Here is a 144,179-nt window from a genome sequence, read left to right on the forward strand (position 1 = left end):
TGTAAGCGTCCAGGTCAGAGAATCCAAGTTGCGGCTTCACTGCAAACACAGATACACATATCGCACATCATCAGGTCAAGTTGTGTACTCTCCGTAATCCTGTTTACATTCTTTCATCCACTGTGTGAAGCAGAGGAACAATGAAGCGGAAGCGTTGTGGAGATAGTTTAAAGTATTGACTGAAATGGGACCGAAATGACCATCACGCGTTAACAGAATGTCTCTGCAAGGCTGTAAATCAAAACTTTAATTCAAATAATAACCACAACAGAATCTCCCCATTATGAAGTACTTTTATTTTGCACCTGATTTTCATCACAGTATTTAATCACAGTATTTAAATCCCATTACAAAAGTTTTAATTATGTTAGTTTCCTCTTGAGCCTTTCACATTTTCCCAATGAAAAAAGCATTTCCAGATGTCACCTTTTAGTTTATGATGCAACATATCTCAACAGTGATGATGATGATAAATAACCGCCTCCCTCTTCTCAGCAAATTACATGCACATGCCGGCCGCCTATTAGCCACACCTACCAACAGAATTAGCTCGCCCCAGTTTCCCAGAAAAGTAATCGTAAATGCACTAATGAGCTGCAATTAGATTTAAGAAAGCACAGAAATGTACTTCTTCTTTTTTAGACAACTACAAGGCTTGAAATATTACCTTCTTATCAAGCGAATTAGCCAGTGGTTAGCTGGCCTATTGCGTTACATCTGCTGTGTTGCAAAGAGTTACTGAGATTTTATTTAGTGAAGATGCTAACATGAAATAATGTCGCTAATTTATGAGAAAGATGAGGATAATCCATGGCAATGTACAATCTGTTGTTTTTGTTTTCTGTCTTAGTTTGTCACAAAGTAGATTAAGGGTTTACCAGAATGAAATAAACTGTTCTTTTTATTGAAACTGAAAATTGTATACTGGTTGTTCCTCAGAATGGTTGGAAATTTCTGTTTAGAGAATAATAATAATTCTTTAAATAACCCTTTATCCAAATTAAAATCATGTGTAAGCAATGGCCATTTTCCAATTTTCCCATGTCATCCTGGAAATGTCTTGATCATTTCAGCAGGACAGCCTCTTTATATAATATAATATATTTATTACAAACATAAGGGATGAGGGTGACCAATCACAGCCCTCCTCCTCTCTGTGTGGTATCGCTGAAACTCTGATGTGCTGTTTCAGGTTGGAGCCGCTGAGTCTCCACACAGGAGAGCGTGACACAGGGGTGTAAATCCAGATGTGTTTAGTTTAAAGTGTGAAGGCTCAGGCCTCAATATCTGCTGGCCTGACAATAAAAGACTAAAAATAACCCTGACTAAATACGAGCAGTAAAAACAATTAAGCCCCTTTGAGACATGAAAGATGAAGCAACACTGGCTTCTTCTTGTTTATTCATACCAAGTTTTATTTGCCATTTGTTGTCCATATGACTACACATTTCTAAAGAGAGCATTTGGCTGTGTTTCTTGTAGTTGGGTTTGTTTTCTTGCTTCTCAGTGCATGCATTGTGAATAATTTAAATGTTTTGTTTTGAAGTTGCGCTGAGCTCTCTGGGCCACCGTAGAGGAGACATTTGACAGTGTACAGAAAGACTTACAACCGCTAAAGAGCCTCACTGTATGTAGAGTCATTTCCTCAATTAACAGACCGTGTGCGAGTGTGTGTGTGTGTGTGTGTGTGTGTTTGTGTTAGTGTCTAACAGCATTTTTTTTTTCCAATAACAGCTTGTATTGCCTGTGGGACAACACACACACACACACACACACAAACTCAGTCTAAATGCTGCAGGCCTGTAGCTCATTACTGATTCAACATATGGCTACACATACACATAAACACTTTCTTCAGATTTGTCATTAATTTCTGTTAAAATAAGACAGACTGATGATGTGAACTCTGACCCAGTTCACTGGGCCGAGTTTATTTATGTTCAGTTTCACAGTTGGGGCTCCTGCGTCGCTCGCTCTGTGATCCACTTTTCTGTCGTGTGGAAACAGCAGACGGGGTTTCCACCCCAAGATTCCCACATTATCAGGTCAGAGAATATCTAGAAGTAAGAAGTCGCATCCAGCTGTTTTTTTTTCTCTCTTACTGTCTTTTTTTTTATCTGCAAAGCTCAGTCCTTCTCCCTGTTGAGAAGTTCCAGAGATTTCTTGTTTAAATTCAATCTATTTTTGGCATTTCTTTCCATGTTTCCGCTCGGTCCTCCTCACACTGAGGGTCCTTGTCTCGCTTTAGGCCCTGTTATACTCTACAGTGGACATGCACACGGCTCTGTTTATACTACTGAATAGGCATTTGTGTTCACATGTGCGTTTGGTGTGTATAGTTTTCACGGTCATAAATTTCGGTCTACGCGCAGTCCCTTGTGGACATGGCCAGATGACAACTTACATCATGTGAACCCTCATGGCTCTGCAGCAGAGCAATGTACATTTTTGGATGACAGGAGTAGTTTCACTTTCACACAAAAAAAAGGAACATTTTTATTTCTTGGAGAGAATTCGATACTTGATCAATCAATCAATCAATCAATCAATCAAAACTTTATTAGAGACTCAGGGTACGGATAAGACGATACAAAAGAAGATAAAATAAAATACAAAAGAAATACTGGATCATTGGATAATTGGGAATGAAACTACAACTGTACACCCGTCGTCTAAGCTTCGCGTAAAGACTGGAAGAGGAGGAAAGTTCGATTCTGATTCACTCCAAAGGCAACAAAATCAAAAAAGGACCTCAGAAAGATCTCTAATCTTTATTGATGTATCGTTTGTTTCATACACAGAATGTCTGCAAATAAGACTTTGAGGTGTTACATAAGTTGGTTGCCAAATAACGGTAACTTTGTTTTGCTGGTTAACAGGTCAACCATGATTATTAAGGCAGGGTTAAAGGAACTCACAGCTCACAGCCTCCTGTCGATCCGTAGCTTGTACATCTCCACTCTGAAACATGTGCAGACCAACTGACAGACACTGCAGTCATTTCTGCCACGTGTCTGGAAAGAGGTGGAAGAAATTTGCTCAAAATTACGGGAAATATACTTGCATGCTGTTGGTAATTGTGATTGTGAAATGTCCAGAAAGTTATGGCATTGACAACAGAGCACACACACACACACACACACACACACACACACACACACACACACACACACACACACACATACACAAACACACTGAGGCCTGATGGAACCAATTAGCAGACGTTATCATGGCCTGGAGACGTCACAAGCTGTTCAGACACCCCCTCCTCTTCTCTCATTCCCCTCCTCCCCCTGGGGGGTCAGTGTGTGTGTTTGTGTGTGGGTGTGTGTGTGGGTGTGTGAGAGATGGGTGTGTGTGTGTCACTGCACATACATCACTGCTAAAATATTTACAGTCCTCTGTGTTTTACGGTTTATATTACTGACCCACATTTATCTGTGTGTGTGTGTGTGTGTGTGTGTGTGTGTGTGTGTGTGTGTGTGTGTGTGTGTGTGATGTCATGGCTAACTGTCAGTGACCTCAGCCACAGGAACACGTCCATATATGGCTGCAAACACCCAGAGAGAAAACGGTTTGATTTAAAACAGGAGCACACTCACAGTACTGTGAATCTCTGAGTTCTGATCGGTCCGTGTAAAGTGCAGTCTGTTGACCTGCGTTGCTAGGAGACAACATCACCGTCAATATTGACGTTCACAGGTAAAACATGCGCGATGGTGGAGCACGACTAAAGCGGTTATTACCAAAGAGATAGTAATTCCAGATAGTCCTTCGTGTAAAAACATGACACTTCAAGATGGATTTAAAAGATAATTCGGGTTTATTACATCTCGGATCTTATCTGTAATGTAAATAAAAATAACACTTGACTCAACTGATTATCAGCGGAGATCTGTGAACGCAGCAACATCTCTAGCAGGAGGTCCAAAAGGTCGAGAAACATGAGCCGTCAGACAATCAGAAGTAAACAAAGCCTGAAAAGTAAACAATAAAACAATCAAACGATTCACCACAATGTCTATTTTGTTCACATCTTCAAAGTTTACAGTCATATTTCCTGTTTTATTTTTTGCCCCACTGTATTTGCTGTCGTCATGGGAACAAGGTTTTCCTGTACAATGAAGGAGGGAGATTGTCACTTGTATTCCAGATTAATTTGCTCCCAGTTTGACCTCTAGAACTCTAGAGAAACAAGCTGAATAATTTCGCCTTTTATAGTCTCATAGATTGACTTTCCTGTTTTTCGACGTGTCCTGACTTTCTTCAAGCAGCAAATTATTTTCATGGTTAAATGCTACAAGCTATTCCATATCAAATAAATGCCAAAAACAACTTCCTCTAGCACAAAGTGACCCCTTTGGTTTGCTTTATTTGTCCAACCAACAGTCTGGAACAATGGTCTTTAAAGACTCTGCAGATTGCTGCTGCAGATTTACTATGAAAAAAGTTGATAATTCTCCTATATTAGTTTATCTCTATTCGCCTCCTATATCTAGTAAAGACATTAAACCATGTTTTTCATCTAAAAGTTTCCCAATGGTAAGACACCATACATCAGAGAGCTCATAGTACTCTATCAACCCCCTGAACATTAAGCTTCAGGGAAAGCAGAATTTCTTGTGGTACCAAAAGTAGTATGGGAGTAAAGTGTACACTCATCACTTTCCTCTCCTTTGGAATCATCTACCATGTTGGCATTCAAAAGACATCACAACTAACTGTGATCTTCACTGTTTATGACTGAACCTGACTTCAGCTGTGACTTCTCTTATTGGTTTGTGAAACACAGTTTGGAGTCTAGGTTTTGATATTTTGACCGTCAACATCTTGATTTTATGGAGCAAAAGTTACCATATTTTGATGCATTCCCACACCTCTTGTCAACTTGTCATCAAGGTAGCCAACGCCAAGTTGAAACCTGCTCATTGGTCTATTTTTTTCCTTTAAGACGGGGTCATAATTGAAAAAATAAACACCATGCTGTATTAAAGATTACAGGAAACGAGACCATACATGCATTAAGAAAGTATGCAGGTTAAGGGCTCTGCTTCATTCACTCAGATTTTCAAACCAAAAGCACAAATGGTATAACATGAGAGTATTATGAACCCTTAATATGGCGTTCGACATATTTGAAAGATGCTAACCAACTTTCGGCTACAATACGTCTAATTATAAGTCAGAACAGCTGCGCCCCATATTATGCATACGTCTAAGTCTAAGGGTATTTTAACTATGATCGATGAGTTATATAAATATTAATTCCGGTTAACTTTTACGTGTAAAGAAATAAGCTCTAAAGACCCAAACTGTACTTTGAACCAGCCTGTAAACGTCTTTATGTCTCCTGTAACAATCTACATATTAATACGGTACCAGATTAAGATTACTTGGCTTCTGCAGCCTGCCTCAAGAGGAAATTTGAGGAACTGCAGTTATTTGCGCTTCCACATTGGCTTCATTTTTCAACACCAAATCATGTCGCTTGACCAAGAGGCTACGTCCACATCTTTTACAAGCTCTGACCAATTCACGGCATCATTTAGCCTATCAGCTGGATACCATGATCCAAGATGAAGCCTCATTTGTTAAAGTTTGTCTGTATTCTTCCAAAGTATTCTTTTCTTCTGTGTTTTTGGGGATCATACAGCATTCAGCTCAGATACTTCCTTTTGGCTGATCTGGTTGGCTTCCTGTTTTCTTCCCTGCACATATGTATGATATTAAAAAAAAAAGTTTAAGGCACTTGTGCAATAGGTTCACTTTTCAGACCCTGAGGCTACATCCCCTGCTTTTAAAAAATCCGAGGTGGAGTGATACTGAGATCGACTAGGGATTGTTTTATTCAGGCTGGCTAATATTTTAGCAGTTAGCGTTCCAGGTTCATGTTACACACCTTAAACATGACAACAATATCATCAAGCCTCTATAACAGAGAGATCGCTGATGACTGCTTTAACACACAACTGGCAGCCATTTAGAATCAAGTATTACCTGTTACAGTAACACAGTGGAAACGTGACAAAGGAAAAATTAAAAGTGTGTGTGTGAGTGTGTGTGTGTGTGTGTGTGTGTGTGTGTGGGGAGGAATAAACAGTCATTTCCTTCCATTTTTCAGTAATGTCAGCAGCCACACCAAACTCTTCCATCCTCTCCCTCTGTCTACTCCCACACACAAACACACATAAAGACATACAGACACACACACACACACACACACACACACACACACACACACACACACACACAGACACTCAAACATTCAGACACACACATGCTTACCCCAGTCTCAGATCAAAGCCCTTTATCTTATCAAACCGATCTGCGATCAGAAGATGGGAACCCAGCAGGGTGAAGCCGTCTATTAGAATACCACAGATAACACACACACACACACACACTCACACACACACACACACACAAACACACACACACATACACACACACACACTTGCAGTGAGGTCTCCTCTTTTATCTCTGAATGTGTTTGTCATTAGCAGATTAGCAGACAAGACAAACGGACATTTACAGACCACTGATCTATAGTTTATGTGTTTCTGGGTTTATCAGATAAGTTTGAATGTCTCAAGAATTTTGTTACAGAGCAAAGACATTTTTTAACATTATCTTTAAAAAAAAAGACCCTTGGAAAATTCGACTTAAAAACAAAAACATACAAACAAAAAACAACAGATTTAAACTGAAAGTCTTGATTCTAAAGTATTTTAAACAACTTTTTTCAACTTCAGTTATTACTAAAGTAACTTTAGTTAATAACTGAATAAAACTTAAACCACAAACTGAAGTTATACCTTAAAATGAAACATCCCATCTCAGAAATTAAAACTCTTATGAAGAACATGAAATTTAACAAACTTATTTTCATAAACTACTTACCTAACTTAAACATCTAAAATATGATTGAACAATTTAAAACTTTACATTCTTTTTTAAAAGCCCGTTGTAAACATGTCAGAACTAACCCAAATCACAGATTCTGCAGTATTTCATTAAGTGATTGGTGTAATTGAAATATATGTTAAAGGCATGTTTTATCTGCTCTCTTTTCTGTCCTCTAAATTTATGTTTTCGGTATCACATACAGATGTTACCGCTTAACTGTGTGCTTGTGTTTTAGTGGTCTCCATTACCCAACGTCATTAAAAAGTCGTTTGATAAAGGCTTTGATTCCGTTTGGAAATAAATCCTGAGTGATGACAAAGTCGTTTTCCCTCCTCCCCTTTGTTTTTCAGAATTATTGTGAAACTTCATCGAAGAATAGTTGACTTTTAGTTACTTCCTTGCTGGTCTGTGGAAAACTGGCTAATCACATTTATCACGACATAACTTCTGCTTTGCAGTTTCACTTGAACACAGCATAAAGACCAGATGTCAACATAAATGTACACTTGCGTGCAAATTATGGGCATGGTTCGCTAAAAGCAATGCTGTGAAATAGACTACAGTCCAGGGGTGGAAGAAGTATTTAAAATTGTAACTTAAGTAAAAGTACTTATTTAACTATGTTGAAGTACTCGTTCAGTAAAAGTCGTACATTTAAAATCTTCTAAAAGTGACCGTGTGGAGTTTTCATTGCTGGCCAGCTAGGCTGCATGGATTCATTCACCATCGGTTGGTTTGTGAGATTGGCCGACAAAAGTAATTTCCAATTGACAAGCAAAACACATTCTCCATAGAATCAGCCCCAGAGTTTTTATCTAAATAGCCGAGGCTGTCCACACAAGGGACTATATTACTTTGTGAGTTAGCTAGCAATTCACCTTTGTTAGACAACCTGCTAATGTGAGTTAACACAACCAAATGAGTAATTACTGTACTGTAATCAAGTTTCACTCAACATCTGACACATTCATGTTTTGGCCTCACTATTTAAAAAAAAAAAAGTATTCTTATGTGATGTAGTAAACAAACCTCTATGGAATAGTGTATCATCATTTGTAGATTACTTTGGAGTGACTATAGACCACTCATACTTATATAGAAAACTTGTTTGTACATGTGAAGATATGATAGTGAAGCTAAAAGACAACAGATCTCTGTCCAGTCTCCTCTTTCTGTATTTATCTAATACAGAGGAACATTATGTTTGTTATTCTAATTTATCTTAATTTTTCTAATATCAAATAAAAAGTGTAGGAAATGGTCATTTATTTTTTGTGTAATTCTGAACCCAGAAAATGATTTGTCCCGAGTCAGTGACTAAAGATATGATTATAAAAGAGAAAGTTTTAGTAGACAGAAACTTTGTCCCAACCCTCACTGGGCATCTTGCGTCATCATCTGAACATCGCTCTTTTTTCCTCCGTTCACACGAAACACCAAGCTAGGGTTTAAGCATCTTGAACACTTTGGGGAATGTTTCCAAAAGCTTTGATTTGGGGGAGAAAAACAAGTTTATGGCTGTGAGAGAGATAAAACTTTAATGTTTTTTTTTTGTTGATGCACAGAGAAACTGGAGAAAGACAGTGTGAGGGAAATGAAAGAGAAGAGAGGAAGTGTAATCTGAAACGCACGATAATTGCAGAATTGTTGCTTTCTAAGTGTGTGATTGAAAGACACAAGTTATTTTTACTGGTTGCCTTGTTGTAACTGGTCTTTTTGTTCTCTTTCCTGGCTACAGTAGGATTACAGGCCTTGAGATTCAAAAGCACACGCCTCTGATCCCCTGCAGAAGTTTATCTGCTTCACATCTTCTGTCCTCCCGTTCATCTGCTATCAGCCGTGACCTCTGACCTCCTAATTGCTGTTCTGAGCGTAAGTTCACAGTGACCCCAGTATGACCATCACAGAGCGAGATGCTTTCAGTGCTAACAGGACAACAGGAACGTCAACCGTGGGATCCTATCTATACAATAATAACTTGAAAGTTGTGTCAACTACAACAACAAACAAAACAGGCCCACTTTTTATTTAGTGCGGCTGAGAGAAGTATGTAGACTTCAAGTTCAGAGACTACAATAAAAATACACTGGGTCATAAGTAAGAGGCCTGCATTGAAGATGTCAACTAAATAAAAGTATATCTCATTATCAGGGAATTTCCTCAATGCAGAATCTGTAACAGTTAAATATACAAATATATAAAATCAGGGAACTCAAGTATTTTCAAACCTTTTTCTGAGTCTTATTTTACCATTTTTAGGTCCCTGCTTAAGCCATCAGCTGCTTAACAGACTGAAAGGCTTCAAGCCTAACACCCTGCTGCAACAGAAGGTGTTTTGAGTTCATGGTTAAGATTGTTATTCTAAGTTTCTAACATTAAAGTAAAGATCCCCTCAGAGACAAGATATTCGGTTATAGAGTAAGGTGCTTTAAAAAAAAACCCATCAGGAACAGCTTTTACATTTCTCTTTTCAGAGCCTCGGCCTCTATTGACTCATTTGGAGTTGCTTGTCTACCACTGCAGAGATCTATTAGCTTTCTTTGTGTGTTATTCTGTGTTGCATCAAAATCTGAGTTTACCATGTAAAACACCAACATCACACAACAGGATGAACCGTCTTTGATAAGGTGCCTATAAGTAAATCTACAACTGTTGGTATAGCAGGGTATGGAAAACAGTAACATACTGTATAATCAGAACATATTAAATCTTAATGTACAAAAAATTAGATATTAGGTTGTGCGTGATTTCCTGAAAATATAACTGTGTTAAAATGACATCATTTCCTTTTCTTATGCTCAAAATCTTTTTTTTTCTTTAATCATTGACATTATCTGAATAAAAAGAAACCCAAAATCATGACTGATGGTTTAAACGCTGCCTCTTTCTGTCTGGACGCGGTACTTAGAGACCAAGTGAACCCTCAGGTGTTCTGATATCAAACAATAATGGACTCAGAGGCTCACGGCTCTGCTGCTTCATGTCACATTTTGTTTTTTCCCCGCCTTACAACATAATGACTCTCTGGATGTGTGGGAGGATGGGAACAGTAGCTGGTCAGATTCCAACATAATAACTGCAGGGTCATTAACAGGAAATACCAACAAACACACAGTGAATGTGTATGTGTGTGTCTTTGTGTAGCGACGAGTTCCTGTCCGACATTCACCCTAAATAGTCTGTTGGCTCCTCAAGTGTCTTTCTGTCTGGAACTATTTATATCGAAATGATAGTTCATTTTGTGCATGTTTATTGATGGATGTTAGATATAGAGGCTTCCCTCTGCTAAAAAAGGACAAGCTGCTGTCTTGGTATATTCCTTTATTGTGTCTTATTATAAGCACTTGTAACGTTCTGTGACAAGATTTACAGAGGCTCTTAAAAAAGTACTCTCTCTCTTTTTTTCCCTCTGTCCTTTTGGTTTATTTACTGATGGCTTGTTGAAAGTCTGGGATGAATCACCGAGCGGTTGGAGTTCTTCTGTGACTCTTTCAGGACAAATATTCTTCCCCCGAACTTCAGCTGAAAACTGTTAACCCCCAGCTGACTTAAAATACGTATAATGTCATTGTTTACTGGGCGTAGCAACACTGGATTAAAACAGTCTGAATCATACCAAGAAGTCCTCACTTCCTAATAATGTAGTCCAGTAAAAGCATTTCTGTGTAATGATGAAGACGGCAAATGAGCTGCCACACTGCCTTTTTGTTGTTTTTATGACAATGAAGATCTATTCTATTCTAAAGAGTGGGACTCGATAATGCATAAAAAACAAGATATTTACCTCTTTAGTAAGTTACACTACTTCATGTTATTATAATTGAGTAAGGGGATTATCTCATTCCACCTCTGTGGTCCAGTTTCACATCTGTAACATCAGCACAATCGGTGGTGGACTGAGGTTCTCAGAGAGGCAATGTAGAACGTTGAAGAGCACCAGTTTGCAAAATGCATCTGGTTTTCTTCTTTCTCCTCCGTTGTGATGGCACTTGAATCTCCTTTTTCATTGATACCAATTAGTGCTCGACTGGAAGGTCACTATTGAGAGGGTTATATTTGATTCTAGAGGGCACAGAACAGTACATCATGTTTAAACCACTTGAACAGCCTTATAGAGGGTGCTGCATTAGGTTGTATCCACTTACAGGACACACTGCAGTCCCATCATGTTTTACCTTTACTGAAATGTCACTTTGGAGGGAGATGGACCATGTTCTCTACGAGGAGGGTATATGGTCACTGCATCAAGTTTTACCTGCATGACGTTTCCTCCACTAGAACAGCGTCTTATACCGTCTAAAATGTTTTCTGCATTGGAAGATCTCCAGAGGATTGTTCATGTTCTCCACACAAAGGCCACTCTGTGCTACTTTTTCTCAACGTCTGATAAAAACCCATCAGTTAGCTCTGTCGCATTGTCTTCGCATTACAGCAGTGGTTCTCAACTCGTGGTAGGGGACCCAAAAGTTGGTCCCGGAGCTGTTTTCGGGGGGGGGGGGGGGGGGGGGGGTGGTCACGAATGTATGCCCAGAAAAATAATTGTGTCAAAAACTCTGCGGTCCTAACTTTCATCATTTAGTCTGAGTGGTTGGAAAATATCAGAAGTTTTAGTTGCAGTACGTCATTAAGAAGTTGGTTGTGGGAAGTGTTGCTCACCACTTGCAACAACTTTATACATTTTTCTTGCATATTGGGAAACCATGATGGACACTTCAGCATTACCTTCCATATAGGATCATCATGAAGTGTGATTTTTATTCTTTACACTTGGATACATGTTTTAATCATTTTTTTGTTGTTACTAATGATGACTTGTGATACGTATTTAATTAGGCCCATTTGTGTGTACCAGCGGACAGACACTTAAATGAGATTACAGACACACTGACTCCATTCACACTGTAGTGATAACTGAAGAGGAAACACCCAACACTCACACATACACACACACAGGCACTCTTGCGCGCTTATAGGCGGGGGTGGAGAGGAAACACCGTTAGACACACACACACACACGCACGCACACACACACACACACACACACGCGCGGAGATCGAGGGAGGGTCTCCGCGCGCTCGACTCTCAGTTTCATTGACTTCATCCCAAACTCGGATGAACTTTAGTTTTGACTGATTCTTCTTCTCATTTTCTTTCATCTTTCATTGCTCACATTTTCAGTGTGTCAAGAGTAGCCTCGTGGGCTGCCTCAGACGGACGGACAGCCTCGGCTCACGCACGAGACAAGCGCAACAGGAGGTTTCACGAGCGACTCACATCGGACCAAGAAGGACTTTTTAAGAGAGACTTTTGGGAGCAAACTTTTGGCTGTTTTATTTTCTTTTGTCGGCACGGTTCTTGTTTAACATCTGTCCGGTGTCGACTGGACTTTCCAAACTGACCCGGGATATCTGCTGTCTGACCCGGGATATCATCTGTCAGGGCGTTACAGTAAGTTAGCCCCCCGTTCATAAAAAACAGAGTCAGTTGATAAATCATTGGATTGAATCTTAACTGATGAGGACAAATGTTTAAAGAATAAAAAATCCACTTTTAAAACACTTTAAAACACGTTTTGTGTGTTTTAAATGTATAATTCTCCTGATTTAAGCTGCTGATATTTGATGTGACTTTAAAAAATGAGCAAATATTCTCTCTTTTCTTTATATTGGACAGAACCGTTTAAACATGCATGATTAAATGTAAGCTCACTAAAACGTAAATAATAAGAGCATAAGAGAAATTAAATTTGTGTTGTAGAACTTTATTTTGCTTTCTGATGACACTTAAGTTGAAGTCCTTATCTTTACTTTAATCGGCCTTTTAATATTGTTAAAAAGAGAATATCTGCTGCTGATAAAGTTTCTAAAAGGTGAGGGTATATTACAGTCTGGTTAGGGTTGAGCTGTGGAAAAATCTGTCTATAGGCCTATAATATAAAAAAAAATCATTAAAACAATAGGCTTCAGAATGGTTTAATTGATGAGCCTATTCTTATAAATCATTATTTTACACTTAATTAAAATATGCCTGGCTGCTTTTCATTGCACATGTCTAGCAGGGGTGTAGCCCAAAGTGCTGAAAACAGGACTAGACGAGAAACTGAGAGGAAATCTGTAAAGAGATATACAAAAAAATAAACAAGTCAAGACTTTGTTCCATTCTTAGATGCAGCTGCTTCAGTTGCACTTTTGCCTGCTTTTTTTTTTAATCTATTTTGAAATATCCAGCTAGAGCCAAGAGCTACTTAGAAATAGAATAGCTTGGCATAAAAAGTGAAGGAGAAAAGTTAGCTGTGCCGTGTCAGGAACACAATCCACCTGGCAGCATCCCTTAAAGTCACTAATCATATCTTGTACTGCTGACTTTGTGATAACTGCAGTGAAAAGACAGATATTCTGCATTTTGAGCAGGAGTACCAGGAGTATGTGTTACTCTAATTGGTGGCTGTTATTGATCTATGACATGCCACCCCAAAACTACACATTTTTACAAATTGCAGTTTGGCTCTTGTGCAGATTAAAAAGCAGCAGCATGGTAATGAGTAACCTTTGGGGTACCAGTAGGTGGATTTTCCCCTTTGAATAGAACCATGCTTTCTGATTTCCCTCTGCCTCCTGTCTGTGTGCTAAACTAAACTAAGCTAGGCTAAGACAACCACCAGATTGAAGAGAGCATACTCTGAAAACTCATGTAATAGGCATCCTTGGGAACTTTATGATTAACTGATTTTAAATAAAATTCTATGGGTGTGAACAAAATTGTAGTATAGATACTTTGCCAAATTAAAAGTAGGACTACTGATTTCTCTGGAGCTAAAGTTTGTCCTGATCTTGTGCATGGATTATTATTGATCGTTGGTTTGTGTCTCTCTGGTGTCTTGCAGCTTGTCCTCCGTAATGCGTCCCTCAGTGGACAGCATGTGTGCCCGCTGCAGCCTGATCCTGGTCCTGGTTCAGGCTTTGGTTCTCGTCGCTCCTGCAGGAGGATACAATCTGGATGAGGAACACAGTCTGGAGTTCAATGGTCCCACATCCTCCATGTTTGGATACTCAGTCCTGCTGCATCGCCTTGGAGGTCAAAAATGGTGTGGACCTGAACTATTCATCATTACTTGATTTAAGATTAATCTCTGATTGATCGGTTCGTCTTCCAACGTCTGCTATTGAACCTGTACTACATTTCTCCTGGGTTCAAGTTGATCTTCTATTTATCATTTTTCATATATCTCTTTTTTTACCTGTTTACCTAATATAGACTGTTTATTACTGGTCCTCTAACAAACATTTACTATCATCTTTTTCTGTTGATCAACTGTTGATCAACAATAAGGGAATCACTAACCTTTACTGATTCATCAATCAGCCTTTTGAGATCCATAATTAATCCTTCTTGATCCTCAAATGATAAACAAATCTTTCCTCAATCCTTCTGCTATCGTTCCTCCAGTAATTCTTCATAAAACAACTGCTCCTTTTATTTTCCTCCATTAGTTCTTTTAGCTATTCTTTATTAATAAGCTATTCATCTTAGTAATGAATTTTTGTTTTACTATTGTTCCTTGTTCAACAATTTATCCTGATGACTAAACATCTACTTATCATCCTCTGATCCACTGTTTATCAGCAATTCATATTTGATTGAGCTATCAGTGTTTCATTGAGTTTTTCTGTTTATTCGAGCTTGTATTGATTCTCCACTGAACTTTTTATTTTATGATATGTGTTCACACCATTGGTCCTGTCATCGAACAACGTCTAACACAAACTCAGGTTTCTGTTTATCTTCAGTTTGTCGTCTGTTGATCTTTTACAGTCTGATACTAATGGATTTCCCCCTCCATAGATTTTTCTTTTACTTTGTACACCACCACATTTTTTAACTGGTTTGGGATGATGTCCATAAAGTTTCTCAGCCTTGTTTTATTCAGCACTTTTTTTGGTGTCATGAATGTAGTTCAGTGTCCCCTTATTTATATCTAACTCTGGAGATCAGGAAGAGCAGATCTCAGTAAGGTCAGAACTACATTTTTAGTTTTATGGGTGTTGATGCTGAATCAGATGATGCACTATGATCCTAAACTGGTCATTAAATGACTGCTGCCCTTATGACGCTGCAGAGAACAGTTAATGTAATTGCAATGATGCTCATTTGGGCCGTGTGTGTGTGTGTGTGTGTGTGTGTGTGTGTGTGTGTGTGTGTGCATGCTAATGAGCCAGTTCTTTCAATGATAAAGGCTCTTTGATGCTTCACACACAGATGCCATTCAGACATTGAGCAGACACAAAGACAGATCCTGTCTTAACTGTCTCTCTCACTCGTTCTGTCTCTCTCAGGTTGGTGGTTGGAGCCCCAGAAGCAAATTCTACCTCCAGACCATCTGTGCAATCCCCTGGAGCGCTCTACCGTTGTGACATTACTGGGGAGCACCGCCGCTGTCATCACATGCACGTTGGTATGTTTCTGTCCATTACCGTGTGGAATGTTTTATTCAGCCATTTACCCAGGATTTGAAATACTCGCTGTCCCGCAAACAAAGTATGCAAGCACCACTAGTTTGTGCAAGAATGAACAAAAGATAGAGAGCATTATTTGAAGGGTTAAATTATCCTTATAAACAGGATATCTGTGGCACAATGAACTCGCCCATTAGTTAAGGATTTCAGACTTGTACAAAATTAACTTTTCGGTGTATTTGAGGTTTTCATTTCCAATGCCTGAGAGAAAATGACGGGCACTGTGCATAAGAAACGACTCTGCAGCTGCACTCTCCATTGACGGCTTCACAGATGGTGTCGAAGTCCATTAATGCTTTATAAAGACTGACAGTAACTTGTTGTAGAGCACAGCATCCTTCATTTCCATTGAATTACGGCTGCTGATGCTCTTACAAAGGTAGTGGTATCAACTTTTGCTGCAGTTTAGGGGTAACATCATCTGGCAGCATGCTGGAAACACCATGAAGGTAACATTGTAGTTTGGAAACCTTCATTTTAACATGAAAGAAAGGAGATAAACGATGAAAAGACTATTGATGCAATTATTTCGAACAGTGTTTATGGGTGACTGTGAAGCCTCAAATGCACCATGTCTATGAATAGATGGACAGATCTAGTTTTCATTCTGGACGTATTTAAGGAATCAGCTGCCTAACGTGTTAACACCATCAGCTGTGTTTTTTAAACATACAACTCCACTGAATAATCTTAGAAGGCTCTGAAATACTCCGAACAGCTGAATTAAATTGTGTGTCTGTGTGTTTGTAGACGTTTTGGACTGTGGGAAGACGTGTGAAGCAGAAAGTGATCATCAGTGGCTGGGAGTCAGTCTGTCCAGACAACCTGGAGACAACGGAGGACACGTCCTGGTAACACACACACACACACTCTATTTCTCTCTCTCTCTCTCTCTCTCACACACATGCAACCTGTAACATAAAACATCAGAGTGACAGTGGTGACACAGACAATGAAGACATGAAACTCTTTTAGCTAATGTGACCTTTACGTTTCATAAAGAAGGAGGAACACAGCGCTGAGTGTTTGAAAGAGTTCAGTGACTCAGCATCTCTAGCAGGAGTCCACACAGAGACTTTGTAAATTGTTTGATTTCAAACAACTATGTTTTAACGTTAAGGGTTTAGGTTAGGGATGATTTTCCTTCTGTGGTGGTTAGGTCGCGCCCATTCAGAGGCCCTAGCCCTCGAGTCAGACCTGTGGGGCCTTTCCCCGCATGTCATTCCCCACACTCTCATCCTGATTTCCTTCTCTATCCACTGTCCTGTCCAATAACGGCAAAAAAGTTAATCAATCCAAAGTAAGAGCTTTCATCCAGAGAGATAATACCGTTTTTTGTAAATCTATCAGTGATGAAATCTGTTCTTCTGCTTCTATAATAAACTCACCACTCTTCCCCAACAGTGACTAAGCATATCTCTGGCTCTTTATCCGTCCTGTCATGAATGAACAAAGCCATTGTGGAGCATTTACATTAGACAGCTGTGTTTGAAAACATAGGGCGTTACATCCACAGCTGGATTAAAGTCAGCCATGTCAAAGATTTGGACGTCTAAAAGAGGCTTCAAATAAAGTGACAGCCTCTCTCTGATTATCTCCACCACACAATAAGTGAACGGTTGTGAAACGAAACACTTTAGGTTTGAAATAAAAACCACAATACACACTCTCACACACACAGAGTCTCTGTCAGAGGTCATGGGAATAACAACACCCTGCTTCTAACTTGTGATTGTGTTGTTGACAGTAAAGAGCGTGTGTCACATGTTGTTTTCTGTCCCCTGCTGTGTGTAACTGTATGCGTGTTTGTGTGTGCATTCAGGCTTGCGCTCATCGCTGGAAAAACGTCTTCCACTCAAAGAAAGACGGTCAGAACAACAAGCTGCCTAATGGAGTCTGTTATCGCTTTGGTGAAGACCTGAGACACGCCCACCACATGATCCCATGCTACAGAGGTACACACACAACCACGCACATTATACAATTCCCAATCTGAAGTTTAAAAAAAAAAAATCCACTTGACTTCCAAACCTGTGGTATCTCTTGTGTATTTTGTGTGTGTTGTACATTTGTGTTTTCTTTACTGGCACGGGGTCGTCATGTAGACTTCAACCTATGAATAAAGTAACTTGGAATTCAAAATTTGAATACATTTCAGTTAAACAAATGCTCTGTGAACACGCCTCAGTGATTTCATCCTGGCATTTTGTTCTCGCTTCTTCCTCTCATGTGAGTGTGTGAAAACAGCAGCTGTCGGGCTGCAGGAGGGAAGAAAAAAAAAAGTGTTTAATCTTCTTATTTGTTTGTTCACCTTCACCCCTCAACATGTGTATTTGTTTCTTTTTCCAGACCACCAGAGGAAGTTTGGTGAGGATTATGGGTCATGTCAGGCCGGCATTTCCAACTTCCTGACAGAGGTCAGTAAGACACGACTTCACAACCAGCTTCTTTAAATTCCTCACTGAGTTCTTCAACAGACTGAATGTGATCCTTCACTGCTGTCTTATGTAGTTTGAGAACTACGTACAATTATAAACCCATTGTAGACAACTGCTTTATTTTGTTCCTTTTTAAGTTTTTGAAATTCTATAAATTATTTTCACTATTTTCTTTTGGAAAAGAGAACAGAGTTACTGTCAACTTCTTATGTAAAAAAAAAACTTCTTAACTTAAATTTTAAAGCAAATGACACTGAAATCACATCATTGAGACTAAAACGTTTGACTGTCCCTCAGGATCTGATAATCATGGGGGCACCGGGGACGTCTTATTGGACGGGTTCAGTTCTGCTCTTTAACACGTCCAGCGGAGGGTTGTCAGTGTACCTGGATGACGGCACTGGAGCTGTCAGCTTCGGAAGCTACCTGGGTAATTGACAAACTTTACTAAACCCACCAACAGAGACAACAACTTACAGTTTCTACTAACAATACAAACACTGTCTACACCAGGGGTGGGCAACTGGCGGCCCGGGGGCCACATGAGGCCCTCGTCAACCCTCAGTGTGGCCCTCAGGTCAATTTTTATATATCAAAACATGACAAAATCTGCCATGAAATCATGAAAACCAGAAATATTTCCATAATAATATTTGATCACTGGTATATGTTGAGTTAAATTTGAGACGTAATCGACTGTTATTGTTTTTGTATCCTACAATTTGGCCCCCTGGCAGTGAGAATTAAATGAATGTGGCCCTTGCTGTGACCAAAGTTGCGCATCCCTGGACTACACACACACACACACACACACACACACACACACACACACACACACACACACACACACACACACACACACACACACACACACACACACACAGACTGTAGGCAGAGTTTTGGGGGGGGGTTCAAGGGGCTCACTGAACTACAGCCATACATTTTGCATTGATGGCACCCTTTATCTATGTGCTGGTTTTGTGATTGTGTTTGTTCAAACATTTTGCAGCAGTTCACTTTTCTCAAAACAGCAAATCGATACAAAGTATTTATCTACAGCCAGAGGATGTATGTTTTTATTGGGTTTTTTTTAATACTAGTTAACATTGGTCAAAAAGAGAGGTTGACTGGTTGCTCACTGTGGTGACAGTAGATGAGAAATTATAAAAAAGTGTGTTGGCCTCTCTTGGTAAACAGGGGAAAATGTAATCCACAAAAGGGAGGAAACCAGGCTCTCCAACTATGAACAATGTAAAAATGAGGAAGGAAATCCTTCAAATGCCTTTATTATAATGGCTGTTTAAAACGCTTACATGTTTGGACCACAGAGGTCTTCATCAGGGCTGACAAACAGAATCGAAGGAAGAGAAGACAGGTGAAAGTCTTCCACGAGGCTTACCAATCATCTATCATGGTGTGGCTTCACTCGTATACCAACTACAGCCAATGAGAAACAGTCACATGAACCAGAGAAATACAAGACAGGTGAAGCAAGTGGCACAGCAATCAGCACCCAAATGAACACAGAAATAAAACCCAACATCGGAAAAATAAATGCACAAGTGCACATGTCAACAATACATGAAATGCACTACAAACAGAAAGATACAATTTGCCTTTGTATTGTTTCTGTGAGAAGCAAGAAGTCACCCACTGAAGGCATGAAAAATACATTACAGAAAGCAGGAAAAATCCAACTTGACAATTAAACCAGGAGTCTTTAAAGGATCCAGTCGATGGATCTCTTGGTTGAGCCTCTGGATTCAGTAGCCCCCTCTCTGACCAAAGGTTTCATGTGTTCAGTGCCCTCTATGTGCAATAACATGCCAATGATTCGTTATAGCGCATAGAGGGCATTAAACACATGAAACCTGGTGCCCCGATGAAGGCCTCTGTGGTCGCCTCTGTGGCCTCTGTGGCCTCTGTGGTCGTAACAAGTTGGCTTTTCAATGGTTTAGTCATTATAATTAAGGCCATTTAAGTATTTCCTTCCTAATTTTATTATTTTTTCTTTCTTTGAGTTTCTGTTTTCCTCCCCTTTTGTGTATTAGTTACCATTAATTGGATGGAGTTAAACAAAAGAAAGTCACATAATAATATTTTCATTGGCTTTTCTATGAAATTACTCTACTTTTCTGCTTGTTGCAGCAAACGATACACAGATAAAAACCCGACCACACAGGATGCTCTTTTGTACGCTTGATGTGAGCGACAGTTGTATATGTCTTTTTCAGACTCAGGACATGAAACTGCAGCGATTGTGTGTTGGGCTGCGAGAGCTGCCAAAGCAACCCTGAGGTCACAGCAGCAGTCTGGGGAAATGCTTCCTCTGTACCGACGGCTGCTTAAAAACAATCTGCAAGTCAGAGTTGTTAAACAGTCAGTAATCACATTTCCCCTTTATTTGACAACATTTCAAACATGCTTTACTATTTGAAGAGCATTGCTGTAGCTTATGACAAAGCTCTCACTTTAGGGGGTTTTGAGACCTAAAATATCTGACTTTTAGAGGCATCGCTATTTATAGAAAGATCTTATTTATTCAAATGACTTGCAAACAGCAATGCATTAAAAAGATAAAGATAAACTTTATTGATCCCCCGTGGGGGAAATTTGTGCATTACAGCAGCTCCAGAAAACAGGGGACGCGAATATACTTATAAAAAAAAAGAAAAGAAATTAAAAACAGATCAAACATATTTACATAATTTAAATGAAAAAATACAATAATGTAAAAAAAATAAAAATACAATAATGTAAAAAAATACAATAATGTAAAAAAAATACAATAATGTAAAAAAAATACAATAATGTAAAAAAAAAAAAAATACAATAATGTAAAAAAATACAATAATGTAAAAAAATACAATAATGTAAAAAAAATACAATAATGTAAAAAAAATACAATAATGTAAAAAAATGCAATAATGTAAAATTACACAGTAACTTGTTCTTAAAAAAAACCACACACACAGTGTGTAGCATGAGGTGGTGATGTTGTTAAAGAGTCTGATTAAACAGTCTGACGGCAGATGGGATGAACGACCTGCGGTAGCGCTCTGTCTTGCAGGGTGGGTGTCTCAGTCTGCTGCTGAAGGAGCTGCTCAGGGCCCCCACAGTGTCATGCAGGGGGTGAGAGGGGTTGTCCATGATGGATGTCAGCTTCACTAACATCCTCCTCTCACCCACCTCCTCTACAGAGTCCAGAGGACAGTCCAAGACAGAACTGGCCCTCCTGACCAGTCTGTTCAGTCTCTTCCTGTCTCTCTCTGTGCTTCCTCCTCCCCAGCAGACCACTGCATAGAAAAGTGCAGACGCCACCACAGTGTCATAAAATGTCCGTAGCGGAGTCCTGCACACTCCAAAGGACCTCAGTCGCCTCAGCAGGTGAAGTCAACTTTGGCCCTTCCTGTACAGGACGTCGGTGTTGTGTGACCAGTCCAGTTTGTTGTTAAGGTGAACACCCAGGTATTTGTACGTCTCCACCCTCTCGATGTCCAAGCTCTGGATGTTCACCGGTGCAGTCTGTGGTGACTTCCTGCGGAAGTCAATCACCATCTCCTTTGTCTTGCTGGCGTTGAGCTGAAGGTGGTTGAACTCACTCCAGTCGACAAAGTCCATGATGACCTGCCTGTACTCCTGTTCGCTCCCCTTAGACACACACACCCCCCACGATGGCTGTGTCATCGGAGAACTTCTGCAGGTGGCAGCTCCCAGAGTTGTAACAGAAGTCCGAGGTGTACAGGGTGAAGAGAAAAGGGGAGAGAACTGTCCCCTGCGGGGCCCCTGTACTGCAGACCACCATGTCAGACTCACAGTCCGTACTGTGGTCTGTTGGTGAGGTAGTCCGTTGTCCATGCAGCCAGGTGACAGTCCACTCCAGCCCTCTCTAGCTTCCCCCTGAGCAGTGCAGGCTGGATGGTGTTGAAGGCACTGGAGCTGCCGGTGTTCTCCAGGTGAGTCCAGGATCTCTGCAGCAGGTAGATGCCGGCGTCATCCACCTCGATGTTTGGCTGGTAGGCGAACTGCAGAGGATCCAGATTTGAAGTCACCAGGGGGCGGAGGTTGTCGAGGACGATCCTCTCCATGGTCTTCATCAGGTGAGAGGTGAGGGCCACAGGTCTGAAGTGGTTAGGCTCCCTGGGGTGAGATGTCTTTGGGACTGGCACCACGCAGGAAGTCTTCCACAGAGTCGGTACCCTCTCCAGTCTCAGGCTCAGGTTGAAGATGTGCAGAAGAACCTCACAGAGCTGGTCTGCACGGTCCTTCAGGAGTCTGGAGCTGATGCCGTCGGGACCTGTGGCCTTCCTCGCCTTGATCTTCCTCAGCTGGCTTCTCACCTGATCAGCTGTTATGGAGAGGAGGAAGAAGAGGAGGAGGGGGTTGTTGGGGGGTCTTCTGAGGAGGAGGAGGAGGAGGAGGAGAAGAAGAGGGCTGTTGAGGGGGGTGGCAGGGTACTCAGGGAAACGTCTTTACAGAAATTATATTGTTTTCTGTCGTCTGCTGTATCAATGATAGAGTTTAGTGCACAGAGGGGCGTGTGCCAACAGTTCTCTCTGATTTAACCTAAATTAAGTTACTTGTCATTAATAATGGAAAGAATCCGTTAAAACTCCTGCTGCCTACTTTATGAATTCCAACTTCGTATTTGGGGCGGCTGTGGCTCAGTCGGTAGGGTCGTTTGCCTCCGAACTGGAAGGTTTGGGGTCCGATCCCCAGCTCTTGCAGCTACATGGCTGATGTGTTTTTGGGCAGGACACTTACCCCAAGTGGCTCCCGCTGCTTCATTGGTGGAGTGTGATTATGTATGAATGGGATTAGTTACCTCTGAAGGTCACTTTACACAGCAGCCTCTGCCATCAGTGTGTGAATAAGTAGGTGTGACCTGCGGTGTAAAAGTGCTTTGAGTAGTCAGAAGACCAGAAAAGCGCTACACAAGCTCAAGTCCATTCAACATTTATAGGTTAGTGCAGCTGAAAAGAGACTCAATATGTTGGGAGGGGGGAGTGGGTGATGACATGCAGCAAAGGGCTAAGGTCGGATTTGAACCCACAACTGCTGCAACAAGGACTAAAGCCTCTACATGGGGCGCCCAACATAACCGCTAAGCCATATGGTGCCCGGCATAAAAAGATATTTTTATCAAAAGGAGTCGTAAGACTTGTCAGTAGCAATATAGGGAATAAAAAGTAGATAGAACATTTTTTCTCTGCTTCAATGAAAAGCTTTTTGTCAAACATCTGGTAACCGTTTAAAGTTCTTCAAAAGCAGTGTGTTTGTCATTGAGATTAAGAAGTGCTTTGTGGATAGTACTGTTAGCCACAAGATATGGATGTATTCTATATCATGGGTCTGTAGGTTACATTTAAAGTATTGCAGGGTGGAATAGAACAAGAAGAAAACAGTTAGCATCTTTGGTGGCTTCAAGACTGTATTTCCCTGAGTTACAGTGAAGCTTCATTTTGTCAGAAAGTACTTAACAGAATAAACTGGAAGGTGTGATGGTGTGAAGGTGTGCAGAGAGGTGTGATGTTCTTTATATGAAGGTGTTTCCTTAGCTCTCTCTTGACGTGATGGAAACTGTTCTTACGCTTTCAGAAAGGAAACACAAAGACAAATCTTATGATCCGGAAATTAAGATCTGTAAGTTGAAGATTGGACAGACAGAGCGGTCGTGTTGAAAGGGGAAGTTTTTAGTGTTTTCTTCAGTTACAGCAGAAGTGTGTGTGTGTGTGTGTGTGTGTGTGTGTGTGTGTGTGTGTGTGTGTGTGTGTGTGTGTGTGTGTGTGTATGCATGCAACAGTTAATCTCACATAACAGGAAGTAACAGTATCACAACCTGAGGTTGGGTTTGAACATATGAGATAGCTGTGGTTGTGTTTTTTTCCCACCTACACCTACACACAAACACACACACACACACACACACACACACACACACACACACACACACACACACCCCAACAACCACAACCACTACATTTCAAACCAGATACCTAACCAAAACCAAGTCTTAACCCTTTTAGGTCAAATTTTATTTACATCACGTCTCGCCATCCGACAGGGCGAGTCTCCTGCTGTGACATGCATACACATATAGCAAATTAGGTGGATTTCAGGGACACCCCTCCTGTAATTCTCTCAAAATGTTCAGGAGTGCATATATGAAAAGTGCCTTTAAAGTGTTCATTTTACACCTCAGTAAAAATCTGAATGCGTCTTACTGCTGTTCAGGTTACTCTGTTGGAGCTGGTCAGTTCCTCGGTCCTGGTACTGTGGAGGTGATGGGTGGAGCTCCACAATACAACCAAAAGGGCAAGGTAAGGCTGACGTGTCTGTCTGTTTATCTCCGTGTCTGTCTGTTGGCTTCCTGAAATAAAAGCCTTTATTTTTGTACATTGTGTGTCTTTGTGATGTGCAGGTCTTCATCTTCACCATAAATGGCAACATGCTGAATGTCATCTCTGAAGTGTCCGGAAAAGAGGTAAGAAGAGATCTTAGCATTAGCATCATTCAGTCCAAACATTACAATTCTTAGCACTCAGCATTTTGATTATTTTCCGCGCATGTGTCTCGCAGTTGGGATCTTACTTCGGCTCCAGTGTGTGCGCGGTGGATCTGAATGCTGATGGTTTGTCGGACCTGTTGGTCGGTGCTCCCATGGCCACAGGCGTCACCAGGGAGGAGGGAAGAGTCCATGTGTACATCAATCAGGGGGAGGTGAGCAACACACACAAACAGTGGAAGTTAATCTGGGACCTGTCGGTGGATCTAACACGGGGAACAGTCGCTAGAACAGATTTGTTTTTGGGTCCAGAATACATACTGAATTCATACAGTACTACATACTACTAATCCCAGTATAGGCTCCCAGTCCTGCATTATGTTAACAAAATTAGCTTCAATTTGTGTTCAATGTGAACAAAAATATTCAAAAAACAAATTCTGAAAAATTGGGAGAGAATAGATACACAATTGTATGGAAGCCCATTTCCGCCAGTAAAAAATAAATAAAAATGAAAAGAATAAAGCCATAATTATGAGATAAAAAGTCAAAAGTATGAGATAATAAAGTCATAATAATGAGATATAAAGTCATAATTATGAGATAATAAAGTCATAATAATGAGATATAAAGTCATAATTATGAGATAATAAAGTCATAATAATGAGATATAAAGTCATAATTATGAGATAATAAAGTCATAATTATGAGATAAAAAGTCGAAATTATGTGACATAAAGTCATAATAATGAGATAAGTCAAAATAATGAGATAAAAAGTCAAAGTAATGAGAAATTGAAATTATGAGACTTTATTATTTTCATTTTTATTTTTTTTACTGGCGGAAATGGGCTTCAATTGAAAAAAAACAAGACGTATGTGAATGATAAAAAATCTACAAAAAAGGCAAAAAGTATCAGATGTGTACAAATCCACGAGGAGACTGTTAAAGATTCTTTAAATGCATGAACATATAAACTAGATAAATCCTAGGACCTGGAAAGATGTAGATTTGACAAACAAACAGTAAAAAATAATGTCTACAGTCGAGTACATACTCCCACAATTATTCATGAATATGCTATCATGTGACGTTTCAGATGCCGACATCACATGTCTGAAATACAGACACATCTTTCACACTGACGTGTTTGAAGAATGGTCGAGCATGATAATTCACGTGGTGGTATATAAATGAGACCAAAGCCTTCCTCAGATGAAAGCATTACACAAATACCAATGGTGTTCTTCTGTCATGTTTAAGTGGGGCTTATTGAACCCATGTCTTTTATCACGGTTGAATAAACTACATCAGCCATGAGAGTGTTAACATGGACTTGAGTATCCCGGTTTTAATCGGGTTTCTTAAGTAACCCTGTTTATGTGTTATGCATGTAAACGCCATATCCCGAAAATGATCAAAACCAGGATATGGCTCAAGTCCATGAAAACCCACTCAGTTTGTCACATTACTAATTTATATCCGCAACTCCAGTAGATGTTGTAATTTAATTTCCTTTGCAAATGTCCTGACAATTCTTTTAAAATACATTCCATAATAGGAATAAGTACCTTTAAAAAAACAAGGACTTTTAGACTTTTTGGCGTTAATTTTGTTTTGTTTCTATTTTGTTTTCATAGCAGACATTTGACCTCTAATTGTAGAGCTGAGCATTAATAAAGGCTCTGTCCTGTTCTAGTCTCCCGGTAAGCTTTGATGTTGTGACAGAAGCATACTCAGTACCAAGACCTTGAAACTTAGACGTATTTCTCACTTGCTGTGACATTTCAGATAATCTTTAGTGAAAAAGGGGAGTGTGTCACACTTTTTTAAATGTCTGTTTTCTAAAACAAAATGGACTCTGTCTCAGGCCAAGCTGGTGGAGGCGGAGTTTCAGCTGACTGGTAAAGACGCCTACGCTGCCCGGTTTGGAGAGACCATCGCTGACCTGGGAGACCTGGACGATGACGGTTACCCCGGTAATACCCCTAACTGATCAACCCGACTGACCAGCTTTTACTTTAGTGAAGACAAATAAGGACAATACAAGCAGAAAGTGTTGGTGCTGCTTGTACTACATCATCTTCTACTAAAAACTGCTGCTCACAAGTTATCTTCTAACTGTTAACTACTTCTGCTTCTGCAAAGTCCTGGTTGTAGTAGTGATCAATACTGATACTGCAAAAACTCTTCTTCCTTCTCATCTTACTGACAACGACTTTCTCTGTATAACTAATACTCCCATCATTAATAATGTGAGTTATGCCTCTGCAGATAGTTTAACTAATGATGCTGCTTAAAGGGCTGCAATAACTCCACCACTTCAAACAAAATACTACAGAAGATTGGTATTACAAATAGCCACTCCTGGTGTTTCAAATACAACTTCTACAACCACTACAGTTACTTCTGCTAACACTACTTAAATTATTGCAGACTACTGCTACTTCTACAACCGTTACTGTTCCTTTTTGTACAACTGTCACTGCTGTTTGTACTTTTGCAAAAGCTAATAATACAATTCTTCTTTTTCCTAAGTTTTATCCCAATGACTATTGCTCCTCCTGCTCTTTTTGAAACTACTTCTAACTTTTACTTCTACCTCTACTACTACTTCTAAACTCCTAATGCTGCTTATACTGCAAATACCTCTACCCAATTTTGCTAACTAAACTACTCAACACGACTACTATTACCACCGCTGCTTCAGTGGCAGTAGTAGCACTCTCGTCAGTCGTCCACTGAGCAGTTGTTGGGATCAGCTGGGATTCATTTTCCTGCCCAAGGGCACCTGAAGAGCAGCAATTAGGCCGTTAAGCACATTCTGATCTGATGATGCACGAATACTTTAGCTTCTATAACGATACTGCGATTACTGCTGCGCTAAACAGTCAGAAACAAAAACATACACTGTCCTGGAGGCTCATCTCACCCATCAACACAAGTGACTGACAACGAGTAACTGCCACATCCTGATAACACAAGACACATCACACTCACACCCACAAGCAGACCCCTGCAACTGGTGTGTGTGTGTGTGTGTGTGTGTGTGTGTGTGTGTGTGTAGGGTGGAGTGTGTTATTAAGTTCATTAAAGCTGTGATGACAAACTGTTGCCGCTCTGCAAAATGGACCTGCCTTCTAATCTGGCACAGCAGTATAAAAGGGTGTGTATGCGCGCTCGTGTTTGTGTGCAGTAACCTGCAGTAACAAGTTTGACTTTGTGACCCTCACATCTTCAAAGCACTCCGGTTAAATATTAAAGGACCATCCTGTAGTTTTCTCATGTTTAGGTACTAATTCTACAAACGTTCATCCTGTTGAACTTTTAGAAAAACTAAGGTCATATGTCAATGTCACTCCAGAGAGCACAACCTTTGAAACATAACCCCCCCCCCCCCCCCCGCTTTTAATAATGTTGACATAACTTCATCGAGGACGGAAAAGCAATACAGCTACAAGTTTCATAGATAATGCAATAAGAATAACTGGCTTCCTAAGAGAAAGGGGATACAATTTTCAGTGAAAGGTTGAGTTTAGGGTGATAGGTTAGACCACAAGAGACCTTAAATGTACAGAGCTATACCTTTTTTTTTTTGTGTGTGTGTATAGATGTGGCAATTGGTGCCCCGCAGGAAGACGACCTTAAAGGAGCGGTCTACATTTACAACGGCAGGAGGGATGGCATCTCTCCCACTCCGTCTCAGGTGAAAACACTCACGATTCACTTTATTGTCTTCTTGGGGAAATTTGGACTCAAAGTGCTGCTAAATATAATGATGATAATAAGAAATAATGATACAAAGTATTAATTAATTTTAGCAGTTTTTCAGATGCTCAAACACACTAACATACATTCAAACTGAAGTGTTTTAAACTTAGTTCAACTGTAGAGGGCTGTGAGATTGCAAAGATCAGTATCTATGATCTCTAACAGCAGTCTGCGCATAAAGAGAGAGAGAAATGTTTGAGATCATTAAATGTGTAGTCAAAATAACAAAACCAGTCTTGTTTTATTTGGTTGAATTTACTTTCTGATAGAAAAGCAATGCTACTACAACAGAATGAAATCATCTTTTTAAGAGAGATACATTCAGATATGTTCTTATCTTTAACATATTATCCATAAATACCGTGTGTGTTTTCAGAGGATTACTGGATCCACCCTTGGCCGTGACCTCAGGATGTTCGGACAGTCGCTCAGCTCAGGCATTGACATTGATGATAATGGCTACCAGGGTAAACTCAACTCTCACAACGACCAGTGCCAGATTGTAAATATCCTTCTCATTAGACCTTTGAATGACGGTTAAACTCTCTCTGTCTCTGCAGATGTTGCTGTTGGTGCGTTCCTCTCAGACTCAGCTGTAGTTCTCAGGTAAGAACACAGTTAAACTTTCTTTTGAAAGGTTTTGTTGTAGTTTTATTTCCTTTTGGGTTTATTTTGAAATCAGAGAACAGGTCAAACATGATCTCCTTAATTAGAACAACCAGAAGTTTGCCAACATCTGCTTCAGATACTTGCTCATACTGAGGTGACTTCTTTAGTTGCAGAGACATGTTTGTAAATATCAAAAATGAATCTAATGCGTGTACTCCAGATATGAAATTTGACATGAGGAAATCTTCTAACTTCATCTAAGTCGACTCAGCATGCTGTATTGATTTATGGGAATGTGTCCTATGTGCAACAGGACCCGTCCGGTGATTCAGGTGAAGGCGTCTCTGGTTCTGCCTGAACAGATTGACAAGCAGGTGGCGCTGTGCCAAGAACACAAGACTCCGACTGTCTGCCTCAATGTCACCGTCTGCTTCAGCGTCAGCTCCAGACATTTCAAAGGAGCGATAGGTAAAAATGAAATAAAAATGGTCAAATATTGTACTTTGGAGAATACAGCTTACCTTCTGTATTTAAGATTGTTTTTCCTCTTCTCCTTTTTAGATCTTCAATATAACTTGACCTCTGACCTCCTCCATAAGCCATCTTTCCCCCATCGATTTTATTTCCATAGTAACGGGTCTTCAAACAGCACAAGAGGGCGTGTGAGAGCCCGATTAGGCCAAGTCAACTGTGCAACACACGTGGCTTACCTCAGGGTAACACACTGACACATGACTAATAACAAAAAGCTATTCTAACATGGACATTAGCCGGGGTTATGCGAATAATGTGGATTCTTCTTCTGTACCCGTTTCCTCATTCCACAGAAAGACGTGAAGGACATTTTTACTCCAGTCCAGTTTGAGGTTTCCTACAGTCGCAGAGAAACAAGCTCCCACCGATCCTCCTCCAGAACCTTCCCTCCATTAAAACCCATTCTGCAGCAGAGCACAGGACACCAGAACACCATCACCAACCAGGTAACAATCATTGCTAAAACAGGCTAGTAATAGCTAATACTAAAACTGACCAGGTCCGAGTGATTCAGTGAGTTACTGGCAATTTCTAACAGTTACCAGTCACAGGCTAGTGATGACAATCTAACATGTCTGTTTTAAAGAATAGGAAACAGCTAGTCTGATGTCAGGCTCACCACACTCTGCTGGTGACTTCCTGCTAATCCAGATGTGTTTACAGCTGCAACGCATCATCTGCAGCACATTATCCGACATCAGTCAGCTCACTCTGCGTCCACACCATGTCCTACTGACTCATAAATACAGAGCCAGAAGAGTTAACATGTAGGAATTTACAGCTGGAGTTATTCACCGCGACATGAATCACAATCTTTGTTCAGGGGTCAGAGGCCGCTGGAGTCGTCTGTCGAATCATCAACGAGGAATAGTTTTGTTATTCTGTTCATCTTTGTATTGTATTATGACATCATCAATGAACTCTGCCTCTTTCTCTTTGTCAGACTTGGTTTTCTCGCTCCTGCTCTCTCGTGAACTGTTCCACCAACATGCAGCTTTCTGCTCAGCTAGTGCTGCCACAGTAAGTGCACACACACACACACACACACACACACACACACACACACACACACACACACACACACACACACACGGTCAAAGTAGCACTTCACACAGGACATAAGATTGTTCAGTTCTTGAGAAGCAACATTCATTGTTGAAGTTGTTTACCCACAAAGAGGAAAACCACATGGTGTCAATTAGCTGCAGCCTAACTGAGGAGGATTTTTTTTCGACCAAATTTTTGATCTGCTGGCTTTCTTATGCTTTTGCACAGCGAAACTTGTTTTTGTACGTGTCTGTAATCAGCACCATGTTTTTGTTTCTTAACTCTATTATTATTATTATAAAAAGCTAATGCCAATATGTGTTACGTTCTTCCCTTAAACCTCAGTAAAAGTGTCTTTTATGAGCTGCAGATGTATTTAGATGTTGCTTTTGACAGGAATATCAATGTTTTTGTTGTTGTTGTTGTTGTTGTTTGTCAACAGTCAGCAGCCGTACTTCGCTCTCGGCTCTGGAGAGACCATCTCGTTGAAAACCTCGTTACTGAACTCTGGAGACGAAGCCTTCCTGCCACGAGTGACGCTGCGGTTCCCCGACAATATTCACTACGTCAAAGTCCTGCACAATGTGAGTTAACTTCAGGGAATGTTTGTAGAGCTGGATGGTGGATTTTTTGAAGTTTTAAAATCTTGATTATGCGACACTCGCGGTCACTGGCGGATACTACATGATAACAAGCTGCCTGTTTGTTTGTGTATGCAGGAGGACAACAGCATCAGCTGTGACGTCACACAGGAAGACAACAGTACAACAGTCAGTGTAACCTGTGGTGCTACAAGCCTCCTCCTTCCAGCCAATGCCAAGGTAAGCCTTCTCAAAGTCCAAGTAGTTATTGAAATAGCTTCATAAAATAAAGTGCTGACAGCTAGCTGCTCTGTGGGGCTACACTAATGTGCACGTATGCTTTGAACTGAAGGCATCATGCTAAAATGTTGAGCGTGCAGTGCTAATCATTCTTTATAATCATGATGCTAAAGTTACCTTCTTATCACTGATTATAGTGTAAACTTTTAATGATTGTTTTATTTTGTAATATGAGTCTGACTCGTTTAAGATTGAACATGTTTTATATTCGTCCTACGCTCCACACAAAAATAAAATCCATGACATGACCCTGTTCGAATTCCTTAACAACAAGTAACTCACAGTTAAATATGATTCACATCACAGATAGTATTTAATTCCCAGCCACACAATACACACATGTAAAAAAAGGAAAGACAAACAGAAATCATAGCGTTCCTCAAAGGTATAATGTTGAGAGGCTGTAGGAGCCTTTTAATCTTCAGAGTTTTATTATTGGAGCTTTATTTCTCATGAGATGGTTTCACTTTAATGATGTCCTTGGATATTGTCCTTTCAATAATCTGGTAATATTTGATGAATGATTCTGTTTTTTGTAGGTGCCATCTTATTTTCCCTTTTTTTTTTTTGACAATATGAACTCCTGTATAGACTAACAAAAAAGAAATTGACATCCAGTTGGGTAACTGTCCCAAAATTTAAAAGAGAAAAATAATGAAAGAGGAACATTACCTCCAGTGAGAGTGTCTGATTTTCTCCCAAAAATAGAAATGAGCTTTTACTGCTCCTAACCCCCAGCCTATTGTGTAGAGGTAAAAGGTCGGATTGAACGTGTATGTACTTCATGTTCTCCAGTTTTGAGCTGTCGGCACATATTTGCTGTATTTCCTCCTTCTCAGTTTTTTTTTAACAGTACATGTTGTGAAAGAAACTGCTGAAATATCAGAGTTCCCCCCCCAGGAAAAGAACCAAGCAGCAGATTTAGGTGAAATGTTATTCAAAATACAAAAAAGGTTTAGAGATAATATTGATGCAATTCAGGTTGAAAATGGAAGGAATAAAGATGCTAGATGAGACTCAGACTCAGAGAAGGGGGACAGTTTTTTTAAAGTGGCGCTCTCAGTTACTAAAACAGCGACATTAAAAAAATAAATAATAATCAAATCTCTGTTTGTTTTTTGTAGTTGAATATCAGCTTCCTGTTGCATGTTAGCCAGAACAGCACACCTGGTGACATCATCATCCACGTCAACACCAGCAGGTAGGTAACCCCCGTGAACGTGACTGTTCCAGTTGAACTTAAAAACTGACTTGTAGGTGATTTAATCCATGTGCGATTAACGGATGAGACACTTGCAGGTAAACGTGTTCAATCTTTTTGTTTTCAGCGATAACTACGAGCGGGACGAGTATCTCCATGACAACGCCATCAGTCTCCTCCTGCCTCTCAAAAATGAGATCAATGTGAACATCCATGGGTGAGTCAGCCTTCATCAGGATAACTCACATTAAAGCTCAATATTTAAACAAGTATTCTTTAGACATAGTGGAAGCAACGTTTCAACAAGTCAACAAAGAACACAACCTTAGATTTGTTATATAACAATAAACCAGTGTTGTAACATTCAAGATGTACAAAAAAAGGACAAGAAATGAAAGCAGTTCAACTTCATTTAACAATAATGTTCAATTCAAACCCAGTTTATAATCAGCAAGCTCGATCAACTGATTTTAAGAAAAAATTAAAGTATTTGTTTTACTTTAAGTGAAGTTTTACAGCAGATTCTGTGTGTGTGTGTGTGTGTGTGTTTGTGTGTGTGTATGCAGTTTTGTGACGCCCACCACGTTCATGTTTGGAGATGAAGACTTGACTCCAGTTGAGTGCTACCCTGAGAGATTCAACTACACATACAAGGTAAACATCATGTGTGGTTCAGAACGTCCTTCGGTCATTTTCAGACAACACTTTGAGTGAATTCTTGTGCTGAGATGAAATCAGTAAAAGAAGATGTGACTTCATCAGACCCGTGTTGCTCTTGGCAGCTTTGTGTTTGTGTGTGACTGTGGGTACACAAGAGCTGGCAATGTTTCAACTAAATAAGTGATAAGTCGAGTGTGATGTATGCAGCCCCTACCGCTCAGTCGCTGTTTGAGAATTGTGAGTGCATTGAAAAACACACACGGTTGACATAAAATCACTTGAATGTTTTATTTCTTTTTTATTGTCAAGCAGAAGAATGTTCTCGACTAGTAAATGTTTTTGCGGCCACCTTGCCGGTTACAATAGTTCAACAAAAACCTCATTAGTCACTGAATCAAAGGTAAATATTGCACTTTATTTTTGAATAGTTTTGACTTGTACTGATCCTTGTGGTGCATCTGTTGTTTTGTCTGTGTGCAGGTGTTGAACACTGGTCCCAGCAGGTCTGCAGATACTGTGGTTGAAATCACTCTGCCGAAGATCCTCACACCGTACCGACACAGACTGCTGCAGGTGGTCGACTGGCAGGTATGTCCAATAATGGAAGCAGTGGAAATACCAGAAGTAGACGGCATAGCCAAGTCAGAATAAAACCTTTTATCTAGGACCTGTGTGGATCCTTTCAGTATCTGGTGTTTCAGTTGTCCGACGAACATCTTTGTCTGTTAAAAAATCAGAATATGGGAAAGAGAGGTTTCTTGTAATATAATAAATCTTTATAGCATTACAAGTTTCTTTAAATAAAAGCTAAAAACACATTTTAAGAATGTCAACAACGCCAGCACATCCTTCTCTCTCTCTCTGGCAGACATTGGTCAAAGTTTTTACAGCAGACAACTGCTACAGATGACAGACGTTCCTTTTTCAGAACCCCTGAGTTATTAATTTCTGTCAGGACCTAAAGACAACGTCAACAAGTTCAACATCAATTTTGGTGCTTCAGAAAGATTTCTGTACGTTTTTTTTTTAAGGCACTTAAACAACACTCAGCCACGGTATTTCTTAAAAATAGGTAATGGTTTGTAGTGCCAGTAGAAGAACAGAAGAAGTTGTGGATTTAATACTAGTTATAATCAGTGAAATACAGAAACACACAGGTGATAAAATAGTTTTTACAGTGTGAACATGAGTTTTCTCTTTGCAGTCGTCTCTGGGTGTGTGCTCACTCAGCAATACAACCGTCTCGGTCATTGAAGACTGCGAGGTCCCCAAGGCTTCCTTCATCAAGCAGCTCGTCTTCTTTTTTTCATCGACGACAACCCGCAGAATGGTACAAACACACACCCTCACACACGCAGTAAAAACAGACCCACACATTCACTTGCAGTTGATTATTTTATTTTTTTAACATAATTGCTTGGAAAGTGATGAAAAAGTAAACAAAAAGCCACAACACCGTTGGGAGAGAACTACAAGTCCTTGTAAGCAATGCTGTGGAGAAATGAGAACTGTAGCTGTCAGAAGAATTTCTTTAATGATTTGACGTTTTTTGACTAATTCATGTTAATTTAACAGTTGTGGGAAAGTGTCGTGTTTAAGGTCTTCACATCAAAGCAAAGAGATCATTGGGATAGTATAAAGAACACATCTAAATGCGTCACGGTCAATCAGTCAATCGAGATCTGTTGAGGACTCAAGCGAGACAGCAACAACCAAACATGCACAGATCTTGATCTTTTGTTTGTGTTTGTGTGCAGTTTTGTGGCCGTGGTGATCAGCTGTGTGAGCGGTTGGTGTGTCATCTTGGTAACCTGGAATCAGGAAGAGAAGCTAGCATCCAGCTGGAGATCAAAGTGAACCCCGCTGTACTTCTACAAGCTCCAGTAATAACACACAGCTACTCAGATGAGCCTTTAGTGTCTAGCACACTAAGTCTCCAATTACATGCAATCTGATTTACTTTTTACATGAACTACTGCACCATGTTGAAGCATTGTTTGTTTCTATATTTTTCTGTTTTGGTGAAACTCTTCACAGACAACAGCTCATGTTTTTCTGCTTGTATCTGTCCCAGGGTCGTCATGGCATCATGAGGATAGAAAGCACAGCGACTATATCAAATCCCAGAGAAGGTCCTCACACAGTCTTTATCCATGAACAACGAGCAGCGGAGGTAAAACACCTTGTCACCAGTTACATCTTAACAACACTGTAAAGTAAGACAAAGACCACCAACATCTGGATCGAGCTTTCTATGAGTTGAAAGTTTAAAAAAGTAACCTGATATCTACTTCTATGTGCTGTTAATACTCATACGTCCTGTGTGTTGTTAATACTCATACGTCCCGTGTGTTGTTAATACTCATACGTCCCGTGTGTTGTTAATACTCATACGTCCCGTGTGTTGTTAATACTCATACGTCCTGTGTGTTGTTAATACTCATACGTCCTGTGTGTTGTTAATACTCATACGTCCTGTGTGTTTTGTTTCCAGGTGGTGGTGGACACTCTTTTCGCACAGAAGCCCTCAGCATTAGTGAAGATCTTCATCGTCGTGGTCAGTCTAGTTTTGGGTCTGTTGATCCTGTCTGCTCTTATCTGGTGTCTGTGGAAGGTAAAACTTGGTTTTGTTTATTTTGTTTTTACATAAAAATAAATAAATAAATATTTCTGATATGGTAACATTTAAGTCGGCTTGTGCAGGGATCAAGAGAAGTTGGGTCTTTCTAGATAACATAACAAAGAGTACGGTCTTTTACCTGCTCTAATTAGAGTGTCTTGAGATGACATGTGTTCGGAATTTGAGTGATACAACTAAAGATTGATTGAGACTATACATTCAAATGGAAATGCATATTATAATATGATGCACAGATAAACTGGTGTAATCATGATCGTGTATCATGTGATGTACCGAGAACTGCAGAACTCAGCGATTAGGTTGACTAAAAACTTCAGCATACGATATAATGGTCGTGAAACTGCGGTAATATGGTAGTATGATGACGGTTAAAGCACAGTTGTTTAAAAAAAGGAGGTAGTTATTCGCACATCACGTTGCTTCAGGGCAATGCAAAATCAGCAGACTTAGGGAGAAGGTCGGCCCACACACATGCTCAAACGCCACAAACCAGAGGTCTTCTTCAGGTGATCGTTTTTGAACGTTGTGATCAATTAAAAGAATTACACTCTACTGCAGTATGATGCACTGAGAAATACAGCAGGATATTTCAATATAATAGGATTTCATATGGTATACCATATTGCAGTCTAGTTACTTTATACTTTATTTTAGACCCATAGGTCCATATCGTCCATAAAAAAGCACATATATATAAATACAGGACATTAACAAAGGGATATCGTCACTACTTGTGATTAAAATACAGCGTGTATCAAAATGTTAATAGTTGTAGTAATAAAACAACTTAAATGTTTTTCTTTATGTTTCTGTCCGTCTGTTGTCTCTCAGGCTGGATTCTTTAAGAGGGACTTCCAGAAGAGTAAAGAGGAGGAGAAGTTCAAAAGAGACAGCTGGGACTATGTTCCTAAAAATGACAAACGAGAGAGCACTTCCTAATCCTGACCGTCACCTCCGGCTATCACCGCTGATATCTGAACACAGAGTGGAGCTTTACGTGGTGACTGTGCAACAGTCACTAATAAACTGATGGATGGGATGCTGTGTGTGAAAATATGGCTACCCCATTTCTTTGAAAACAGAAGGAAGTACGACTGTTGGACCTCATCAGCCAATGAAATCTGTCCAGACTGTGTCAGGTGGTTTACAGCCATACTGAGACAACACAGACACGTCTCGAGTGTGACGGCTCATTAACTGTCTCCCAAACACATCTGAATCCGACTGTGCCTTAAATGAAATATTTTTGCTTTGATGTGCCTTCACAAAGTTAAAAGACTTGAAGAAGACTGCAGCAATTGATGAATGAAGGATTAAAAAAAGGGAAATGGTCGAATAAGGAGGTCTCGGGGCTTCCCTGGGATGTGGCCTGAGGCCTCCACTTTGAAGGAAACCAAACAAAGGAAGAGACTTCTTGATGACCTTTGATCTCAGGTGGCGGCAACCTGGCCTCTGATTGGCTCAAACTCTCTGGAAAACCTCCTTTTTTGTCTGGGTGCTTAGTCTTATGATGTTTTTGTTTACCTGCTGACCAACATGTTATGCACTGGCCACACACACACACACACACACACACACACACACACACACAGAGAACATACTGGCTATAATGTACCGTTGTTGCACAGAGGAAGTAGTCAAGCTGTGGCTTCTGCAATGTGCTGGTGCTGGATGTGATAGAATTGCATTTTTTCTGTGGGTCAGACTTATTAAGACTGACACTGGTAGCAGAATTCATCTGTGTCTCAACAGATATCACTTCTTTTTTTTTAAGTCACTCTTCACTCTTGGATAAATATTTTGGAAGAACAGAGAGCTGGAAAGTACAAAACAAGAAAGCCTGAAAGCCATTGCGACTGAAAAGTGTGACCATGTCCCAAGTTGACTAAAGGTTTAGCGATAAGCTCAGTGGCTGCTGTAGTTCACCAGAAAAACTCTTTTTACTATTTGGCAGTTGTGGCTCCTCATTTTCCTCAGTTGCATCATAACTCCAATCAGCACAGAAGGAGAGAGAGAGGGATGTTCTTTACCAAATTCAACAGCATGTCTGTCACTGGCATTATTTAGAGGACACAGCAACCACTCAGGACACACAACACTCAAAACAGCATTTTGAATTGTAAGCCAGCTAGAAATTGCCTGGGTCGGAATATTAATAATAATAAACTGTTTTATCTTTAACGCACTTTTCAGTGGAAATAAATCTCAACGACAGAATTAAAAAAGAAAGCAAACGCTGAGAGAAAGCAGAAGTTGAAGAAGTATGATTATTTTTAAAAAATCAAGTAAGCGTGGGAATAAGTTAAGAACACGAGTGAACATAGTATCTTTAAGAGCCTCACCACAGGCACTCAATTCTGTCTCCACTGTTTTAATGCAGCTCAGAACAGTTTATATTATTGGGTTCAGGTTGACAGGCTGCTGTCTTGATTTAATAAAAAACTCCCGAGCTCCTCTTATATTTTTAATGTGCAGATCTTTTTTCTCATGAAGATCGGAGGAAGCTGAATTATCACACTTGAAATCACAAAACTCCAACTTTGTCACCAAGAAACAAATACGACAGGGACGTACTTTGTGGTTTGATCAGTCTGAATTCACATGTTCGCGTGCTTATCACATTATTAAGATCTGTTTCCTACTTGTGTGGTCCACTAACGAGCCAAAACTGATGTGAGAAATGTACCAGAAAATGTCTTAATGCGTTTGGGGACAAGCTGAGAACGATGTAAGACAAGCAGCAGCCTTTTTCTTAGAAACATGATGTGACATTAAGAAAGGCTTGACTGTAATCTACTGTTTCAACATCACTTAAATACGTTTTATCAACTTTTCTAGGTAACAATAATGGAGCATTTCTTCTCATTTGAGATTTATATCAAAAATAAATAGTATTTATAGTGTGCTTTTCAAGACCTGCACAGACAGAACACACAGCCAGCAACAAACTGAGTCACAGGGTTAAAAGATGGAAGACTACTTGAAAATTAGAAAATGTTGAAGATATCTAATTTACTCAAAACTTAGTTTAATGTTCAGTTTGTTGCAGACGTAGAAATTTAAAAGCAGCTGCTATGCTTCCTTCTGTTTATGTATTTTGTACAAATGCACAACACACAGATGTTTTTTTTTTAAATATTTTAATTAATGAGTTTGTCGTTTTGTTTATGTGAAGATATTCTGCACTGGAGAGTCTCACTGCTTTTATCAACACTTTCCATTAAAATTAAGGATTTTCTATTTAAACAATTTGAACTTGCCTCTTTTTTCTTTTACTGGTGTTAGTTTCTCTCATAATTAGAAATAAGATGAGGTCATATTTAAAACGCTCTTTGGACTCATTGACTCAGTCCAACACACAAACACCTATAAAACAATCAGTACAATCAGGGCTTTGTTGAAGTGAATTGAACTCCTTTTTCTTACCATGTTTGAGTCAATCCACATTTTTTAAAATGTCCCACATTTAAGTTTGGACTCATCATAATAATAATAATATTAGAAAAGTATTTACTCACTGCCATAGCAACAGGAAAACAGAATAAAAAGTTACAGTTAAAAAAAATAGGCAAATAAAAGAGGTAAAAATGTAAACATTAATTTGATTAGAAAACCTTTATCCTTATTGTTTAAGTATAGAGGTGATAAACTTGCATCTTCAAAAAGCACAGGTAGTGAAAGTTAGCTTATGGGTAACTTGATACGTTATTAAATATGCAGTTGTCAATAAAAAAAAAATAGATTTATGAAGCTTTAATGTCATGATCAGAAAGCTGTGAGAATCTGTCTCTAATCTGTTTTTTGCTGCTTTGACAGAAGCCTTAGTACAAGTTCATGTTGTAGCGTTTACAGTAATGACCTGAAGAGGGCAGTGTCAAATCATTTGTGGTTACTAAGGTGACGTGTCTTGTTTGTAACAAACACACAAACAAACACACAGGAGCAAATCCTCTGCTGGACTCAGATGCAGCTGCAGGAAACCGTCGACTCCGCCTCGTCCACCTCGTCCACCTCCTCCCCGTACAGAGTGATGAGCTGAGGGTGGACCCTGAACAACACACACACATTCAGGTTTTCATCACTTCAGAGGACATCACTTTGGATTGAGTAATTTCCTGAAGATTTACCCAAACTAATCCCCCAACAGTTCTTTCCATACCTCTAACCCTCACCTTACCCTGACTTTAAAGCAAGTCTTCACCCTAACATTTAATGAAAAACAGGAACTTGACTTCATTAATACGTGTCCCCACAATGTGAGTTTGTGAACAGTGACCCCAAAAACAAGTGAATAGATGTTACACATGTCCACACCCAGGCCAGAGACAGTTGTGGCTTTAATAAATAGGACTATATAAAAAGTAGATTTAGCAATGCAGATCCAAAATACGTCCAAATATGGTCACTTCTGGTTCCAAAGAACTAAGATGGCGGTTGCTGAAGTGCCAAACTTTTTTAAATTTGCGATGAAAGAATGAAAATCAAAAGTTAATCACAATTAATTTCATTTTTATTCAAATGTTTGATATGCATTTATTTTGCATTTCAATTATGTTTTGTTAATGCTTTTATTTTGTACTGTCTTAAGCTACTTTACTTCCTGTTTCAATACATCCCTGCTTTTATTTTGAAAGAGATAAAATAATAAGAGATTCAATAAAATTAACTTAACCACGGACTAAAGGAACATGTTGCAGATCAAAAAGTAAATGAAAACAGCTCAAGAGGACGTTAGAAAAGTGAAATGTGTGAAATATCAGGTGGATATGACTTTTGAATCGTCAGCTGAGCCATCTGGGAGTTTAAAAAAAAAAGAAATTAACAAAATGAGCCATTCAAAGGCGCAGAGTTTCATTCTTTTCCATCACTGTGACTACTGGCATGAAATCCTTCAGGGATAATAAACATTTCTATTCAATATAAATGTATATGAAATATTTTCCATTTCACTGTGTGTAATGACACCGTGCAGATTCATTCAATCTATAATTGAATTATTATTTTTTTCGAGTATCAGACCTGATGAGCACTTCGTTGGCGATCTCCACTAGCTCTCCGTCGATGTTCCACGGAAAGGCAGCTCCCTCTGATTGGATGATGGGCGACGTTCTGGAGTCTCCCTCTTCCTCGCTCTCCTCCTCCGACCAGCCAATCTTGGACCGCGGGCGGATCCTTACCGCTGACACATCATGAGTTTCCACGAAGGAGAAGCTGAACTGCAGACAGGAAATTAGAACAGATGGACCGACAAACTGATCAGGAGAAAAAAAAAAAACATAGTGTGTGTGTGTGTGTGTGTGTGTGTGTGTGTGTGTGTGTGTGTGTGTGTGTGTGTGTGTGTGTGTGTGTGTGTGTGTGTGTGTGTGTGTGTGTGTGTGTGTTCGTGTCCTGGCATGTTAATGGTCAGCTGATAGGAACAAAAAAAGCTCTGATCCTCTTTAAACAGCTTGTTAATCTGGAACAGTGACTCAGTTTCTTCCTGTTTACTGTCCCTTGTGTAGCATCGTGAAACTCTAACAGGGGGCAGCAAAGACCAACAGACGGACCGACGGACAGACAGACAATATGTCACTTTCCAGCTCTGAGAAATTAGGACGTGCACATGTATTTTCTTCTCAAACAATAGACGAACTGATAAAGAAGATAATCAAAAAGAACAAAATAGAGTGTTTTCTCAGTATATTCTGAGAGAGGGCTGTAGAAACATTTTAAAGAGAAGAAGGTTTCTTTGAAAGTTTGTCTTTTGGAACAAAACTTCTGCTTTGTTATACCTCCCTTTTATTGGATCTTATTATTTAAAAAAAATACAAAAATAAATAAATGAAAAAAAGCAGGATGAATTTTTTTTTGATCATTCATCTGAAAATGCAGTTACACTTGAAGTATTTCTATACAAACATCCACTAACAGGACGGACTCAGGTGAGGCTCTCTGTCCACAGTGTGTTGTCATGGATACATGTAAGCTGCTCACCAGGATCTCGTTGTGTTTGACGCTGAGCTGTCAGTCCTAAAGTCAGTGTGAAGGCTAACAGGATGTAGGTCAGTGAGTAAACAGCCAGTTTCCAACGCAGGACAGTGAACGACGAGCCAACAGTATATTTAGTAAGTAGGTTAGTGTGCGGTCTCTGAGGCCAGGCCGGTCCAGACCAGGCCGTGCTGAACCAGGCTAATCTACTCACCAACTAGTTTGTTTATTTGGTACATGTGAGGAGGAGACAGCGAGATCAGGATTGAAACACATATCCAGCTTACGGAGATAAATAAAACACAGCCCGTACTCGATCAGCAAAATACCCTGAATCATTAAGCTCTGACTTCAAAATGTATTCTTGGGGCGCAGTTAGACTAGTGGTTAGTGCGTGTGCCCCATGTACGGAGGCTGTGGTCCTCCAAGCGGGCGGCCTGGGTTCAAGTCCGACCCGTGGCCCCTTTTTCCTGCATGTCATTCCCCACTCTCTCTCTGATTATAACCTCTATCTCCTATCTCTAAATAAGGGCAGAAAAAGCCCATAATTATTATTATTTATTATTCTTTAACCTGAAATTGGATCATTTGTGAGTAAAAGCAGCATCAATTACATTTTGGTAAAACTAGCTTGTGCATGTGCTCAGCCCTGAAGAGTATTTGGACGAGGTAGCAGATAGAAAGCAATCATCTTCACCTGTTTGTGCAACGCATAAAAGAAAACTGTTTTTGCGTTATGCTGCTCATCAATATATTATTGCTCTGCCATTTAAGACTGCCCATCATCTCAGCCAGGAAAGGGTGATTTAAGGATTTTATTATCAATTTTACATTTAAGCAACTGAGCAGATCTTGTACCCAATGTGCAGGTGTTATACTCCACATGGCTGTCTCAGGTTCAAGTCCAGCCCTCAACATTTGCTGCTTGTCTTTCCCGTACTGTCTCTCTGTCTCTCTCTGTTTCCTGTCCTATCAATAAATGAGTTGAACAGCCCAACAAATCTTCTTTAAGGTAAATTAATGAGATTCAATAAATTGTTTTGCTACTGGATTTCAATTCCACATAAACCTATCAAACCCTGAATCCAAAAGAACGTTGCATTTAAGAGCTGTTTTTGTCCCCTGACGTAGTGTCACACTTGGCGTGATGTGTTGCGACAGCTGCTCTCACCTGTCCACTGGAGCTGTTGTATCTCTTCAGGTGTTTGATGAACTCTGACCTGGAAGTGTTTCCCACTGCGATCAATGACGCGCTACCATTTGAAACCCTTTCACAAACAGGAAGTGAAAGAGAAACACGATGTCACGACCGGCAGTGTGGTGCGTTCAAGGTCACAGCAAAGCTTACCTATGACGTTCTGCTCATCATACACAACATGTACCTGCTGTTAGGAGCCAGTCCTTGAGGTACATGTGGACTCAGACAGGGGATGGACATGATGCCGATGCTAATATACAGGCCCTGATTGGTTGTCCAGGACTCCTCCCCCTCTACACAGACCAATCACAGAGAGTAAGACAGTAAACCAAAAATGATGAAAGACAGAAATCTGACCACGACTGTGTTAAAGACTGACAACTGCTGGTCTCACCTGAGTCCGGGCCCTGGTCCTGGTCTCTGAACGGGAGGACAGAAATACATTTTTAGAACAATGTTTGCTGTTTTCACACTTCTCAGAAAAAAACAATCAATGTGTACTTAGGTTTTTTCTAGTTTATGTTCAAATAAAATATAGATTTTCTTTAAAACAATTATTTTAAAACTTGACTAGATGTCAAGTGTTGGATTTGTGTTTTTGTTTTGTTTTTGGTATAGAAAAGTAAGTAAATAAATGTTATCTTTAGTGTAGCAGCTTTCACACAGCAAGGTTAAAACAATTGCAATACAAATAACAATCCACTGTATGTTTACTGTTTCACATCAGATGTTCTGAGCTGTTGGAGGGAGTTAACCACAATTTTTGATTGAATAAAAAAGTGGTCTAACAACAATGTTGCTTAAGTAGAAGGGCTCAGCGCCTGAAGCCCGACCCCGGTTACAAACCACCCACTGCAGCTGGTTTAAAGTTTCTTTTTGTCTAAAGACAGACTACATTTTCTATACACAAGATAGTCCATGTGTTTGTGTGTTTGTGTGTTTGTGCATGATTCTCACAGGTGATCAATCAAATTCTTGTTTGATGTCTTCGCTGGTAAAAAAGACAGCTGACAGTCCTCTGGTCTGCAGGAGAGAAAAACAAAGGAGGGACTAGGGTCAGTTTGCAGCTATGCTAGCAGCTTAGTAAGGTTATGATCAGGCACAGTGCTGCTTTAAGATAACATGCTACATATTTAGGATATGTGATGTTTATAGCATCTTAGTTTAGATTATTAGCAAGCAAAAAATTGTTTAATAGCAAAAGAAGAATGGGTGGTAAAGAGTAAACATGTGGGTGACTCTAAAGGAAAGCATAGTACAGTTTCAAAAGTACAATCAGTTTACTGCACATTGCACAAGTTTACTTTTTCTTTACATTTTATTTTATTTACCATTTTGTACCTTTTGCACAATTTAGAATTTATTACTGTAAATATTATTTATCTTATTTTACCTTATTTTGGTTGTGTTGCACCGTGGGACGGAGACAAACGCAGTTTCGATTCCACTGAATGTCTGGCATATTTTGAAATTGACAATAAAGTTGACTTTGACTTTGACTATTTGTTCTGACAGAGCTTCAAATCTGAACAATGTATGAACTCTTCAACCCTGAGAAAAAAAAAGATGATAAAATCTCCCTAAATTGTGTGTGTATTTGTGAGTGTGTTACCTCAGCCTTGCCAGAGTCTTCACCAAAGCGTACTCCCGTCGCCTTCCTGATGGCATCCACCTCTTCTTCTCTGCCCTTGCTAAGCTCCGCCCACCAAAACCAAACATGGCGGAGAACCCGAAACACACCAACTGGCCGAGAGACGTGAAGCTGCACATGTCCACCTGCTGTTTGTGACCTGCACACAGACAGAGGGAGAGCTTTAATATACTGATGATTCTTATTTGGATACTATCAGGAGAAGCGGTCTTACAGTGAGAAGGTCATTCATATTCATGAGAAGCAGGACACCAAATATGAGCGACAGAAAGAGGTCAGGAGTGTGTATGTGTGTGAACATCTACAAACTTTAGGGAAATCACATCGCAGTAGAGTGACCACTCTCTGGTTGTTGTTGCTCCAGTTTGACCAGCCTATGGCTGTCCATCAGTCCAGTGTCACCAGCTTCAAAGGCGGCAGAATTTAGAGGATTTTAAAGCAGATTTAGGACAAATTTGTGTCTCAGTGTCTGTTAATAATTTTTCCAAAGCAGTGATGATTCTCACATAACAACTTTAGATTTGGTCGGAGATATTGATGGGCTATATGATGTGCAAGGTAAGGATCATGTGACCAATAGGGTCACCTTGTTAGGGTGTACGACATGAAGGAACATTTTGGAAAACTGGACCCTACTTTTTTTTACAGCTTTCAATGCAAACCACAAGTTTCTTTCTTTCTTTCTTTCTTTCTTTCTTTCTTTTTACTGTGTGGCATCCAGGAAATATTTAAACTACTCTTGTCTTTAAAAGCAGCTCAATCCCAGAAATAACTGAAATTGGATAATTAACGTAATGAATCGTATTCACCAGCACTACCATTCAATAATCACACACACACACACACACACACACACACACACACACACACACACCCACCATGCCATCTGGCCAAATACCTGCTGTAACCTACTGAACTGCAGTCTCAGTACCTGTCTGCCTGACGGCTTGTCTCTCTCTCTCTCTCTGGATGAATCTTATTTCCTCACCATATGGCGTGTTGTCAGTGTGTGTGTGTGTGTGTGTGTGTGTGTGTGTGTGTGTGTGTGTGTGTGTGTGTGTGTGTGTGTGTGTGTGTGTGTGTCTGAGCCTTAATCCTGGATGGTCAACCTCACAGTCAGTGGGTCAGTGTGATCAAACCTGCAGCATTTCTTAAAGGTGCAGTCATCATTTATATCTTGACAATATCAGAAGTTCTGTTTAAAAAGAAACTTTATAACCCTAAAGTTCTTAAAAGCCTTTTGTTGCATGTTTGATTATCCTCACTGTATTCTCTGACACATCAGTTCCAGTAGGGGAGAAACACACTCAGTCCATTGGAAACACAACACAGTAATGATTCGCTGCAGCGTACACTCAAGTTCAAAGGAGAGATAATGAAAAGTAAATACAGTGTGAATATGAAAATGCTGAACGTAAACTACAGAAGTAAACTAAAGTTATTTCTGACTTCCAAACAATGCATTAGCCTGGCTTTGTTTTGCAGCTACATGATCACAGCATAACTTTTTTTTTTTTAAAGATTTTATTTTTGGGCGTTTTTGTGCCTTTATTGTAGTAAGAGGACAGTGGATAGAGTCAGAAATCAGGGAGAGAGAGCGAGAGTGGGGAATGACATGCGGGAAAGGAGCCACAGGTTGGACTCGCCCCGAGGTCCACAGCCTCCATACATGGGTACCCAATGCGCCACCAGCACCCCAATCACAGCATAACTAAATCTGTAATAGAAACTGAAACATGCAGATAACAGCCCAACACAGGCTCGCTAAACTGCAATGGACTATGGATACCATGTGTTTAAAACTGTACAAACTAAGAATGTTTTATTTTTTGGGTCCCTTTACATCTTGACAGCAATCAATGAATGAAATGTTCCAAAAAAAATGTTGTTCATGGATGTCACTGAACTAAAATGAGCCTGTCCAAGCATTTTGATTCTGATCAAGAACTATACTTGGAAGGTTAAAACAATTGGATGCCTGTTTACCTGCCTACCTGAGCCCACTCTGTCGGTGCATTCATTGAGTGTGAGTTAGATCTTCCCAAATCCGCATCTACCAGGCACATTGCTATAAAATGGCAAAAGGAATATAAATAATCTTAGCTAAGGTGCTTGAGCAGGCATTCTTAGGTGTTTTCATAAAGAAAATAATGTACTAAACACTTTCATTGAGTTAATTTGTCTGTTAAATTAGGACACTGGAGCTTCTGAAGGACAGTTCAGGTATGTCATAAAAACATTTTAACTCACCTGTAGTGACCTCTGTGGGAACAGCTTCCCACCTGAGAACTCTAACTGTTTTCTATTGTTCAGGAATTAGTCTAATTTGTACCATCTGTCATGCACACACTGACAAACACACACAGCTTCCAGTGTTAATTAATGTTAATGAACCACTGTCTCACCACAACCTGTCATTCACAAACATCGGCCTGCCCTGCTGAAAGCTGATTGGTCAGGAGGTTTACTCGAGAGCGATGAAAGGGGGACGGGGGCCATGGTGGGCGGAGAAAACCTGTGATTTAGAGTGAAACCGATCCTGTTGTTAGACATCTGTCCACTCCTCCCTCAGGAGTCCTCTCGTACCGTCTGCTTCACTCAGACTGAAGCTTTGTTTTTACTCAAACAGTCTGAGTGACCACCAGCCAATCACATCAAAGCTGACTGGCAAATCAAGCTCCTGATTGGCTCTCCGGCAAATCCTCATAGTAAATAAGATGAAAACAACAGAAGGGAGCTAACTACACACAGTCAATAGAAAGAATCAACTCGGATAACATGAACTTACAGTAGAGGCAACCTATTGGGCAGAGAAAAATTTAGACAATATCGAAGTACCAACACTCAAGTTCATCTAATGGCCACTAGGGACTGGATCCAAAGGGAGTCACTATCCATAGACGGCTGTAATAAAGTGCCTTTATTTCCAGTAGAAATAATCATGTGAACAAAATGGTACCCAATTATGTTTTAGCTCTTTTTGAGATTTTTTCATGAAAATATTGACCTTATAATATTAGTAGGGCTACATTTAAATGAACTGACGGCCCTTCTTAGAAATCTGTGCGCCAATTCATTTATATGATAGCATTGGCATTAATAAGCAGGTTTCAGTGTCTTGCTTTACCTGGTAATACATCGACATATTTGGTATTTTATAAGAGCAGACTTGTGGTTTGCTTTTTCTCGAACCCAGACGCACACCTGTGCCGCTGTTTTCATGTTTACAACTGGTTTCATTACACTTTAATGATCTAACTGCTGCTGTAAGGGTTCAAAGTAAACACACTTTATCCTTCAGTGAACATCCGGAGATCGTTTACACCCTTCAGAGGTCAAAGGTCAAAGCTCAAATGTCCGTTGCAAAGAAGAGCGCTTTAACTTTCACGTTAAAAAATATTTGTTTCATTGCACGCTCCTCAATTTCATATGTTCCAGAGGCTCTCTTAGCCTTTTTGCACCGATGTGAAAACAACTTTCTTCAGATTCTATGAGATCCATAACACCAAGTAGCTGAGTAATCCACAAACCAATGGGTAAAGTTTTATCAGTTCATCCTCTCAGTATTTACAGTCTTAGGTGTAGCACAGGTCGAGCCGATTATAATGTAAGTAGTAATAATAATAGGAGGGTGAAGCCACCCAAGACAACAAAGTAGAACCAACCCAGGACAAGATTAAAACATTTCAGACCAGGTTGAACCCACCACATTCATTCCATTTCATTTTTCTTATGTTATGCTTCAATTTATGTTAATTGTTACCAGTGTTGTGTGCTGTGTTTGTTCAGTATATCACGTTATACTGCGCTGTGTGTCTCTTTTGCACGATTGCTCAAGGCAAATTTTCCCTTTGGGAGTTACAGTTACGTATACCTAATCTTACTGAATCACAGAGTGCGTTTGTGTGAGACTAAAGATCCAGGACGATGTTCCTAAAGATATAAACAACATGGTCCACATACCCAGGATGATGTGCAGGGCTGCAGTGACCGGATCTCTGACTCCATGAACGGAACAGGAAACCACGTCTGTAGAGCCTGTAAAGACAAACAGACATTTAATACAACATCACACTCCTCAGGGTAAAAAAAACAAAACAGTATATTTGTTTTTTTGATCTATAGTTTATGTTTAAGTGTCTTTTTACTCACCAGCGGGAATGATTCCAAGTGGCAGCACTTGTTTCACTGGTTTCTCAGGAGAACCAGCATCCAGCTGAGCTCTGAGGACCATAGCGTGACAGAGCTCGGCTACCGAACCGTCCCCTCCAACACACACCACGCTGATAGAAAGGTGGAGACAAGAGAGTGTAAGGACTATTACACAGGTAGAAGGAAACTGTCTTTAAGTATGAATGTCTTTTGTATCTCAAGTTATTAAGTACACTATTCTCACTATTCTTGAAATGATATCCTGCAGCAAACAACAATAGAAGTGCTTCATTTGCTGCCTTGTGCAGATATCCCAAAGTATAAAGTCATCCAGCAGGGGGCATGACTCCTCCACAGGATACTCCCCTGACCGTGTTTATCACACCTCAGTACATTTAGGGACACAACCAAAACGTGTCTGCAGCAGAAAGTTTGTGAAACAATGAAAACAGATGCATTGGAAAGTCTCCTAACATTTTGTAGTCCTGCAAACATAGAAATCCTGATTTTAAATCTAAAAACTGAACCCATTTTAGATTGTGTTTTAAAAAAAACCCTCAGGATTTAACCTTTAGAAACATTGGCTTCATTTAAAATTATATTTATAGTTAACATGTTTTTTTAACTTAATGTAAAGTTTCATAAAATATTGCTTTGCTAGTATAACACAACAATGGAAATCTTGTTAATCATACACACACCCAATTATAGATGACTTAAACTTAACAATAAAAATACTGTGACTTTCTTTTACTTTGAAACATAGAAAGCAAGGAGGACATTTAATAAGTCTACAAAAAAGGCGGGATAATCTCTTATTTTCTTGAGTAAAAAGAAAGAAAGAACCGCAGAAATAATAAAAACATGTATAACTGCAGTTTTTGTAAAGGTTTCAAAAGAATCAATAACTGCTGGGAAGTATTCGATATAATATATGACTTGACACAGCTTTTTGAATACTCCTGAAAGTAAAAGGTTGGACCGGTAGTAGGGACGAGGTCTCTTAGGGTTTAACTAGAAACGATAAATAAGCCCTGTAAACTGCTGGTAACAGATTGTTGACCAAAACTACAAAAACAGAACAAAACTGGGCACCGAAGAAAACATTGAACTCTTGTTTATACCTACAGGAGTGCATCTGCTTTTTTCAACATCTAAATGTTACTCTCATTATATTTGTCATATATTATATTATATACTTGGATTTCCCTTGGGATCAATAAAATATCTATCTATCTATCTATCTATCTATCTATCTATCTATCTTTGTATTTAGTGGCATGTTGAGGTGGACTTCTTGTGTGTAAATGTTGTGATTGTTTGACATGTGTCTGTTTACATGTTTTTTTAAAGTTCAGTATAAGAGCCAGAGTTTCGTATTTTTGTATGTGCAGTAAATGTAAGGCTAACAGACTCCGCCCCCTTCCCCCTCCTCCTGAGTATGGGATTACCTGCAGCTCCCGTCACCACAGTGACAGCCAGCCTAATTGGCAAATGTAGGTTTCAACCAAATCCACACCAGAACAGCCTTACACACTCACACACACAACCGCTACCTTAGCAACGTTGGCTAATCTTCTCTAAGCACATTAAGCTTTATGACGGCTGAGCACAAAAGCAGCTTACCCACACGCACACACATGCACGTGCACACACACACACACACACACACACACACACACACACACACACACACACACACACACACACACACGCAATCATAGATATTGATGAAAAGGTGATCAAGTGTTCATTCATAGTTTTAGCTCTTGATGTTATATTATTTTGCTTCAGTAGCTCAGATGATTATTATTACCCTTAGCTTAGTTAGCAGTATGTGTATGATATCACCGGTTTGTGTATATTTTTAGTTACACTGTGTGTGTGTGTGTGTGTGTGTGTGTGTGTGTGTGTGTGTGTGTGTGTGTGTGTGTGTGTGTGTGTGTGTGTGAGAGAGAGAGTGCCGTAATCAGTCTGGGTCAGTGTGTTTGTGTGTTTTTGTGTCAGTCTCTGACGGTAAACTGTTATCTAATTTTTGGGTTCAGCCGTTCGTACTGGGACGATTTCATGTTTGTTAACAACTAATTAACTTTGAAGTAAACATTATTTATATATATATATTTAAATGTAAACTCTGAGAATTTAGTTTGTATGTTTTGAAAGCTTCAACAAAAAAAAAGACATTTTTTTAACATCCTCTGAATGGATAATTAACGATGAAGATGCTTCCTCTTAGAATGAGCCGTGTTAGCGTTAGCCTCAGTCTTTGAGCATATTGAGAAACTTTAGAGTTTGATTCTAGTCTTCGCTTGTTTCTCCTCTTCTTATATGTAATCAGTTTCACCTTAAGGACATTTTCAAATTGTACTTTGACTCTAAGAATCTACCCTTATTGCATGGGCGGCTCTAGGCAGGGGCCAACAGTTCCCCTGTAACACCGAGCTTGGTCCCCCCTCTGGCCACCCCTCCAAAAGGAGTGAACATACTGTACACAGTATTTACCTCAACAACCAGACGCACAATCTAGTATTAAATACTGTTACAGAAAGACATATAAATCATGGTTGTGGTATTTAATGATGTGCGCTATTTTTGGCATAATATATATATATATATATTTTAAAGCAATCATCTTTGTCTATTTTTCAGTGGTCTAGAACCGCCACTGCCTCACTGAAAGGGTTTATGTTTTTTATGCCATGCTTAATATCCTTTTAAATTTAAATTTTCCAAATCGGTCCATGAAATTATCATTCTCACTGGGAACATGTTTCATTTTTTTTCCTTGTATTTTGCTAATTATTCTTGTGATTCTTGTTTTTTTGGTTTTCCTTAAAGTTGCTTTGGAAATCGACTCGCTGTCATTGTGATTTTATTTAATAAAAGGTTGATGAAAATGAGACTGGTAAAAACATTAAAACATCAGCCACCGACAGAGATGTCAACCAACACCTGTAAATACAGTGAACTCAATTAGCTTGCTAGTGAGTTAAAAATCTCTCATCCTGAAAAGGCATTGTGACCTTCTTATAATATAGGATCAATATTTAAGTTTCTGCTGTTTCTTCCAATGCAAAAACTTCATGCACTAAATAGCAACTTACAGTCAAGCTGTGTGATAAAATATCAGGTGACCTGTGCACAGAAGATTGAGTCTACGAGCTCTGCAACTTATACACATTATCTAACTAACAAGGAGGAAACTGGTAATATTAGATAAATGTCAGTATTAATTCATTTATGCCAGGAAATTATAATTGTCTTGGAAAAAAATTAAGCATTTTCACAACCAGGTAATTCGAGAGAGAAAGAGAGACAAGGGATGATCAACAACTAACCCATCAAATTCATCCAGCTTGCATTCCTTCATCACTGAGAGAGCGTAACCCTTCCTCTCGGTCACTGGAGAGAGAGAGAGAGACAGGCAGAGAGAGTTTGAAACGTAAGAGAGAGATACAGGACGAGAAAGAGAGAGTGAGACAGAAGGAGAGAGAGGGAAACAGATGGAGAGACATTGAGATGGACAGAGATGGACTTCATGCTTGTGTGTGTGTGCGGTCACATGTACACAAGTGTGTGTTCAAGGCTGCCAAAAAAAAAAAGTGGGACAACGGATATCACACCATCTGCTTAGAGGAGGAGAGGAGAACATTTGAGGAGGAATAGAGAAAGAGAAGGAGAGGAAACCAGGAGAAATGTGGAGAAAAGGAGAGGAAGCGTGCTGCAAACAAAGGTGTGTAAAACATGAAAAACAGCAGATAGACATCAAACTGAGTTTTAACCTATAATCACGCTTTATTTAATGATTGCTCATCACATTGCATATTTAATTGCGGCTGCAAAGTGGTGGAGTGGTTAGCGCCGTCACCTCCCAGTAAGAAGGTTTTTGGTGCGAACAGTTTTCATGGTTCCCCTGTGCATGCATCGATTCTCTCTGGGTACGCCGGCTTCCTCCCACAGGAAGTCATGCTCGTTGTATGGTCACTCTGAATTGCTTGTAGGTATGAGTGTTAATGTTTCTGTCTCTACAAGTCAGCCCTGTGATTGGCTGGCGACAAGTCCAGGGTGTTTCCCCGACTCTCACCCAATGGCAGCTGGGATAGGCTCCAGCCCCCCCCCCCCCCCGTGACCCCGAACAGGACAAGCGGAATAAACAATGAATGGATGAATGTTGTTATTGCAAAATTGAAGAATGTAATCACACTGCATATTTTTCTCATACCGTGCAGAACTAGTCGGTGTATGTTTGTGTGAGTCAAAAAGGCATCACAGTGATCTGAACCTTGAGGGACCAAAATCAGATATCCAAATTTAGATATTTTCTCACTGTGGGGCTCTGAGATATTGTGTCCACAATCATTGGAGAGACAGACGGACAAAAGTGTTGGCCAACCGAAAAATATGCCTGCAGCCACAGCATTTCCCGACGTTGCTGCATTAAACAAGATGAGAATTGAGATAAGGGGAGATGGGATAAGATTAAATGAGAGGAGAAGACAAACAAGAGGAGAAAAGATGAAAGGGTAGGCAAGGAGAGGAGAGGAGAGGAGAGGAGAGGAGAAGGAGAAGGAGAGGAGAGGAGAAGGAGAGGAGAGGAGAGGAGAAGGAGAGGAGAGGAGAGGAGAGGAGAGGAGAGGAGAGGCGAGGAGAAGGAGAGGAGAGGAAAGGAGAGGAGGATGTCTCCATGTCACAACAGATGGGCTAAGCTCCACCCCCTGTATCAGTATCAGGTTACCTAGCAACCAGAGACTGCCATTAACACTGACCTTTGGACCTCCTCTACTCTCAACACACACACACACACACACACACACACACACACACACACACACACACACACACACACACACACAGATTTCACCTTGTCTCCTGCTCCGACAAATAATTTAAACACAAAACACACGAGTTATAATATCTTGCAAAGTCTTCAGACGCCCCGCCCACTTAGTCAATGTTTATCGCTTGTGTTTTTTTTTTAAATAAACTTGATTAATAAAATAATAAACAAGTGGATGAACTGACCAGTGATGTCAGTGCGGACGTCGGCCATCTTGAAGAGAGGAGCCACGTGTTCTCTGTAGATGTGAACTGATTCCTTCCTGTGGCTGCTGGGGTTGATGAAGACCTTCACATACCTGGGACGACTGAACCCTGCATATAACAAAACAAAAAACAAACTTATTTTCATTTACGGGTTAAAAAAGGTAACGTTCTGAAGTCAAAATAGCTTGTTTTTAACACATCTGAACTCATCAGTCAATCCAGCATTCTGGTTTAGTATTTGTATTCCTTTATATATTGCCATGAAAGTTGTACCGACATTCATGTTTCCCAGAGGATGAATCGTATTTATTTAACCGAGACCCAAATTCGCATTTCAAGCAATTCAAACAAAACTGAACAGATAAAATTTGTTTGTAACTGGAAGAGTAAACACCAGTTTACTGCTGTGATTATTCATAAAATCATTTTACATCTCCAATCTAGGCCTGCACAGTATGAGAAAAATATGTGATGCATAATCAAGAGTGCACATCAGCTTTAAATCACGGTTTCCACCTGTTTTCTGATCTTAATGTTCGACACAATACCTGTGGTTGCAACAACTTCCTCCTGAACAAATTTCAGGCTTTTGCTATGTGTTTATTGAAATTGCAACTTATTGCACAGTGTGTGTGTGTGTGTGTGTGTGTGTGTGTGTGTGTGTGTGTGTGTGTGTGTGTGTGTGTGTGTGTGTGTGTGTGTGTGTGTGTGTGTGTGTGTGTGTGTGTGTGTGTGTGTGTGTGTGTGTTTCAACGGTATTGACTTCAAACTACAGACACACTTACACTCACACTGACCCCCTGTACAGCTCATCATTAGGCAGATTTAGAGACCGCATTATAAATCCCCATAGACCAGCACAGATCAATATACACACACACACCAGTTCCATTATCCAGCTCATTACTATAATCTGCTCCCAAAAGGCCATGACCTCGCCCTGTTAATGACCCCCCCACACACACACACACACACGCAGGGCACCACCTCCTGCCTTCACCCCACAGCTCTGAACCGCTTTTTTAGGCGTTTCTGTGAGGAGAAACCCAAAAGACTCCCACCCCTCTTCTCTCTACAGGACTCTTTTATTTACCAGAAGTGCCGGTTCCCCCGAAAAATATTCTCAACAGCCTGCATGATTTGATGATATTTGAATTTCCCTCAGCATCAATAAAGTATCTATCCATCCATCTATCTATATATCTATGACTAATACATGAATTTTTATCCTGGTTTCTGAATGTAAGTCCTTGAGAATGTTAAAAGGGACTCACAGCTGCCCTCTGCTAAAGGACCCGGGAGAATACTGGGAGAAATGGTCATAACGGGGCCTTACAATGAGATGTAGGACAAAATCACTAAGGGTCAAGGTGACACGATGTGCGATGGCAAGAATCTGACTAAACAATACGATGGAGGGGTTACAGTTTAATATTATGCAGAACTGTAATCAAGAAACAAAAAGTCAATATTTTTATTGTGGAAAGTAAAGACAAAAAATACTTGTTGCACAAAACAGATGTAAATAAGTTCAAGTCATTCATTCATTTCAGAGAATGGGGGTCAGCAATCAAACACATTTTTGAAAAATTTGGGGAAATTGACTTACTTTTTCCTTTATTGACTCAAACTGTCATAGTATTAAAGAAAACTAATACTACATGCATAACTGAGATGAATAGATATTTTTTTCCACTTAGAGCATGGGGTATGAATTTCTATTTCCCACAAGCTTGTGCATTTATACTCATGGTAAATCCATACATGGTTTCACAGTTTCACAAAAAGAAACATCACAATGCTGACAACTTTTTTAAGACTGCATTACCCCTCTTTAACAACTCAGGTCCTTGAATGTCAGATTAAGAGTTTCTAAACTCAGGTAATTAAGTTTAATTTCCATCACAATACCAAAAAAAAACCCAGAAATTATGCAACTCAGACAGGTGACGATAACTGAAGTGACAATTTAACACCCAAAGAAAAAACAGCACAATGTCAGGTTTTTTTTTTCTGTGGTTTGTTGAGTTTTTGTGATGAATTATTGTAAATAAGGTGGAAAAGGGAAACCTTAGAGCACCTGTCCTGGCTGTTTATTATCCATAGAGATGATCATCTATTTTAGCTGACCTGTGATGTAACAATCAGCCACAAAGTTTAGTTCATCACCTACAGTAGCTCTCTCTCTCTCTCTCTCTCTCTCTCTGTCAATACGGCATGTAACCTTTTTAAAATTAATAAAAATAGCGGCACACATTAACCCCTCATTCTTATATTGATATTTAAAAACGCTTTTTATCAGAAGAATCAGTCTATTCGTTCATGGTTGCCTTAAAAGGAGCTTCTCTACCTGCCCGCTAAAACTAACTACCTGATTCATGCCCTCTATATTAATCTCAGACACACACACACAGTCACATAGGTCATCATGTCATTCCATTTGATGATATTTGTCAGAGTAGACAGGTAGACGTAGAGAGATCAAGTATCACAAGATCATCTCCAAGCCTTCCAGCTGCAGGTTGCTTTGGCGCTGCTAAAATGTTACCATGGTAAACAATCCCAGTGTTGTAAAGGAGAAGTGTTGAGTTTCCGATAGAGGACTGAGCTGCGGAATATTGTTGACCAAAACAGATTGTTTTCAGGTGGAGGCTCCATCCGAGGACAGGGGCGGTAGTAATCAATTAAAGGCTTTAAACGTCCAGAATAATCGGATCCTAATGAGTGATGTGATCTGAAGAGCTTCAGAGACATGAGGCTTCAAGGTAAACTCTAGTTTTGAAGTCCACTCTGAGTGTAAAAACTAAAAAGTAAGTATTCTGGAAATCTCTGAAGCTGTTGGAACAAACATATCAGAACAGATCCAGTCAGGCCAACTTTCCCCATGATGTACCTGCCTGTGTTTATGCAAAAATGTTTACTTTTCTTTGAGACAGTGGCTGGCTCAACATGTAGCCTGAATTAAGCTACAGAATGACTTTACAAGTAATAATGGTTGTTGTAGTGGCTCTGTTGGAGTAGTGGTTGCTGCATGTGTCCTTTGGTCCTCCGGGATGATGGCCCAGGTTCACATCCGACCCGTGGCTTCTTTCCTGTGTGTCTTTACCCCTTTTCTCTCTACCTGACTTCTGACTCTGTCTCTAGATGAAAGCATAAAAAGCCCCAAAATAAACCTTAAAAAAAAAAGGGGGTTATCGTATGGGTATCGTATTTCACTGCATCGCATCGCATCACAGAGAATCCTATGGTATAAGTGGTGTAAGTCATCCTTTGGTGACCTAAAATGTGTGCAAAAAATGTCACGCTTATATAGAAGACAACTGTTGAACTCGAGATATTTTATTTCTTTTCAACATTCAATGGAAAACGTTAACTTACTCTAAAAGCTCACTGTGCGATTTTCAAATAAAAACAAATGCTGTCTTCAGACACACCTCCTTCATCACTCAGCTCCCCCCTCCCCTCCTGTCTCAAAACTTCCCCCGCCCCTCCCATCCTTCTTCACTAGAGGGGTGTTATTCTGTTAGTAAGAGAGAGCTGCAGACGAGTGCAAATAAACATGTGAAAACAAGACTCTGCGATCATTTTCATGTAATAATATGTATCTCAAAGTTGACGAGGTTGTTAAACGTTTATCTTTTTAAGTCGGAGAGAGAATCTTTTCTTGAGTTTGGAAACTCTGTTGGTTCTCCTTCAGTTTTACTCTCGTGACCACACTTTGTTATAATGCCTCTAGACACAGTTTAGGGTTGTTGCATTAATATTATACCTGTACAGATAAACTGAAAGTGACCAAGTTGCTAGGTTACATAAGACCAAAATACGAGGTGTGTCAGGGGCTTTGACCTCCTTCATGTTAATTGGGCAGGTGGCGGTGGAGGTTGAGCCTGGAGAATAATGTGTGCTGTTGTACAATAAAGTTTGTTTCTGGACAAACTAATAAAGCCCTCAACTTAAATATGAAAGAGGGAGATAGAGAGGATGAAAGGATTCTCTCATGTCGTTACTATAGAAACACTCGCTGACTCCTCGGACACACAGGTTAATGTATAACACACACCTGTGCATGCAAACACACACACACACACACACACACACACACACACACACACACACACACACACACACACACACACACACACACACACACACACACACACACACACACACACACACACACACACACACACACACACACACACACACACACACACAGACTGTTAAGCAGTTTGTAAAGGTGTCCGCCTCTGTAAAACGAGACAAACCAAAAGACTCCAATTATTGCACATATCTCACATCAGATGTAAGTTTACAAAGCAAACAAAGCTTTCGGTAAAACAAACATTTAACTGTTGTGTTGATTATTACAGTTCTTTATCAGATCTTAATGTTTGAATTATTTTCATGTTTTTTTTTAATGGGAGAATAGTACTTTACATTGGTGGACACTGGTGTGTGCTTGAAGGTAGATTTTAGGGCTCATGGGCTTATGATGACTATTCAACGCACGTGTTTATCTGCCTAACACTTCTGATTTGTTGATTGATGTCATATTTGTTTATTGTCTGTCTTTATTCTCTGTCTGAAACTCTTACTCTGCTGTCTTGGCCCGGACTCACTTGAACCTTAACCAGAATAGTTTCCTGGTCCTGCAGCTGCTTCACACAGCAAACAGCACAGAATAACGCTCTGGAGAGATAAGGTTAAAATAAAAATAAATACATGTTTATGTATTTGACAGATCGTTATGGTTCACTGGGAAAATAATTGAGAGATTTATTAATGATGAACGTTGCAGGTGCAGCCCTAGTATTAAAATCTAAACAGCAATGTGAATTTGTTCTTTGTGTCTGTTGAGAGTTGTCTGTTTATTGGCCAGTGTAATTGGGTTCTCTTCATTAACAACAACAACACAAAAATGAACAAACCCTTACATTTAAGAAGCTAAAACAAGCAAATGTTGGACATTATTGCTTAAAAAATTACCAAAACAATTCATCAGTTATAAGAAAATATCTACTACTTGTCATTTAATCAACTTGGAAAGTAACTAATCGTTGCAGATGTAGAGTTGATTAAAATACTACCACCCGACTGACCACTGCCACCTTACTGATTTCGATTTCTCAAACTAACAGTTCTGTGAGCGAGCAAAAATCTGACAACGGATTGACGAGACAATTGAGCTGGGAGGAGTCACAACAACGGACTGAGCTAGATCAGCTAGCGGCTGTCCCATGAGCTCCATGATCGTCAGCCTGTCAGTCTGTTGTGCTGTTAAACAACCCCAGTCAATCCATCCCGTCGTCTGACTGCATGTATGGAAACAGACTCTATACAGCATCACCGCTCGCCTTTTGTCACAGACGACCATTCAATCTCTGCACAGCGTTCTGCAGCTGCTTCGCACAGCAAACGGCACAGAATGACGCTCTGGAAACATAACGTTTCTGCTCTCTGCTCATTATTGTGCAGCTGAATGTTAGGACCTGGAGGTTAAGAAGTGGCCATGGTGTCTGCAGCGGCAAGGCTGCCCGCTCTGCAACACTGCAATTCACACAACAATACACTTTTCACGCTGACCTCTGGCTGGAAAATAGGCTTAATGTCCGCACGGCAGCAGAGCCACTGACTGTGTTTACCTTCCACACACACGCGCGCACACACACACACACACACACACACACACATAGAGTCCTCTGTCGTGGTGTGTAAAGTCACAAAAGCCCTCACAGTTTGATGTGCGGTGTGACCATGCGAGCTGACACGACCTGTGAGCCATTCATGTGTGTGTGTGTGTGTGTGTGTGTGTGTGTGTGTATGAAGTTGTGACTTTGCTGCAGGGCCTCATGTGTAATCTGGTTTGATGGACAGACAGAAGGACAGACAGACAGGTGACCAGCGATAACATGTCAGACTGATGCCATGGTTACAGGACGACGGTAGCATATGCGAGTGACCATTGACCTCCTCATTCATGTGTATCTTGTACAATTTTTGTGTGAACGCACATCATCGGACCAACAGAAAACCTGAATTGCAAAGTGTGCTTGGCTGAGTTAAATCCATACACCAAGCGCTCAAACATTTCTATTGTGAGTTAAGTGTCAGCCGGCACCGCCCACCACTGTGCACCTGGGAAACCAGCGTCTGGGAACCTCAGTCTGCAGCAACATCCATCCAGAACTTTATTTTAAAAAATCCTGTCGGGAGTGAGTTGTGCTTGCAAAGGTACAAGTTACCCGTATTCACGCAATTTGATTTCTTTGTGGGAATAACGATGAAAAAAGGAACACTTAATGGAGTCTAACACAAGCTTTGGCCTGCTTACTATAAGCAGAGGGAATTTTTGCTTTCTGCAAAAGCTGTAAAAACAACAACGCAACTGTGAATGTTGCATCATGTTAACACTTCAGCTGTATTTGTGTCATGTACCTGAAGTTATTAAGTTTAAAATTTGCTCTTTCTTTTTTGGGTCTGTAAATTGTAATGTATTAAATGAATATAAATAGTTTGTGAATCTTCTTTTGAACTGTCTTGTGTGCTGTCTTGACGGTTGTCCTTTGAGGTGTCTAATTTTTGTAACATTTGTTTCATGATTTTGTAAGTACCTGCTTTAGGGTTATGAATTGAGTTCAGCTATTGTGCATATTTCAGCATATTTACTTTAACGCGTATTGCTAATAGGTTGATTCATGTGCGATGTACTAATTCAATCATTCAATTAATACATTTATAAAAACAATATCGGCCTCTTTAGCTGCTCAATGCTCCACTATTTTACAGTCTAGCAGCTAAATGCATCTGTGTGCTGATTGGTGCCGTGTTAATAAATATTTTAGTTTAAAATGACAATCTGCTACAGCTGCAAATGACTGATGAGAGCGTTGGGAGTAAAGCCAGGCCAAAGGGTCAAAACAGAGGGCTGAAGGAACGTATAAAGAGGGGCATTTACAAGAGTTAGATCATCTATGATCTATTACTTATTTAACCTCATTCCCATTATATATAACACTTTACATTCATTTTATCTTGAACATAAATTAATCAACTAGTGCAGCTCTAAATTTAGCATTTTTACAAACAAAAATAATACATGCTATTCATTTATGACACTGAGAAATTGGATAAAAATGTCAAGTCTATAGTTTTTCTAGTTTGATGTTACAGCTTTGGATTCAGACCTCTGAAATCAACTCCTTTCAAAGACCTTTTGTGTGCCAGAACACTGATTGGGACTGTGTAGGACCTCGCTAAAGCCCTTGTGGTTGCATGAGAGAAAATCCCTGGAGCACATTTGAAAACAGTGATGAAAAGTTTGAAACAAGAATAATGTCAGCTCAGTTCTTCAGATATTAACCGCGGCCTGCTTGCAGACTTTGGTTCTGCAAGCACTGTAATGAAGTTCCGCCTTCATCACGCACCTCCACTTACGCATTACCTCTGTAACAGAGTAATATTGGTGTCCCACTGTGTAAATTCACACTGCTTTAAGAACACCAAGAGAAGCACAAGTATGAGCACACAGCGGAGGTCCAAGTAGACACACACTCAGGCATGCACAGACACATGTACTGTTCTGCCTCCAGGGCTCAGACGTTACATATTCCCACCTCGTTCCCCCATTATGTCTTTGTCACTACCTCCAACGGCGGATTGGGGGTGGAACGACTTTGTCCCATCATAACGCCACCATGCGTTACACGCTGCAGTCTGTAAGCGCCAATAACTAACAATGTTAAATTTACAATTTAAGCTTACTTTAAGCACAGATTAACTGAAACCACCAGAGTTACCAAGTCCAGGTAGGACCAGTACAAAACACAAGGTGTGTCAGAGGGGTTGACCGCCTTTGTATTACCTGTGCAGGTGGAAGTGGAGGTTTGGGTGGGGTATGAAGGTGTGCTACTGGACAATAAAAACATTTTCCTGACAAACTAATAAAACCCTTAACTTGAATATAACAAAGGGAAACAGAGAGGATCTCTTTTATATGGATACAATCGCTGACATTGGTGAACCAATTATAACAACAGATTAATCCTCATGGCGCCTGAATCAAGTCCCTTTAGAGGTGGTTAGAAGGTAAGTATGTCCAAATTTTTATAGCCATGCCGTGTGTATCGGCTAAAGCTTCAAGTCTCTGCAGAGTGGATTTCATTCTGAACCAAAGTGAACTGGACACACGTGCATGTGTAGACAGTGTTCCAGCTAATCTCTCCTGCAGACAACATGATTCCACTGCTGACAGGATGTAACTGTGCTGCTGAACGTGTGTGTGTGTGTGTGTGTGTGTGTGTGTGTGTGTGTGTAATCTGTATCACTTTGTTCCGGTGGAATAATCAGATTAACTCTTTTGTCTGATGTAACTGTGACTCACCTCATTAAACAGATTAACAAATGGACTGATAGAAAAAGGAAAAATTACCAGTAGAGCAGCTTGCACTATATCTCGCTTACAACTAGCTAACATGTCGCAAAGACTGATGTCAGTGTACCATCCATAGATTGCAGAGAAGACGACTGTTTCATAAACCAGAATCTGCAGTGCTGAATGGTCATATATGCAAAGAGACATTGCTGTAAAATAAACGTACATTTCTTCACTTTATTCCAAATTACACAAGGTTGTGGAGTCTATCACAAATCCCTGGAGCACCGTTTTAGAAAACAGACCTGCAATGAGGGGTGAGCATAGCAGGAAAACCAGCAGCTCTTTTTTTCAGTTATTTTCATGTAAAAATAAGCCACCAGGTAGATCTAGTTAGCAAACAAAGGGGGTGGCTGTGGCCCAGTGGTAGAGTCAGCCAACTTCTTTCTCCAACTACTGCAGTCACATTTTGAAGAGTCTTAATGCAAGACACTTAACCCCAAACTGCCCCCAGTGGTGGCCAGTGAATGATGTATGTCACTTTGGACAAATCTTTTTTTCTAAATCAAAGTTTAATATTGTGATACTGTAAAACGAAACCCCTTATGGCAACAACTATCATAAAAAAAGCACTTTTAATATGACAGTTTGAAGGAAAATATCTAAAGCAAGAAGGCAAAGCTAAGCTAAATGCTATATAAGCATGCCGCCTAGCTCAAAATGCCAACATGCTAATGTTAAGCAGGTATGTTAACTGTACCATTTTCACAATTTGTTGTTGATGTTGATACTGCAAGCAATGTTTCTCAAGAATTTAAACCTAATGGTGCAGCTAAAGCATAAGTAATATAAGGTCCTATATTTCTCAGTAGTTTTATTCACACCAAGCTCCAACAAGTGAATCTTCTGTATCAGAATCTTTTCCTGCCCAATAAAGTTATTTATGTCCCCTGAGAGCATTTGGTTCTTAATAAAAGAAACAAAATATCACCTTTGATTGAAATGTGGATAATTTCCTTGATTTCTTTATTCACATGCAAGCACACATCTTATACGGTTTGATATTCAAGATTTAATAACAGCTGTGATGTTCACAACTTTCTCTTTATTGTTTATACCAGATCACTTGAGGGTTCATCTGTGTGAATACTTAACACTTCAAACTATTCATCACTCCATTCATCCTTCTTTCTATCTGATTGACATGTGACCATCTACGTAACTTAGTAAGTTAGTGCTGATAATAACAGTATTACTCAGCAGTGTGTGTAATCATCTTACAGTGTGACGCTCATAAAATTACTGAGTCATGTTTCCAATGGATCTCAGCGTCTTATGTCACAGCCAAATCCAACTATCAAACTGATAGAGACTCTGTGGACGGCGAAGGAGGCTCCAAACTGGGCCAATAGTTAGAAATCTTGAGTTAAACAGATATCCCGTATCCATCAAAATGCACCAACATGTTTGACTTTCTATACACCACTCAGTGTTTCAAATCATTCAAAATGAACTGCAGTACCACAGCCCAATTACAGCAAGAAAGCATGGCCATGTAATGATTGTAGGGGAAGCATACGGCACTTTTGCGTCGATAATATATGTTATCAAAAGGTGTTTTGTGTTGAAATGCTGTAAACAGTAAAAATTAAATCTTAAATTGTCTATAAATGGTAAAATATCATTTAATAGATTTTTAGCTATTACAGTACTCCTGATTTTTACAAACACATGCGTCCACTGGAATGGTCTTTGACTCTGAATGTTAACTGAAAGAATATGGGAAACTTAAACGCTCAGTATTTCAATTCCTCCGCCAGGCAGCTCTCAGTCAAGACACTAACAAAAGATGACATCGATGACATTCTGGATGGATCAAAGGTCAACAGGTTTATTTGTCTGTAAATATATTTAGGTTTCATTGTCAAAGTTTTACATTTAACTTGGTTGGTATTTAATGTATCCAAACGTTTCCTTAATATTTGATTTATTTATTTTTTAAGAGCAATGTCATGATATTTTCAGGGCCAGTGATGTGTTCAAGAACTCTTCTGAAGATAGTAATGGCTCTACCGGGTAAACTGTCCAACACTTAGCACTGTTTCATCAAATTATTTTTTAAGGAAATGTGTTACATGGTCATCTAAATGAGTGTGTGTTACCTGTGAGCAGCTCCTTCAGTTTGTTGTACCAGGTGTGAGTGTGTTCTGAAGAGGCATTGTGAAGGTGTAGCGCCTCCTCCTCTAGCCTCCTCCCATTCCTCTTGGAGCAGAAGAGAGCCACGCCGAGGACTGGTCCCCCTGACTCCTTTCCTGCAGCTCGCCGCCGCTTCACCTTCACTGCAAACACATCCTCCAGCAGCACCAGACCTGGCTGTTGCATACACACCTCACCTAGAGAGAGGGGGGGGGGTGTTTAACACGCGGAAACTGTACACAACACACATCTGACTTTACCAAAAATGTATGTTTTAGGATTAAGACTGAGTTGTAATTAGGCATAAGTAGATCATGTTGGATTCTTGTGTCTCTATCTTTATTTCCCGATTAGCCGCAGAAGCTGGACACATTGAAAAGCTGCGGTATGATTTGAGCTTGCTTGATTACTGAGCTATCTTTTTACATCTTTAGTATATACTGTCCATACAAAGAGCCACAATGTTTATTAGAAAGCTTTGGAGTTGATCGTTTTCTGATGGAGATAGGCTAGCTGTTTCTCCTTGCTTAGAGGCATTATGATAAGATAGGCTAAACATAATCTGAACCTTTTTCTTTTTAAGAAAAATGTGAAATTGTTTCCTTTCGTAATACATTTGTCATAAGTTAGCATAGCTGTCATTAAAGCTTCAATAACACTTCCCATAAACAACAAAATTGTGTCAACCTTCGCAAGCTGTCCTTAAGGTAATTTTACCCATCAGAGAAAATTAAAAAATAATCCAGAATCTGCAGTAAGCAGCTCTGATCGACTCAGAGGGGACAGAATCAACAGGAAATTGATCTATATGATGATAGCGTATTAACCCCTCCACTCTGTGAAATACCCTCCTGCTGTTATCAAACACCAAAAACCCCAAACCACCCGCCCGTCTTTCACCGGGACAGTCAGCGTCCATATGTCAGGGTCACAGTGTGTGGGACGATGGTCGTCTGTTGCCACTTCACTTTTTGCTCATTGTGTTCAGTTAATATTGTAATTATTCAAAGTTATTTGTCTAAAATCATGTTAAAAATCAGATCTTCAGCTGGAAAACAGACAGACAGACAGGCAACCCATCTTCACTACAGAGGCGTGTTTGAGTTAGCTCTAAACGCTGAAGTGTTTGTCAGTAAAGATACTCTGTAAGGTTGACGAATTGAAGTTAAAAGATTCTTTTCAATTCAAGCAGAAGTTTATGTGCCTTCATTTGCACCAGTGAGAGCAAGTTTACAATTCGTGCATTTTATTGTATTTTACTCATTTTATATCTGAAGAAAATGTCCCGAAAACAAGTCATAACTTTAAAGTTCCTTCTAAAAACACATTAAAAGATGAAATGATTCATCATGGAATTACCAGAATCAGCTACATGTTGTTGTTCTCAAATCTAATAGATCATTTCTCAACTAAATTACATGTAAAAGCACTATTTTAAGATAAGATGGAACAATAGGGCTTGGCTATAAAGTTGAATATTCATCACAATTTAATATTTTCCTAATTTTCAATTAAGACTAAGACAAGCATGTTTAAATGTACGCAGTCCATCTTTAATTTAACCACATTCTTTAAGGCATTTCTTTTTCGATAAAGCTTTTCTCTCCAACGTTCATTATATGTCCTAACTTTAAGATGTTTCTGTGTCATGTCAACGGTAAAACTAAAAAAACATGTTTTTATTTTTGTCTGTTACTCTCGTAGCAGCTCCATATTACCAGACTGCCTCTAAACTGATCTAAGGATATCTTCAGTTTGTCCTCTGATTACTATGTCTGTGAATAAAACTGAATTAAACACAGACGGATTTTATATCCACCCCAATAAAGATGACTCTGATATGAGATGACAGAACCTGCAGTGCCGCTGTAAAAACACACACACACACACACACACACACACACACACACACACACACACACACACACACACACACACACACACACACACACACACACACACACACACACACACACACACACACACACACACACACACACACACACACACACACACACACACAGTGTTACCCGTCACAGGTAGCATGTTGGTTGGTTCCAGATGGAGATGAGTTTCCCATCATGCCCTCACCCACTGACTGCTGTGCCAACACACACATGGCAGACACACATGACACACACACACACACACACACACACACACACACACACACACACACACACACACACACACACACACACACACACACACACACACACACACACACACACACACACACACTATACATGATAGATTGGTAGAGGTTTCTTTTTAAAAGACATTGTCCTGACCTACGTTCAGGCTTCTTCTTCTAAACACAAAGACCAGCTAGAATCCCAGATAATGAATGGTTAAATATGTAGAGGCGACCACACAACACACACACACACACACACACACTCGAACACACATGAACATGCATACACACAGTGGCAGTCCAGTCTCATGGTGACCCGGCCATGTGGCTCACTGTGGGGAGTTATGGATCAGTGTTTGCACACACACACACACACACACACACACACACACACACACACACACACACACACACACACACACACACACACACACACACACACACACCAGGCCGCAGTGCTGTACTGCTCCTTCAGTGTCACTGAAGACATTGATCATGTAAACATGTCTGTTCCTCTGATTTTAAGGTTGAATGTAAATTGATTTATAAGTTATCATTCCTTCACATTTCCAATCTAAAAATCTCCAAAGATGCTTTACTGTCCGAAGGAATTCTCAGTCTTCAACCCAGAGAAACATGAGAAAGACAAGTGTGTTTTTTTTGTGTGTTTAGGAAGAAACAAACTTTTTGAAATATGGGTGCAGATGCACACATTCGCTCGCTGGTTGGGGCCTCATCAAACACCGGTGGCGGTCACCATGCTGGGAATGCTGTCTCAACCTAACTTTCATTTAACCTAAGAGCTGGAGCTGAGGCGGGCTTTAAGCACAAGTATACCCACCTAGTTTCAGGTAACACTCCTGAGAAATCTTCCTTTATTGGTCATTTAGCTTGACAGACTCAATTGACTACAATACCCATGAGCTCAAGCTGCTGTTACTACAAATAAGATACCAGCCAGACATTTCAATGCTTTTTCAGACCAATTTCAGCATGCTTTTTTGCTATTTTTTTTATAATTGTATCTATTGCTGTCAAATTCTGCTGTTATTTTATATCTGGCTGTTCTTTTGTGCAGTATTTCAGGCTACATGCTTTTATGTATGAAAGGTGTTATTTAAATAAAGCTGGGTTGAGTTGCTGCCAAGTAATTATAACTTCCACCATTTATTAGTAGTGCAGGTCACTGAACTAAAGCTTGACGACTGACATTATGTTAGCGAAATGCACATTACAAGCTGAAGTAAACCTTTACTCTGAATTTCTATCAAAGAATCAGTTATTTACTAACACGGTTATTCCTCAATCGTAAAGATTTTTTTTAAAGCTGATCTAAGACCTAAGAGAGCGCTGACTACGTCAAATTAGGAAACTTGTAAACTTTCTTGAAATCAGTTTGCATGAAGCCTATATATATTTTTTCTACACAATGCTTCAGTATTGCCCTGTAAACGAGCTGCCTATAACTTATAAAGGTTTCATTTGAAGAGATTTCCGACCACCTAATGTTTGAAACCAGAGTTTCTGTACCAACACTCGTCAGTCTGTCTGTTTGTCTTGACAGCTGTAGTGTCACCTCTCTAACCGACAGAGAGACAGAATACATTCATGTGTAGAAATAAACAATAAGAGCTGATCCATTTATAAAGAAATATCTCATCAACACACACACAAACAGCATGGATACAGGCTGACTGTGTGTGAGTGTGCGTTAATCTCCTCACACTGAGAGACTCTAATAACCCCCCATGGGCTGAACCAACTGCTCTATACTACTGCCAACACACACACACACACACACACACTCACATACACACACACGGTGCTGGCTTAATGACATTAGCTTGGATGAAATTCAGCAAAACAGATTGGCTTCAACCATACACACTCACACACACATGCATAGTGTGTTTACACCTTCATCCTGCTCCACTAGCCGGTTCTGCTTGAAAGGATTTCAACCAAAAACTACACACAACACAGGACACTAACAAATAATCAAAATTAGACCACAACTTAAGCAAAGTGATACAAAAACATTGGCACAATGTCACAGATGCTGTTTAAACCTGTCACTCAGCTCAAGTAAAACCCACCTCTCCCCCTGTACAATAAAATCGAAAAACTGGGCATAATGTGGATTTATTCCAGTTGTTTTATTAAAAGGTAGATAGCTTGATATACATGGTTCTGTTTCTGCAAATAATCATGCAAGAATGAATCACTGCTGTGATCAGAGCAGCCAGAAGCAAACATAGCTGTTAGATACACCTGCAGTCAGTCCAGGTAGTTATGCTTCGAGAGAATTTATAAGAAAAGGGGTGTACATAAAAGTTTATGTTGTTTGCTAATGTGATTCTGAGCTGATTAATTGATTCCATGAAGGTGCTGAACAACACACACACACACACACACACACACACACACACACAACAACACACACACACAAGTTTAGGTTCAGTATGAGTTACAGCAATGGTGTTTTGACTTTCTGTTTACACTGTCAATAGTTGTGTGTTTCTTTGTTTACATTAACATCTGTTAGATGTGGCCAATTTGCACCCCACATTTGAGCAACTATACTATTAACATAGTAGTCGTGACTGAATCAGTTCTAACACACAGGTCAAGGGTCAGTAGGGTGTTACTGTAATCACAGTCTGGCCACGACACAATATTTTATCAAACATTTTGACAAGCTGTATTTGTTGTATTTGCTGTTATCACAAAATCTGCTACGATAAAATTTGATTAAAGTCAGCAAAATAGACATGTCCATCGATTACTTACAAAAGCGACACAGATGTGCTATGGGAATTTCTAAATAAAGGTTTATTATGAGGAAAATAATACAGATTAATGTTTTTACTTTTCATCTTGTAGTATTGCCTTGTTGATGACTGTCATGGTTAAACAGTGATCAGCTGGTTATAGTCATGATGATGGCTCAGAATGTGCCTGTCTGCTTTTTCTTCTTCTTTTTTTATAACAATTTGATAACATAACAGATGTCTGAGTGGCCACTTGAAACTTGCTGATACAACAGAGTTAGCGTCAGGGCTCTTAAAATTCTGACTGGACTAATTTTTAGGATTATTTTTTTGAGGGGACGATTTGTGTCATTAACGTTATAATCACAATCCAGAATTAGTCAAACTCTTAATTTTAGCGAAGAGAATCACCAAAATACAGCAACTGTACTGCACACTGAACAGCTTTACAAACCTTCAGCCAACACTGATCTGGCAATAATGGGTTCCCCTGGTACTAGAAGCAGAGCAGTTATAGCTGGGGACCTCAAATTAGTGACAACACAGAGAAAACTGTTGATCAAAGTGCCTAACTTCAGGATCCACTAAAAGTATTATCTCAGTGTAGGTGGGCAGCAATTCATCACACACAAGACTGTAAATTGCTTCCAAAATATGCACACTACTTTTTCAAACAAATTAGATTTAGAGTTTACGGTTACGGCAACAAGTCTGAGCGATGCTCTGAGCTACATGCTAACAGCATCAAACTGAGTTTCAGAGACCCAAAGAGATCACTAGAACTGATAAACGACCTCATTACTATGATTATACTCTGTGTGTGTGTGTGTGTTTGTCTGTGTGCGTGCGTGCATGCAGGTTTGTGTGTGTGGCGTCCAGATGTCATATTTCAGGTGGTCTCAACATGACAAAACTTCTCCATTACAGCACCAGCTGCCCACAAACTCTGCCTGCCTGTCTCTCTGTTAGCAGCAGGACAACTTGTTATCGTGACAAGCCGTAGCTGTGGCAACCGACCTGTGGGGGTCTCCGGGGTGATGGGGGTCCAGGTCAGTCTGGTTGGAGTGAGCAGGACGTCATGACTCTTCTTTCCAAGTTTGAAGATCCCACGCAGCACAACGCACTCACTGACAAACAGACAAACAGAGTCAGGAAACCACAAACAAAAACACATTCACCATCAAATTTGCTTAGCAAGTAAGCATGCTAAATAATGCTATTTAGCACAAAGAGAGTACATCTGAGGCTGATGTCAATTCTAGGAGTTTACATGTACTACTAAATGTATACAGCTGCATTAAGCATTGGTCTGGTTGAATTTCCCTCAAAACATACAGTTGTTTGTTTTTTAAAATGTTTAGAGTAGTTTTTTTTGGCGGGTCCAGCTGCCGCAACTATAAAACGAGGCTAACATCCCGGGCCTTGTGACAGCAAATTAAAAATAAAGCTTCAGTTTAAAGTTCCCCAACTTTGTCCTAAAAACATCCATCAGAATTTCAGCTTAATTTAAGTATCGTCATCTATCAAACTGTATCAAAACACAGGCCTGCTTCTTCACGCAAATTTGAAAAACAACGAGGCGACGTAAAGATTATGTGTTTCATTATAATATTAGGTAAAAGGTGTTTTACATTTTATTTATTTTTTAAAAAACATAAATGTTCCAAACAGCAACAGAAAAGACCCTTCAGGCCATGAAGCATGTGACGTCAGTGTCAATAATCTGGGAAGAGACAAAAATGAAGGCACACACACACTCTGCATGTGAAGTGACCGTAACTATCTACAAATTAAAACTTTAAACAACCATAAACTGTAGATTTCTATTTCACATTTTATCATGGTGTCAGATATTGTTGCCCCCCCTTTTCTTCTGCAGTGATGTATTTCTTCAGAATCATCGCTCCCATCATGAGTTATAACATCTGTAATGGAATAACCTCACAATTTCTTTTTTTTTTTGCAAAACAAAATGTTTTTTTTAAGCTGAAGTTATTTGGTGAAATGCAGTTTGATTATCTTCCATAGATATCTTAATAATAGTAGCTGCATTTTGTTTTAAAAAGTTTTGACTGCAGAACTTTTTTAAATAGGTTTACTTTTACTTGAATAAAGGATTTGATAATAGTGTTTCACAATGTAAACTCAGTACTGTTGTTCAGTAGTTTATTAACCAGTCAGGGCTCACTCTCACCTCTGCTCAGCTTCCTCCTCCTCCACCTGCTGCTGCTGCTTTTCTTGGTCCCTCTTCTTCTTCTTCTTCTTCTTCACGCTTCGTGTTTCTCTCTTCTTCTTCTTCTCTGTGCTTTCTTCCTGCAGGTCATCCTCTTCGGGCTCCGACATCTTTACCCGCTAAGTCAACCAACCAACCAACCAACCAACCAACAAACAAACAAACAAACAAACAACGGCAGTTATGAGTTTTTTCGACAGATAAACATGCTGTAGCAGGCTAATCGCCACACAGTCCGCAGGTTACGGTGTATTTCCGGTGTTTATCGTCGCTATGGTGACAAGTAGCAGCTTTGTCGGAAGTCACGGCTCGGGCACGCGGCAGTCTAATCAACAGTATGTGCGCGCTCCCGTGAACACCTTTCTTCCAAGCGGGAGCGCGCACATACTGAGTACCAAAGCCTATTTGAGGACATTTACTGAAGCTTTTCTTATCGATTTAGGCTATTTTAGTTCACTTTTCCCCGGGGATAATAGTTATGACATATATAATTACAAATTCAAATAGGACTAGGCCTATTGTTAAGCCTATTTAAGCAACAAGGCCCTGGCCTACTTAGGGTATGCTTTCCGTTTTAAGGTGTGTGAACTTTTGAATAGGCAAAAAAAAAAGTGTTTGCTTCTTAATGCTTTACTCTACTGAAGAAAAATGAAAGTGAAGATCTCTGGTACTTCTTTCACTATTGTCTTTCTGTCACAACAAAATACTGTTGGCCAAAATACTGGCCTATACTTTTTCTTTCCTATCTGTCAGCAGGAGTCACTTCAAACATATAATGCTTTTTTTTTTCTTTTTTTTTTCAAACAAAGCATATATCAATAGCTATGTCATTTGATTAGATATCCCTCTTATCATGGCATTTTAATGGCATTGAAAAGGAGCATTTGGAGGCGCTGGTGGCGCAGTGGTTAGTGCGCGGCCCAGGCTCGAATCCAGCCTGTGGCTCCTTTCCCGCATGTCATTCCCTTCTCCCTCTCCCTGATTTCCATCTCTATCCACTGTCCTATCTCTACATTAAAGGCCCAAAAAGCCCAAAACTAAATCTTTAAAAAAGAAAAAGAGCATTTGAACTCAGTAACAAATCTTTCATTGAAATGTCTTGGAGGCCATTTTTTCTAGCTTTCTATGAGAACATGTCTAGTCTGTTTCTCAATCTCTTCAAATGGGGTAAATATAACCAAGAGTTGATTAGCTCAGCTCAGGATTATAAGCCTAAATCTGGGACGCTAGACTGTCAAAAGTTCATAAGGACACCGTCCAATATTCCTAAATACCCCGACTAACAACAACAAAATGTAAGTGGTTAGTGTTGTTTACAAATCAAAACATGTGCTCATGTTCGGATTAGGTAAACCTACCACTGTACTGTTAATACCTGGAGCACTGATTGTTAAAGGTATCTACATTCATGTATCATTTTAACCAACATCTGATAACCAATCAGAGAACGGGATGTTCCGCTGACTGTGGTCAGTGCTACAACTCAAACACACACGTAAACACAGCAGTGTGTGTTGATGACAGATGGCTGACTTTAAGCTGCATTAATAATCCCTGTGATCAGCCAAGAGACGGAAAAACAAAACCTCTATTAGTAAGAATACCGCTAATACTATAATTAATAGTGGTGATACTGCTGCTGCACACATGAGCTTTCCCTATAGACAGAAATCCACATGACGTTTATTGGCCTACTCACCTTTTGAACATAACAAGTTTATGTATATTTCAACATATTTTCCTTCTCTCTGTCTATGAAACTATTCTATTTTATGATTATGTTTACAGCAGTTTTTCTTTCTTCTTTCATAAATATTGATATTTTACTTTCAGATATTAACATGTATTTATAGTCAGGCAATCGTTTCTGCTCTGATTGAATAGGATGTATCTTTATGCCGGAGTCCGACTTTTACTTATCATTATTCCACTTTACAGGGAGACTAAATGGTGGGATATGGCCACCATATTGTCCCTGTTGACTTACACACTTACACACTTACACACACACACTAACACACACACACACACACACACACACATACACACACACACCACACACACAGACACAGACACAGACACAGCAGGACAGTAGTTGGAGGGGGGCTCTCATGCATAAACAAGATCATTTTCATAAATTAAAATCTTGCCTGCAGAACGAACATCTGTGCCCTTCACACACACACACACACACACACACACACACACACACACACACACACACACACACACACACACACACACACACACACACACACACACACACACACACACACACACACAGTAATGTTGGATTTGTCCTTCAGTTGGTGGGGTAATGTTGTTAACATGTTAACAGGGTTTCCTCTGTAACAAGATATGTGTTTTCTCCTGAAGTGTTTATCATTCTCGGTGCCTAAAATCCACTTTAAATTATGTTGTTGTCCTATCGCATCAAAAACTCCATTCTCGGGGCGCTGTTGGCGCAGTGGTTAGTACACTTCCAGACGGGCGGCCCAGGTTGGAATCCGGCCTGTGGATCATTTCCCGCGTGTCATTCTCCACTCTCTCTCTCTCTCCCTGATTTCTGACTCTATCCACTGTCCTATCTCTCCATTAAAGGCACAAAAAGCCCAAAAATAAATCTTAAAAAAAATTCATTCTCTGGGATATCAAACTCATCATGTTTAAGCAGAAGGCGGACATTTTCGGAGCTGGTTCAGATATTATCAATATCTACTATGAAATTACTTCACAAGAGCATATTAGTCATTGTTTTACTGCAGCCCTGAGGTTGTAATGTGATGATACTCAATTGCAGTTTAATCTGAAGTGTATTAGATGTTTAAAAAAAGTGATGGGCCCAGATGGGTTAGGAGGCGCGTCATGTGTGCAGGCTATAGTCCTGGTTTCAAATTCAACCTGTTGCTCCTTTCCTGCATGTCCTCCCTGCTCTCTCTCTTCCCGATTTACTACTCTATCCACTCCTATCCAAATAAAGGAAAAAAATGCACGAACATAAATACTAAAAAAGTGCTCATATACTTTTTAAAAATGCCTAATTTATGCAACTCATCATTCACAATTATCCAGATTATGTCGTTCATAACATAAGCTTATTTAAACAGTTCTGAAATGGGATTCTTCATCTTGGATGCACCTCTGGTATTTCCCTTCGTTTCTTGGAAGACAGTGAACCAAATAAAAAAGATTATAACTGTGATTACAATTTTTGATTTACCTTGGTTTGAACATGTAAAAAGAATTCGGGAAATTTTGAGTGAACACCTCAACATAATATATAACATGAGCCATATTTGTTTAAATGAATGCAAAAATGTGATTTGTTTTATTGCGTGTGTGTGTGTTACTATACTTTTTAAACGTGAGAAGAGCTTGTTTTAAATGAAGTGAACCTCACTAAACAAGACTGAAGATGATTAAATCGATCTGAATCACAGTCATCTCGATTTGTTTGTTGATGTTTTTTTGTGTTGTTGCTGAAGAACGGAGTCTCAAACTTTAATCACATTGAATTCCCTTTAATGAAAGGCCTTCATAAACATCTATGTTATAAAATATAAACAAGAGTCACATGAAATGTTAACAGAAACACTACAGGAACTTTATAAAATGCAAAAAGTAAAAACCACATGAACAACATGAACACTTCGGCCCCAACGCCGGCTCCACACTGCCTCGCACACTGACCAAAAATAGAGAAATCTTTATTCTTATAACATTTGGAATTATCAGCCGAGCTTGGCTCAGACTTTAACAAAATTGCATAGTTTTCTTCCGGATTATTGCTTATTGATTCTTTTTAAATGATAATATGGATAATAAAGAGACATTCAGAGAGCGTCTCCTGCAGGATGAAGCGCTATAAAGAAGGTGATATCATCAATGTGACATCATCATGACGTCATCGTTTTTATGACCATACTAACGAGGAGTAACATGATGAAGACAGAAAAGAAGACAGAGAAAGACAGGTTTGAAGTGATAGACACAGAACTGTCTGTCTCTCTATCTAACGGTTTCTTTGTATGTCTCTCTGCCTTCATCAGCCTCTCAGTCCTTCATCCTCCTCTCCCTCAGGAGTCGTGGAAGATGGCGTTCAGCTGGGCGTTCATCAGCCGCTCATGGTGTGAGTGTCCATCAAAGCTCATCATCCCATCCACCGGCATCTCAGCGCACCGCGGGTTGGACCCTCCTCCGTAGATGGCCGGGTGTCCACCTGCCGCTCCTCCTCCTCCTCCATAGTGAACGCTGAACGAGAAACTCTTGTCGTACTCGGCGGCTGAGACGGCTTCGTGCTTGAAGGACGTGAAGTTCCCGTTGATGCTGAGCGGTGGGCTCAGGGGCGGGTCAAACGCCGGGCCGTCCGACACCAGGACGCCATCAAAGAAGGGCTCAAGCGGGCCGTAGGGCTGCCCTTTGACCTGGTGGAAGATGTGGGAGGGATCCATGGTGCCATAGGGCGGGCTGGGCAGGCCGGCCGTCAGCCCGGGGCTCTGGTAGGAGAAGTGTCCAGGGTAGGTGACAGTGCCAGCAGGGGGGAGGTGAGCCGGCATGTCGGGCGTCTGCTCGGGTAGGAACGTCCGTGGATTCAGCTGCAGGCAGCCTGCAACCAGGTTGGTGGTCGGCTGAGACAAACCTGAGAACACAAAGACAACAACACGTCAATAATGATTATATCTAATCTATTTCATTTCCACAATTTCCCAGTTTGGGATCAATAAAGTAATTCTATTCTATTCTATTCTTTTTTATTGCTAATTAGCAAATACTAGCATGCTAACCTGATACAAAGATGGCGGTCACCATGCTAGAAATGCTGTCTCCACCTAGCTTCCTATCAACCTAAAAAATGCTAAGAGCAGGAGATGAGGGAAGTCTTGAGCCTCTTGACAAACATCGTTTTGAACCAGGCTGTATGTCTGTGTTTATTTCTGCTGTAAAAACGGGCATTTTTTGAATGGGTGTGTATGTGACTTCCAGCGCTTCTGCAGCCAGACTCAAGTGGACCCTTGACACTTTTGGCACTCCAGCATTGGCTTCCTTTTTCAACACTGGAGGTTGCCGCTCTCTTGACTTGTCTTTGTCTTTTTTTCACATAATGGCAATTTTCCCTCCAAAACTATTACATTTTCTTAATACTAAAACATATTGGTTCCTATTTAGGTCAAAACTGCTCCAGATATCTTTCCAATTTTGACACTAGGGGGAACTACTAGGTTTCGCTGACATTTAGTTAAAGAAGCTTCTCAGTGGTTGAATCCCCATGCTCACAATGTTCCTCTTTATCTTGATTTCATTCAGACATTATGCAGACTAACTCAGATTTAGTTAACACAGCTCAGTTTGCTCCTATAAGGTGACACTGACCTTTGCAGAGAGCCTGGACGAAGCTCATGAGGTCGGGTGCCTTCCCGGAGCGAAGGACCTCGCTCAGGGCCCAGATGTAGTTCTTGGCGAGACGGAGCGTCTCGATCTTAGACAGTTTCTGCGTTTTGGAATAACAAGGGACGACTTTCCGCAGACTCTCCAGAGCGTCGTTCAGACCGTGCATGCGGTTCCTTTCTCTGGCGTTAGCTTTCATCCGACGAACTTTAAACCTGCAGATGCACAAAGTGGATTTATAATTAGACATTTTAACAACTAGTGTTTCTGTATTGTAATTATAAAATGTTTTTATTCATTTCTATTCAGCCATCTGTATTTTGTCAGAGAGCACTTAGAGAGATTTGAATGTTTTGGACGAGCAGTTACGGACGGAAAGGTAATCTTTACACGAGAGTACAGGTGCAGCTTTCTGCCAAGCCGAGGAAGAAGTTTAGATTCTATATATATATATATATATATATATACACACACACATAAATCATATTTAGTTTTACATTGTATGAATATGAAGCTTAATGAATGAATGTCACCAATTGTGGATGTCATCTGTATATAGAAAAGTAGAAGAAAGAGTTGAGGACTGGGACAATAATCCATTGTTCAAGTCCTTTGTTCATGTGTTTAAGTTTTATTTAAATTTTTCTTAAAAAATAATGTGAAAGGAGTCATAATATAAAGTCTTTTTCTTAGGAAAGTAAATCTGACTCATCAAGACTTTTCTACATGGTGGTATTAACAGATGACAGAAGCCTACTTGTCCAACTGTAAATGGGTAGAGGCCCACTTCAGCATACTCTCAGATCTTACAAATAAACAAATAAAAAACAGAGATTTTCTCTCCTTCTTGAATATATTTATCAAAGAACATTTTAGCATATCTATTTTAATTGAAGTTTGGATGTTTTGTTGATTTATGGGGATGTTAGTTCTTTAAATACTTTGCTGTGGAAGACATTTTTGATGGGTCAGATTTCCATTGAATTTGTTGACCACACTCCTGCTCCTCAGAGGATGAACCCTGACCCTCCAGCGCCACCTTAAGGACAATCTTTACATATATTTGGATTTTATCTTGAAACACTTTTTTTTAAAATCAAACCAAGCAAATAAGATAAAACTCTTCACCTCTGTATGCGAGCCTTCGTCATCTTCTTCTTCTTCGGCCCTCGTCTTTTGGGTTTGTTTTCTCCGTCCTCCTCTTCATCTTCTTCCTCGTCCTCCTCGTCGTCGTCTTCCAGGTGGTGGAGGTGGTCCTCCTCGTCCTCCCCTTCTCCTCCTCCTTCTCTCTCTATGTCTTCTTCTTCTTCCGCGCTGAGAAGCTCCTGCTGCTCCTCTGACTCCACCGACGCCTGTTCCTCCCGCACAGACCTGGTCATGATGCTGATTCTCTGTGAGAAGAAGAAATAAGATAGTCAGAAAACAGTAAAACAGCAGAAGCTCACCATCACATTTTTGTAATGCGTATAGAAAAATCTCATTTACAGAAAAGTTAACTATCAAGACCTGCTTTAAGAAAACAGCCATTTCTAACTGCTGTTGTGGGCTTTGATCAGCATCAACAATCAAGACCATTTCATATTATATATAAAGAAGCTTTTTTCAAAAATCTAATTTTTTTCCTTTTTCATTTAGTCTTTTTTTGTGACTCAAAATGCCTTCAACATTTTGCACTACTTCACATCCTGAACTTTGTTCTGATTCATTCATTTAACAACATATACCGGTATTGAAGTAAATCATTATATTTTGAGATTTAGTCCATTAAGATCAGACTCAGAATCACCCGATATACCGAGGGGTAATAATAAATCAAGGTAGGTGATTGTATTTACTTTCAAATTATATGGGAGGAACTAAAATAAAAGAAAAAAAACATCCAATGCACCTGCCGCGATTCTTGTCTAAAGTAGAACATGAAATAAAATAGTATAAAAAATGAAATCTTAAAAATACAGGAAGTTCAATTTATTAAATGATTAACCTGATTCAGAAATAAATCTGTTAAATGATCTTGTGTTACTGTTAAGAATAAAACTCAGTATACGGTCGCCTACGCAGCTTCTTCAATCTGTTGCGCATTCAGACTGTAGAAACAAGAATAGCTTATTGAAAGTACTGCCTGTTGAAAGCTTAATTCTATTTATAACATATAGGCCAAAAATAATACAGAAATTTAACGGACGACCTTTAGTTCTGAATTAAAATGTTTTAAATCATTAATATGTCGCAAAAAAGTATCTACACATGTGGAGCAGCCTACAGCTTGTCCGGAGAGAAAGGGGGAAACGTTTGGTAATGGTGGAACAAGGCCAATTGACTTTCTCCGTTAAATCTTTTCACAAGACGCCCGGTAGAACAACCGGTTCAATTATTTAGGCTAAATAAATAAATAATATTAATAATGAGAATGGTTTCTTGCAGCAGAGTTAGCCTAAATGAGAAATGTTTAAAATGTTTTACTCAAAAATGAAGAAGACACATTTTCTAAATGAGTGAGTTGAACGTATTAAAGCTTTTGATATCGCCTAATATTGATAATAAGTAGCCTATATAATAATTATAATAGGATTATTGAAACTTTGCTGACAAATAATGTTTTTCTTTAGTTCCCGTTTCGCTGACTTGTCCGAGTCCTAATTGAACTGACTGACAGACAGGTGGGGGGTAAGACAGGTGGAGGCGCGCGGATTTAACAGAAAGAAGAAGGACGAAACAAACAAACAAAAAAAAAAAACAATTAAACAACAACAAATAAAAATTAAATATCAAAATATATTATTGAAATACAAATTGAAACTTCAGGGAATTCGTTTGGTAGTAAATAAAAAAGGAAAGAAAAGAAACGATGACTGACGCAGAGGGCAAAAAGACACGGGGGGGATTAAAATTAAATATGGGCTTTAAAAAAAACGTTGAAGCTTTTCTGATTAATTTAATAAACATGCAATTAATTATTCAGTCACTGATTTACAATTAGCCATTCCCGGCTGAATAAGTAAATATGTAGCCTTAAAAAAAAGAATCAAATTGACCACGGTGTTAGTAAACTATCAGAGGTTAAAATCCTACCTGTTGTGTAAAAATGCCGTCCTCAGATTGCACACATCCCCGCGTGCTCTATGTGCGTGTTCTTGCGTGACTGTGCGGGATCCACTCTGAGATTTTTTGAGGTGTGTATGTGGGATGATGCTGGTTTTATACTCAGCATCACACACACACACACACACACACACACACACACACACACACACAAGGGTTAGGGAGGTAATTAGCATATCCAGGCCCCACCTTCCCGCCGGCACGCGCCATATGGTGCGTACGTCATTAAAACGGCCCCGGGGATCACGTGACAAATCTTCCATTTATATCAGCGAAAGACTTCTCTCTCTCTCCCTCTCTCTCTCTCTCTCTCTCTCTCTCTCTCCCTCCCTCTCTCTCTCTCTCTCTCTCTCTCTCTCTCTCCCTCTCTCTCTCTCTCTTTGTGGGGAAAGTTGACCATCTGTCGCCCCTATCATTATGATGGTCTTGTTTATGATCACTCTGTTTTATTTGAGAACAGGGATGTGCTAATCCTTATGTAGTCTAGTTGAAGACAGAAAAGAAGATGTTGATGATGATGTGTGAGATAAAGATGTTAAAGGTGAAGATCATTGAGATACTGAAGACCATGAGGAGGAGGAGGAGGAGGAGGAGGAGGTTGAAGAAGAAGATTATATTGCAGATGATTAGGCTGATAATGAAGACGAGAATGAGAGTATAGCTTACTTAGGATAAAACTGATGGAGATTTTGATATCTAATAAAAAGACGCAAAAGATGATGATGATGGCGGCGGTGGTGAAGATGATGATGAAAATAATGTAGGCTATGATGCACGAACACTCGCAACACTCCTTTCTCTGGGAGCGAGTTTGCACAAAGATGCACAAAGACCATTATACGAGTCTTTCTGCATCATACAGTGATTTTTTTTTTTTTTAAGACTCAGCACCTAAATAAGTGATGAGCGTGTGTTTGCTGACTTTTTCCGGACTACCTAAATGTGGTAATAAGAAATGTTTAAGATGAAGATGATTGAAGATGACGATAGTGGGAATCATGAAAATGAAAAATGATGATGGTCAAGGTGTTGTTGTTGTTGTTGAATGTGGAAAAAAGATGTTGTTTGAGGTGAAGATGGTGATGAAGATAATGATTCTTGCTGTTTGGACCCCTGCACAGTGGCCCCCCAAGTAAAAGAGGCAGAGAAATCTGACACGGTAGACTCAATCAATGATACACAGACTGCGGCACTTTAGTGTTCCTCGTGAAGCCCCAAAGGAAAATGTTGCTGCAGTAGGATAAATGAATTTACTGTTTCTTAAAGTTGAATGGAATTTGATGACAATCGGAAGAATTCAGGATATCAACAGACTTTCAAAAACCGCGCATGGTGTCTGACCCTTGACTGTGTCGCAGGTGGACAGTGACATCATCCATTTGGATCTGCAGAGGCAGTTTAAAGCCCATCAATGGTGGTCGCCGTGTTTAGAAATGCTAACTCAACCTATAACGTGCAGTCACTCCAGAAGCAGGAAAACAAAAGGTTGATCTGAGATGGCAAACAGCCAGAACATGCTCACCAAATCAGCCAACCGAGCCTAAATATAATCAAAACAGATGAGTTATCAAAATAACTTAATCCAATCATAGTTTTTAAAAAATGTTTTCCGTGAGTTAGACAGCCAGAGGAACTGGTTCAGGGTCAGTTTCCCTGCCTATGCGTGTTTCCTCTCAACTTAACCTCCACCTGATCTTGCACCCTCCGACCCCAGATGTTTATCCCTGTTACAGTACACCTGATGCCAACTTGACCTGAGCTCTAACACCAAACACAGAGGACAGCAGCACTGCAGGTAACACAATAAAAAAGAGGGAACAGACCTCGACACAAGACTGGAAACAATCGCTGTCTGATACTACGCCACACACGGTCCCCTTAATAAACCTGTTGATGCATCAGCGAGAGTTTTTCATTTGATTTAAGATTTTAGATCTGTAGCCATGTAACAAGCCTTTGCAAAAATATTTCTGTAACTTTTCACAAGTGACACCCTGCCGTTCACGCCCACTTCAGGCGGTGAGAAAGGACTCATTCTGAGGTTGTGAAAGAGTCAAGGTTTGAACTTTGTGATGCTGCCTTTCAGAAAAAAACAAAAAACTTCTCCTCACATGATTGGACAACACCTTGCACTGATGAGCCATTTTCTATCACAGCCTCGTGTTTCATGTAAACTTTAAGCCATGTATACTGCATGTTTCAAGGTGGTTAACAAAGGGCAGTTTGGCTGCATCAGCTCCGACCAATAGGAAGGAAGCGGTGGACTTTGCACAGAGAGATGGTTGCTGTGGATGATAAACGCGGTGCTTGGTGGTTACCAGGTAACTTTAGAGCACCTGCGTATCCGTCCATCAGTGTGTATCCTCTGACAGGTAATGTTTAACACAAAATCAATGCACCTGCCTCTCTGCTGGTCCAACTGGGATGCATGAATATAAAACTGAGGGGTTTATTTAGATTATAACACGTCATGATTATACACTTTTTATCCACAGTACTTTCTTCAGGTTGTAAAAAACATTTTAAATTCAAATGAAGGAAGAAAAAGCTCAGATACCAAATACATGACACATCTAATAGTTTTAATGGATTAAAGCCCCAGAAATGATAAAATCTTACAGACCTCCTGCCTGAGAAAGTAATCAAGGAGAATTGTATATTCAAAAGAAAAACGAAACAGATACAACAATGAAGTAGATAATACAGAGAAGAGAAATCTCGATTTTAGCTGTATTTCAATCAAAACTAACAAACAGCGATACAGTTTCATATCTGTTAAATAGGAAGTACTATTCTATACTGCATCACCTGTGTGTGTGTGAGTAGAAGGTCAAATTGACATATTCAAAAAGAGTACTAAGCAACCAATGAAAACATTACAAACACATACACACAAAGACAAACACACACACACGTGTATCTCAGACAGCATGAATAATCTTTAAACATTTACATTTCAGTTAGGCTACTAAAAATATATTGGTAACATATTTCTTCATCCAGCTAATATGAACGTATAAACAGTAACTTTAGAAATGGTTCATTCTAACACATATTAATGTAGTTTCAATCAGACGTACTTTAAAGATTGATTCGTCAGTCACAATAACATCTGCAGTTAAAACAGATTTGAAATGTAAACCGCTGTATTTTACAGGTTTGTTTGAAATCATCCGTCCCTCAGGAGGTGTCAGAGTTTTTCATAAACATGATTAATGAACATCACTTGTTACCAATCTTTTTTTTCCTGATATAATATTACTTATTAAAGCTACTAAAGGGTAACAGGTTGAGATGCATCAAGTAGTCTTTATAGAAAAGTGACGACATGTGACTCGCTTTATTTCTTTGTAAGTTTATCTTTAGTTTAAACACTTTGGACAACTCTTTTCATTTCAAAGGATACTTTTGTTATTTACTCCGTTTTTATTTGAATCAATTTTGTTTTATATTCTTATATTCGTGTGTAAACAAAAGAGTGTTTTTAGTGGGAGGCTACGGCAGCTAAGCTGCAAAAAGGACAGATTTAAAAATACTTTTTCACCTACTGCAATTGCACTTTATAACGACTCCCCTTTAAGTAAGGACAGAAGACATTTACACTTTTAAACTTTAGCCTGAGCTGCATATATCAAACTGTATTTTGCACCTGTATATTTGCACACTTGACTGCTTTTTTATAATAATTATTTATTTATCTATCATACTATGCACTGGTAGAGCTAGTATTTTGTACTGTTTTCTATGAGTAACAGCTACTTATGCACATGGACCATCCATACCATTTTTTTGTCCTGGCTATGTATTGTGGGCTCATGTTTTTTTGTATGGGTGGGATATGTATGTATATATGTGTTGTGTTGTGTGTATGTATGTATGCTGGTTGCTGGAACACCTAAATTTCCCTGCTGGGATGAATAAAGTATATCTTATCTTATCTTATCTTATCTTAAAACCAGCTTTGTAATAAAACCAGAATCAGAATCAGTGATCTGTTGTTTTAAAAGTTTTAAGTCAATAAATGATATCCAAATTGTCTGAAATTAAGACAAAATATTTAACACTCCCGGTGATTTTGGTTTTCTGATAAAGTATGTGAATAAAAAATGTTCGCTTCAGTGCTAAGCTTTGGGATTTTTTTCTGTTTGTTGGAGCCACTTTACTGCTGGGAAACTGAATTGTGATTTTTCCGTTACTTGATTTCAGCTTCTTTGATCAATGTGTTTGTCCTCTGGTGTTTCATCTGTGTGATCATAGTCCATGTCTGAGACCAACAGGATCAACCAGCCTCCTTCAGTATAGACAGTCATCTGTTAAATGGTGTTTGGTTTCCATCTGTTGGTTGATTATAGGTACTGCAGGTTTAAAAAAACTGTTTTGAAGTAAATTTAATTAAATACTGCTTATTATATTCAGTAAGCCATAGGGGAGAGGACCTTGATCCCTAAATTGAAAATTAACATGAATTGGTACTTTTCTTGTTTCTCTTTTACATTTGATAATACAGTATGCTTTGTATTTGTATGTCATTTTTAATACACTATGAGGATGGATGAATATTTTATGTTTGCACGTTATAGTTTTCATTTGAGGCTGTGGAATAATGTTTATTGTGATGATTGGTCATGTAACCATTTGTAACATACCTGTGTATGTCCTGAGATTGTGCTGGGCGAACCTGAGGAAACAACAGGCGAAAAGCATTGTTAATACAGTAAAGTTATTTTCAGTGTGCCACGGATTTTTGATTTATTTTACTTTTAAGCTATAAATTCTTCAATGAAATGGGTATCCCTTTCATGCTTGTGAATTATTTTAACAGCTAGTTATAAACCATGACCCACTGTGACAAAAAAAATGTGTCCCTAAGGCTATTCATGTTTTTAAGATAGAGAAACCAAATTAGTTTTACAATCAAAACCATCTTTATAATATTAATCAATGCCCTTTGAATTTATCTATTTGTTTGAATTATCAGTTATTTTTTTATTCATTATTTTTGACATTTAATGTGTGTGTGTGTGTGTGTGTTAGATGAGCTTGTGTAAGAGACTTAACAAGTGTGTCATCAAAAACCTTGGTAAAGCAGACAGCTTCAAAAGAAACGTACACATAATGTCCAACATGTGAGAGTGAACAGTGCAAGTTACATGTGGGGTGAGTTTACATGTGGGTGACAACCACAGACTTTAGGGTGACAACCAGTCCCACCTGACCTCTTCGCACAGGTTTTAGGGTAGTAGCCCACCACATGGCTTTAGCTAGCTAGCTGAAACTAGGCTCAAATAGATGCTGTTACCTTCCACTTTCCAGTTAATGCTTGATTGGGAAACAACTAATCAGTGGCGGTGGCGGTTCTAGACCACTTTTACTGAGGGGGCCAAACTGGGGCCAGATGTTTTGTCAGAGGGGAACATTAAACCCAGGTGAAAAATAGACAAAGATAATCGCTTTAATATATATTTATATGTATTATGCCAAATAATAATAATAATTATAATAATAATTATGCCAACATCATTAAATAACACAACATAAAAAACCATGATTTATGTTTGTTTCAGTAACAGAATTAAATACTAGATTGTGAGTCAAATACAGTGTATGTGTTATTAGGGGGGTCTCTTCCTTTTGGAGGTGGCCACAGGGGGGGAACAAGCTCAGTTTAACAGGGGCACTGGCCCCTGTTGGCCCCTGCCTAGAACCGCCCATGCAACTAATCACCTGGAACATTTTAATACAAAACAATTAAAAAAAAACATTAAAATAAAAAAAGGTAGGCTACTTGACCCATAACACTAAAAAAATGGCACCTCACCTCAAAGTTTTCTGTACAGAAATGAGCCTGGCATCAAGGCAAATATTTTACATAACCCTGATGCAACTGCGCAACTCGTTTGGCTGTAATAATTACTGTGACAACAAGGTGTAGTCTCGTGTCGTGCCGGCAGGTGTCGCTATTTCCCGGCTGCTGCAGCAGCACACTGGGGAGACACGCCCCCCCCCTCCGTCCTCCGCCGTCCGCGCTCTCCCTCCATATGCTGTTGCAGGTTTCAGGAAGCGGAAGCAGGAATGTCGGAGTGTTTTCAGAAAAAAGTTTGGACGAGAGTTTGACAGTTCGGGAGCTGAGAGACTAAACTGCGGGAGAAACATGAAGGTGAGTGTGTTCACCGCTGCTGCTGCTGCTCACAGACACTGAGAAGAATAGCCTTACAGCTGTGAGTGAGTGAGGGACGGTGTGTGGACAGTTTGTTCTGCTGTGTATCTGTGTCAAACTGAGCAGGAACAGGATAAACAAGTTAGTCTCTTCCAAAGACGAAAAGGAAAGTTTGTGACGTATGATGATATAAATTTAGTTTTAATAACCAGTCTCAAACTGTGTCAGTATGTAACAGCAGACAGGCATAGTTAAGGTGACAGAATCAGACCAAGGTAGGCGACTATGTATCATTTTATTTTACTCTGTGTGCGTGTGTGAGTGAGTGTGTGTGAGTGTGTGTGTGTGTGAGTGTGATGAACTTTTGCTATCAGTTTTCAAAGAGTGACCGAGTAGTTTTACCCAACTCCTCAAATTCAGTACAGTTTTAGAGGAACTTGTGGTTTTATGTAATGATCCTGTACTATAGCTCTTCTTTGCAAACCTTTACTGAGAAACACTGAACTTACCTGTGATGTGACGTTTGTCTTACCGTCTATGGTTAACTATTGTTCCGTACTTAAAATGAGCCGACAAAATGACAACATTACGCAATCATATCCAACAATACAGAATATTATGAACTCTGTGGAAGGAATTCTTTTTACACCTCAGTTAGCTTACTTTGAGTCGTGTTTTTAAAGTGCATGATTTGATCTTGTAATATTTTGGAGTATTTATTTTTTTTACTGATGTGATGGATCAGAATACTTCTTCCACTTTGTTCTTTGTACTAAGTAATCCAGAAGTTATTAAACCAAACCCCACCTTTATCAGCAGCAGCGAGAAGAGATGGACATATGAGAAGATCCAAAAATTACAAAGTAGTGCAGTAGTAAGTGTCTGATTCTTATTTATATAGTTTTGCCTAAGTTAAATTATGAATGGAAGACGGTTGTTTCTAAATTGTGATGTTGATTTCATTAACATCTGAGTCCTGTCACGTCTTGCTTCTGCTGCTGCTGACAAACACGCCGTTCAGCTCTATCTAGGAGGAACTAAATAAGGAGGAGGAGGAGGAGGAGGAAATAAAACCCTGAGTTGTAGAAGCAGAGACTGTGACACTGCAGTGATGCAGAATGACAAAGTATATTTACGAAATAACGCCACCTAAATACGATTTCAAAATACTTGTATAGTGCTACAAATTAATGCTAAACCAACTTTCAACTTGATTTATTTTTTCCACATAGAAAACATGAAGATCTTTTAAAATGAAGCCATCCGACAGTAAATGAGTTGTAGTGATTTATTTATATATCATTGACATATTCTGAATAATCCGAACACCTGAACTACTCTTGATTAATTCAGTCTGTATTGTTCCTTCAAGTTGTGTATTTCTGGTCTTTGAATGCAGCTCTATCACTCGTGTTTTTAAATGGATCTATGTTGTGGTAAAGCTTGTTTTACTTCAGTCAATGTTTGTTGTCTGTGTAGTTCAGAAGCTCATTCCTCCCCTGCTTGAAGATGTCTGCCTTTTCACTGTGCAACTAAGCTTTTCCCTTTCTGATACATCTGTAAATTGTTTTCTTCGCTAAATACCAGAAGTGTAAAAAGTTCAAAATCCACTCTAAAAAAGTAAAAGTATTAACATTTACAGCGTTTCTCATGCAGCAGAATGGCAAAGTTAGCAGCATTTTATTTTGAAGCTTCCTCAAATCATGCCATCGCAAACATTGAGGATATTGCTTACTGTTTGGACATTTAATGCATCCTGTTATTGCTGTCTTTAATGTTACATGTGAAACAAGTTCCTGCAGGTTTCAGGTGAATGTTATAGAATACAATGAATGTTGTTCTTGTAAGGGCTTCATGCAAGAACAACTTTGTTAAAGGGCTGGGTCGAAAAATTTGTTTAAGTCAGTCCTAGACTAACACTCAGGTGCTCATCGACATGTGAACAGGTTTAACTTGTGGTTTTTGTGCTAATGACTTGTCACTGGAGACGTTTTATTAATATTGTAGATCTGATTTGGATCTTCTAATGAAACCAGGGCGAAGGGGTTTTTTTTTCCTGCACTTTTTCTAAATGTTTTTACTCTTTTTAATCAATGGAGAATATACGCTCGACCATATCTGAGTCCATTTCAGCCGAATCAAGTGTTTGAGTAGTTGAAGAAATTAATTAATCAAATTAGTGGCAATTATACAAAAGGAAAGCATCCAGTCGTCACATTATGAAGCTGTCAGAGGAGAATTTCAGACATTGCTGTTTGAGTCAAGATGAAAGCAGAAGCAGAATTTCTAATTAAAACTAGAAACTTCTGTCAACTGACCGATCAATGAAGTGACACTGCTGGGTGAATGGTTTTTTAGTATTTCCTACTTTGCAGCAGCAGGACCCAAAATCCTTTTTTTTTTTTTTTTTTACTCCATGGGGACATCTTTGGGCTGCATGTGCAGTGGTTAGCTCTGTCGCCTCACAGCGAGGAGGATCCTGGTTCAAATCCCTGTCAAACAGAGCCTCTCCTTGTTTAGTTTGCATGTTCTCCCTATGTGTGTGGAGGTTCCTTCAGGGTACTCTGGCTTTTTCCCACAGTCCAAACACATGCTCATTAGATCAATTGGTGACTTGACATCGTGAGTGTGGCTGGTTTGTTTGTCTCTATATATCAGCCCGGTGATTGACTGGAGAACAGTCCAGGGTGTAACCTCGCCTCACGCCCAATGTCCGCTGGGATCGGCTCCCCCCCCCCGAGACCCCGAACGAGAAAAGTGGTAAAGATAATGGATGTACCAAACTTAGCAGATCAGTAAGCCTCACATTAACTTAGTTGTTTTTTTTAAAATGGAAAACAGAAAAACCTTTAGGGGAGCAATTTGTCCATACTAAAGGTAAACTCCTGCACACTGTCTGTTCAAAAATGTGCATGTGTACAAAGTGTGTGTGTGTGTGTGTCTGTGTCCTCAGTAGATGCAAAGGTTTGTTCACTCCGATATGAATGTTCATTTTCTAAATTGTATTGTTTCAACAAAAAAAAGGGCCCCAAACCATCATTTATATCTGTGGGTGATGGCTTGGCTTTACTGCCCGCTCTGCTCTTTTGAAGTCTCTCCTCCTAAAAAGCCCATCTAACGATGTTTATAGGTTCGAGTAAGTGCAAGTACAAGTGCAACGGTTAAACCTTCAACATGAGCCCTTTTGAAGATTTCTGTTAAGTTTGAGGTGTGTTTAAGATCACTATCTTGTTGTGGAAGTTATCCTCTTTTATCTCCAGTTTTCTTCACAGATGTTGAGAAGTTTTATTCAAGAATTCGCTTGTATTTAGTTGAATCAAATCTTACCTCTACCAATGAAATGTTCCCTTGTTTCTGGGACCTGCAGCACAAGCCTAAAGCAGGCCAGTTCTTAATGATTCTAAAACAGGGATTGCAGGTATAGCCTAGGTTAGTGCGAGCGCTCCCTCTAGAGGCTATAGTCCTCCAGGTGGGCGGCCCGGGTTCAAAACCTTGAATTCTTACCGCATGTCATTCCCCCCAGTCTCTCTCTCTCCTCAATATCTGCCACTATCCATAGCCCCCCTCAAACACAGTACTGGAGTAAACATAGTGTTTCTCCTTCACTGCTGATGTTTCATAATGAAAACTTCTCTGGCATCATTACACTCTCTTTGTGATCTCTGTTTATTACCACAGGCCATAAACTCAAAACCAAATAATAATGGTAATAATTTAAGCCTTTGTTTGCAGCGAGCAGCAGTCACTGTGACTGAGACGAGGGTTCATGCACAGCTGGAGGGTTTTCTGCGTTCATGTTGCAGAAATAAAAAAAAGCCTGAAATTTTCGTTTGAATAAAGTGGTGACCCTCGGAGTCTGGTTTCTGTCACAGCGAACAGGTTAGGGGTTAGGGTTAGGGTTGATTATATTACAGTGATATAAAACAGAAAGCCCTTACATTCTTGTATATTTTATTGCAGGATTGCATAACCTGCTGTACACATTTGATGATATACTTCTGCCTTCTTTATTTAACTGTAAAAGACAAAATAAGGGAAGAAAATTATATCAAGTTTGAAGAAGAAAAATAACTAAGGACTGTTATTTTTAAATAAACACTTGTAGGTTATTAGTTTAACATAAAGGTCACATATTATGCAAAATACACTTTTCTAACACTAGTATGTGGCCCTAGTCTGTCTACACACCCCCCAATTTTGAGAAAAGTCCATCCCCTCTGTCTTTTGCCTGCTCCACTTTTCAGAAAATGTGTGCTCAAACAGACTGTTTGGAGATTTTCCCTTTGTGACATCACAAAGGGCATTACATACATATTCGACTTTCTCTTACAAAAAACATTTGCATAATGTTGTTTTTGGTGGCTATTTAATCATATTGATCTAACGTCTTTTATAATAAAGTGAAAGATATCTGATACCATCTTAAGTAAATTCAGTATCTTGTTTGGTTATCTGTTTATTTATAAACACAGATTAACCTAAAATATGCTTTATATACATTTTTTTTGTGAAGGAGGCTATATTTCCTTGTGTTAGTCCCACATTTGTTGTTTTATGTATCGATTTATTTTCAGTTTTTAGATTTCTTTGATTAGATTACCCTTGCCCTTATTTGATAGGATAGTGGATAGAGTATGAAACAGAGAGAGAGAGTGGAAAGGACATGCACAGGCTGGATCCGAACCTCGGCCGCCCGCTTTGAGGACTACAGCCTCCCACATGGGGTGCGACCCAACCGCTAGGCCATCTGCACCCCTTATGTATTGATTTCTATCCTCTCAAGTCTTCTTATGCATCTTGTATTGATTCTTTTAAAACTGTGATATTCACCACTGATAGTTTTACCATTAATTTGAGTTGTTTTGCTTTTTAGATCAAAAGACACCAAACTAAGCCAAGGTATGATAGCTATGAACACTTTTGAGTCCAGGTGACATAGCTCTCACAGCAGGAGTGACTCTGTTAGTAAAACAAATACAGAACTGATGTGTTTATTACTGCACTCTGTTCTTCTGCAACAGTTTCCTCTTATTTTGTATTTGAGATCTAAGAAATAAAAAGTTGTTTATGAGAAAGAGTGCAGAGTTAAACCGATCATTTGTCAAATGACAGAAAAGTAACAGGGAGGCATTTTTCATAAACAAAAAGTTCTTCTTAGAGAAAGATAAAAAACCAGGTGACCAATGACTGTATTGTAATGTGAAGAAAGAAGTTGTTGGTTGTTGTGGTGTTGAATGAGGTTATATGAATATGGAACAGAAGTGATATTGTTGAATTGGAGAATATACTGTTAGGTCTGTTTTCTGTGCTGGTAGCTCCAAATCTTTTTCCTTGACTGGTACATTGCAGAAATCTTAGCTGGTGTCCAGAGTTGGGTCCTGTTGTTTTCTTGTATCCCTTGAGTTCTCTGCATTAAACAGATGGAGCAGCATTTCAGTTCACTTATTGTAACAACTGGACATTTCCCTCTGACAGCTGCAGACTTGATGATTATGCCTTTGTATTTCAGAGACCTGCAATAAGGACTTTGCCATCAGCCCATCTTTGTCTTTATTGATTATAAGCCCACCGGTCTGACAACTTAATAATGCCCCTGATTATGCAAATGTCTGCATTACTCTTGGCCTTAGTAAAGAAACAGATGACTTATAAACAGACAGTATTTCCAAAAAACAAATGAGCAAGTCAAACCAAAACCATTTTTGAACCAAGCATGTTTATTTCTGCTGTAAAAACAGCCATAGTGATAATGGTTTTAATGGGAATTCCTTGGCTTTTGGAGCCAGCTTCAAGTGGACACTTGATGAACTGCAGTTCTTTTGCACTTTCCCATTGGGTTAATTTTTCAACACCTGAGGTTACTGCTTGATCCAGACATAGCGTTTTAAACTTTCATAACATGACAGGTTCATGCTTTTCACCTCTTTAAAATCTTGTCACAATTGCACCCCTGTAACAATGAAATGAAAAACCAGAAACGAAAACCACCCTAATAGCCTCCTTTAAACACAAGTTGAGTGTTGATACAAAGAGATCGACTCGGGGGGGCTGAAGGATGTGTTAAGGGGACTGTGATGAGGGGTGAAGAGCAGCTCCTCTGACAGCTGTGTGTTGAGGACCTGCTCTCCCCACACTATCTGTCCCTCTGTTGTTGTTTTCTGACATTCCAGTTTGTTTTGCATTTACAAGAGAGATCTAAAAATAAACTCTCATCAGCCCCGCCATCTCTCTCAGACAGGAAGCTGCTCTGTTCTTTATTCTAAACTCTGGTTTCCTGTTTCACACGTTCTTCTTTTTCTCTCCCTCTTCCTCTCCATCTTCTCCTCCATGCAGTCGATAACTCTCTGGGCAAAATTTTCCTTCTTGACCTTCTTTTGTTTTTGTAGGCTGAAGTTTTATTTTAGTCTGTAACTCTTTTGCCTGTTGCTCCACCGCCGCTATTTTTAGTACCATGTAACCAAATGAACTATTAATAGGTTTCTACTGGTAAAGCTGGGACTGCTCTATCTCACCCTGTCTTTTAAAATAAATGTTTCTATCGTTTTCTCCCTAAAATTGTCCACTATATTTAAAAAACTAAAAATGGGTAAAAAGTGTCCATCACAGCTTCCTAGTTTACGTCATTCTTTTGTTTGACTTGGTTTTTTTGCACGACCAGTGGTACAAACCAAAATCTTTAAACAAAAAAAGATATAACAAAGTCTTCAGTAGTTAATCCTCATATTACTGTAACTGGAAACAGAGATTTTAATTAAATATTCCTACATGATAGATTACTTTAATTGTTGGTTTATTGTCATTAAATTGACGATTAATCGTTACAGCACTCTTGTAGAAACCTTTCCTGTTGTGTCTTAAACATTATCTTTCAATAATAAGTCTGTTAGTTCTGCTATTTCTTCTTTATATTTATATACAGCATATACACAGCATTTACAGTATGCCGAAAGAAGTATGTTGATGGACACTTTGACATCTGTAATTTGATCATTCTGGGAAAATTACAAACCCAAAAATAGACGTATTGGCTGATTGTTTTAAGAAAGAAAATGACTCATTTTGTCTGATACACTCGGTCTCAATCAAGTTGAACTGTAAAGCTACCAGAGAGCAGCATTGTAATAATGTACTTAAGCAAACATTAACCTATTTTAGATTTTATTTCATCGAGGCTAAAAACAAAATTGTGATTTAGGATATCGCCGTTGTCAGCAGAATAATAACTTTAAAATATAATATTAATAACTTTACTTATATAACACCTTTAAAAGCGAATGTTTAGAAAGATTCGACAGACAAAGTAAATACATAAAGTCAGGACAACAACAGACGTGCCAAACAGAGAGTCCAAAAATAATATCAATGCAAATGATAGGAATAAGAGAGATACAATCAGGCAGGTATCCAGAGGCAGTCAAAGATATAAAACAATACAAAGAAGGAAAATAAAATAAAAAGTCAACAAGAAGAGAACAGTATAAAAATAAAGGGGAGGGAGACGACATCACATCACAGGTACTAAAAACAGAATAAAGATAAAAAGGAAGAATAAATTAGAGATGGTTAAATTACTATATAAAGCAACAGAGGGCAGAAGAGTTAAACATTAAAAGGAGTAGGAATGAAGAAAGACAAAGAGCAGTAAAATCAATACAGGAAGGGATACATTTAAAGGCTAAAACATTTAAAGAACGGTTGAGAATGGATAAAAGCAATACAATTAATGAAAGGAACGGAAAGATAAATAACATTTTTAAAAGGTGAAAGAAGTGATTTAAAGACTTCAAAAGGCACTGAAACAAACAGGATACCTTACATTATGTTGAGAAAAGAAAATATTTTCTCTGCAAAACTGACAGGACACTGATGTTTTCCACAAGTAACCCATAAATATAAAAAGTCTTGATTTAGCTGATACTTATCTATTCAATTGAGACCAAAGACATCTCTAAAAAGGAGCATAAAGTGTGTGTGTGTGTGTGTGTATGTGTGTGTAACTGTGTAATCTCAGTGGCTCTCAGTGTGGGTAACTTGGTCATTAATTATAAAAGACACTTCTCCACTTCTCATCTCCCCACAAAATAACTTCCCACTGGTTTACCCCTCCAGTATGATTTATTGTTGTGTTTTAAGAGCTTGTTTGAAGACATTTCTAATTAGTGGTCAGCTTTCAATCCGTTGATCCGTACCGTCTTCAATCTGCTTTCACAGTTAGCTGTCTCCATCTAGAGAAAAAGAATAAATAGGTTTGCCATCCTCTCTCTCTCTCTCTCTCTTGCTCCGGTGCTGCTCTCTCAGGTTTGTACCTGTTTGCTGATGTTGCTGTAGAGTCGTCAGTCTTGTCTGGCTGACCCAAACAGTCACAAAAGACAGCCAGATATGGAGAGTGGTGCTCTGGGAGTGGACAACGGCACGGCTGCAGGTGGGTCATCTTACTGCTACAGTATTGGTTAAGTTGAGAAATGTATTAGATGAACAGTTGAATAATTGGCTACATGCTCTGGATAAACACTTAGAGGTAAAACTCTGCACACTGTTTAACTTGAAAACATTTATTGGCAATTTTTCGGCACTAGACCTTTATTGGGCAAACAGTTTGTCAAAATGGGAAGGACATCTTAAATAGGAAGTGGCTACAAGTCTGCAACCAGTCGTCATTATGACATCAGCTCAACAAATTAACAAATAAACATCAGCTTCCTGCTTGAGAGCATACACATCAAACAACTACTAAAGGCCTAAGAGGCAATTATAAATACCATATACATTTATAATTTTTAGATGAGGGGACACTAAAGGCCCCAGAAGGTAAGTTATAACCCAAACACAAAATCAGAAACGTTGCAGGAGATCAAAAGTTCAAAATAAGCTAGTTGACTAATATCGTTTTTCCATCCTTAGTCATGTACAGCATAGGTCCCCACAAACTAGAAAAGTCACTTAAAGGTGCAGGATAAACACTTGAAATATAGAACTTGAAGCAATGGATGACAGGTGAAATAGTAAGCTCAAAGTAATGGATAAACCGAAAAATAAGTTAACTTAAAGTGATGGACAATATTGAGGTATACAGTTGAAACAGCACCTCAATGGATGAAATTTTATAATGTACTGTTAAAATCCAAGGGGTTGAAACAATTTAAAGTAATGTATATAGGCTACTGTGATTGGGGAAACAGCTGGCTCAAAATATGCAACAAAAGTAATGAAACAATCCAGAGAGATAGCTAATCTTTACCTACTGCTGGATAATGTTAAACATTTAAAAAATATCGGATAAAAGGTTGTACCAACTAGTTAAAATAAATTGATGAATAAACAGCGTAGAATTCAGCGAATAAATACCGAAATATATTAAAACATTTAGCTAAAAGTTTAGCTAAAACGTGCTATTATCAGTTGAACCATGTCGCGAGAACAGGTTAAAACATGCGTAGCTAAAAGTGATAGCGTTAAAACAATCCGCTAAAAGAACCGTTCAAAAGTCATAACAGTTTTCCAATGATGTAGAAATATTAAGCCAAATGTTTTTTAAAGTAGTGAATTCTCACTAAAATATTTAGCTAGCATGAATTGGTAAACAAAAGGTAACGGGTAGAAAAGTTGTAATAGTGAGCAAAATAAATTATGAGAGAAAACTTGAAAGGGTGGGCTTCAAAAAGTAGTCGGTTCAAACAGTTAGCTTAAAGTAATGGATAAAGTTAGCTTAAAGAAATGAGTAAAACTTTAAAATGGTTACATAAAAGTGGATAAAAAGTTAGAACATCTCTAAGTAAGGGGTTAAATCCTGAAACAGCTAAAAAAAAAAAGATGGTAGAAAGATGCAAAAAAAAATGTAGCTTAACTGATAATATGCTAAATTAGTTAGCTTAAAAGAATAGGCAAAAAAGTTGAAAACAGCAAAAAATGATTGGTAAGAAAAGTTAAAAAAGTTAGCCTAAATTGATGGGTAAAATGCTGGAACAGTTAGCTTAAAGAAAGGGGTAAAAAGTTAAAACTGTTGGGTTAAAGTGATGGTTAAACTATTGTGATAACCTGAAAGTAATGGATAAACAGAACAGTTCGCTAAATGACTTGAATGGTCACACAGACAGATTCAAATGCAGAGTTAGCGTAAATGTGTTTGAAGAGCTAGCTTCTTCCACCAAAGCTTGACACAAAACTGACCATAAACGTTAAATGACTGTTGCACACCGGTGGTTATAAAGAACAGAAAGGTGACCTATATGTGGAGGCGGGGCCTGAAGCATGTGATCCCCACGCTCCGCTCACCTTCTGTGTGTGTTTATGTCGAATCATTTGTAGTTTCTGTTTGTCAGGTTGGATACCTGTCAAACCTGATTGATGACTTTTACAGTGGCCTGGTGTTCAGACAGATTGTGTGCATGATTAATCCCCAGATCCCAGAGTGCAATCAGACTCCAACGGAGCCTGTCTGCGGCGACGGGCCTGGGCCCAGAGCAGGGACTCCATCTGGCAGGAATCAGAACCAGAGAGATGTGGCCCCCAGGAGCCACAGCAGGACAAGAGGAACGCAAAGGAACAGAGACCTTCAGAAGGACCAGGTTAGATGAAGCTTTACTACCACTAAAGCAATGTTTTAAATATATTTTAATATATGATATATTAATATTTTAACAATATTATTATCAACTATTATAAAAGCAGAATATCAAATCCGCTCTTTATTTATTTGCGGTGAAACTCTAATTTTCTGCTACAACATGCAGTATTCACTTCCCTGCAAGCTTACAGCAGTGTGCCAAAGTAAGCGCAGATTTTTATCTCATCAGTATATCTGTTTCACTTTATATGTCAGCTGATAAGCAACACGAAATTGCAGAACAAAGAGGCCATTTATGTATTGTGTTTGAGGTTGCCTAGCAACAGAGTCTCAGTTGCGTAGTCCGTCAAACAAAAAGCTCTTAACTTTATTTACTAATCCAAAATCTTTATATTGATGTGGCTTAAAAAGAATTCCAATGCTAAGTGTGTTAAACTGCTGGTCCTCTTGCTTCTATTAAATGCTAACACAAACATATTGGATGTCTTTAAGAAGTAAATGGAAAAATCCTAAATGATCCCTTGTAATGCGTTTTGAGAATAGATAACTGCAAGGAAAGGGAAGGTGATACAGACTGTCTTCATTTTACAACATTGATTGCAGTAGTGCTGAGAGTTGCCTGAACAAAAATACATAAATATGGAAACAGTGCAAGATATCGATGCAAGGCTTTTTCCAGACTGAAAAGATGTAGGCTGAATTTTTGTTTTAATAATACACTTGTATATCACTCTCTCAGTTTTTTTTATATAGAGATTGTTTTCTAAAATGACCCCTGTAATTTTCACATTAACCGTCACCCTATGTTTTGAGCCAAGATATGTTGTGGGATGAAGAATTTGGCTGTTTTTGGTCAGTACGAGTTAGTCAACTGCTTTTGTCCAGCCTAAAATATGTCGATAATTGGATAACTGGATGAGAATAGCTTGTCTCTGGAAGAGTTATACTCATGATTCTGGTGATCCCTCACTTTTGATCTAGCCCCACCATTGGGAAATGTGAATTTACTGCTCAATTTTGGGGTTGAAGTGGGGTTGAAGTACTGATCATCCTCTTAGCATGCTAAGCAATACATTAATTTTATGAACATGGTTTTCATGACTGTATACCTGCTCAACATCAGCATTTTAGCTTCATCCTTGTCGGCCTGTTAGCATGCAGACTGTATGATTTAGGAAGTACAGCACATGCACAGACATTAGTATGGATATATAGCCTCTTAATTGGGCTCTACTTTTAATTTTTAATCCTTGCAGCTGTCTGCACTGGTTCATTAGAGTGTGGCAACTTAGCTGCTTCTCACAGGAGTAACAGCGTCTTGACATGTGTAAGATGAAATGTATTGAAAAATTTACAATCAATCCAAATGCATCTATATTTTGCAAACAAGACTATCTGAAATGTGTCTGTACCACAGTTTGATATGTATTTCATAATTATTTTATTTTCATAGTGCTGCACAAGACATAACCGGTATTGACAGTTATGTGTACTGTGCTCTGTCATCGTGTGATTATGACGCTAATGTGACGCTTGTGGTTCAGACATGGGGTTAATCTTGTTTAAACACGTGCAATCCTTTTAAGCCATGCCGGTTTTGTTTAATTGTAAACTGTCTTCAAGTGCTTGGAGTTTGATAATGATTTATTTGTTTAAGTCACACAATGGTTCAAGCTAGGCCCTGTTTTGAACCATCCATTTGGAATATTTCTGATGGACTCTGGGAAACTTTGATAGGCTTTCTGACCCATCTCAAAATGATCATAAGCTGCAGGGTAATGGCGTGATCAGGTCCAAGATATAGGTCATCTTGACATAAACTGTGGTTGAATAGCTCCATGCTGGCACCATGGCCATAATCAGCTGTGATGTTAAGAGTTATATCCTGTAGTCTAGTCCAATGCTTTTATGGCATGTTGTAATCACTGTTATACACGTCATCTGCTGGCATGTTGCTCTAACATGCTCCTCTCTGCCTCTATCTGTCAGGGCGAGTTCCCAACAAGATAACAAGCTGGCTGATTGAATGCAGGTACAGTATCAATTCTGCACTAAACTATAGAAACTAGTTTCGGCTGCTTAATGTCCTCTTATAGACTGTTCTCTGAGTGTCATGTGTGTTAAAGGAGTGCAGACTTTCAACACAATCTACCCTTGATGGTACCTTCAATTACAGATGATCAAATATTGCACTGGTATGGATTATTCCACTGCAGCAGGTTTCAAGTTTCTGCAAGTAGATATGTTACGAATGAAATAAAACCCTGAAAAAACCTGGTGGACATTCGTGAAATGATCAGCTGGAAAGTACAGTAAGCAAACTTAGTTGTCCTGAATCCTGACTGACAGGTTCAGGGACAGAATGGTTTATGTGGTTGATGGTTTTCTGGAGGTGTTACGTTTGTGTGTTCAGCAGCAGAGTTATCACCTGCTGACGAAGAAAGTGATACACAGCCAACGCCTAGACATACAATACTCAGATCACATGGGCACAAAGGTGGGAGACCCACGCCCAGAGATAGGGTACATAGAGCCATAAAGGCGAAAGATGGAAGAAAGAGGCAGGAAGAAGCTGACAGAAGACGGAAAGAGAGGCAGAAAAAGAAAGGAGTGTAAACAGAGGAGGAGTTCCTTCTGCTGAGTCAACACTGTTATCACACACACACACCATGTAAGCCGCTGTCACTCACAGCGCTCTGGTTTTACAGTGCTCAGACGTGTCCTCTGTAACGTCACCGTGGTAACATGAACAGCAGAAACAGAATCACAGGTAACTATAGCAACTGCCACAGGGTTGGGGCCTGAGGCCAACATGGCTGCCATTGGGAAGTGGGAGGATTACCAAACACTGCGGCTGCGTAGTGTTACACAACCATCCCCGTATGGTTGTGTGCTCCAGTGTGTGTGTTTGTATAAAATGGTGGCATGAAGTTTGTCCCATTGATAAGAGCTGCAGGTTGTGTAACAGCTCAGTGTTTGCAGCATTCAGCTGCAGACAGCAGCTCAGACCAGCTAGGTTACTGCTGCTGTCAACGAGCCTGATCTGTCAGCTTATTAGCCTGGGACAACTGGTCTGGTCAGTAGAACCCTTTGAATAGGTGCCTAAAACAGGATTTAGTCTGGGATATGGAGTCACGCCTTGGTCAGGTGTTCAAAAACTCTCTGTAGCACCAGGAGTGAGTTCAGGATAGTTAGCCTTCACCTGACTGGCACTGTTTTTGTTGTTGTTTTTTTTTCTTAATCTTGACTGACAAGAAGTTAGTGTTAGGTTAGTAAGTGTTCTTCAGGTAGATGGTTCTTCAGGTAGATGGTTAGTCTTTTCAGTTGCTAGAAAAGTTGTTCTTTGTCTGAGTGGTTAGCCTGTCGTAGCTTTAACCTAATGTGCATTTAGCACTGGAATGTTTAGCCTTAACCTGGCAGCTAGCAACGGTTGCTATATAGCCTGACAGGCAGTTGATGCCAGGATAGTCAGTCTTTGTCTGATGGGTGATTGGCATTATTCTTTTGCCTCAGCTTGATGAGCAATTATCAAAGGGACAGTTAGATTTGACCTGATGGACATTAAGCCTGAGTTAGTTAGCCTTAGCCTGACAGCAGCCTTGACGTAACAGGCAGTTAGCAAGCTTTGCCTACCCTTAACCTAACAGGTTGAAACCCTGCTTGTCTAAGCACTTACCTGAAACGCATTGCTAAGTTGGTTTTATTTCTCTGAGAGTTAACGAGTCTGCATCGATGAGCCTTAACCTGAATTGTTGTTAGTACCAAAACAGTTAGCCTACACCTGATAGACACTTAGGGGGAATTACTTAACCATAGCCTTTGATAGGTGCTTTTTGTCTGATATGAGGTCAGCACTGATATATTAAAGACCTCCTCTGACCGGGAGTTCACAAGCTTTCCTGAGCCTTAAATAAACATGCAGTTAGCGCTGATATTGTAAGCCATCATCCAACAGGCACTTAGTTTAGTAACAAGCCCGAAAGCTGTTTATCACTGAAATAGTTGGCCTATACCAGATAGGGATTTAGTATTGCTTACTTATCCTTAGCCTGAAGAAAAAGTGGACACTTGGAAGGTGAAGACTTTGTATAATAGGTAAGTTAGCCTTCTTAGCCTTAGCCTGACCTGCAGTGACCTGGGAGTATTTAGTCCTCGAGTGACTAACTTTTGGATTGTGAACCTTATTTGGCTGAGTAGTTTACAGATTAGCGAGCTAGTGTAGGCAAGTTGTCCTTCACTTACTCACTACTTATTGTTATGATGGTTAGCCTTAGGCTGATAGGCTGTAAGATTGAGAAATGCCGCCTAGAACCGGACAAGTTATTCCTGTACTTAGCTAAATCTTGTTCAGTCGATAACCTGAAATACTGACCTGTTTGCCTTGCTATGTTAAATTGCAGGCGAAAGCAACCAGCTTATTTTCTGTAGATCATTGCTTTTTGACACATCCTGGCCACTGTGTCCCACTTACTTCTGGTGTGTGTGTGTGTATCTGGTGTGTTTGCTACATTACATAACGTGATAAAAGTGATGCAGCTGGTGTGTTTTGTCCTGCATACTGAGTGCTAATAAGGGCTGACCACATTAATAGAGTTGCTTGTTTCATTTTTAAAGTTCAGTTTTTGGTAAGTGTTGATGTGTAACTCTCTCTCTCCTCGTCCCTTCGCTAGGACTCCCCTTGGACGATCTTTGGATGATCAGAGTGCTTCTCCCAACAAAGGTAAGCCATGTTTTTCTGTTTATGCTATCTATATATCGCCTTGTAAAGACCCAAGGCTGACACTGACACCCCCTCCATTCTTGGGACTTTGGTTTATGACAAAATACTTTGAACCAGTCTCACAACTTGTTTTTAGATTGTGAATCTCGGTTAAAGTTATTGGCTATGTTTCCGAGTGACAGAATTTGTATAGAAATTTCTCTTAACATTCAATTTACAACCATGGACAACTTACTGAAAGGATTTTGTAACTTGACTGCTTTGTGTTAACTGTGTGTGAGAACAGGGGCGCTGAGGAACGGCTGCAGCTTCGAAGATGACCTTTCACTCGGAGCTGAAGGTCAGTACAGAGGAAAAACTCACAATTCAAACAAGATTACAGATTTCTGCACATTGTAAAGAGTTTCCTCCATTGTTCTGCTAAGTATATCTTAGAACTGACTCTACCAACCAAGGAAACACTTTGACATTTTCGGTAAATTATATCGTTTTTCCTTTTAAAATCGCAGAGAGGAGACCTTTAGTAGAGTTGAGATGTTGTAGGTGTTTAATGTGGCAGGACTCCAAGTCACCTTAGCGCCCTGACATTCTTCATGTCCAGCATCATCATTGGGATGACATCAATACTTTTAACACTTTTTCAATCTGAATGCATTACAAAGAGAAAATATTTCATTTTCAGACCGCTGTACCTGAAATCATATTGTGATGGAATCTACAAAACCTTTGACCTCTCAATATAAACTCATTAGCAGCTATTCAGTGTCAAATTTCCAACACACATACCTAGAATTCCAACATGTCGGTGTTGTCTGCTCCATCAAGAAAGTCATTACAGCCTTTTTGTTAACTCAATAACTGTACTTTGAAGTTTCTATCAAAGCCTTTAATGGTGTATTCACAGCAGATCAGAGGTATGATGAAAACACACGCACACACTCGGAGGACATTCAGTGAAGCGTGCAGTGTGTTTCCACGCCTCTGTGACTGTTGACTTTTCCCTCGTGAAGAAACGAGACTGAGGAATGAAAGTGGAGCGTTGTGTTGATTCTTACACTGTTGTGTTTGCCAGACAGCTGTCCTTTATTTACACAAATGTGATCAGGCTGAAGGAATACTATATGGAAGGAATTTTTTGACCTATACAGTATACAGAGCTGAACATAAGTTATTTTACGTTGAAATTCCTGACTTGAAAGGTGCTTTCTGAATCTTAAAGGGAGGAAATCAGGAGGATCACTTATCAAGAAAGAGCTTGTTTATTTTGTGATGCTAATCCTGCAAGCTTCATGTCAGCACTTTGATTCTTCCACCAAACTCATAAATTATGGTTATTCTGCTGCATGCCAGATACCACCCAGCTTACCTTAAAGCTGTCACGTACTGCTCCTGTTCCTATACTATTTCAAAGTAGTCACTTCAACCCAGCAACCACCTGCTTCTCCTCAATGTGCTTTAACCAAGCGGCAACCTCCAGTGTTAAAAAAATGAAGCAAATGCGTGAGTGCAAAAAACTAAGGACAAGGACGTACTTCGGTTCGATCAGTAATTTAAAAAATATTTAAAAGTTACTGTTTTGCCATCGCTCAAATCTTACACTGAAAATGGAAATGGCACTCTTTATTTAAATACGTGTAATAGAAAAGAAGGGGGCCTCAGTGCTTTAATGTCTTTTATTTTATGTCACAATTCGGAATTTGTTTGAAGTGCAGAATTTTTGTTACTACCACCTCCATCTGATCGCCCGTGTTAGACTTTCTATACATATTTGTCTCTAAATTTGGAGTTACGTTTTCTTCTCACACGCGTGACACACCACAACCTTTTCTTCATTTAAACACCCTCTTTAGTTGAGCTGTCGTCTCCTTGTATTAGCCTTAAATCTCACCTCATGTTGTGCCTTTTTTGTCTTGACAGTAAATGCTGTTCTCATACTCTAAATGACATTTGTCAGCAGCAGCTAACGCCCTCTGTGGTGCAGACTTTGGAGATGTCATGTATGAACAGATCCTAATGGACTGTAATGATTTCAAACATGATATGAAGAGCACGAGAGGGGATTAAAGTGTTAACGTGTGAATTGAAAGGAAGTGAATTAGTTAATGAAAGGATTCAGGCTGAATGGGATGGAAGTGAGGCAGTGTGTTAGTGTCAAGAGGCGAACTGCTGCCACTTTTTGGTCTTTCATGCCAGTTTTCCATCACAGAAGTAAAAACACTTTGGATTCAGTGAGAGAAGAATAAATTCAGCTTCAATGCAAAGCAGAAAAGAAGGAGTAAGACACTCAAGACAGACACTGGCAGGGCGACAAGTCTGAACAGGTTCTTTTAAACTGGAAATGAAAACAACAGTTACACCTGCAACTTGTGATGACTACTCTGACAGACTGAGAATCAACCCGTCTCAGTGTTGTTGATAAAGTCAAAGCTTAGCTGATTTAAACCTTTCAAAGTTGAAGTTTGAAATGAAACTTTCTGTGATTTCAGGCACATGTAGCCACATGTTGGTTACGCTCTTTGAATTGCTAACCGTTGCTGCCAATTTTTATTGGGAGTAAATGTAAGTTCTTATAGTCCCTATAAATCCTCTTATTCTGATCCATCAAAAACACATATTTAATAGATTTATGTTAAGAGCAATATCAGTAATTCACTAAATACCTTTTACACTGGCTCAGCATCTTGAAATGACCGACCTTCAGCCTTCTATTATCCACAAATTTGCAGGCAGTTCTCTTCCCCCTGAAATGCTTTATATATGAATTTTTCATTCAAGCTGCATTTGAAAGATCCAACTGCCTTCATTATTTTGCAATGTCAGCTGGAAAATAACCTTTAGATTTGTTATACAATATATCATACAATCCTGTGGAAAGGATGACTTGTCTTTATCGACTAGCTAGCTAGCTACTTTTATTGTTATAAACCGGCTGTATCTGGCAAACTAATGTTTTCAGTATTGTATATTTTTGGAGACTTACAGTAAATGACAAATAACCAAAAGACAGGGAAATACTGAATGTCCCAGGAAACATGTTAGCTAGCTTCATTTTCAGTCGATGGTCCAAGCACAATAACATTGAAATTGAGGAATTGCATTTATTTTGCGTTCAGCATATAGCTAATAATTTAGTAGCAACAGTATTATAAGAAACAAAATAATATAAAAGTCCCTCATGGAGTAGGTTTTGTTGCTTAGCTTAAACCATTTTCCATATTTTCAAACACTGTTTGTTACAAGCAGAATTTTTTTTTTTATGTTTTTGGCTAACATAACATTAGCTGGTTTAGCTGGAATTGAAACTTCCTTAAAATCCTATCAAGAGCTTGGCAAAGTTGCTAACTTAAGCTTCCTTACTTTCTTAGATAGCATCCAATCAGGGGGGAAACACAGGCTGTGGAAACTCTTGTTGTGAATATCTCCTTAATAGAAATCTGAGCTAGGTTGCTAATGTCAGCTTTTCGCTGAATACGACAAAGAGTTTACAATTAGTTTTTTGTAAAACAAAGTTTATACCCTCACACTTTTGCTCTTTTGTTTTGTCTTTTAGAAATGTTAAAACTCGCCAAACCAAGTCTGCCGGGTTTCAGTTGCTAAGCTGTGATTGGAAAATGTCTGTTTGGGGGCGGGGCTTTGTTAGCCCGTTCAGTGTGATTCTTGAATAACTTTCAGAAGAAGTAATCAGATAAGTTAGCTTGGCCTCTGGGGAAACTAATGATCACATTTTCATGATATTTTACGTGCATTGATGGAATTTCTTAAAGACTTATATATGAACAACCCCTTCACTCTGATTTACAGATTGTTTTTAATTACATATTTATGGCTATCTAAGTCATCTCTGTTTACTTTTTTTCCCTCTGCAGCTAACCATCTTCAGTCCAGTAGCACTAAAACTGAATCCTGGTGAGTTCACTTTTAATTTCCTCATTCAGTTTACTAAGTTCCATCTGGTTCATAATTCAGTTTCTCCTCTTTTTTTGTGTGTTAATGCTTTTTATTATATGTTTGTTTTTAATGTTTGTGTGTGTAGCTTTGGTCTTGTGGCGGATCAGAAGAGGAGTCAGTTTAAAGAAAAAGGAAGTATGAACTCCACAGGATCAGGAAAAAGCAGCACTGTGTCCAGGTCAGTTCGCCTCCTCAGTATTGGTTGAAACCTCCGGAGGTTTCAGCTGAATGCAGGTAGTTAGGTAGTTGGTTTCAGATATTTAGGGGTAGGGACATAGGGGACAGTTTGTAAACTTCAGACCTCTTAAAATACCTTTTGTTGGGGCTGTTCAGGAGCTGGGCAGGGCAGAGTATTGTCTCCTAAGACACTGAGCCAGAACAATTACCAACACATGACATTACACTAACTTAATAATAATAAAAAAACACCTCACTATTGGGACAATTTTGCCTAGTTTGATTGCGCCCTTACTCACCAGCTAATGGACCAAACGATGGCTGAATGACTGACTGACTAAATATCTGTGTGTGTGTGTGTGTGTGTGTGTGTGTGTGTGTGTGTGTGTGTGTGTGTGTGTGTGTGTGTGTGTGTGTGTGTGTGTGTGTGTGTGTGTGTGTGTGTGTGTGTGTGTGTGTGTGTGTGTGTGTGTGTGTGTGTGTGTGTGTGTGTGTGTGTGTGTGTGTGTGTGTGCGCGTGTGTGTGTGTGTGTGTGTTCACAGTGTGTCAGAGCTTCTGGACCTGTACGAGGAGGACCCTGAGGAGATCCTCTTAAATCTTGGTTTTGGTCGAGAAGAACCCGATCTAGGCGCAAAGGTTCCCTCCAGGTTCTTCAACAGCTCTTCTACAGCACGAGGCATCGACATCAAGGTATCAATCAATCAATCAATCAATCAATCAATTTTTATTTGTATAGCGTCAACTCATAACAAGTGTTATCTCGAGACACTTTACAAAAAGCAGGTAAAAAGACCTTACTCATTGTTATGTTACAAAGATCCGGCCTATCCATCATGAGCACTTTAGCAAAGCAGCAAAAGTTACAGTGGTAAGAAAAAACTGCCTTATTAAAAGGCAGAAATCTTCGGCCGGATCCCCGGCTCATGACGAAACAGCCTTCACAGGCCTAGACTGCGCCGGACTTGGAAAGGGATCGAGGGAGAGATGGGATAAGATGCAGGAAGAGGGATAGGGAGCAAGGGGGTGGGGGGAGGCAAACCATCCATCAACAATCCGGTGGGGAGGGGGGTTGTTCTAGCAGGCCGTCCAGGTATGACAGCTGTGTGATAAAACTGGGTACAAAAAGTTTAGTTAGAACTAATCTGGCATATTTTCAAAGCCTGTTATAATCAATGGGTAGCAAACATACTGATGTATTGAACCTTCTTTGACTCCCAGTCCTGTATTGGTGCTACCTAACCCTGTTTCCACCCCTAATGACAGTGATCACAAATGGATGTTAAGCTGGGATTTTGTTAGCATGTTCCCTCTAGTGAATGAATTTGGCATGCTAAATTTAATTTATTGGCACTTAAGAACTATTTAATTTGCGGAAATTTGGTCAGAAACCACAGTCATTTTTTTTTTTCTGATGATGGTGTTAAATGAACAGTGTATTGATTCATGGCTTTTTATAATTCTGTGAAAAACCATCAAGTGGATGTTGAGATTTTTCAGTAGATAAATGAAGACTTTGACCTTCACGTAGCATGAAATAATTATTTTCAAGGAGATCATGAACATTTTTGTCATTCCTTCTTTAAGTCTTTGACATGTAGTGTTATCGTGCTAACTGCCTTACAGCAACAATCACTTGTTTTATAATGACGTCACTTCCTGTTGTCCACCTGCAGGTCTACCTGGGAGCTCAAATGCAGCGTATGGAAGTGGAGAACCCCAACTATGCTCTGACTAGTAAGTACCGGGTTTATCACCTACATTTCTCCATCATGTCTTTTAGTGTTAATAACTGTACTTGCTTTAAGAGTGGGTTTTGACGATCCAAAGACAGTGTCTATCAGGTGTGTGCAAGGCAGGAAAAAATCATTTGCCTAACGCAGAACTAGAAAAACAGAATAAAAAACAAAACAAAAGCAACTGCCAGCTGGTGGTGATGACGTAACAACCTTGTAGGACACAAATTACCTTAGTCCGATGTGTCACTGACAATCTGGGCTATTGGTTGTAGAGATTGGATCAGAATGTGTCTTGGTTGCCTTTTACTTACTTATTTTTCTATTCAGCTGTCCACCTGTGACTCGACACGTTTTAAACACAGTGTAAAGGAGGCCATGTGTTGTACTGTAGTCGGTTCAGATGAGGCAACAACTCACTGCTGCTGATTGGCGGTTAACCATGTTAGCAGAGAGGAGCTAAAAGGTTCACGGTCTGAAACTGTTAGCAGAGGAAGTGAAGCTCAAAGAGAGAGAGTGTGTGTGTGTGTGTGTGTGTGTGTGTTTGTGTGTGTGTGTGGGTGTGTGGGGGGGTGTCTGTGTGTGTGTGTGTCTGTGTCCTGTTCCCGGTACTTTTATGGTGTTTAGTGGGGTCCTCCAGCTCTTTTAGCCGTTGTGCCAACTGCCTGGACAACACATCCAGCCAGGACAAAGATCTGTTTGTCCCAGACACACACACACACACACACACACACACACACACACACACACACACACACACACACACACACACACACACACACACACACACACACACGGAGACCTGTTCTGCTGTCATCCTGGCCTCTTTTTGTTTTCAGACTTCTGTTTGGATGAAGGTACTGGCCTCCTAATTGAACATACAAACACACACACACATACACACATACACACATATGCGAACGCGGCCACACACACGGCCACACACACACACACACACACACACACACACACACACACACACACACACACACACACACACACACACACACACACACACACACACGGCAGGTTCTCCTCTTTTCCTTGACAGTTTAACAGCACAGTTTGTGCTGTAAACATTTTTTATCCAAAGATCCTCGAAGTATGAGAAGATGAATCACTCCATAGCTAGAAGTATTTTTGAGTCCGTTGAACTAAAAACTGGAAATTGGACTTTTGTTTGCTGTTTGACCAGTTTAAAAACTCATCACTGGTCCCAGTTTGTTTGAGGTAAACGAAAGTGTTGTTTAGCAGAGTGTCCTGAGTATTTACTTTTCAACACAAACCTTCTGTAATCATTGTGTTTGACTATAAATTGTATCACTGCTCTTTTTTTTCCCCCAAGTTATTAATGGAGTTCTGTTGGACAGACTTCTTGTATTGGCGATTATGCACTGGTTTTTTTTAAATCTTATGGATCTTCTGCTGGCTGCCTTCTTGTCTGTTTGTCCAATTTCCAGTTTGTCTCTTCACTTCATTTGATATCAGTTATTACAAGTATTAAGCTGAAGCCTGCTAGTTTTTAAAGGCCTGTCAGATACATGTTTGACTTTAATGATCTTACACCTGTCCCGACTAGTTTCTTTCTCTTGTTCAAAAGCTTTTTCTGATGCTTCCCTTATCATAGGAGATTATTACATAATGCTAAATTATTTGCATTCTTAACAAAGTGGATCATTTTGGGTTCAGGAATCTTTTTTTTAACACAGAAAAATCTAATTTAAATCTAAGTATTCAACAAAATAAATAAATCTTCTATAATTTAGTTCAAATAATCTTTGTTTTTCTTACATAATTATTAGCCTGTTTCATGTTTATGCGATGAGACTCCACTGTGATGTTATGTTTAATCATGAATAATTATTGTATTGACACACATTTTGAAAGGCCAGTTACTCATCTGTTATCATATCATTCTATTATAAACCAGTGAAACACATGACTGAACTATTCTTACTGGTCACCATTAATGTTGTATAACACAGTATCATGATCAGCTGACCCCCGACCTGTTTTAGAGAGCTGCCTTTAATTAGCTTCCCTGTGTAAATATTGGTCAATGCTTGGCATGTGATCACAGACACAAACTCATATAACTCTCCAGCACGTCCGCCAGTCCTTCACGCTACGGCTTTTTGTTGGGAAACTGGTCACATGTTTGCTAAAACGCAGGTCAAAGTGATCACAGGCAACCAATGTCAAGCCACACAAAGAAACACATCCCAGTATCAGGTGTGGTTGCTTAAACATATAAAGTCAACAACCTGGAAACATATTTCAGGTTTTCCAGTAGCCCTTGTGGATACTAATGGATGCTAAAAGCCGATTAAGACGTACAATTTTGACAAAAATGTGTCATCAAAAATGATTTTATGGAACGTACAGCATTAAAAAAACAACTTAAGTAGACTCACAAAACATCAGAGAACTACTTTTTGGACTGCCTTGTTTCAACAACAAGAAGATTAATATTACTCAATAAAGGATTTGTCAAAGTTTTTCCACTTCAAGAACTTGTATCCGGGTGCTGGTGGCCTAATTCAGTGGTTCCCAAAGTGGGGGTCGTGAGACACTGAGGGGGGGGGGGGGGGTCACAAGATTCCTTCCAAATCCATAAAAATCTAAAATACCATATGTTATCCATTATTGTGAAGAATATACAAAAACGTAGTTCAAGAGATTACAGGTTTTCTGCTTCTAGCGTTTCTTACAATAAATAACAAAAATAATATTACCTGTTTTAGCAATAGTGTGGCCGGCTGTGCGCACCATTAAATGTTTTTACCACCCACAGGGAAAATGGGGGTCCCCAGTTGCTAGCACCGTTATTGTTTCGGGCTCACGAGCTGAAAAGTTTAGGAACCCCTGGCCCGATGGTTAGGTCCCCACCCATGTACGGAGGCTATAGTCCCCCAAGTAAGCGGCCCAAGTTCAGGTCAAGTTTGTCATTCCCTACTTTCTCTCCCTGATGTCCTACTCTATCAACTGTCCTGTCCAAATAAAACAAATAAACCTGAAATAAAGCTCTAACCTTTATTCTCATGATTTCAAATGAAGGCTGAGTGAAGGTTTTTGACCTTATTTGTTGGGTCATTGGGCCGGTGATTTGTAGAATAAAACAAAATTGGTCCACAGTGAGACGTTAGACCTGGACATACGGCTACATTACTGCTGAGCTTCTTGTTAGCCTCCAGGTGTTGAATTATAGAATGGACGGTCTTTGTTCCTGCATCAGTTTCATGCAGGAGGTTTTGAAACTGTGATGTCCCTTGTTTCACCAAAACTTGATTGTGTGTGTCTGTGAGTACTAGATATCACCATTAAACAGACTTAAATGAAAAAGAAAGGAGGCCCCTGCATGCCTCTGCAAAGACTTAAACTGCTCACAGAGCTCTTATCCTGACACTGCGTTCATTGTTGTTGGAATTGACAGCAGAAAACTTAGCTGTGCTTGTATCTTACATGGGGAAAAAAAAAGATCTGATTTGTTCATTAGATCCTGATGTGAGAATGTTTGTCTTAAAACTGCTAACCAACCTGATAAAAGATCAGTCATGATCAGAGCGTTCTTTTTTTTTAAACGTGACCTGCTCCTTTAACACTTTTTAGTGGGTTTGTTGTTCCTGGAAGCTTTTTTTCTTTTCCAGAACATTCTCATACTGCTCCATCGGTTCCCTGGATCCCAGACACATGTATTTGTGTGCATGTGTGTGTGCATGTGTGTGTGCATGTGTGTGTGCATGTGTGTGTGCATGTGTGTGTGCATGTGTGTGTGTGTGTGTGTGTGCGTGTGTGTGTGTTGTTGTTTGTTACATAAGCTCTGTTCTCACCATTAGAAAGATTCTCTAGGGATGAAAAGAGGGAGTACGTGTCGTTTTCTCTTATTCCTCACTTCCTGTATTAGGATCCTCAGAATGAACATTTGTGCAGAGTCAGCAGTCAGCAGGAAACACACACTCACACACACACACACACACACACACATATACATACTGTATCACTGACATGACACACACTGCTGCCGTAATAAGAGGTTCATATTCTGCAGTCGTATCCAGATGTGACTGACTGAACTGTGTGTCTGACAGGTTTGGAGCTCAGGCACGATCATTTGTTTACTATGTAAACAACTCGTAAATTCATGTCAACGTAGGAGCTAAAAGAAGCTCAAAGGCTCAACATGTAGCAAGCTCTACTAACGAGTTAGAATGATAAAAGTAAGCCGTTAGATGGACCTTTTGTAGTTCATCCACATGTGTACAGAAAACTGTCAGTGGAGGACTTAACCTACTGATTTTCAGGCTAGTTCTGCAGTATAATGACCATCTAATTTACCATCTGATTTACCATCTGATTTGCAGGTGGATAGAATGAAATGTGGAGTTTATGTCACACTCAATCTTGCAATATGCATACGCATTCTGTTTTGTTGGATTTGATAGAGAATCACAGAGATATGGTGTACTTTTTGATCCATTTGTGGCAGTTAGATTTTAAGTTTAAAAGAAACCAAATAGCCTCCTTGAGATTTGCGTGTCATCGCTGCTGTTGCTCCAACTCTGACTCACTATAATTTCCTGTTTTTTTGTTGTTGTCTTTTTTCTTCGAATTAACCAACATGCAACTTGCACCTTTTACCTCACCTCAACTCACCATAAGTTTCCCTTAATTTAAAAAAAAAAACCTTCTATTTTTTTAATTATGAGCTTGTTGTAGACATGATGTCAGATTTGTTGGGTGTAGCTGTGCTGTTTTGATCGTATTGTAAGCTTTTTAGAAAGTACATTTTACTGTGAAGATGAACTCATTTCCATCCTAAGGTAGCCTCAAAGTGCATACTTTCATTCTTTATATATCCCAAGTTATGATCTGATTTGGGATCATTGTTATGTTTGCTTTCACTTGAATCCTCCTTTTTTCCAGTCTGTTCGTCTCAAATACCTAGATTTACACTTTTCTGTCACGATTGTGTCCGCCAGTGTTTCTACAAAAGTTCACTATGTCAGATAGCAAAAATAAAGACAGAAGACATTTTTTCCATTTAACATAAAATTAGAAAGAGAATCCCTCCGAAGACACACCAATGTAATTTGAAAGAGCTGGCCTCCGCTGCTTTTTATGTGATGACATCAGAGCGAGTTATAAGGGGTTTACAGCGTGACGGACAAAAGACAGAAGTCTGTGTTTCATAACAGACTGACAAGTATTTAGACAGAGAGGGGTAGAGAGATGGAGGAGAAGAGGGGAGGGGTGGAGGGATTATTGCGGAAGGAAGGAACGTACTCAAGTCATCATTCTGTAAAAGTCGAGACCGACAGCTCGACTTACACAACCACAGAAGAAGAAAAGTCAAGTGCCAACTTGAAGCTTTATTCTTTTGTAGATATTGAAACCCAAACTTATTCTTGTGAATATGTGTGACCACTCTAGATAGTAATCATGGATTTTTATCTAAAAACAATGCTTTATTGTTATTCATAATAACGCAGTGTTACACTTAATCCTGTTGGTTTAAAGACAAAAAGATGAACAACTCATCTCCGCCTCCTCCTGTTGTACAAAAGTGAAGCCAAAATACCTCCTGTGATGGGTGATGACATATTGCACTGGCGTCGTTATTAGGAGCCAGGACATGCTCAGAAAGGATCTAGCTGGTAGCATTTTAGGAATTCAAGTCCCGCCCCTTTTGCTAAAGAAAACACAAATTTAACTTACCATTAAAATGATCCTTCAGGTCTTTACAGTCCGTGTGGGTTTAAATCAAACTCTCCCATTTATTGAAAATGAACTGATGCTTAAGATTTACTTTATTGATCCCCGCAAGGGGAAATGTCTGTTTGTGTGCACATCCTATGGACATGCACTGATGGAGAGATGTCAGAGTGACAAAGCTGCCCACAGCGGGTGCTGCTGAGCTGGTGGTGGGGAGGGGGTTTGGTGCCTTGCTCAAGGGCACCTCGGCAGTGCTCAGGAAGTGATCAGTGATCTAGCTACCAGACCAACTTCCATATTTGGTCCGCTCCGGGACTTGAACGGGCGACCCTCTGGTTCCCAACCCAAGTCTCTACAGACTGAGCTACTGCCGCTTTTGTTAGTGTCAGTTACGTTTTTTTGTTCTGTTGTCGGTTTTAATATGGCACTATGAAACATCCCATAATCTCACTTACACTGCAAAAAAGTCACTCCAAAAACGTTTTGTAAGGACACTATAATAAGTACAAGTGAATGAATTGATGACTTGGCTTTTCTCTTGTTTGAAGGTGCTTACACCATTTCTAGAAGCTTCCTATTACGATTTGGAAAAATGCACTGGAGCCTTAGTGATAGATGTGATTCTGGTTTTAAGACCTTCTTCTTCCTCATAAGGTTAAAAATGAGACTAAGTGACCTTGTAATTTGGATGTTTTGTTTGAGGGGCTTTTAATACAAGCACAGAGACAGCCGGAAACATCCAAGCAGCAGAGATAAGACACTGCCTCGCTGCCGTTTATAGAAATGTTCAGACTCTCTGATGTACTCACAGACAGTTTTCACAATAAAAAGTAAAGTTGAGCATTTTCAAACCTTCTACGTTAAATTTTGCTTTTTTCAAAATGCTTTTGAAGTGAATTCCTGGTTTTAACTGCAGATGTATCTTTTTTGTTCAACGTGTTTTCGCTAACTCACCATGGCTAAAAATAATCTGTTCAAGGCGGTGAAGAAACGTTTTTTTTTACTTTAAGAAAATACAAATTAGTGCTATTTTTCTAAGGGTTATATGAGCATTTCTCTACCAGAACAAGTTTGTTTTGTATTCCCGTGGTCTTTTCCCCACACCATGTTGGCTCTGCGAAGCACTTTGTAACTTTTATTTTTGTTTGATGTTTGTTTCCTTCAGGCCGTTTCCGTCAGATCGAGGTCTTGACTACAGTAGCCAACGAGTTCTTCCAGCTCTACAGTCAGGTGTCTGGTCAGCCTGTCCAGCGCATCAGCTCCAGGGACCAAGGTAACGCACAACAACAAGCATCAGTGCTGGAGAGTTTTTTTTTTATATAGACCCCAAGACGTGCAGAAAGCCTTTGACTAATTCATCAGAATAAATATCTTGGAGTAAATATGATGGATATTGGTTGTTTATAGTGTTAAATATATTTCTGGTAAAGGTCATAAAGGTCAGTGTCAATTGTAGTCATATTTAGTCATATTTAGTTTTTTCTACCTACTTGAGGTCACTTTAAACTTTATTTTAAGATATTGAAATATTGAAACTTCATTGCCTAACTTTCAATTTGCATCAAATTTGGCGCCCCCTGTGGACAAAATGGTGCATCTTATTTCTTTGCTGATTTTTGCACCTTAACTGGTCTTTGTCAACACTTTTCTGAGAAATGTATTGGCAGTTTGGTTACATACATGTATTGAAGTTTCCTCTTCACCATGGAAGAATATAACGTGATTATTCAACTCTTTCATCTTGCATCAGGAGAAGGGGAAGAAGGAGGCTCAGAGGATAAGACTCCGCCTCCACTGAAGAAGACCAACTCGGCTCGGAACATGGCCAAACTACTGAAGAAAACCCTCACGAGACATAACCTGCACGCCGCCTCCTCGGAATCAGCTGAGGCACAAACGCCTGAGCAGCAAACACAGCAGAACGGACAACCCGCCTCTGTCACCAACACCAACGGTCACGCACATATGGATCCAGAACAGGACGGGTGCGGTACTGACCCCGACCACCAGGGTGACACAATCAACCAGAAGCACAACCGCAAGAAGGATAGCTGCTCCCTGGCAACGGTTACTGAGGAAACAAACGGGGATGGAGAGACAGACGACGGGTATTGCTTCATATGAAATGATTTTAATTTATTTTCTTAAATTGGGGCAAAGCAATTTAACATGATAAAAGTACAGAGGATGGAACTGGTTTGTTCCCCATGGAGATTATTTATAGTTACTGATATGTATCCAGTAATAAAATAAAACTACCAAAAACCCTGCCACAGCTAGCTCATGGCGCCACCTATCTGGTTGAATGTTTCGATGTATAGCGGCTACATTAAAGGAAAGGAAACAGTGTGGGCCGTGTTTCAACCATATACACAGCTAGCATACTTTCAAAAGCAGTGTTATGTATTACACAGCATTTTATTAGTTTCTGCTGTCGTCAACACACTCTCCACAGAAAGAACATAAGCTCTCTTCTCTGTTGGTGATTTATTTTACTCTGCAGATATAAGGCGGAACACAAACACACAATATTAAATTCATTTGGTAAATCTCTTCGGCCCCTTCAAGTTGGCTGGACATCAGAGAGCTTCTGAATTCCACTTGTCAAAATTCAATCAAATGGAACTCTGCAATATAACGGAGGCGGGTCAATTTGTCTCCTTGTTATATAATAAGAAATGAATGTAAATTGAATGGTGTCTGGATTTACCCTATCATCTCTTCTCCCATCAGTCCTGAACAGAGCCGCTCAGGACCGGTTGCTGATAAGCGCCAACCAGAGAACGAGGAGAACTTGACGTCAACCCCAGAGAAAGCACCGCCCTCCCTGGCCCCACCCCAGCTTGCTCAACTCCGCAATGAAAACGCTGACTCTTTCGACATGGAGGAGGTACAATGCAATCCTGGGTTTCTATGTGGTTCCTCACTTGTTTTTGGCAGTGTCAGGACTGAACAACAGTGTTTTTCTGTAGACAGGATTTGGCTTTGAATACAGATAGAATACAGTCTTACTAATCGGCTTTATTCATTAATATTGCCATAATTAATAAGCTAACAACTAGGAATGCTCCTTGGTAACTTATTTTAAAAGAAATTAAGCAGAAGTCTAGAGGTAAGAAAACACTCAGAAAACTGTCAAAATTAGCACAATTTATTCAACACGGCTGCACACTCTCCAAAATCTAATTGCGTGTAGCCTATTTAATTGAAACAGTTCACCACATTCTTCAATAACTGAATTGCCGGCTATTTTAAATGCTTCTGAAATGTGGGACACTTTGCAATGTGCATTACTCTACAGGCAAACCATGTCAAATTGGATTTCTAATTGTGGCTAAAATTGGGAGTGCTAGCAACACCAGCCTTTGGTAGTTGTCAACATGCTGGTGCTTAAAACTGGTGACGCATTGCTCCGGTCGAGTGGTTATATGCCAGTTGACCTGCGCTGCTCCTAAGAGATGCCATCTATTCACTATGCTGGTTTACATTTGGCTGTAGAGTGAGGAGAGAGCTACAGCACCATCTAGTGGTGGGTGGGTGTGTTGCAGCTTAGACACAACATTTAACCAGCATTGTGGGCCAACAATAAACATTAAGTAAGAACACTTATACTTAGTTTAACTGACTAATATTGATGGTGGCGACTGGTGAGGGTGGTGATGTTTAATTCTTTGGCGGTCTAATTGCACACCTTCCTGTTCATGGCATGCAGTAGTCGTACCAGCATACTAACCCTGTACGTCTGCATACATTTCCTGTAAGTTAAGGAGTTGAGGTTTTGGACTGACCTGTTTCCAAAATGTCTTTTTTAAAGGGAATATGATGATTCTCAGCAGTTTCTCCTATTTCTTTTTTTTAGACTGTTTGTTTTTTTGTCTTTCAGATTCAGAGCAACGAAGATGACGCTCTGCCATCGAGAACTTCCAGAGGCAGCGGTGAGTTTTTCTTAACCTCTGATTTCAGCTTCTTACTCTAAACTCTGTCTTTACTATTTTTGTTATGTGTTTGACATCCAAGTGTTGCGTTTGATGCAGATCCTTAACCACTTCCCCCCCTCTGTTTTTTTTGTTGTTTACTCTTTTTGAAATCTGCATTGTTTACATTTATGTTGTTTTACTAGTCGTCTTTTCCTCCCCCACCACTGTCAGCATACGGGAAAAGTTTGCCTTCGGGGCTGTCTGCCAGAAAGTTGTTTCTATTTGATGTGCCGAAACCGAAGGTCAATGTTGACATTTTGTTTTAGCCTTGACTGTTATCTTTTCTTAAACCTCAACAAGTTGTTTTGGTACCTTACCAAACTGCTGCAAAATGAGCATGGCTCTCACATGTTCTCTTCATTGCTGTGATTCTGCAAAATAATGAATACTCCTGTGAATTGTTTCCTCTCAATATGTACCACCCCAGGCACATTTGTTTCTTTCAGCTACTTATGTATGCTTTCTTAATGCATCACTGACATTTTTACACATATAGTACAGGATACATTGACCCATTGTGTATCTTTTCTATAAAAGTCTAAAGAGTATTTTATGCCGCTTGAATAAAAAAGTGCATTCATAAAAAGGCTCATAATGTATGTATGGGCATTATAGCATTTTCCTGAGTCAAAAACAAACAGTTTTAAAGTTTGCCAAAGATGAAAATAGCGTCTTTTGTTTTTAAAAAAGTCGAAGTACTCTTTGACTTTAGCGTCTGTCTTCCTACTTTCTGCCCTAAAAAAATCAAGAATCTCTATTGAGTATCTGTTGATAGTTCTGTAGTTTTATCGTATAGTGTCCAGTGCTTACATGATTTCATATATGCAGCCTGTTTCTGACTGCAATAAAAATGGTTTCCTGTGTGTCTGAGCTCAGCCAGTGAGGACAGACTGTCCTGTCTGTTTATGTCTCTGCTTTTTTCTCAAAACAACTCATTCTACTCTGCCATCAGCTGGACAGTGGAGATACTGCAGGAATAATCCTTATGTTTAATATCTCTTATCTTCTTTCAGACCTGTTGAGGACAGTCAGTCAGCAGTCAGACAGCAGTGGGTTTGCAGAGGAGCCCTCAGCCGATTCCAACAGCTACCTCAAGGTCGGTTTCTTTTTGTGTTTTGTTTGCTTGTTTTAAGACTTCACCACCCATGAGTAACTTTAAGTCATCAACTCTGACCTTTAAATAGTACAAAACTCACCCATATGATTCCACTCAGAGCCTTATCTCACCCAGAGGAGAAACACACGAAACATCCTGCACATAAATCACAAGTGAACTAGAAGTCAATTATTTTATGGAGTGTAATAAAACCATGTAGGGCAGTTGGCAAATGCAGAACATCTTTGACTGCTGCACATCCCCATATGTCTGATGGAAGAAAGGTCAGACTCGTAAAATCCTTAAGATACACATCAGACTGGGGAGCGCACAGTGATGTAACATACATTACACAACAGAGTTTCTTGAAGTAAGGCTTGTCTCTTAAGTAGGAGTCTATTTTTACATTTCTAATTGTTTCCACATTTGAATGAGTTAAAGTAGTTTGAGTTAAAGGCCACATCTTTGGTTGTATCTATGAAGAGTAAAACCACATGGTAGCAAAGACCAGCTAATACCAGCTGCAGATTACAGCAACTTCTTTTACCACCAGACTTTGAGTCTAAGAGACTAAGAGAAGAAGAAATATGAAACTCAAATAAAACAGGATATTTCTAATATGTTTGTTATTCTCAAGAAGGCAACAGGAAACAACTTAAGTTACTCCACCTCGTTGACTACTTCTAGATTAGCCAGAAGTCAGTTAGTCAGCTTTCCTACACTGGGATCCCCTCACTGAGATTTGTAATGCCTGAGTCTTCAGAAATCAATGGGTTGCATCACTAACACTACTTCAATGTTTTATACAGTCTATGGTTAAAACCAGCTTGACCCCTCTAGTAGCTGCAGCAGTAAAATGCTGCTTACACATTGATGGTAACAACCAAACAAAATCAAATAATTGTGATCATAGCAGCTGTTGTCTACTAAATTTCTGCTTTTTTTTTTGGTAATGTAAAAACATTTAGCAAATAATCCCATTATGTGTGTTAAGTGGTCAGAGTTCTTCTTCTTTTAATGATAATTAATTGGTTATTAATTGTAATTAGGTGCAGGAGAGTAGTGACAGCTGTGACAGCGAGACCACTGTGACATCACACCCTTCACAAGATGTGGCCACGCCCCTCGCACTGGACTACCCTGCCTTCATTCTGCCAGATGGCAAAGAGGAAGGGGCTGATGGTGCTGCTGTGGCCGAGGTTGATGGGAGGAATAGTTCCAGGGAAGAAGACGAGCATGATGGGAGTTCAGAAGAGATTCCACAGTACTCGGCTCACCAGCTCCCCAAGAGTCTAACGGGGCAGCAGCATGATGAGAACCAGGAAGAGGAGCAAGTCCAGAATGGGGACCAGATTGATCCAGAATCTGAACTACATAAGGAGAGTATATCCGCTGCAGAACAAGAATCACAACCAGAATTAGAAGATGTCCAGAATCAGCCGGCATCAGAACCACAACACAGTCAGAACCAGAAAGTTACAACCACAGATACAGAACCACCCACAGAGGAAGTGGGTGGTGCGCCCTTAGAAGAGCAGGCTTTCTTGGATGATTCTGGTTTAATTTTCCCTCCTCCTCCACCCTCTCCAGTCCTCTGTGCTCTGAACCGAGCCAAAGAGCACCAACTAAGCAGGGCAGGGCAGGACGGAAGCCCTAACTTTGGAGATTGGTCCCAATCCCTAGGGCGAGGACGAGGGCGCGGAAGGGGCTTCCCCCTTCAGAGGTCGGCCTCCCTACCTTCATCGCTTCTGTCACCCTCCAAGATTGTGTCTTCCGTCAGGATCCAGTTTGGTCGAGGCAAGGCATCCTGCACCCAGCCAAGGTACTCCTTCAAATACACCCAAGAGGACGGAGAGGACAAGGAAGACGAAGCGGTGGAGGTAGAAGAAGAAGGACAAACAAATGGTCAGTCTACTCTGATCATTAACCCTGCCTCATCGTCCGACTCTAAAAAACAACCAGCGAGGCTTCCCTCTGAAACCCCCTTTCCACCCAGATCCATCCCGCGCTACCTAATGCAGTCGTCCTATTCCCTGCAGAGCTCCAGCCCTCCTCCCGATTGGTCGCCAGGAGGCCAAGACCATTCCTGGACCACCCAGAGCGTTCCTGATCTTTCCTTAAATGGACAGCAGCCGGGCCAGTTCCAGCAGAACTTGAGCTCTAACCAAAACCAGCAAACTTCGAATCCAGGGCAGACGATGTTCCCTTACCCCAGCCATAATCCCAATCCAACTGCTCAGTACTTAAACCCAAGCACAAACAATAGTCCTAGCCTCAACCCTAACCCATATCCCTTTACTCTAAACCCCCATCAGCAGTACCCCACCCCTCTTCATCCATACAACAGCCTCCCAAACCTCCTTCACAACCACAACCAGTCCTTGCTCCATAATTCTAGGTTTACCAATCTCCAACGACCATCAACTCCACCATTCCCCCAGCACGCCAGCCTCTCCAACTTGCATCATCCGCTGGCTTCCTTGGCTCCTCACCACACCAGCTTAGGCAACCTGCATCCAACAAATCCTGCGATGCACCACCACGGCTACAATCATCCCTACACTCATCCCTCACCTTACTATTCAAGTCCGCAAGGCTCGCCGTATGCCTCATCCTACCTCGGTTACCATGGGTACAACGTGAACCCGCACCTGGGATTCCCCTACACGACCCCCCTTTGTCCGCCGTTTAGTCCAGAACACAATTTCCACCCAGGATTAGCTCCTCCCACTCCAGGCCTCTTCCCAGGCCTAGCGTCAAACATCGGCCTCCATCCGGGGCTTGCTCCTCCTGCTCCTTCCAGCACTGAGATGCAGCTCAGGAGAGTTCTGCACGACATCAGAGGAACAGTACAGAGTCTGAGCCAGGTGGGTGCTGTCCAGTCCCAGTCTCTTAAACTAATGTAACTATGGTAGCATCATGTTTATTTTGGAGTCCAACTTAAAAATTGGCCCAATGGGGGCAAACTTGGGTCTTTGGACAATCAAACAAGCTAGATAAGAAACCATTGTGGTTGAGGGTTTTATACCAAGTGAGAACATCCATGGTGATGGAAATAGTCACCTCTTGTTAGTGAAGAATGATCCTTGGTCAACTTGTTTTGTGCCAGTTTCTGTCCTGACACGACTGTCCTCTCTATCCAGAACCGAGCAGACACTCCAGACGCATTTATTGATCACAGAGCAGCTCCATCCAGCAATCAGGTACCGTCATCCCTCTCCACTACTTCATTTTCCACCTGTTGATATCTTCCTATTTAAATTTACCATGTATAGATTTTGAAAATACAAAAAACAAAGATTCCCTTAATGTGCTTCACTGCTACAAATATCCCGTCCTTGTGTATTCAAAGTGGTCAAATACGCTTACATACTAGCTTTGCATAAGCTTTTATTTACACACGCTAAGTTTCCTCTCTGACGTGTATGTGTTTCCAGTAAGCAATGAAACCACTGTTGTCATTATCAGTCCAATCAAAGGTGTGTTTCACGTGTGACTCTCTATCCTCAGTCTTTGGCTGAATTTCAGCAGAAGAGGCGAAGTCTGAATGTGTTCCGCAGTCAAATGATGGACCTGGAGCTGTTAATCACCCGACAGCAGGCTCTTGTGTACAAACACCTGAGCCCTGCTGACAGGTGAGTCATAACAGCAAACGCATGAATGTTACAAAGTCACATGGTCGGCAATGTTTAATGCTATGATATTGAACAAGCCTGGTGGGTGTTTGTGCGCGTATTTGCAGGCTGGAGGTGGAGCAGCTTCAGTCTCTGAGGTCGGCTGTAAGAGAGGAACTACAGGAGCTGGAGCAACAGCTGGAGGACAGACTGATGGAGCTGACACAGCATGGGGTATAGACACTAAAAACTACATACAACAAACATGTTATATACACACAAAATACATACAATACGAAGAGCATATATAAATACCAAACGGGGTATGCACACAAAATAAATACACACAACAGGGTCTAGACGCCAAAATAACAAGACAGAGGTTGTATACATGCAACTACATACAAAACGCAGGTACGTAAACAAAAAATACATACTTAACACTGGGTATATACACACAAAATACTGATAATATTAATATATACATATAAACATACCAAACGGGGGTATACACACAAAATAAATACATCAAAGAAGGGTCTGTATTCACACAAAAATAGCAAAACAGACAAAACACAGGTATGTACACAAAATATATACACAATACAGAGTATATACACCAAAAAAAGGACACAACACACTGTTTTATATGGTATACACACAATGGACACAAACAACATAGGACAGAAACATGCACTACACCATTACACCAAAAAACAGTATAAAAACACAAAATACATAATACAACAAAGGGTATATACACATTATATACACAACACATGTCCTATACACACGTAATACATACACAACCGGGGTCAGTAAACATTAAATACATACATTATACAAGGTACTGTATATACACAATGCACGGACAACACAAACACACATAATACATTCACAACTCGGGGTGTACACACAGAATACAAACATAACATGGTAAATACTGATCACATTATCACAGACAAATGCAGGGTATACACAATACAGGGTAAATACACAAAAAATGACTGCACAAATACTGGGTATGTATAGACTTGGGGTATGCTGAAGGCTATACACACAAAAGATACAACACGGTGAATAAATTAAACAAGCTAGCTATTGAATATTACTCACAACATGTTCGGGTTTGTTGATATATTTGGGCAGAAATGTATTTATGTTGACGTGATATCAGAATCAGAATCGGGTTTTATTGCCATTTAAGTACATTTACACATACAAGGAATTTGACTTGGTGTATTGGTGCTAAACATGATTAAATATAAATATGATAAATATGATTGTGTTGTAATGTTTTCAGTCCTGCTTTGTTCTTCAGGGTCTTCATAGAGACACCAGTGTGGAGAGTCTGTCCACTGCCTCTGCGCTGAGAGCAATGGAGCCGGTAAACACACACACAGAAACACACACACTTGTTGTTTATATTGCTAACAAAGCAAAAGTTAACTAAATACACAACCTTTTCCTGTCTATTCTCCTGCCTGTCCAGGTGTCAGACCTCCTCAGAGAGCAGCTTTACCTCCAATCAGAGCTCAGCTACGGTGGTCACACACCCTCCCCTCACCCCTCCTCCAGATCATCCAGATCATCCAGTCCGGCTCGAGGAGGTGGAGGAGATCACGAGCAGTCTCAAGGCATGTACAGAGCATCGATAAGCATAACCCCTGTCCCCCCTCCTCGTCCCAACGCACACGCTGAGGAGGAAGAGGACGATGAGCTGGAGAGGAACAGAGGGATCGGAGGAGGAGGAGGAGGAGGAGGAGGAGGAGGAGAAGAAGCTCAAGAGGAGGAAGGCGCAGCAGGAGGCCTAAGAGTGGAGAACCTTCAGCAGCTCATTAGAGAGGTAGCACTCCATCAGCGCAAATAAACATTTCTTCTTCACAAACCTAGACTGTATACAAGAAATGGATGAAGGCTCTTTGTTTCAAGATTGATGACAAAGCACAAGTTCCTGAAAACCTGCATTCTCTCTGATGGCCAGCAGGGGGAGAGTTAAGAGTTAGCACAAAGAGGTCTCTAAGAAAATGACAACACTTATCACTTGATTGAATACCTCTGTAAACTTTCTCCTGTTTTATTGTCTCAGTCACTAGTTTCAAGTCTTCCTCTCTACAGTTTGATAATATTAATAGTAATAATAATAGATTGAATTTATATAGCGCCTTTCAAGGGACCCAAGGAGGCTTTACATAGTGGAGGGACCAAACCATTAACGCATAAAGACTGAGACAGGTAACAAAGGATTAGAGTCCCATGGAGAGGCAGAGTAATGGGAATTTGTAGACTATGGAGAACGGATGCTGTTTCAGAAGTTTTTTATTTATTTTATTTTTGTAAGATTTATTTTTGGGCATTTTTGTGCCTTTTATTGGAGGGATAGGACGGTGGATAGTCGGAAATCAGGGAGAAAGAAAGTAGGGATGAATGCGGTGAAGGAGCCACAGGTCGGATTCGAACACGGGCCGCCCGCATGGAGGACTGCAGCCTCCATACATGGGGCGCGCGCGCTCTAACCACCGCGCCACCAGCGCCCCAGACATGTTTTTAAACAAGTGAAAAGATGGTCATTCCGGAGGTCTGAGGGGAGGGCGTTACGGAGGGTGGGGGCTGTGACACTAAAGGCCCTGTCTCCATACGTGTGGTGAGTCAGGTGTGTGATATAGAAAGAAGGCCATTGTCTGAGGACCGGAGGTTTCGGGATGTGGTGTGTGGGTGTAGGAGGTCAGAGAGATCATGGAGAGGAGGGATTTTTAATTGAGGAGGAGTCATTTGTATTTGATTTGGGATTCAATTGGGAGCCAGTGGAGGTAGATGAGGGTTTGTATGATATGCTGCTTGGGCTTGGTGCCGGTGAGGCAGCAGAGTTTTGAACATATTGGAGCCTGTCCAGGGCTTTGCTGGTTACCCCAGACTGGACTCCATTGCAGTACTCCAGATGAGAGATTATGATTGACCGTTTTCTTTCCCCAATGTTTTTTTCTAGATCAGAGAGAGTGTGGCGAAGGAGGTCCGGAGAGAAATATTCAGCGAGCTAATGGCTGCTGTTTCGCCACAACGATCGCCCCTGCCTGCCACGCAACAACAATTGTAGCCATGGCAACATCGGAGCACAGCGCCTTTCACCCTCAGCCTTAGTAACCACAGCCTGAGCAGCAACACTGTCTTGTGTGCAACACTGTATAGCTGAGTAACACTGTCTGTGTGGAACACTACGTGTCAGTAACACTGTATGTCTGTAACACTGATGATGAAATGAACACATCACCTACATGTGAGAAAAACCCCGCCCACCACACCTGTGACGGACAGGACCCAGAGGGGCGACATGGACGCTTCGCAACAAGGACTTGGGGTTTGTTCCAGTGTGGTGGTTTGATGCATGCTGGGAAAAGTGTCCCGGTGGAACCACTAGCAATAATGTTTTGTCCTTTCCTCACACCCTGTTTCATTTTTTTTCAACCTGTTTTGATCAAAGCAAAGCCTTAAACAACAACCACTGCCACAAGTACTGCACGTACTACATGTACTACTGCTAACAGTACTCTAACAGGACCACCGCTACTAGTTCTTCTCCTGTGGATGTCCTCTTCTGTTTTCATTTTTTTACATCTAATCCCAGTCTGAGTTTAGACCAGCACTGTAACAATAATAGTAATATATTATCAGCCGTTTGTAAATATCAGAATTTCTGTCTGTGTAGAATTCAGTCTTCACTTCAATACGTGGATTTAAATGTAGCTACTTACAACAACGAAAGATAACATGTGAGAAAATCTGTCGAGAACTTGAACACAGATTTTTGTTTCTTGGGTTTTGATTGATTGTGTGGAGCCTCAAACTGATCGAGTGTTGCAATGCTAAACCAGTAAACACATTTTCTTCTATAGACACATTTTTAATGATCTGAAGCTCTCCAGGCTAACAGATACTCAGTGCTTCTTGTGACTATATGGTTACATTTTGAAGCAGCAGCTTTCAGATTGACTGATGAAGCTGTACTAGAGCGAACAGTAAGTAGTATCAATACGTTCTGCATTATTCCCTGTTAATCCATATTCATTAAGAAGCTCTTTGTGCTGATGTGGCCTCTGCATTAACGATGATTTTTCGAGAAGTACATTCAGAATTCATTGCCTTTTATTGCCAAGTGCTGGCAAAATAGAATTTCATGTCATGAAAAAACAAACATCTATGACATTAACTGTTATTTGGATGCTTTAATGCTGCATGTTAAATCTCTCTGTTCTCCACTGTTGTATTGGGATGAAGACAGAACTCTCAGAGACAACTAACGTCATAATGAAATAAGAAAAATATGAAAGAAATATGTGTAACGTGGCTGTAGTGAACCTTTAACGTGTTTTTAGAGCATCACAGAGTGGACCAGTAACACACCTTTATTGTCTTAATTATCTTTAAAAAAAGTGCTCTAATGCCTTTGATTAAGAGGTTACATTCCTTATCCTTCAATACGAGTCTGCTGAGGATCAAACTGAGTTTTCACCTCTGGAAGTTACTCATGCCATGCACATTTCACCTTATTTTGAAAGGTTCAAAGCGGGCTTCCAGGTATGCTAATAAGGGATTATAATCCTTCAACTGTCAACATTCCTTCATCATCATTGTCATCGTCATTGTCATCCAGCTTCTGATCATTTTCGCCTCATTTGCACCGAAGTCTACCAATTTTAACGTTTTTCATTAGAAAACTGCATCGTAATTAGAACTACGAAAACGTATTTAGGTTATGATTCATTTTTAAAACATTTTGAAATGAGATTGTAAAATGTTTTAACAACCCGTCCAAGCAGATGTCCAAGCAGATGTTCTTGAGATTTGAGCAGATTTCAGAAAGAAGTCAATTCATTACAAATAATCAGTGTTATATTTATTTGTGGTTCAACTATGCTAGCAGGTCCCCCCCTGTTTACATTCTTTGTGCTAAGCTAGGCTAATTGCCTGACTTAAAGGAGCTCACGATTGTTGTACTGTTCCTTTAACACTCACAGTGTTTGCTTTATCCTGGTTGAACATGAGCAGGTCATGATGTTAGTGTGTGATGTCACAAGGTACAATGAATGTCAGGCTTAGTAAATCAAAGGTTACGCGGTAAGTTGTCATGGCGACAGTGATGATAATGTTGATGATGATGTTATGACATGTCAGAGGGAGGAGCTTAAAGAGCGTAAGGGGTAGTGGGCAGTCGTGGCTAAAATGTTGGCTGCATTAGCATCTTAGCTTACACTGTCTGTGTGCAATAATATGAACGTTTATGCTGATAACTGGGACTATTGTTAACAAATTAAACCACTTCTTACATTTCAGATAAGATCGGTCTTCCTGCAACACTTCAACCCACTTTCTGTATCTGATCAGATATTACCCTGAAGGTTTTACTGGGAGAAAAATATCTTAAAACACTGATGGGTAACAGATGAATTGATTAGATTTCAGAAATTCCAGGTCATGTTTTCTTTGGCATTAAGTGTTGTGTTTTTCGATGTATGTGTTGTCTGTCATAGGTTTCCAGATAAATAATCAACTAAAGACAGAAAGTCTTTCAACTAGGGAGAAACTGAGTTAAAACAAGCACCCCAAATAGCTGAGTGTGATTGGCAGAGAGACCTGTCAATCAAGACGAACATTTTTAGAATTTACCTCTTTTTTTTTTTTTTTTTGTACTTCCTCATTGATACTGTAAATTCCCACACAGACTTACAATTGAATTTGAATTTTGCTACAGAAAGCGTAACTCTAGGAAAATATTTTGAATTTTTTAAATTGTTTTGTGGATGTTCTTCATCTTTGGGGAAAGTTTACAGTGACGAGAACCGACGCTCAATGGTTTCCTTATGAATAATTCTGAGCTTTCAGTCACAGCTCAAGTCAATCATGTGAGTGCTCTAAAACATTCTGATTTGAACCTTTAAGTTTTGATTCTCTCCACTGGATTCTTGACTTTGTGTTTGTAGATTTTTTTATTGTCTTTGATTGCTCAAAAGCTCTGCTATGCTGGACCAACACTCACTGTGAGGCTGAATGTGCTTTTTATTTTTTAAATGTTTTCTTTTTTTACTGATCAAGAATCCCTGACCAACTTCTAATTTCACTTCACTGTCTGTTGGTGTATTAATTTCTATCCATGTGTCTATTAATATTGATATGTATTTTGTATTGATGTCTTTACAGCCGGATGAAGGGGAGGGATCACTGTAGAGATGAGAGTAATAAAGATGTATTTATTTTCAGTACAGACGAGTGCTGCCTGTCTTTTTAGTGTGCGTGTGTGTTTGTGTGTTCTGACTTAGCCTACTTTCAGGAAGCAGCTAATTGGTATTGCAAATGAGGACTGTTGTGTACATGAAGTTAAGTTCACCAAAATTACCTAAATAAACATATTAATGTGTTTAAATGTGGGAAAAAATATTTAACAGCACGAAGATCCAAATTAATAAGTACTGGATGCCGGACAGAAATACGAAAACAAACGGAAGACTGAGTCCGCAAACCAGAAGATGCTCAAAATCTAATTTAATCAAATGAACACGTGATGTTTCAGGTGCAAGTTCTTCATCTGACATGAACAAGGGAGGAGACACACCTTCATGTGTACAAGCCCTGAGGTCACCTGACAGGTCATGTAATACATAGTAAGAATGTACAGTAGAAATATGGAACAGTCATAGTAATAGAATACAAGACCTGTGCACAGAAAAATACACAGAAATCCAGCAGGTAAAGGGCCTGCAGTACCTGGAGCATTAACTGAACACCTTGAATTACTTGACTGGAACTTAATCACATTAAACTGAAGTAAGGTCCCTAAAAGTGACTGAATGTTTGTTTTCCCCATCTGTGAGTGTCAATAAAGAACATAATCATATTTTGTACTTCAAAGATTATCAAAATTCTTAAACTTTGATTTCATATTATATCATATATATATAAAATAAAAATATTTATTTATTATTATTATTATTATTTATTTAAATATTTTATATATAAATATTTCAACCAAACTGACATTTAAACTCACTTTCTGCTTTAAGTTCAATTGAACCTTCAGTTATATTTACGGCAAAACTTGAAGTGAATACAAATTGAACATGTTTCACTGTTAAATGTTTTTAAAGCTTTTTTAAATGCTTCATCAACTAGGACTAAATTAACTGTTAGAGGTTTTAAATGAGCTATTTAAAAAAAATCAAACTGCAAGATTTAACAAGTCAGCTCATTTAAACTTTACAAAGAGAAAGTGGTCTGTGTTTTATTTTATTTAGACCATGCAGCATTTTAAAGTATTTCTGTGGTTCTTTTCTGCATATCATTCCTCTCTCTCTCCATCCCGGATTAAAGACTCTGTCCACTGTCCTGTCTCTGATATAAAGGCATTAAACCTTTAAAAAATAATATTTCTGGCGGAGTGGATCCATACAGCCATCATGCTGGGCCAGAAGCGCCTAGTTAAAGAATGGAAGGCGGCAGATCTCCCTCCGTCCAGCCTTTGGTTCACTCAATTAAGTATAGTGGCAGCCTTTGAAGAATTAACATACAGGATGGTAGACCGATTAGACTTATTCAATGCTAAATGGGGAAAATATGTTAATGTTGTCACAGGATCTTAACTTCTCTGCTAAACAGCAGTCATCACTCCTCTCTTTTGACTGGAAATTATTAGCAGCGTGCTGCTGATTCACTAAGCCTAACAGGCTTGACACATCTTGGTTTGGTGATGTAGGCTGACAGCCTCCTGTAAATCTTATGGAAACTCAATTTTCTGTAAAAGGTGGACAACTTAACACTTCCATGCTGCCTGATCTGAAATAATCATGTTGTGGTTGTGGAATTTTGTTATTTTTATTTTGTACGTTTTTATTTATTTACATATATTTTATCTGTCCTGCTTTATTCTTGCATTTAATTTAACTTTTTTTTTGTCTTGCATTGATAGTGTTACCCTTGTTGGGTATTGTTCTATATCATTTGTTGTCTGGTATTGTACTGTTTTGTCCAAATTTGAAAACAATAAAAAATGTTAGTCATAAAAAAATAAAAATATTTCTGTCTGTGTTATTCTCAACATTTCTGCAGGTTTTTCATTTCCTTGCTGACAAAACATGAAGGACCAAAACACAAAGTCCTTGGAGGAACCAGAAGAGGGCGACATAAAAACAGCCGCAGCATTCACACAAGGGGTCTCATGCTGTGACCCGGATGTAATCTGTGTTGTATTGTAGTCAGTTTTCCGTTGGAGGAACGACGCTGATTTGACAGAGCGGCGTAAAGTTTGAAAACAGTACGGTAAGAGGATTTTAAAATAAAACATGAAATAAAGAAAAGAAGGTATCTCTCTCATGTAAGGGAGAAGGGACAATATTCAGGTATTCGCTTTTAACCTATCGGTAGGCTAACTAGCTGTGGCTAAAGTAGGATTAGCTAAGTAGCTAACTTTAGCTAACACAATCACACATGGCGATTAAAACGAGACATTCATAATAAAAGATGCTTTCCTGGATATTTTTTTTATTAAACATATGTCTCAAACGAACATGTAAGTAATGTTTGGACGAACTGACGTGTTTTAGTGAACTCTTATCATCGATGGTTGGCGACGTGTAAGTTAGTGTTTGTTTCTCCTGAAACGTGAGCTACAGGTTAAATTTAACACCTTTTAAAACCCTGACATGAAATGTTTATGACTTAAAATTCTGATTTAAAATGTTCAGTAAGTTTACCTTTTTATCAGAACAAGAGCAGGTTAGTTGGCTCTGTTTCTATTTTTTTTTTTTTTATAAATAAATGACGACAATAACAATTTGTATTATTATTATTATTTTTTTTTTTTTTTTTCAACATATTTTTATTAAAGCAAGTTCAAAAGATTTTGGCAATTGGGATGCAGTCAACATTTTTCCTTTTTTTCCTCAGAAACATTCAAAAACCCAGTATCACTTCGCCCTGTAAACAACCCAACAAATAGACCTCTTAGTCAAGAATAAAAATGCAAGATTGGAAAACTCACAGAAAATTAAAAATAAATAAATAAATAAAATACAATAACCAAATAAAATAAATAAATAAGCGTGAAAAAATAAAAGTAAATTTGAGAGTAGTATAAAAAAAATAATGATGATAACTATTACTAATAATAATAATTATAAAAGTGAAAATTGACGAGACAAACATAAATAAATAAATGAACAAACAACATTATCAGGAATGAAAGTCGTTATGTGTATACAACATAATAGGAACAATAGTATAACCTGTAAAAGAGACAAAATCACTCACACACACTGCTCAACTTGATCTATAAAAGGAAAGACAACAGCTGCTCACATCCAGGCTTCCACCTAACAATTTGTATTATTATTATTATTTTTTATCAACATATTTTTATTAAAGGAAGTTCAAAACATACAGTGCAATTGGGATGCTGTCAACTTTTTTTTTTTTTCCTCAGAAACATTCAAAAACCCAGTATCACTTCGCCCTGTAAACAACCCAACAAATAGACCTCTTAGTTTAAAGACAAGAATAAAAGTGCAAGATTGGAAAACTCACAGAAAAAAAAAAAAAAATACAACAACCAAATAAAATAAATAAGCGTAAAAAATAAAAGTAAATTCGAGATTAGTATCAAAAAAATAATGATAATGAATATTACTAATAATAATAATAATGAAAATTGACGAGACAAACATAAATAAAAAAAATGAATAAATAAATGAACAAACAACATTAACAGGAATGAAAGTCGTTATGTGTATACAACATAAGTAAATAGGAAAAATAGTATAACCTGTAAAAGAGACAAAATCACTCACACACACTGCTCAACTTGATCTATAAAAGGAAAGACAACAGCTGCTCACATCCAGGCTTCCACCTAACAATTTGTATTATTGAGTAAACAATGTTGTGATTGGCTTAAAATCACAATCCCACTGTGACAATTTGATTATTTTTTATTGTTTATGGTAAACTGGATACCCTTGATTTGCTCTTCAATGTTTATAATTCAATACATCATGATGACAGTTAATGGATGAATCTGTCTGCCTTACTTTACGATTTGTGATGGTATTAAATAATTACAATTCTATACACGTATTTTCAGGGATGGACTCTCCAGGCAAAAGTCGAAGTCCTAGTCCTGCACAGAAAGACCGCAGTGGTGAGGCAAACTACATGTCTTTATTATTTCTTGTTGTAGTTTTATTTCTATAAGCAATAGTTTTAATATTCACCCCATGCTCTTGCTCCATCTCTGTTTCAGGACCCTCAGAAGAAGAATCCAGTCCAGTGGCTGAGAGGTCCCCTGAGCCTGCCATGGTCGAGAAAAGCCCCGAAGAGAGGCCGTCCCCTCAGGCCAGTCCTGCAGACCGTCCCTCCTCCAGGAGCCCTGCTTCGGGGAGCCCTGCCTCCAGCAGCTCAGACAGCAGCAGCAGCAGCAGTGATGAGGATGAACATAATGGGGCAATGAGGAAGCTTAGGAGCAGCGTGGCTCAGATCAAAGTAAGAAGCAACTTGCATGAATATTTATAGTTTTTCATGTGTTTATGCAGCTGTTTATATGAAGTCTGATGCCTAATGTCAGGTTCAGTGGTGTATAGTGGCTTATAGACTTCAACTCATGAGGTACAGAAATGATTCAGTGTTTGAATATTCTATTACATTAGATAATATATATGTTGCATACTAGTGCTGGGCAATTAATTGAGTTTCAATTACAATTTTGGATTCCCACAATCCTGAAATCAAGTTAATCCAGATTAAACTATTCCTGTGCAGCATGCTGTGTTGCACTTGTTTTGTCCATAGTTTTAATCATGTGTGGTAAATGTTTTAAAGTGTTTGTTTTTATATTTTGCCAAAGGGTACATCATCATTACCTTAAGAATATAGTTTGTATTTTAAATTATTTATTATTACGGTATATAAACAGTATAATTATGTTATACATTTTAATTCTTTCACTTGTTCAAAAAAATAGTGTTAGTAAGTGTTAACAATGTTGAAGAGTTAAAAGAGTGTTCCATTTCAATAAATGCTTGTGATGCTTAATAATCATGATCCCAATATCAATCAAAATAATGTGATTATAATTTTTTGCAGCCCTATTGCATCAGCACTCTTCTTACCCAGGGCTACATCAAACCCCATCAGGTCTAATGTCATAGCTCCTCAGATATCATCTAAGAACAATATGCCTTTTTGGAACAACTTCTTATATTTTATGGCTTCCTGTACAACCAGTTTCTACATTTATATTAGACAAGGGATATCCTGACAGCAAAAAAAGCTGGCTGCTAATAATTAACGTTTACAATCCGAAAGCAACAATAAATGCAGGAATCTAGTTACAGTTAAGAGACAAAGTCTAGTCAGATTGTCGATTGCAGATATTTGTTTGTGTAAATTAATTAACATATTCAGTGTCATCTCTTTTTTTCTCTACACACACTTGTTCCATGCATTCAAATAAATTCAGTTTCAGCATGATTTGTCAGTACTACTTTGGTCTGTAAGCTAAACTAGAACATATCTGATACTCAAATCTTGTTGACCTGTCTACAGGTTCTGCATTTTTATTCTGAGTATGAATGCACAGATCTATGTCTTTAAGGGCAGGAAATCTTTGTAATGCACTTACCACAGGCTTAGAAGGCAGTCTATACCTCTCGCCTTAACAAGGCTGTCACACTCCTCCTGGGGGGATCCTGAGGCATGCCTTAAGCAAAAAAAAAAGATCATCATTTTCTGGGTATACCCCATGGTCTCCACTCTCCTACAGATTACATTAGAATATATCTGCAGAAGTTAATTTCTTCTACTCCTGTCAATGTAAAGATGCAGTCAAGACATTTATTAGGCTTAGCTTGACTTTAAGACCGGATACAGGAGGAAAGACCCTGGCTGTCTCCAAAGATAATATAACCTGCCACCTCAAAACAGCTAAATATGTATCTTATTTGTTTAATCCATATGAAAGCAAAGTGTGAGAATGTCAGCTTTTGGTTTTATAGCAGCATATGTCCCTAGAGAAATTCATTCTAAGAGCTCTCCCTCTGTTCCAATGATTGCACTAAATAGGCTTAGCTTTTCCTGGCTGAGGCTTCTTATTTAAGTCACAAATACATAACTTTTTTTTCTCCTCATGTATCTGTAGGTTTGTATTTTTTTTTTAAAAAGTCTAACTGTTTCTTTAAGACTCGATTATTTAGATTTTATGTCGAGTCGCTGCTCTTCATCTCCCAATGCTGCCTCCAATTATTTAGATTAAAGATAGAGATATCTGTTTTCATTAAATATTTAGTGATTCTGCATATATGATCTCTCAAAGTTGGATGGTCAGCTGTTTTAGTTTCCATGGCAACAGAATAATGTTGAGTTCAAGACATGTTTTTGAGGTGGATTAACCAAATACTGTAAGATTTGATGCATAAGACATGTAAGAAGTGGGCTGCGTCCTATATACCTGTTTGACCATTTACCCGTATAAAATAATGAGACATGCACTGTCAGCCTTCACCATCACCAGCAGGTGACCTGACCTACCTAATTGCGCTCTGTGTTTATGTGTTGTCCAGAGATCAAGATCCAAGTCTAAAGAGCAAGACCGGTCCAGGTCCAGAGACAGATCACAGTCCAGAGAGAGAGACAGATCCCAGTCCAGGGGCAGGGATAGATCTAGGTCCAGAGGAAGAGACCGGTCAGATTCAAGAGACAGATCCAGGTCTAGAGGACGAGACAGGTCTCGATCAAGAGGTCGGGACAGATCCAGGTCCAGAGAGAGAGATCGGGACCGCTACAACAGAGGACGCTATAACAGGTAACGGAAGCGCAAATATATAAAGAACCAAGCACAGCTTTGATTGGCTTGTAATCGTGTTAGAAACCACATCAGTTTCAGACATTAAACACGTTTTTACTTATTGTTAAAAGCTTAGAAATGGAAGTTCAAAATCCGTTTGTCAGTGTTTGATTTCGTCTTTTGACCCCTGCTTCTATCAGGGATCGCTATGACGATCGCAGAGATGACAGAGGCGGGCGGTTCGACAGACGAAGGGATGTGGACGTTGATGCCGATCGCAGGAGGCACGGCCGCTGGGCCTCCCCTCAACCAGAGAGGGAGCCGGTCACAACAGAAGAGCCGCCAGTCAAGAAGAAGAAAGAGGAGATCGACCCGATCCTGACGAGGACGGGAGGAGCATATATCCCACCTGCCAAGCTTCGCATGATGCAGCAGCAAATCACAGACAAGAGCAGGTGAGAGGGGCTTTGATTGTTTCTTGAATATATATTTATGTTTACAAATCCATCATTTTAGGTTGTTCACACATTGTCAATTAGTTTGTTGATTGGTTTTAAATGTCATTTTAATAGAACGTTCTTTGTGGAGCCTTCTGCTACAGAGAGATAACCTGTCTTAATTACTTCACCCCATAGAACCTCAACCCCTTTATTTATTGGATGACATTATCATTTTGTGGGAAACTAGGGGAGTGTGCTGCATTTAAGGATGCTCTAACATCTGAGAGTTGAGTGATTGAATAACCAAAGCAGCATGGAACATCATGAAAATCAGAATATTGAAATCCATTCCATTACTGAGTAGCTCACAAATACTTGATGTACCACCTTTGTTGTAAAACAGTCTTTACACCCAACTGCATGCACATTTAAAACCAAAGGCAGATGTTTTAATTTATCCTGCAGCTCAGATGAACCTGGTTGTTATTCTGGATTTTCAGATTCATCTCTTAAATGTAAACATATTTATTAATCTGTGTTTTTACTGATGCCCCGCCCTCTCTGCAGCCTGGCCTATCAGAGAATGAGCTGGGAGGCTCTGAAGAAGTCCATCAACGGTCTCATCAACAAAGTTAACGTGTCCAACATGATCCACATCATCCAGGAGCTACTGCAGGAGAACATCGTCAGGGGGAGGTGAGCAATAACAAGAACCAGAAAGTTTTTCACATGGACACTTGCATACTTTTAAGAGGGATGAACAGGAAAGAGTGGAGCTTCTGTGCTGTCTGGCTCACCCTGTTGCTGTCTGTGTGTCAGGGGTCTGCTGGCTCGCTCGGTGCTGCAGGCGCAGGCAGCGTCTCCGATCTTCACTCATGTTTATGCCGCCGTCGTCTCCATCATCAACTCCAAGTTCCCACAGATTGGAGAGTTGATCCTTAAACGCCTCATCCTGAACTTCAGGAAGAGCTACCGCCGTAACCTCAAGGTACCTGTCGCTCCCTCTGGCTGTCTGGCTGTCTTTCGGTACGAGAGTGAAGTATCAGAGTCTGTCTAGTAACATGAAGTTGAACATAAAAATATTTTGCAAATAGCTTGACTTCATTCTTCCATAGATATGAGGTTTGGTCTTTCAAATACCCAACCAAATCAAATTATTCATCAAAAGATCTGAAACTTTCCTGTTCAAAAAATACTCCAGGTTTAATTGAAATTACATTTAGAGGGTGCAACAGAAGGAAAGACTCCCACAGTACAACTTTCTAAACCTCCTTTAATTTATAATCCTGTACCTGCAGTGTTTGGGATAACAGTTGCTTTTCCCCTCTTCTAATGTTGAAGCAGAGAACATTGCTAAGCAGTCATTTTGTGGAGTAAAGTACTTTTGAGTATCCTAACACTTAATCAGCTGTTTTCTCTCTGTCAGACATTTACATTCATCAGAACCACTTAGCTTGACTGTCACTTATGCTTCAGAATATATTTTAAAGTCTTGAGGGACACGGGTGAAGGGTTTGGCCAACAGTGCACTTCACTAGCAGCCCAAAAATAGTCCCCAACTCTTCAGTTTATTCAATCTTCAACTGTTCCTAATCTTTAGTGAGGATGTCAAAAGATTTGTGGCCCTTGTGACTCAGATGGAAATGTTCCAGCTTTGACTGAAACAGTATGAGTGTAACGACTAGAGACAGAAAGACACTGGGGCTCAACAAGACAACAACTGACAGTCCCAGAAAGTGTTTCACACAGTCAGGGCTTTAACGAACTTAATTTCATAATCAGTTAATCTGCAGATTATTTTTTAATTAACAATATATTTACTGTTAAGTCTAGTAAATGTGATTATTTCCCTGAGCATTTTCAGATTATCTCTTTGTACGACCAACCGCAAAAAAACAAAGACTGTTTGACAAGAAAGGCAGCACATGCTCACAGAAAATGTTTGTTGTTCAGTGTGAACATTTACAGTCAAGATGAACTGGTTATGAAACAGGCTGTAAGAAAGTTACATTTTAACGACCTCTAAACAGCTAATGTGTGTAAACCTCTCTGTTCATGTGTTAAAAAAATGTCACAGCTACACATGAACAATTAAATGTGTATTTTTTGTACTGTCATTTTAAGTTGTTATAGCTTTTATTCTAAGCACTAGAATAGAACTAGTATTTAATGATGTATTGAAATCCAGTCTGTCTTTTGATTTCTAGCAACAGTGCCTGACAGCCTCAAAGTTCGTGGCTCATCTCATCAACCAGAACGTGGTACGTCCGGCTGTCTGACCTTGATATTTAAAGAGGGTTTGATTTCTTATACAGTTAGAATTAGCCTTTATGAACTGTGATTAACTCTCTGTCTCCGTCCATCAGGCCCATGAGGTTTTGTGTTTGGAGATGCTCACGCTGCTACTGGAGCGTCCGACAGACGACAGCGTGGAGGTCGCCATCGCCTTCCTGAAGGAGTGTGGACTCAAACTGACCGAGGTGTCCCCGCGAGGAATAAACGGTACAGAACGAAACCTCTCTTAGGTCGATGAAAAGTTTTGAGTTTCGGGAATTTTCAACCATCTGCTTTTTTGGTTAAGGTAGTGCCCACAGCCTCAATTTCAGAGCGCTTTTTTACTGGTTTTTGCTGTTGCCAAAAGTTTTCTCATGGCAGTTCCATACCCTTGCCAATTACCGCTAAGAGTGTTTCAGATTGCTGTGCTTAGTATTTGCCTATATTCAATGGAATCAACAACAAAAACATAAAAACAGGGGAAAACATTGTGCATTAAATCCCATAAACCTGGGGAAAAGACCACCATTTTTTATCAGGAAAGGCTACAGCAAATTGTCTTTTTTTTTCCTCTTTTCAGCCATATTCGAGCGTCTCAGGAACGTCCTCCATGAGTCAAGCATCGATAAGAGGGTCCAGTACATGATAGAGGTTATGTTTGCCATCAGGAAGGACGGTTTCAAAGACCACCCAGTTATCCCAGACGGCCTGGACCTGGTGGATGATGAGGACCAGTTCACCCACATGCTGCCGCTGGATGACGAGTACAACACAGAGGACCTTCTGAGTAAGTCCTAGAGAGAGGGAGGGGGGGGGGACTATATCTGTCTATATCTCTCTCAGACAAAATAAGAGTTTAACAACGGTGTGTTTGTGTTTAACCAGATGTGTTCAAGATGGACCCTGACTTCATTGAGAACGAGGAAAAATACAAAGCCATAAAAAAAGGTGAGACTGCAAAATATGATATTCTTGAACTGTCCAGCCGGCTGCCCCTCCTTCCACAGTTTAACCAATCAACTGTCCCCTCCTGACAGAAATCCTGGATGAAGGCAGCAGTGATTCAGGGGAGGATGGAGACGGAAGTGACGAGGATGAAGAAGAAGAGGAAGAGAACGAGGCAGAGGCAGAAGGTGAGTTGCCCTGGTTTTTTTTCCTGTTCTTAATAATTGAAGGGTATGTGCATCATTTTTGTGATAATCCCGCACAAACACTTGCATTTTGTGTATGTAAGCTCTAGAGGTGCTCTTTGACATTTGAGAAAATAACCCTGATGATTTCTTTGTGATGCAATCAGGGTTATCTAAGCTGCAATATTTCAGGAAAGTTCAAAACAAAAGTTTACGTTACAAAATAGAGCTGTGGGAATATAAAACCAGAGAGTGTTCGAGAAAATGATCCAATAGTTGGAAAGTATAGAAAGATTCAAATCTGGGATGAGAGATTATATTCATGGAAGAATAAGAGCACTAGTTAGCATACATGCAGCATTTAATCTTTACAAATGGTTTCAATTAATTACTAAATTAAACCCGGTGAGGATTGATCATAGCTTTCGAGTCAAAAGCAGCTGAAAGGAGTGTGGGGAAAAAACTATCTCCAGAAAAGATGAAACAGCTCTCAGGTAGAGAAATTGCAGTCCTAAAATGTGAATAATTGATGGTGAGAACAACCCTTGGAATCAATAAGTAGGCCTTTTCCTTGTTAGAAAGTGCTGAAATGAGAAGTGAGTCAGGTTAGGATCGTTTTTGTAATTCCTTCCCCTGCTGAAAGGGGGAGACAAAGTGATCATACTGCAGCTTTAAAATGGAGAGAGAGTTCAGTTTGAGGACTGTGAGGAAGAAAGAGAGTTAATCAACCTATTTACTGTTCAGTATTCTCTTCACATTTCTCTCTGTATCGGGATCATTTTTGGTGTGATCATGAATTTTTAAAAATGATAAACAACCTGTCAAACGGACTCGTTGATGATCCGTCTGTCTGTCTGTCTCTCAGATGAAAAGGTCACCATCTTTGATCAAACGGAGGTCAACCTGGTGGCTTTCAGAAGAGTCATCTACCTCGCCATACAGTCCAGGTACACACACAATAACACACACCGACCTCCCTATACAGTCCAGGTACACACACAATAACACACACCTACCTCACTATACAGTCCAGGTACACACACAATAACACACCCCTATCCAAAATCTCTCACACTCACACAGGCAGTGAGTCAGTCGTCTCTCAGGGTTTTGGCAGTTATTTACAGCTCCTTCTATATTTGAGGGGTTTGGACTCATATTTAAAGCGGTGTTTAAAGCTGCGTGTGTCCAACAGTATGAGTGTTGGTGTGTGTTTTATCGGTATGTGTTTCTGTGTGTGTGTGTGCGCCTATGTGTGCAGCCTAGTTACCATGGTTTCACTGAAGAACAGTTCACAGGTTTGGAGAATAAGATGAAACACTGAAACAGATTGAGAAACACACACACACACACACTCACAGACACACAGTTTCATGCCTGAACTCACAATCGCACACTTATAGACTAATTGGTCAAGACTGATGGATTTTCTTATTTCTGTAGTTTGGACTTTGAGGAGTGTGCTCACAAACTGATCAAGATGGACTTTCCTGACAGCCAGACGGTGAGTACACACACACACACACACACACACACACACACACACACACACACACACACACACACACCAGGCTCACACTTGGCTAATGTAATAAAGGCTTCAGTGACACACACACATTAATGAGGATAATGTTTTCCACCTGAGAGGACTGTGTTTCTCCACTGAGGCTGAATCTGAAAATATCAGTGACTTTGAAGTGTGGATGAATTAAACAAGCTGCCGTTTCATTGGCAGCATTTTCTACCGTCAGTTAATCTTTAAAGTCGTTTAAAATATTTAGAAATGCTGTCTCTGAAATGTGTGGAATTATTGCAAACTGCTAAGCAGAAGATTTTGATTTAAAAAAAAAGAAGCAAAACAAAAAAGCTCAACTATAGTTGAACTAATGGAAGAAAAGGAGATTTGTTGGCAAAGCCCCAGTTTCTGCCAGTATCTTTTTTTAGGGTCCTGATACTTATGACAATGTGATGCTGATGTGACAAAAGATGAAATATTTCCTTATTTGGGAAACCTTTTCTAAAGTGTAACTTCACAAAAATGCTCTATGTTCCTCAGGCCGGTGGCTGCTGCTGCTTTTCTTATGTAACTTTTGACTCAAATAACGTCTGTTTTCTGGTAAATTTACGACTTTATTCTCGTAAATTGATTACTTTAATCTCGTACATTTTTTACTTTAACCTCAAATATAGTGTTTTCCCCCTTAATGTAGCCCTAATACTCCTTCGTACAATCAAGATTTTAAGCCTTGTTTTAGGAGCATTAAGGAGCGGCTGGTTGGTGGACCTTAGCGTAATCACAGAGTAATTCACACAAGTAAAGCTGTGCCAGTCTATGTACTGCTTTAAAAGTATTTTAAACAGTATTTTGAAATCAATCCTGTAACCAACAGGGATCCAGTGGAAAAAATAATTTCCAGAAGTGCTTTACTGAGCATGTGTGTGTTTTCTACATACTTCTGAAAGAAAGAAAGAAGCCCAACAAGGCATGTTTCAAATTACTGAAAGGTCAGGATTCACAGGTTTTGTCTGTTTCATATTGTTTGTTATTTGGTCTTTGAGTTTTGATGATTGTTTTGGACAAAACAAGCTGGACAAATTGGCAAATCTGTATTTTATTTAAATTTTATTTTTTTTGCATTTGAGGCTGATTTTGTTGTGATTAGTTTTAAACTATTATATTAATCTATCTATAAGCCACAGGCGATATTGGAGGTGTTACATCTGTAGCATCGGGACTTCACCTGTCCATGTCAGAGTCCCAAGTGAGTTCAGTGACGTAAATCTTAAGTGCAGCCAAATCTGTTTTCACCGGGAACGTCCTCACAAGTTTACACAAACGAGCTGCGTGTGTGTATTTCTGAGGTCAAAGCCGATGACCTTGTCAGACCTTGTTTCATCAGCATCAGGACTGAATCACTCAGCACAACAGCTGGAACACAAACACACAACTCAAAGACACTCATCCTCTGACACATTCTTCAGTCACACTGACTGACATATCTTTATCACAAAGTTTCACAACAACATTAACAAATATGAAAGCATCACATGCTAAGCAATTAAGACAATGAGAGAATAAAGCTGATATAACTAGCAGATCTATTGTGTCGAATCAAATGATTTGTTTAATTTGTTAAATTATTTTGCATGTTTGTGGGCTGATTGGTTAATTGTTTTAAAAAGTTAAAACTCCCTAAGTTTTCAGAGTGTCCAAAGTGAAATTCTGTAAAGGAAAATGTCTCTAAATGAAGAAGGTGCATAATGAAATATCCTTACCATAAGATGTTTTCTGGGAAAGGTGGCCGAGGTCAATGATTTAACATGTTCTGTGTAATGTGAGACACAGTTATCTGAGCACACGTCAGCACAGCTGCTCTTTACACATCACACACTATAAACAAAGTCTGGAGCGTAAATGCGGTTGAGTGATGATGTTGAGTCTTGCCTTGGATGTACCCTCATCTGGGATTTTACAATCTGCCACACTGGATTCACATCATTTGTAATTTAGGTCAGTTTTTAACACTTACACAGTTTAATTGTATTGTGACTGATAAGTGTGATGTACACATTGTGTTGTTGTTGTTGTTGTATTCATTCATTTCCTTTTTATAATAATAAGTTTGACTTTTCTGTAAACAGAAGGAGCTGTGTAACATGATCCTGGACTGCTGCGCTCAACAGAGAACCTATGAGAAGTTCTTTGGACTGCTGGCCGGGGTGAGAGACACACACACACACACACACACACACACACACACACACACAGCCTTGTAATTATCAAGGGGTGCTAAATGTTCGGTCAATCAATCCATAGCGCACAAAAAAAGAAAAGAACTATCTACCCTGTCAGATAGTTTTGGTTTAATGTTTTCAGGGTTCAAGAAAATGACTAAGACTAATATTTAAACAATTTAATCGTAAAAGTCTCTGTGGTTGTTACTGAAGGTCACCAAAAACATGTTTACTTTTTAAATTAGAACTATGCAGTGTAGATACATGTTGTTGTTCTGCTTTATAATGTGAACAAAGACCAATTACTAAAAACAGGGGTACTTATTTATTTGAGGCCTATAGATGATTTTAACATAAATCAGAGTCCTGTAGCAATGACATTAAAATGCTCAGGCATAAATAACCTCAATGAGAACATAAACTTCCACAAAATGAAAAAGAGATCTCAAAAATGCACTTGTTTTCTGTCATTCACTCTCTGCACTAAGAATGACTCTATAATAAAAGCCTTATTAACTGAATATCCAGACCTAATCATTGTCATCTTCCTCTTATATAATTTGAATTAATTTGCACACAGTCAACAAATAGCATGATGACTTATCTAAGTGGGAGAAATAGCACCATTTGCCTTTTAACCAGCGCTGTAATGTGGGCATGTGTAAGGCTGCCATGCTGAGGGGAGCTACTGTGATTTTATTTATGTGAGCTAGCCAGCTGTTGAATATGTATTATGATAAAATATCTGCAGGTGGTGCAGGTCATTCTGAAAAAAAAAAAATCTTTTTAGCATGTCCTAGCACTTACAGCAACAAAATATGCATCACATGAAGATGTGACACATGACCTGGCCTCAGTTTGTTTCCTGTTTATCTTGTAAGAACAAATTGAAGGCACAAGTTAACACTTAGGTGTGTGTGTGTGTGTATGTGTGTGTGTGTGTGTTTAGAGATTCTGCCTGCTGAAGAAGGAGTATATGGAGAGTTTCGAGGGGATTTTTTCAGAGCAGTATGAGACAATCCATCGACTTGAGACCAACAAACTGAGAAATGTGGCTCGACTGTTTGCCCACCTGCTCTACACCGACTCTGTGCCCTGGAGTGTAAGGATACAAACACACACTAAACTGTTTCACACATTTTCAGTTGCATTATACTCATATTTGACCAACAAGAAAGTAATTGTTCTTTATGTCTAATTTTCCTAGTCAATAATAGTTCCTCCTCTCTCTCTCTCTCTCTCTCTCCCTCCCTGTCTGTGTTGTGTCTCTCGACCAGGTGTTGGAGTCTGTCAGCATGAGCGAGGACACAACAACGTCATCCAGCAGGATCTTTGTGAAGATCCTTTTCCAGGAGCTCTGTGCCTATATGGGCCTTCCCAGACTCAACCAGAGGCTCAAAGACCCGTAAGAAAACACACAGACACAATTAATCATGTCTTTTAGGTTTTAGGTCTGTAAATGACGGTAAATATAAACACTAGTTTAATGTTACTATAGAAAATTGATTTAAGACATGGGATTAATATAAAGATGCACAGATTAAGACTAACTCAAGAAGTCAGAGAGTTGGAGTTTTAGTCAAATAAGCTATAAAGCATTTGTTATTGTCAGCTGATTTCAGGTTGTTGATCCAATAATGGTCAAAGCACACAAGTCTTAAAAGACAAACTATGAAGAAAATTGAAGAAATGCTGTTGCGTCTGAAGAATGTATCATGTGGGAGGAATGTCAAAGGTCATTAAAGTTCAAACTCTGTGTGTGTGTGTGTTCCAGGACTCTGCAGCCATTCTTTGAAGGTCTTTTTCCTCGAGATAATCCGAGGAACACTCGTTTCGCCATCAACTTCTTCACCTCTATTGGACTGGGAGGATTGACGTAAGGGCCAAATGAAGATTTAGATATTCTGAAACATACTTTTAAAGTATAATGGGTAACATATGGGATCACATAGGTATCACTGTTTTGTTATTGAGGGTTCAGCTGACACCTTGTAAAAGTCCAATTTCTCTATTTCTCTCAGGGATGAGTTGAGGGAACACTTGAAGAACGCTCCCAAGATGATCATGACACAGAATCAGGAGGTGGAGTCCTCAGACTCCTCTGACTCCTCATCATCCTCCTCCTCATCTGACTCCTCCTCAGACTCTTCTAGTGAATCCGATTCAGA

At 39.6% G+C, this 144,179-nt stretch overlaps 5 protein-coding genes across 7 annotated transcripts in view; 3 read left to right on the plus strand and 2 right to left on the minus strand.

Moving 5' to 3' along the window:
• The first annotated feature begins 11,900 nt into the window (after positions 1-11,900).
• itga4 (integrin alpha 4) lies at positions 11,901-38,956 on the plus strand. The gene is made up of 29 exons (XM_020633952.3): positions 11,901-12,354; positions 13,790-13,990; positions 15,240-15,358; positions 16,170-16,270; positions 17,242-17,374; positions 17,769-17,836; positions 18,155-18,287; positions 24,092-24,177; positions 24,279-24,341; positions 24,437-24,577; positions 26,234-26,342; positions 27,975-28,069; positions 28,511-28,601; positions 28,695-28,740; positions 29,057-29,211; positions 29,305-29,459; positions 29,571-29,723; positions 30,221-30,297; positions 30,767-30,908; positions 31,044-31,145; positions 32,330-32,406; positions 32,534-32,623; positions 32,973-33,060; positions 33,547-33,654; positions 34,271-34,396; positions 34,824-34,949; positions 35,141-35,239; positions 35,561-35,680; positions 36,539-38,956. The coding sequence occupies exons 2-29, from the start codon at positions 13,803-13,805 to the stop codon at positions 36,644-36,646; spliced, it is 3,099 nt and encodes a 1,032-aa protein (XP_020489608.2). The 5' UTR covers positions 11,901-12,354; positions 13,790-13,802; the 3' UTR covers positions 36,647-38,956.
• A 489-nt stretch (positions 38,957-39,445) lies between these two features.
• cerkl (ceramide kinase-like) lies at positions 39,446-71,733 on the minus strand. Its single transcript, XM_029277346.2, has 14 exons — positions 71,388-71,733; positions 70,211-70,320; positions 64,252-64,482; positions 53,698-53,826; positions 52,014-52,077; positions 48,676-48,806; positions 48,487-48,561; positions 44,485-44,662; positions 43,830-43,895; positions 43,267-43,292; positions 43,057-43,165; positions 42,846-42,942; positions 40,727-40,923; positions 39,446-39,755 (listed from the first exon to the last, which is right to left on the minus strand). Exons 1-14 carry the CDS (start codon positions 71,534-71,536, stop codon positions 39,668-39,670), a joined length of 1,650 nt encoding a protein of 549 aa, XP_029133179.2. The 5' UTR covers positions 71,537-71,733; the 3' UTR covers positions 39,446-39,667.
• A 3,341-nt stretch (positions 71,734-75,074) lies between these two features.
• neurod1 (neuronal differentiation 1) lies at positions 75,075-80,024 on the minus strand. The gene is made up of 4 exons (XM_020633918.3): positions 79,884-80,024; positions 77,940-78,202; positions 76,797-77,026; positions 75,075-76,065 (listed from the first exon to the last, which is right to left on the minus strand). Exons 2-4 carry the CDS (start codon positions 78,188-78,190, stop codon positions 75,503-75,505), a joined length of 1,044 nt encoding a protein of 347 aa, XP_020489574.1. The 5' UTR covers positions 78,191-78,202; positions 79,884-80,024; the 3' UTR covers positions 75,075-75,502.
• Positions 80,025-85,935: 5,911 nt separating this feature from the next.
• On the plus strand, positions 85,936-127,866 carry itprid2 (ITPR interacting domain containing 2). 2 transcript variants are annotated; one of them, XM_020633933.3, is made up of 22 exons: positions 85,936-86,070; positions 94,369-94,492; positions 96,471-96,635; positions 98,624-98,666; positions 101,305-101,354; positions 101,641-101,694; positions 105,221-105,260; positions 105,388-105,480; positions 106,023-106,170; positions 107,154-107,214; positions 114,091-114,198; positions 114,676-115,033; positions 115,659-115,815; positions 116,809-116,860; positions 117,916-117,998; positions 119,048-120,865; positions 121,142-121,201; positions 121,509-121,633; positions 121,741-121,846; positions 122,934-122,999; positions 123,105-123,458; positions 124,599-127,866. In XM_020633933.3, the coding sequence occupies exons 2-22, from the start codon at positions 94,450-94,452 to the stop codon at positions 124,704-124,706; spliced, it is 4,092 nt and encodes a 1,363-aa protein (XP_020489589.2). In that variant the 5' UTR covers positions 85,936-86,070; positions 94,369-94,449; the 3' UTR covers positions 124,707-127,866. The 2 variants fall into 2 exon arrangements, with proteins under 2 accessions (XP_020489589.2, XP_065818207.1); XM_065962135.1 differs by lacking the exons at positions 85,936-86,070; positions 94,369-94,492; positions 96,471-96,635; positions 98,624-98,666 and adding an exon at positions 99,634-99,710.
• A 1,956-nt stretch (positions 127,867-129,822) lies between these two features.
• cwc22 (CWC22 spliceosome associated protein homolog) overlaps positions 129,823-144,179 on the plus strand; it is a 15,389-nt gene continuing 1,032 nt past the window's right edge. The window contains exons 1-19 of one of the 2 annotated variants that reach the window (XM_029277344.2): positions 129,823-129,916; positions 131,736-131,792; positions 131,895-132,133; positions 134,209-134,450; positions 134,633-134,887; positions 135,440-135,568; positions 135,692-135,860; positions 137,080-137,133; positions 137,239-137,374; positions 137,727-137,933; positions 138,032-138,094; positions 138,184-138,279; positions 139,142-139,223; positions 139,720-139,780; positions 141,919-141,996; positions 142,961-143,113; positions 143,289-143,416; positions 143,786-143,887; positions 144,033-144,179. The exon at positions 144,033-144,179 is cut by the window's right edge and continues 32 nt beyond it. In XM_029277344.2, coding sequence (XP_029133177.2) covers positions 131,738-131,792; positions 131,895-132,133; positions 134,209-134,450; positions 134,633-134,887; positions 135,440-135,568; positions 135,692-135,860; positions 137,080-137,133; positions 137,239-137,374; positions 137,727-137,933; positions 138,032-138,094; positions 138,184-138,279; positions 139,142-139,223; positions 139,720-139,780; positions 141,919-141,996; positions 142,961-143,113; positions 143,289-143,416; positions 143,786-143,887; positions 144,033-144,179 — 2,396 coding nt within the window. In that variant the 5' untranslated portion in view covers positions 129,823-129,916; positions 131,736-131,737. The remainder of the gene's footprint in view (positions 129,917-131,735; positions 131,793-131,894; positions 132,134-134,208; positions 134,451-134,632; positions 134,888-135,439; positions 135,569-135,691; positions 135,861-137,079; positions 137,134-137,238; positions 137,375-137,726; positions 137,934-138,031; positions 138,095-138,183; positions 138,280-139,141; positions 139,224-139,719; positions 139,781-141,918; positions 141,997-142,960; positions 143,114-143,288; positions 143,417-143,785; positions 143,888-144,032) is intronic. The other variant, XM_065962310.1, reaches the window with a different exon arrangement.

Source organism: Labrus bergylta, chromosome 13 (assembly GCF_963930695.1).
Source record: "Labrus bergylta chromosome 13, fLabBer1.1, whole genome shotgun sequence".
Classification (NCBI taxonomy): domain Eukaryota; kingdom Metazoa; phylum Chordata; class Actinopteri; order Labriformes; family Labridae; genus Labrus; species Labrus bergylta.

What these genes read in the sequence shown, in the direction of transcription:
- itga4 (XM_020633952.3), top strand. Translation starts at nt 13,803, where the DNA reads ATGCGTCCCTCAGTGGACAGCATGTGTGCCCGCTGCAGCCTGATCCTG. An exon ending in ACGTCAAAGTCCTGCACAAT is followed by an intron (nt 30,909 to 31,043) that starts GTGAGTTAACTT and finishes TTGTGTATGCAG; the next exon opens with GAGGACAACAGCATCAGCTG. An exon ending in ATCCACGTCAACACCAGCAG is followed by an intron (nt 32,407 to 32,533) that starts GTAGGTAACCCC and finishes TTTTGTTTTCAG; the next exon opens with CGATAACTACGAGCGGGACG.
- neurod1 (XM_020633918.3), bottom strand. Translation starts at nt 78,190, where the DNA reads ATGACCAGGTCTGTGCGGGAGGAACAGGCGTCGGTGGAGTCAGAGGAG. An exon ending in ACGAAGGCTCGCATACAGAG is followed by an intron (nt 77,027 to 77,939) that starts GTGAAGAGTTTT and finishes GTGCATCTGCAG; the next exon opens with GTTTAAAGTTCGTCGGATGA. An exon ending in CGTCCAGGCTCTCTGCAAAG is followed by an intron (nt 76,066 to 76,796) that starts GTCAGTGTCACC and finishes TTGTGTTCTCAG; the next exon opens with GTTTGTCTCAGCCGACCACC.
- cerkl (XM_029277346.2), bottom strand. Translation starts at nt 71,536, where the DNA reads ATGTCGGAGCCCGAAGAGGATGACCTGCAGGAAGAAAGCACAGAGAAG. An exon ending in CGTCCGCACTGACATCACTG is followed by an intron (nt 52,078 to 53,697) that starts GTCAGTTCATCC and finishes CTCTCTCTCCAG; the next exon opens with TGACCGAGAGGAAGGGTTAC. An exon ending in AAGACTCTGGCAAGGCTGAG is followed by an intron (nt 43,896 to 44,484) that starts GTAACACACTCA and finishes TCTCTCCTGCAG; the next exon opens with ACCAGAGGACTGTCAGCTGT.
- itprid2 (XM_020633933.3), top strand. Translation starts at nt 94,450, where the DNA reads ATGGAGAGTGGTGCTCTGGGAGTGGACAACGGCACGGCTGCAG. An exon ending in ACTCTTTCGACATGGAGGAG is followed by an intron (nt 115,816 to 116,808) that starts GTACAATGCAAT and finishes TTTGTCTTTCAG; the next exon opens with ATTCAGAGCAACGAAGATGA. An exon ending in ATTCCAACAGCTACCTCAAG is followed by an intron (nt 117,999 to 119,047) that starts GTCGGTTTCTTT and finishes AATTGTAATTAG; the next exon opens with GTGCAGGAGAGTAGTGACAG.